At 53.6% G+C, this 139,581-nt stretch overlaps 3 protein-coding genes across 3 annotated transcripts in view; all 3 read left to right on the top strand.

The window, feature by feature from the left end:
- C2CD2 (C2 calcium dependent domain containing 2) overlaps positions 1-32,199 on the top strand; it is a 36,201-nt gene extending 4,002 nt beyond the window's left edge. The window contains exons 2-14 of the mRNA XM_087818431.1: positions 5,095-5,193; positions 11,222-11,341; positions 13,947-14,051; positions 14,982-15,104; positions 15,826-15,949; positions 16,659-16,767; positions 18,422-18,486; positions 19,668-19,792; positions 20,247-20,421; positions 21,237-21,350; positions 22,008-22,135; positions 24,428-24,737; positions 28,344-32,199. Coding sequence (XP_087674557.1) covers positions 5,095-5,193; positions 11,222-11,341; positions 13,947-14,051; positions 14,982-15,104; positions 15,826-15,949; positions 16,659-16,767; positions 18,422-18,486; positions 19,668-19,792; positions 20,247-20,421; positions 21,237-21,350; positions 22,008-22,135; positions 24,428-24,737; positions 28,344-28,564 — 1,818 coding nt within the window. The 3' untranslated portion in view covers positions 28,565-32,199. The remainder of the gene's footprint in view (positions 1-5,094; positions 5,194-11,221; positions 11,342-13,946; positions 14,052-14,981; positions 15,105-15,825; positions 15,950-16,658; positions 16,768-18,421; positions 18,487-19,667; positions 19,793-20,246; positions 20,422-21,236; positions 21,351-22,007; positions 22,136-24,427; positions 24,738-28,343) is intronic.
- Positions 32,200-44,059: 11,860 nt separating this feature from the next.
- On the top strand, positions 44,060-86,981 carry PRDM15 (PR/SET domain 15). Its single transcript, XM_087818430.1, has 25 exons — positions 44,060-46,737; positions 48,044-48,101; positions 50,135-50,179; positions 50,713-50,806; positions 52,279-52,432; positions 55,239-55,491; positions 59,982-60,083; positions 61,644-61,868; positions 63,284-63,413; positions 64,524-64,705; positions 64,828-64,922; positions 65,333-65,420; positions 69,101-69,268; positions 71,423-71,517; positions 72,709-72,840; positions 73,873-74,007; positions 74,815-74,978; positions 75,848-75,927; positions 76,274-76,393; positions 79,461-79,592; positions 80,048-80,131; positions 80,579-80,754; positions 81,305-81,385; positions 82,608-82,817; positions 83,579-86,981. The coding sequence occupies exons 3-25, from the start codon at positions 50,143-50,145 to the stop codon at positions 84,056-84,058; spliced, it is 3,417 nt and encodes a 1,138-aa protein (XP_087674556.1). The 5' UTR covers positions 44,060-46,737; positions 48,044-48,101; positions 50,135-50,142; the 3' UTR covers positions 84,059-86,981.
- A 17,192-nt stretch (positions 86,982-104,173) lies between these two features.
- RIPK4 (receptor interacting serine/threonine kinase 4) lies at positions 104,174-128,575 on the top strand. The gene is made up of 8 exons (XM_016220962.2): positions 104,174-104,355; positions 113,068-113,359; positions 118,181-118,329; positions 120,169-120,218; positions 122,537-122,695; positions 123,551-123,654; positions 125,070-125,331; positions 126,140-128,575. The coding sequence occupies exons 1-8, from the start codon at positions 104,174-104,176 to the stop codon at positions 127,297-127,299; spliced, it is 2,358 nt and encodes a 785-aa protein (XP_016076448.2). The 3' UTR covers positions 127,300-128,575.
- The last annotated feature ends 11,006 nt before the right edge of the window (positions 128,576-139,581 follow it).

Genomic DNA, 139,581 nt, shown 5'->3' with positions numbered 1-139,581 from the left:
GACTTCGGAGTTTTCCTGTCACATAATGAGCTTTGAGCGGTGCTCAGAAAAATCCAAGCTCCTGACCAGCCACAGTGGCCAGAATGTGAAGGTGACCTTGGATTAGGGACCTGTATGGGCCCCTCCCTGTGTCCCCCACTGGGACTCCCCCCAACTGGTCTCCTGTTGCTCAGACATTCAAATCTCTTTCCTGTGGGACTTTTCCCACGGGTCATTCCTTTTGTCTTAAGCACTTATTTAACTTTTCTTCTTGTTTAACTTCTGTAAACCTTTCGGAAAGATCCCAGATCCTCCCATTCTGCCAGGATGCTGCCCCACCCCCACCCCGGCAGCCTGTGGTTGTTCCCGAATTGCATTGGCACCTTGTGGTCACTTGTGTCTCATGGAATTGTGAGCGAGGCCAGAGCCCTGTCTGTCCAGGCACAGCCCACCCAGTGCCCGGGCAAGGCTGGCTCAGAGCAGTTGGGGGGTGGCAGCGGGGGGCGGGGGGGATGAATGGCAGGGCCTGTTAGAAACTTGTCACTGGTGGGGAGAGACAGTGGCCATGTACCTCACCCCATCTGGACACAGGCCTTCTCTGCTTGGGAGCCAGCCAAGCCTGGGCAAAACAAGCTGTTTAATGTGCTTTGTTTTCCACTTCTAAAGAATCAACATTAAAGGAGGCTCACTGATGACTTTGCAAATTGTCCTCATGAAACCCAGGAATGGGCGCCAGTTCAGGTTGTTCTTTGCCCTCGCCCATTCTCCCAGTGGGACCGGAATTCGGGGGAAGGAAGAGTGGGTGTAGTGTTAACTAAAAGGCAGCCAAAGCCAACTTGACTCCCCTCGGCCCCTCGTGGGCTGCTGAGTTGGGTGGGGACTTCTCCAGCCGCTTGGAAGAACTGTTCACTGCTCAGGCCGAAAGCTCTGGGGCTGTGTGACCTCGGGCAAGTCCTGACCTCTCTGTGCTTCATTTGCAGAAGAGGATAAGTTTGGGTTCAATCTGGAAAACAGAACCCACTCTGGATGAGATAAGATCTATGGGAGGGATTTAGGAAATAGCATCAATAAAGGTGGGCTGCTTTCTTGTAAAGTCTCTTTTAAAAGACTTGATTTTTTTTTTTATTGCTCTTAGATTTACAGAAAAGTTGCAAAAATCATCCAGAGTTTCCCTATATTCCTTACCCAGCCTCGCATAACCATAGCACAATGATCAGAAGCAAGAAATTAACATGGGCCCAGTGTTACTATAATTTACAGTAAAATGGTATTAACATTGTAACATTGTAACGTTGTCATTAACATTGACACAACGTTACTATAATTCACGGTACAATGATACTAATATTGTAGCAGTGCAAGCCACTCACGTTGGCACACTGTTACTATAATTCACGGTACAGTGACATTAACATTGTAAACAGCGTAAGACATCAACATTGGCTGTGGTCTTTAAACTGAAGACTGGATGTGAATTTCTCGGATTTTCCACCGGTATCTTTTTCTTGTTCCAGGGTCCCGTTCAGGCCCCTCGTGGCATTAAGTCATTGCTTCTCCTTAGTCTCCTGAAGTCTTGAACAGTTAGTTTCCTGGCTTCTCACAACCTTCACAACTCTGAAGAGTATTGACTATTCTTTTGCCAACTCTCCCTCCAATTTGGTGTTTTACACGATTGCATTGAGGTTATACAAACTACAGAAGTGATGTGCCCCTTTCCATACGTTAAATCACGGGTTTCCTTGTATCATTGTAACATACTTTGGCCTTGATCCCTTGGTAAAGGTGGTTTCTGCTGGTTTCCCTTCTTCTATCTTATGTCCCCTCTTCTGTCATTCCCTCTGGAGTTAAACGCATCTTGTGGAGCTACTTTGAGACGATACACGTCCTGTTACTCCTCACACTTAGCTCGCCGATTCTGGCACCCATCCGTGTGCTGAGTCTGCAGCAGTTACCTCTGGGGAGTTCGCTCTATGATGACTTTTTGTTTTCCTCTCTCCTACATTTAGTCATTGGAATTCTGCAAGAAAGAGCTGCCGTTTCTCCACCTATATATTTAGTAGAGTATGGACATGAGTATATAGGTGGAGAAATGGGTATTTACTTTATGGGTGGACTCCTGGGTATTTATTTTATCCTACGTGTTATCCAACCCTGTCGTCATTTGTTTGTTCTATCTGTCCTCGTTTGGCCACGAGCAGCTCTTTTAGAAGTAGCCTTTGTGTCTTGCCATCTAGATAGATTTGTGTGTGTATATTTAGCACTTCCTTCCTTTATGGTTCCGCAGATGTTTTTTTCTAGACTCATCTTGTGTTTTCCCTCTTCCGGCCCTGGGTCCAGCCACTTCTCCAGGCAGCCCCGATTCTTCCTATTGGAGAAGTGCGTAGAAACCAAGATCTGGGCGTCAGGGGTGCTCGTTACTGCTGGGGTCTTATTGCTTCTAGACTTTTTTAGTGGACAGAGCGAGGAAATATATGTGTATACAGTAACACACTTATGCACACGTCTGTATTTCTCTTCTCTTTCTGCCTGTGTCTTCAAAACCATGATTTTAAATTGATCCCTTGGCTTCCAGGTCAACAGCCCAGAGTTCATTTTATCTTCTCCTTCCCATGTTTTCAAGTTCCTTCTCTAGGAGGGGGGCATCGGCTACTTACTGTCTGGAACATATTTATTTATTTGGTCAACGCTAGCACCCAAGAGAGGACTTTCTGAATTGCTGACCCGTGCCCCTGTGAGAAACACTTACTGCCTCGATTACAGCATTTATGTGTTTCCCAGAGTGTCTTAGGTGAGACCTGTGTTTTTCCGCCCCTTTGGGGGTTATGCTATTCATCGGCAATACAAGTTCATTTGTGTTTGTGTTCCATCTGGGCTCCTCCCACATCCTGATTAAAGAGAGGATCCATCTTTGCCCGGTGATCTGCGATGCCACCCTGTCCCCTGCTAAGTTTGCACGTGTGCCTGGGTCTGTTGGGACTTTCTGTTCCTGTCCTCGGGTCCGGGCGGCTGCGTGTTCCTGTGGCAGCCGGCGCTGTCTGAGACCGGAGGGCCTGCAGTGTGTGCTGACGCCTGGCAGGGCTAGTGCCCCTTACGGTTGTCCCGTTGCGGTGTTTTCCTGGCCGGTCCCGCGCGCTGCTTTCCTGGGTGGGCGGGAAGTCCGGCCCTAGTCCAGGCGGGGCAGCGTCTGGAAGGGGCTGTCTGCTCACGGACGGGGCGGGAGGCGTGGGGTTCGGGGTTGGGTGTTGGGCGCACGTAGGCTTCCTGAAACTCGAGGACTAGGCCATCGGAAAGGGAAAGGGAACCTGTGTCCTTGTAATAACTTATTTCCTTTGCGAGACCACCCTTTGACGTTAACGCTCCCCGCAGAGCCTTCCAGGGTTTTAATCCGCAAGGTGCCACAGGGAAGAGGCTATGGACGGCCCCCACCGAGGCCCCGGCGGGGGCTGCATCCGGGCTGCTCACGGCAGCGGTGGCTCTTTAGGCCGGGACAGAGGTGCATTGTTTCACCGCGCCGTCCGGCAGCTGTCACCGCTCCTGCTGATGGGTCAGTTCCCTGCCTGGCACTGGGCTCCCTGCTGGGGGCTGTCCTCTCAGCCAGCCGCCCGGTACAGGGACCCACGTCATCACCGGGCTCGTGGCTACCCCTGGCCAGCAGGTCGCACCAAAACAAGCCCCAGCCCTGGAGAACGTCGGCAGAACAGCCCGAAGCCGTGATTTCATCGCTCCCGGGGAATAGATTGAATTCTCCTCTGATGATTTTTGGGGGGTGAGATCAGTGTTGCTGAAATGGGGCGAGGTTAGAAAGCATGGGATTGAAAGTGTTCTGTGCCTGTTAGCTTTCCTTTGGGCGGTGGGGAATTCTCAAGAAGTAGCCCCCGGTGACATCGTTGGCGCTGGGCCTGCCAGCAGAGCTTGGGTGCCTTTTGCAGAATTTTATTTTCCCACCGACGGTGGCCTACAGTTGGCAGCAGCTCTCCACGGGAGAGTCTCTGAGGTGATGGAAAACGGGGTGGGGGGCCGTGGAGGGGGTGGGGGTGGTGGAGGTTTTTCTTGCAGACAATCAGAACTTGCTTGACCTCCATGCGCATCAGCGTTTTCAGAAGGGTTTCATCCCAGGTTGTGCTTTTGGGCCTCTCAAGAGAATTTGTTTTAAAAAGGACAAGACCTGGTCGGCCGTCCAAGCCCTGGTTTGCTCTTTCATAAAACACCAGTCTTGTTGCCTCATATTAATGTAATTGCTGCTGATGGGTCAGTTCCCTGCCTGGGTCCCTGTACCGGCCGCCGGCTGAGAGGACAGCCCCCAGCACATCTCTCATGTGGAGATTTTTAATGGCAAGAACCTGATTGGACGCAGGCTGACAAGCCCCAGGGGAGTTTGTGGGAAGGGCGGGGAGGAGGCACGGAGCTGAAGGCAGGGTTCACCCAGGAGGCCTGGGGGCCAGAGCTGGCAGCTCCAGGGGCCTGGGAAGCTGTAGCTCTCAAATGAGCTCCTGGGGCACAGCCACCAGCTGGCTCGTCTCCAGCCAGGGAGTCCCAAATTCCAGGGAGAGGCGGCCGGCCCCCGGGGGTTCCTGCCCACCCAGGCCGTGGGCGATGGGAAAAGAGAAAGGGGCACCGTAAGTGCAATGCCAGGAACCAGGGTTCAAGGAGGGACGACTCTCTAAAAACAGGGCTTTCACCAGCGGAGGGGAGGGCAGCCCCGGCGCCTGCTGTGCGGGCCCCGCAGACCCAGGACTAGCACAAGCACCGGCCCAAAGAGCCTGCCCTTCTTTACACCACGAGCGTGAGCGGTCAGCCCCCTTCCCCGTCCTGACCTGGTCGCGACAGCTCGGCTCCTGTTCCCGTTCCCCTGCTTCCCAGCCTTGTCCCGTAACTGGACCCGCCCCGCGCGCCAGCCAGCCTGGGCCGCTGCACAGGTGCGGGCACAGCTGCGGGCACAGGTGCGGGCACTGACGGGTGCTTGACCGTTGCTGCCCCTAGAAGCACAGGTTTAACTAGAAGCAGCCATGTTACGTTTTCTTAGGTTTGCAGAGCTTTATAGCAAATACCTAGTTTCCCCTAAAAAGCAAGCGTCGCCGCTGCGCATGGTCTCCTCACTGCGCTCTTCTGTTCCAGGGCCCGCTGTCTCTGGCCTTCGAGGAGGACCCGCAGCAGCAGCCCCTGGAGCTGGCGGTGCAGCAGGTCTCGAGTGCAGCCGGCTCGGCCCAGGAGAAGGTGAGCTGGGCGCCTGTGCAGGGTCTTTCCTTACCGAGGAAGCGGGTTTGAAGCTGGTGGGGTGGTTTATTCTGTCTTAGAATTATTTGAAAATGCAGACATCTTACATTAAAAAAATCTGCTCCGTCGGCTGGTGATGGATAAATACAAGGTGGACTCTCGATACAATAGAATATGATTCAGCTCTAAAAGGAATGAGCGTCTGACACAGGCTACAACATGAATGGGCCTCGAAGACATTGTGCTCAGTGAAAGAAGCCAGACACAAAAGGCCACATGTTGTAGGGTTCCATTCGTATGAAATCTCCAGAACAGATAAATCAGTAGAGACAGAAAGTAGACTAGTGGTCACCAGGGCTGGGTCGGGGTGGAGTTTAAGGGGAAATGGGGGTGACTGCTGTGGGTACAGGGTTTCTTTTGGGGGTGACAAAAACGTTCTAAAAGTGATGGTGGGAATGCTTTTTACAACTCTGTGAAGTATATTTTAAAAACATTCGATTCTACAGTTTAAATGGGTGAATCATATGGTATGTGAATTTTATATGCACGTGTGTGTATATGTATATATTCCGCAGGGTGACATATAGATTCGAGCCATTTAGATATCACGTAGAGTGCATTTTACAGTTGCTCACCTTTCACAAGCTGACCTGCAGGGCTGTGTGGAGGGGGATCCCCCCCCCCGTGGGGCACTGCAGAGAGCCATCGCCTCTAAAGTCCCCTCCAGGGCCTCCCTCCGCCTCCTGTCCAGTCTGACAGGCACTGGGCACCCTGCCCTCTCCCAGACTGTAATCATCCGCTTACACAGAGCAGCGAGGTTCCACCTACGATCTCTTTCCTCACGTCCTGGGAGAGGCTCTCTCTAGAATGTGTGACCCAGAAAAAAGAAACCTTCATTTCGATGTTGCCTGTGGCCTGTGAGCCAGCTCTTGCTCCGCACGATGTAGCAACAGCCCTTCCTGGGCTCCCAAGTCACATCCCTGGGCTCCAAAGTCCCCTGTGAGACTCAGTGCAGACATGGGGTCCATGAGCCCACGTGGAAACACCTCGAATGTGAATCAGCGTCTGAGGGTTTGTACTGTGACAGGTGCTTTGTTGAGATGGCCACACACGTCTTTTATTTCGGGAGCTGGCTGTCTTTGAATGTAATGGGTATTTGGAAAGCTTGCCGGCGAACATGCCTGGAACAGTCTTGAGAGACCGGCAGCGTTGTTGGCGTCTTGGTGTGAGGCCGGGTGTCGTGTGAAAAGCATCATGCATCTTTGATTTCAGCGCCATTTGTAAACAATTAGAGGCTTCTAATTAATGATCAACTGTGGGTTAGAGTTTTAGATCCACGTAATAACCCAGCCAGCGTGGAGCCGAGCTGTGAAGCCGGGAGACGCTGGCTGGCTCTGGGCCTGCTTCGGGTGCATCTTTCTCTCCTGAGCGGCAGGTGCTGTGCCTGTGAAGTATTAATCCCTCCCTGATGGGGCTGGGAGGGCGCCATCCTGCACGGTACCCAGCACGACGCCCGCTGTGTCGTCGCTCCTGATGCTGTTAGGTGTGACCAGCCTGGGCGATGGCCTTGTGTCCACTCTTACTGTGCCCAGACACTCCTCTGCCCGGCCAAGTCTCATGCTCACTGTACAGAGGAGAAAACTGAGGCAAAGAGAGTCTAAGTGTCTAAGTCACTTGGCCAAGGTGACTGAGAGCTACTAAGTAGCAGAGGCTGAATTTGAACCCCAGTCGGCCCCCAGAAATGAGCTCCAACCGCTGCACAGCGCTGTGACTGTTATTTGTGTATTATTTCACTTAAGCCCTCACTCCCACCCTCACCAGGAAAGAGACGATGAAGATGAGAAAAGAACCGAAAGGCACTAACCAACCGATGCTTCCCTAAAGCCAGGGCAACACAGAATTGGGCAGTGGCCTAGGATTTCCCCAGAATCCTTCTGCGTGGCCGGCATTGGAAGTGTACTGTGTGCACGTGGTTTTTTACTAAGGTTGCCTGTTAGCCATTTATATACTGAAATATATACTCTGAGCTCCCGGCATCTCCTCTGTGCTTTCCACACCTCAGTGGGCCCCTTGGTTTGCAAAGTAGCCTGGTTCAAAGTTGTTGATGTTTGTCTCTCTAGTTGCAAACAGGATGCTTGGTTGGCCTTTTTTTTTTTTTTTTTCCCTGCTTTGCATGACTTGAACTTCCAGGTACTCCATTAGCCTGGCATTTATGCTAAAATGCTAACAGGTTGTGAAATTGTTTTGAACAGAGTCTTCCCTAGGGCAGGTGCTTATTCCTGGGAGGGCCACCTGCCACCTGTTTGTTTGGGTTACAATGTACAGAATTCTGGGCTCGGTAGCCATCGGCATGACCTCACCTGGAGAAGACTGGGTGAGAGGAGCAGGCTATGGTTTTGTGTGTGTGTTGAATACAGAACATGGGTGTTGGGCGTGACAGAGTGACCTGGCCCAGGACGAGAGCACTAATACCTAGCTGGGAAAAGCCTCAAGTTCTTGCCTTTCATCTTAGAGGAAATGTATGTGTTTCTTGTTTGTTTTTTTAATTTTTTTATTGATTTTTGGAGAAACGGAGAGGGAGAGAATCAATGTGAGAATGAAACATCCGATCGGCGGCCTCCTACAGGTCCCCGACCGGAATTGAACCTACAGCCCAGGCATGTGCCCTGACCTGGAGTCCAACCCACAACCCTTTGGTGCCTGGGACAACGCCCAACTACCTGAGCCACACGGGCCAGGTGTTTCTTTATACGGAGGTGATGAAAGGGAACTTCACGTGCACGGATTTGGAAGCTGAAGAATGCACAGCAGACCACACTGTGCAGGGAGACACCTCCTGGAACTATAACGTTACTGAAGCCTCCCCTTCACTGTAAAGTATCCCAACAAGAGAGGCTGTTGCTGGGGGCAGGGGCCAGGGCCCCGGTTGTCCCAGGCATGCCCCTTGAGCATGTCCCCAGCATTCCTTGGGCTCGGCTGCCCTCTTGTTTCCAGCATTTTCCATCTCAGCCCACTGGGAGAGTTGTATACAAAAACCCACCTTCGGCCACATAATGTGAATAAGTGGGCAGGTGGGGTTAACTTTATAGATGTTCTGATAATTTTTGGCTCTAATGGATTTTACTTTTAAAACTGAGCCTCGCCCGGCCGGGTGTGGCTCAGTGGTTGAGCGTCAACCTAGGATCCAGGCGATCGGGGTTCGATTCCTGGTCAGGGCACAGGCCTGGGTTGCGGGCTTGGTCCCCAGTTGGGGGCGTGCAGGAGGCGGCTGATCAGTGACTCTCTCGTCATTGATGTTTCTCTCTCTCTCCCTCTCCTTTCCTCTCTCTGTAATCAATAAAGATATATTTAAAAAAATAAAAAATAAAACTGAGCCTCTAGAGGCTCCAGAGTAGAAACAGTATGTCAGGTCGGGTCCGCTGTCCTGAGGAATCTTGACAGAGCCCAGACCAGATCGCGGAGCCGGGGACCAGGTCGGACTGGGAATCCGAATGGTTAGTGAAGGAGCTTCCCTTCCATTTTATTTCAGAATTTTCTTCTCGGGATGCCACAAAGGATGATTCAAGTGAAAAATATTCAGCGGCAGAAACCTTTTTTGGATGCGTTTTTCTCTCGGCTGTGTTCCTAGTTCTTTTGGAGACCGAAGTAATTAAATTGTTTCCAGTTCTCCAGAGCGTTCCAAGCAGAGGAGCTCAGGCGGCCGTGCACGAGGCTTAGTGGGAGGGGAAAGAGAGAGTACAGAGGGTGTGAGGACATTAGGGGACTTTCTGCCTGCTGAGCAATAGCCAAACTTGGGAGTGCCGGGCCTGGGATTCCCTGGCCCCCTCTAAACAAAGGAGCACTGTTTCAGGACAAGACCTGTTTGTGTAGGTCTGTGAGCATTTTAGGGACAAGACCTATTTGTACAGGCCCGTGAATATGGAAGGGGTAAGACCTATTTGTACAGGTACATGAGCGTTTAAGGCCTTGAAGCTGGGTTCTGCCCTGCAGGTCGTGATGAAATGTGCTCACTCTCACGTCCCGATGGTGCCTCCATTTGCTGCCTTCTCTCCTGAACCTGGGGCTGGACCAGGGATGCCCTGACCTTCACCTGTCAGACCAGGTGCTTGTGGACCAAAAAAGAAAAAAGGTTCTACAGAAAGTAACCGCACAGGGTGATCTGATTGTAAACTCCTAACTGGGCAGGTCGAGGTGGGTCGTCACCCCTGTGGCACAGAACTTCTTTAGTAAAAGGCTTAGCTTTGCCTTAAGCCAGCCCACCTGTTGTTTCTGTGCATTTAGTTAAAACACCTCTGAAATGCCCCCGTTCGGGCCCCTCCTTCTAAAGCTGACCACCCTCCAGAGAGCCTGTAATCTTAACCACCGGTAATCCGATCCCGGCCTGGCTTTCTCCCACCTCCATGCAGCCTTCCTTCCTTTCCTTAATTCCAAATGCATAAAAGAAGCCACTGACTGCATTCTAGGAGGCATTTTTCTCAGCCTGTGGAGATCTTGTCTCCAGGTGTATCCTATGTTTGGCTCATGTTTTATACAACTTCTCAGCAGGTTTGGATGCTTTTATGTCAACATGCTCCTGGAGCTCCCGACTTGCACCTTTGGGTCCCTCGCCGCGAGCAGCCCACCCTTCCATCAAACGCTCTCTGCTGTACAGAGAAAGGGGCCTTATCCGGGACACACGGCTCGGCCTCTGTTGCTTGCTTTTGAAATGGTTTATGTAATCGAGGCGTTCTTTGCTTGCTTTGGGAAAAAATATCTCAGGAAGAAAGCAGCGGGTTCGCGGCGCCTCTTTTCCAGGGCGCTGTGCTCCTTCCTGTGCTCTCGGCCCCGTGGAGCCTGCGCTGGGGCCCGTGGTTCACTTCTGTTCTCGGCGAAGTCCCTGGTCCCGGCACAGTCACCAGGTGTTTCCGTTTAGATGTGAAGATCCAGCATCGCCATCAGACTGCTTCCCAGGGAAGCCCAGGCATCGGGCGGGGCTGTCACAGCTCAGACTCTGGGGCAGGATCAGGGCCTCTGTCTGTTCAGCGGTCCTTTGGTAGCTGTCAGCCGTGGCCACCCCGGCCACTCAGGTGGCGCCTTGTACCAGGACACCCTGCCGTCCGCTGTTCCAACAGAAGGGCCCCTGGGGGGCAAGGCCTGGCCACTGCTCTCCTGGGTCGAGGGCGTTTAATTTAATGCCCGTTATGGATAACACCTAACGCGCTGCAAGATTACTTCTTCTAAAAGCACCTTTCCATTCTGTCCATCCATTTGGCAAATGGGCCTTTCTTGCTCTCAGGGGGGCGCCGGGGGCGGAGGCGGCCTGGAGGGGATGGGGCCCCCGTCCTTGTACCTCCCACTGGCCTCCTGGGGGCCGGGTAGCCCTCTGGCCATATTGAAATGTCAAGGTAGGATCCGGATTGTTGTTTTCATTAGCACTTCCAGCCGAACGCTGCAGGGAGGCCAGAAACGGTGGGTCTGTGGGACTTGGTTTTATTTAGAGCCGGGAAGCCATTTGACAGTTCTGTCTTTAAGGCTGTATAATTCTGTAACTGTTTAATATTTCATCTATTTCAATTACTCCCGCATCTTTGAAAACCATGACAGGTTAAAATTTATTTAGATAGAACCGATTTCTTGTGTTCTGGATACATTTTTTAAATTGTTTTATTTGTAACGTCCGTAACTTACTTTCTTTTTAAGGCTCCTTTAGTGAGAGATGCTGGCTGATGGCTTTCCCTAGTGTGAACATGGAAGTGTTGGGAATTTGAAATCAGCGGGTGTCGAGAAACAGAACAGAGCAATATTTAAAGAAAAAATCTTTATGTGTGGAGAGAGCTTAACAACTTGAGTTGGGCAAGAAAGAGTTTAACTCCTGAGAAATCCACCAGGAAGAAAAGATCTGAGATTTTTTTTTCCAGCTTTCAGACTGCTATGTAACAGCAAAGATGTGAATCTGGGTATTTTTCCAAGTTTGAAATGGAAGCCTTGCCATTGTTGACCTCTGTCTCTCTCAGAAAGGTCCATTAACGCTGTCCCATCCCTCCGCCAGGTGGTGTCCTGTCGCGTGGTGGGCAAGGCCATCCAGTTCCTGGTCAGCACGGCGCCCGCCTCACCCGAGGACACGGGGCGCCCGCAGTACGGCGTGCGGCTCGCCCCGCTGCATTTACAGGTGGGGCCTGGTGGGCTGCGCGAGGCGCGGGAAACGGTTCTCACAAACCCGTGGGGCAGCGTGGGCGCCTCAGGGCCGTGAAAACCCAGGTGTTTATTAGTCGCCACTCATTTAATGATTTCCTAACTGTAACCTGCCACATTGTATCTGTGGGAAGTAAAAAAGTGTGTGTGATATGCATATTACATATACAGACATACATATGTTCATACATGTGTATGCACATGTGCACACACACACACATATGTAACGAATTCAGAGGTTGCCCATCTATCGGAAATGGGAGAGATGGCATCTTTCAAGGACTTGAGCAGTCAGGGGTGCTGCCCAAAGGCAGAATCAGGCAGGTGGCAGGTGCGTGAGGAGAGCGGGTCTGTCTCAGATTCCGCGCTGGACTCGGAAGCCGACTACAGCTTGGGAGCCGGGCTGGGCCTTCCACTTCTTAGTTCCTGAAACACTCAAAATATTACTTTTATAAATTAAAAAATGAGCATTGCCATTATTTTTCAGACAACAGACATCATTATAATAATTATAAGAGATATGTGTAACTGTTTTATAATGTATACATAATCATATAAATATTCATAATTACATATGACAGTTATACAGAGTCATGTAATAATTATGATAGACTTGGTGAGACTCTGGATGGCTGAGCTGTCACATAACTGAGTCTCTGACGTTAAGCAGAAGTTCGCCGAGGCTCCTGTTTGACTGTCTGTAAAAGCTGTACATTTGTGGGTCTGTTTTAGGGGTCACTGCTGACTCAGCCCGGTGTTTCCTGACCTTATAGTTGGCTGCTAGTTTGGGGGGGGCTGAGCCCAAGTCATCCAGGATTCTCCATCACAAGGGAAGATGAACTTTTCTTACAAAGACACGGCTTTAGATCAGCAGGGGGAACAAATTTCCTGGCCAACCAAATGGCTTCTTTCCTAAAATCTACCCTGCACCCCCACCTCCCAGTAACACTCCCTTTTCAAGTTGAAGAGGTTAAGCGTTGGCCTCATGGACTTGTCAGATGTTAACGCCTCCTGTTTCCCCCAGCTTTTTGGACAACGCGGCTAGGAAAGAACTTCAAAGTGTGGGACACGTTTACACGACACCTGACACACGTCTCAGGACTGAGTCCAGCGAGGACCCCACACGGGAACAGAGCAAATGGAGTTTCTGAGATGGGCTTTAGGTGCCATTTGAGCAGCTCAGACACAAGTGACACAATTGTATCTTTGATCTCCTAGCACAGCTTCAAAGCAGCCATGGATCAGCCTGCAGGAGCGGCAGCTGCTGCAGACCCGTCAATTATTAATGCGCGAGGCTGCAGGCCTCCCACCTCGCCCTTGTTCCTCAGATAAAAGGCGCAGGAAAGGGCCAGCAGCCAGGCTTGCTGCCCCCCCCCCCCGTGGGGGTGACTCGGGGACCTGTGTCAGGGCAGTTAAAGCGCACTCGTCCTAGGGCTACGGGGAGGGCCGCGTTTCTCTTCCCCTCCCGCTAGCGTGGGGTGAGGGTCTGAGCTCTCAGAAATGCATCCTTCCTTTCCCCCTGGTGGGCGGCGGGGAGAAGAGTGGAGATGCGAGGCGCCCAGGCTTTCGCCTCTGGCTCAAAAGGGAAGGCTGGTGGACTAGTTTGCTGTGGCCGCGGAAGCAAATGACCACAGACTTAGCTGAAAACGGCACAGATTTATTCTGTTTCGTGCTGGGGTCTGCCGCCCGGCCCAGGCTGAGGCCAGGTGTTGGCCGGCTGCCTTCCTTTCTGGACGCTCCGGGCGGAGAACCTGTTTCCTGCCCATTCTGGCTGTTGGCAGAATTTCAGCTCCTCGAGGTGGTAGGACCGAGGGCCGTGGGCAGCTCCCAGCTTCAGGGGCAGACTCATCCCTGGGCCCCCAGCACCGGCCTGCGCCCTCAAACCACAGCTCTGGCCTCTCGGACTCCCTCTTCCATTGTTATGATTCCCTGGTCTCGCCAGGATAACCTAGGATCACCCCCCTGACCCCCAAGTTCAAGGGCCTTACTGCCCCTCATCTCACCTGCAAAGCCCCTTTTGCCGTGTAAGGTCACATAGTCACAGGTGCCAAGGATTGGGGCGTGGGCATCTTTGGGGGCTATTTTTCTGCCACGATGGGTGGAGAGGGTTGAATGGGACATTGTGATATCAGAGTCCAGTTAGAGGTCGGGTGGTGGCCCAGGCAAGAGGGGACCAGAATCCAGTGTGCTCTGTACCCAGCCTGGGGACGTGTGAGCGCGGGGCTAGCTCGGGCATCCTGGTTCCCGGCTCAGTCCTTCCTCTACGTCTTGGTGACACTCTCGCAGGAGGCATGCAGAGCACGGGGAGTTTAAAGTAGACGGCAGAGTTTCAGCGACATCTGACCTTCAGCCACCAACCCTGAGGGTCCTTGCTGAGTGGCAGGTGGAGGCAGAGGAAGTGGTGGTGGGGGTCAAAGGGAGTGCGGGGCCCTCTCCTCCATTTGAAAGCGCACAGTGTGGCCTGGGGACCGGGGAGGCCGAGCAGTTATCTGAGGAAACCAGTGAATACATGCAGACGCACTTGGAACCTCTGCTGGGGACAGCAGCCCTCCAGTCACCATCGCTTTTTTTTCTTTTGAAAGCTGGAGCTCCGCATGAAGGAGAAGAGAGAGGACATCCCGATCCGGTGGTCGTTCATCAGCGTGCCGGAGATGACCCTTACGGTCCAGCCCCGGGCCCCGGGGGAGGTCAGTCCCTGCGTCCCTGCGATGCCCCCCCATCGGTGCAGTGCAAAGGTGTGCGCTGAGGGGGGTCTCCTAGGACGTAATTTTTGACGTTGCATCACCTTTGCCATAGCCATTGGCGGAAGGCAAGTCTCAGCCCACCCCCCCCGCACTCAAGGTGAGGGCACGACTCACTGGGGTCACCTGCGAGTCCTGCCGACCACAGACGGCATGGACTGGTTTTGCCTGTTCTGGCGCCTTATGGACAGAGTCGCGCAGCATGGGCTTTTCTGCGTTCGGCTCCTTTCACTCGGCATTGCGTCCGTGAGGTCCGTCCGTGCTGTGTGGGGCCATCCTTTCCCCTGTGTGGCTGCCCCACGATTTGTGGATCCATTTAGCTACTGATGGACACTCGGGTGGTTTCCAGTTGGGGCTGCTGTGAGCAGTGGTGCTGTGACGTTCTCGAATTCATGAACCCAGTTCTGCTGGATATTATTTACTGTAGTTTTATAGCCTTGACACCTGGCTGTGTACGTTGTCCAGCTTTGCTGTTCTTCTAAGAACTTGTCTTCATTCTTATCAGGCTTTTCCATTTATTTGAATAGTTTTAAATTTCAAAAAATATCCAGTGTCGTGCAAGAAAGAAAAACCACATGTCTGTCCGTTTGGGAAAAATGACTAATAAGGATATTCACAGAAATATTACCATTTCTATGGTGCATGTAGCTTATTATTATTATTTTTTACTATTTTTAAAAATAGTTTGTATTACGTCCAAGATCAGTGAAAAGGACCCTCCCTCCCAGATATCTCCCGGGTCCTAATCTGACCTCCTGGAGCCCTGGTGACACTGTGTTTGCTCACCTCGGGGACACAGCAAGGAGAGCCAAGTGCTTGCCTGTCCTTTCGCGGGCACATGGCTGCGAAGTGACGTGGCGACTTCCTCTTTCGCAGGAGCGGGCGGGTGAGGCGCATGCAGTGCGTGAAACTCTCAGGGGGGTTCTGAAGAACCTGCTGAGCTCCGCCTCCCCGTCGGTGGTCCTGAGCGCCAGGCCTGTGGGCGCGGGGCACGTCCAGGTAAGGCTGACCATGGCTGGGGGTGCCTCGAGGCCCCGGAGGGATCGTGGGCCGCGTCTCCGGGCACCTGTGTGCGTTTCCCACATTCCTCCCCCGCGCGGGTAGAGTGAGATTGCGCCCATGCTGCTGGTCAGTGATGACCACGCTCTGGGACGCTGCACGGTCAGGGCACAGGGCTCCAGAGCCCTGGGGATGGAAGGAAGAGGGCCACTCAGCATAGTCGGACCCTAACTAGGCCTGACCCTCCGCCTTTAAGAGCCCAAACTGGACTTTTTACTGTCCCCTCAGAGCCTGTGATCTTGGATCCCATCCTTCCAGGACTGAGGTGCCTGGGAAAACCAGTTAGCAATGAAAATGTGCCCCTGAAGTGGGCAGAGCAAGGTGCACTGGATAGACACACTGTCTAGCCCAGGCTGGGGACAGCCCGGCCACCTGCAGTCTGGGGAAGGTGTCCCACTCTCAGGCACCTGGCCTGGGTCGGGTGTGGACCCGCGTGGCTGCTCCAGTCTCCACCCACAGCATGGTTCTGGGGAGCCCTCTCTGGCTGACTGCATTGCCGCTGTTGGGATCTAGAAGGCTCCCAAGCAGAAATGATTCTGGTCGATGGCACCTGGCCTTCCCGTAAGAGCGGAAACTGTCACGAAGCAGACCCCGGCTCAGGTTCTGGCCGCTGCCTCGGTCCCCTGCCTCCCCACGGTCACGGCTGCTTCTCTTCCTGCAGAATCTCCAGCGCACGTCACCTGCCGCCCAGGAACCCTGCCCTCCCAAACCTCCCCGGGCTCACGACCTCAAACTAGTGGTGAAGGACATCCGAGCCTCGCTGCTCAACGATCCCGGTGCTTCAGGTGGGTGACCGTGGTGCAGGGGCTCTGGGTGCCGGCCAGGCGCCTGGCTGGCGTTAGCATGAGCGAGGGGAGGTGACCGGTGGCTTCTCGGTGGCTCGCTGCAGTTGGGTTTGCAGTGTGATCCTGCCTTGAGCGAAGATCTCCTGAGAACCATCATAACAACGCGAGTCCATTGGAATACAACCTGGATTTTGCATATGGGAGGGAAGGAAGGAAGGAGCACAGTTGTAGCTTTGCCCTTTGCCTTTAGCCTGGACTGTCCCATTTCCTGGAAAAACACCCCAGAAAAGGTTTTAAGTGAGCTGAGTCAGGTATAAAAACACACCTGTTGTGTGAGTTGTCCCCAGATGTAGAGTCATCCCAGATGCCCTGCCTTTGGCAAGTGGTGAGTCTTGTCCAGAAGTAGGGGCCACATCTCTGCTATAGTGAGGTCACCCCCAGGAGGGGCCCCCACCGAGAGGCTGTGCAGAGCTGAGGGGTGAGCAGGCACTTGGGGTCAGTCCGGGGCTCCTCATGTCAAGTGGGGGTAGAAAATCTTTAACCCCAAAGGAAGTGGGGTGCTTTGAGAGTTTGTAAATGGCAAGTGAAAGAAAGTGGGCGAGCCAAGGCCTTAGGCATTTTCTTTAGCCTTCCTGTGATATGCAAAAGCATCTTAAAGCCATTCAGAAACAAAAGTAAAAGGCAGCACTGCCCCTTTGTTTGATTTCAGGCCCCAGGAACCTCCGCTGCGGAGTTCAGCTGAACGAGCCAGTTCAGAAGTTCTCTGGCGCCCTCCCCAAAAACACTACTGACCTCACTTGGAAAGAAGAATTCACCTTGTGCGTGCAGCTCGGTTACCGTGGGCCTGGGTTTCCATGGTAACACCCCTCCAAGACTGCCAACCCCTGAGATCACTTCGTAGCACCAAAAAAAAAATTTTTTTTAATTTTTAAAAAGCGTATTAAGCATCTGAAGCAACTTTAAGTCAAACGTAGATTTCTTTCTGAAGGCAGCTCTCTATGTGCCCCAAAGACATGCAGTGACATTTAATACCCATTGCTAATGCTAAAAACTGATTAGGACAAGAGCTATGGATACTTCTTAAAAATATTTTCAAAAAATCACTGAAAGTGATAAATACCAGGAGTCCCACCAAAGTCAAGAGAAAGATACCCCACTGTATGTGCTGGGAGCACTGGTTGGCGCAATTAGATAAGATAAATGATTTACAAGTAACGGCCAGGAAGAGGCGAAGCCAGTCCTTGCTTGGAGATGATATTATTGCATGTAGTTATTGATGTGACTACTCAGGAGAAGCAATTAAAACCATCAGGAGTAGCAGTGGACATAGGATGGAGTAATAGTATTATAAAAACTTACATAAATAGTGTTTCAGGAAAGTGACTACAAAAATGTAGAAATCAATCACTTTCTGATGCTTAAACAATAAACAAGTACAAAAACGTAATAGAAGAACGTGTTCCCTGTATAGTATAAAGAGTTCTTATAAATCATTAATGAAAATATAACAGTCTCTTAGAAAAGTGGGCAAAATTGTCAAACTAGAATTATAAAAGCAAGAACTATAGATAGATAGAAACTTCTGGAAAGGTGTTTAATCTCAGAAACTGAGAGTAATGCAAATGTAAACAAAAGAGATTGTTTTTCACCTTATAGGCGGCTAAAGAATAAGAGAGTGGGAGTGGCCAGTGGAGTGTAAGTTGGAATAACGGTTCTGCAGGTCACCAATATGTATAAAACAAAGAAAGTCTCTTCGGTGCATGTGCCTTTTGACTGGCGGTTACAGTTTTCCTGAGGAAGTGATCACACAGCCGTGCAGAGATACATGTCTGAGGGTGTTTGGCTCAGCTGGGTTATAATTATTGAAACATTAAAATAATCCACCCGTTATTAAGGGTTGGTTACTAAGGAATTGGCTAAGTATAATCTCATAGGGCCAAATAGTAGAATAGCCACCTATTAAAAATGTTGTTGCTCTGTAGTTATTGACACGCAAAGATGTCCACGACATCTTAAGTGAAAAAAGTAGGTTTCAAAGAAGGAAAGAGGTCTGTTATGTTCTATATTTTGTTTTTAGACAATTCTGTTGATACCCTTTTGGTATAGTAACTCATAGCTACATGTGGCTCTTTAAATTTCAGGTAATTAAAATTAAATCCAGTTCCTCCCCCATTTGCACTGGCCACGTTTCAAGTTTTCAAAGGCCGCATGTGGCTAGTGGCCACCATATGTGAAAGCACCTGTATGGAATATGTCCATCTCCATCCAGAAAGCTCTGTGAGTCTAGGAGACTAGGCACCAAACATTAACAGTGACCATTTCCGGAGAGTAAGGTTGCAGATAATCTTTATATTTTTGGTTACATGTCTCACAGTTTTTTAAATATTGATGATGACTGTTCCTTAATATAATCAGAAAAAAATACTATTTCAGAAAATAATAAGGACTCACAGCTCTTTTTCCTTTGCACAGTGAGTTGAACGCCAAGTCGAAGGAGTTGCACCTGCGGATTTCAGAGGATGGGCCATCCTCGGAAGGTGGGTGGTGAGCAGGTGGACAGAGGCCCTGCTCGCTGTCTGGGAGGGTCGTCCAGCGCCCTGAGCAGGGCCGTGGGAAGCTGGGGAGGGCGGGAAACCCAGGGGAGGCCTGCCCCTGCCCCGTCTGGGCCTTCCCAAGGGAATGTTTGGTTGAAAGTCCATTGAAGTTATTAGCAAGGTTGTACGTTTTGGGGAAAGAGTATATTCAACTAGTTTTTTGGGTTTTTTTTAAACAAATATCCAAAATCTTTTATTGAACAATTCTTGGCTTAGAGAAGCAGTTCTCAACCCTTTTAGCCTCAAAGACCTTTTTTAAACTTTTTAAAAAAATGTATTGATCTTAGAGAGAGAAGAAGGGAGAGGGAGAGAGAAACATCAGTGATAAGAGAGAGGCATGGATAGGTTGCCTCCCGCATGCCCCTCACCGGGGATCGAGCCCGCAACCCGGGCATGTGCCCCGACCAGGAATCGAACCGAGATCTCCTGGATCCTAGGTCGATGCTCGACTGCTGAGCAACACCAGCCAGGCTCAAAGACTGTAAAAAAAAATTATGATGAAATACATGTAACAAAGTTTATCATCTTAACCGTTTTTAGGGCGTAGTTCGGTGGCATTAAGGCATTCACACTGTTGTGTGTCCATCACCACCACCCACCTCCAGAACTTTCCATCTTCCGAAACTGAAACTCTGTTCCCATGAAACACTCGCTCCCCCTCCCCCTCCCCAGCCCCTGGCACCGCCATCCCCCTCTCTGTCTCTGTGGATTTCAACTGGCTTTTCCTTGTAAAATGAGCCACAGCAGCTCAAGTTGAACACATGCTTTAGATACAAGAAAGCAACAATTAGAGGTAAAAAAAAACCCACTAAAGTGAACGTGGACCTGTATGTGTGTCTGTATATAGATCAGTAGTTTCCATATTTATTAGAATTTTTAAAAATCCCCGTAAACATACCGAAGGCAGGAGGCAGTGCCCTTACCTGGCTTGCCCAGCTGTGCATCCAGGCCGTTTGGTTATCTCCGGACATTACAAAGACTCAGGGAAAAGCCACTGAGGCTTCTGCCCTTTGGCGAGGATTCCGAAGCAGCGGCCTTGACCTGCAGCCCTGAGATGACGGGCCGGCCGTTTTGCTGTCGTGGAAACATCCACGGCGCTCACGGCTCCCGTCCTGTCTTTTCAGCTCTGCTGGCGATGACGACCGTCCCTTTGGATCTGTTTAAGAAGCAGCCCTCCGGGCCGCAGAGCTTTGTGCTGACCGGCGGGCCCTCGGGGGGCGGCCCGGCGCTGGGCTCGGTCACCGCGGAGGTACGTGGCCAGGTTCCCACCGAGGGGAGGGGCATGGTCCTTGTTGTCCGTCGGTCTCGCTCCCGGCGACCGTGAGACCAGAGCTCCTCTGAGAGGAGCTGCGTTTCCAGACGTGGCGGGGCCCTTCCTGCCCCCGGCCTGCTCGGGTTGTCCGCGATTAAAATAACGCTCCCCGAGGCCGCTTCACGGGGCCCGCCCAGCAAGGGCTGTGATTTTATTTGTCCCTCTAGCTTGTGTCCCCATCATCCGTGTTGTGTGGCTGGGTTTGAGCTTGGCGCTCAATTCCTGGGTCAATTCTGGGGGCATCTGGGTTCATTGTAAAACTCACAGTGATTCATTCTGATGCCAACTGAGGAATCGGCGGCGGTCAGCGGTCAGCGGCCAGCGGCCCACGCGGGGCGGGGCGGGGCGGGCCGGACACTGACCGTACAACCCGCGGCCGCCTCCTCCGCAGTTCTGCTACGTGGAGCCCTCGGAAGTGAGACCCTGGCACACGCCTCCGCCTGTTCCCGCTGCCAAGATAGAGAAAGACCGCACGGTGATGCCCTGTGGGACCGTGGTCACTACTGTCACCGCCGTGAAAACCAAGCCTCGCTTCGACGCGGGGAGGGCGTCCCCGCTGAGCTCCGGTGAGAGGAGGGGACAGCCTCCCTGGGGAAGCCCGGAGTCCCGCCGCGCCGAGCGTTCGCCCCGAGGAAGGCGGGGGGCCCTGGGCAGCGGCGTCGTTACTGAGAAAGTCTCGTGGCACAGGGAGCGTGGTAATTGGCAAGACTTTCGTGTGGCTTTTTTTTTTTAAGAAAATTATCTTCCTACTTTGTCAGATAAATGACAGGCGGAAGCAAGGTTCAACCTTGTAGTATATTTCGAAGCTGAAATTGAGATCGGATGGAACGGCCAGCTAAATTAAGAACTGTTACGTTTACACGGGGATGCCACTCGGTCTTGAAACGCTGGATGCACGTGGTCCGTGTGGAGTTTCTTCTGTTAAAAATCATGGGTTAGAAGGCTCAGTGGGCAGTCATTTTAGATGTAGTGGAATTCTATACCTGTCCCCCCACCCAGCACTGTGGAGACCCCTCTGTATACTCGTATGACTTTTATTATTAACTTATATGGTGTTTCTGCTTATACAGAAGTAGTATCTTCCCAGAATAGATTGCTCGGCACAGTTCTTGAATGCAAAACGTTCAAGAACAGAAATTCTCCCTTAATGAAAACATTTCTGAAATTTTATTTAAACCTGTGCTTCCAACACCCCATTTTGGCAAGCGCCCCCTCCCTCTGTAAAAATGAAAAAATAAGAGATTGTTAAGAAGTCCTGAGGTTTGGCTGTGCCTTGTCCAACAACATGAGATGGAGTGGAAGTGAGGTGTGATCTCACCTCCCGGTACCTGGATTTGGACGACGCGCGGAGGCCGTTGTAACCAGCATTTGTCCCCGGCAGAGTCTCCCCTGCGGACGCCTGTCAAGGTGAGGGTGATCGAGAAGGACATCTCTGTCCAGGCCATCTCCTGCCACAGTCCTCCCGTCAGCAAAACGCTGTCTTCTTCGGACACAGGTAACGGAAAGCCCGCCCACGGGGCCTCCCTCTCTGCCCCTCTGGGCTCTTCGCACAGCCTTGCACCTGCCGAGAAGGGAGCAGTCCTTTGGGGACTTGGGGAGTTTTTTTGGGTAATAAGTAAAGAACTGGAAAGAGAGGGAAGCTGAAGTTGCCTGAAGACCAGGAACGACGTTAGCTCCCTGCTGTAGTTAAGGGGATGCTGTAACAAAATAGACACAAAGCCCAGTCCCCCCCTCACTTTATAAAACCCCTGAACACTATTTTTACTCTTGTTCGACATACCAGTTAGAGGTCTTTTGTTTGTTTACCTGCTCTCGCTGTTCATCCCCTCGATCGAGGAATGGCTCACATGCAAAATGCACTTGTGTGCATGTCAGTGAGCATCTCACAGAATCTGCTGCACACTGAGTTTTAATTTTTATCGAGCCGGGCCGGGCGTGGCTCAGCGGTTGAGTGTCGACCTAGGATCCAGGCGATCGGGGTTCGATTCCCAGCCAGGGCACATGCCCGGGTTGCGGGCTCGATCAATGACTCTCTTGTCGTTGATGTTTCTATCTCTCTCCCTCTCCTTTCCTTTCTCTGAAGTCAATAAAGATATAAAAATAGATAAATAATTAATTCTTGTTGAGATGTCAACCCTGCCCCCCCCTGCAGAACTGCTGGTGTTGAATGGCTCGGATCCAGTGGCCGAAGTCGCCATCCGACAGCTCAGCGAATCTTCGAAGCTGAAGCTGAAGTCTCCGCGGAAGAAGAGCACCATCATCATATCAGGGATCTCCAAGGTGCGTGGGGCTGGCACCTGTCCCAGCCCGCTGTCCCTCCCCTTGTAGAAGCTGGCCCAAGCTCTGTTTTTTTTTGGGGGGGGTTGGTTTTTTTTTGAGGTATCCCTAGGAAGTACCTCTTTTTATTGATTTCAGAGAGAGGAAGGGAGAGGGAGAGAGAGAAACATTCATGATGAGAGAGAGTGATTGGTCGGCTGCCTCCTGCACGCCCCCTACTGGGGATCAAGCCCCCAGTCCAGGCATATGCTCTGGCCGGGAATGAAACCGTGACCTCCAGGTTCCTGGGTTGACACTCAGCCACTGCGCCACGCTGGCTGGGCTGCCCCAAATTCTTGATTGATGTCCAGAAAGTGCTGTGAACAAATGTCAGGTTAGGTCCCTCACTCAGCCGGGGGGCTGGCTCGTGGTATTTCATTCACGCAGATTACTCTGTTTGTGAAGGAAAAGTGGCCGTTTCTGACTGGGGTGCTCTGGTTGTTGAGAGGTTGGTGAATCATTTGAAGAAAATTTATGGAAAGAGAAAGACTGACATGATGTCAGACTCCCTGTGGGACGGAGCCTCTACCCTCGTCACCGCTTGATTGTGGGGGACTTTCACTTTCCACATTACACATTTCCAAACCATTTTAACTTTCTGCCATGAATGTTTATGCCTTTTTGCACCCAGGGAGAAACAGAGCTTGTTTTTAAACATGTTCTGGTCCCCTTCCTTCTGCCCTGTGACGTTTGTCCAGACAGAGCAGATGGTGGGTGTGAGGCCGTCCTGGTGGGCGCCAGGCAGGCCAGGCTGCTGGAGGGGCTCGCCCCTCGAGGCAAGGGGCCACGTGACATTTCAGAATGAACAAGGCGAATGTGAGCAATGGAGGGACAGTTGGGAGATTCGGTGGCTGGAGGGACCAAGGGGCAGGAATTGTTGAACCCTGAGGGCACGTTGATTCTTTGAGGGCACCCAGAAGGTGGGACGGGGGGGGGGGCAGTACATGCTGAAAATTGACCAGAATGGGTCACGGGAGGTGCCAGAGGTGAGTCCCCAGTGTTGCCATTAAACTCAGGGCGTGGGTGGCCAGTGGTCAGGTCCCAATGGGCACAGCTGGCTGGTGGCCCTCAGCAGCATCCAAGAGCCCGGTGGTGCCTCTCTGGGTTTCCTGCGTGCACTTCCTGCAGCACCCAGCAGGTGGCGGTGGCGCTCTGGGCGCTCCCTGACCCAAGGGTGGTTTTAAGTTCTTGGTGCCCGTGAACAATATATGGATGAGACTTGTGACCATCTCCTCTAAGGTGTTATTTTAGAACATTAGGAACTCATGAAATGGACCTTATATTTAAAGCAGTTATTATTTCTACTGATGCTCAAATTGCCTGACCTTGAGTCGGGGGGCATTTCTGCAAGCCAGCACTTGAGTCAGAAAAGTTCAGTTTATCGTTGTCACTAAGCAGACGCTCCTGTGCACCTACTCCCAGATCAGGAGCCACAGATCAGCCCCCGCAGAGCCCCCCTCTCCGGCGTCCCCCCGTAGTCACTTCCCACCTTCCAACGAGCCGCTTTCCCGACTCCCAGCCCCTGGTTAGTGTAGCACCTACATAGATTCTACACATGTGTAATTCTTAGGGTGCAAGGTGCATACCGATTAGTTTCTGCTTTCAGGAAACATAAAAGTGCTGTAGAAGCAAAGATTCACGGATGGACTGAATCTGGGCTCCTCGGTCACCCCGTGTACTCTCCAAGACTTAGAAGGACAAGCTCACTCTTCCGTTCACCTCCGGGCCTTCCCACAGGTCTCCTAGCCGGCCCACCTGCTGGGACGGGTGTCACCTCCTTCCACCGCCCCTTCCAGATTGCAAAACTAGGCCGTCCCCCTCTGCTCTGAGCGGACATTTGCGTTGACTGAGTTTCAGTCCCCTTGACAGGCAGTTGCCATGCTGTCTTTTAATATTCAGTACTTTATAAAATTCAGTTTATTTTAATCTTTACCCAAGAAAATACTTAGAGAGAGGAAGACAGAGAGAGAGACATTGATCAGTTGCCCCCTGTATGCTCCCTGACTGGGGTTCAAACCCACAACCCAGGTATGTGCCCTGCCCCGGAATCGAACCAGCAACCTTTCGGTGCCCGGGATGATGGTAAACGTGCTGAGCCACTCTGGCCAGGCCCAGCTACCCCGTTAAATGGGCTGCCTCCTGGAGGTGCCAGGACCTCGTCCGACACTTTGAAATCTGTCAGGGTGTTTGGATGGGGCCTCCTTCCGCGTGTCCTTGTAATCTTCCCTCACGCCGACTTTCTCTCTCCCTGGACAGACCTCTCTATCTCAGGACAACGATGCCGCCCTGATGCTGGACTATGCGGCCTCCATGGACAGCAGCCAGGAAGAGGCCGCCCTGTCCCAACCTGGGGTGGCCTCGGCCTCTGCCCCGCCCGAGGAGGCGGCCTCGGCCCAGGCCCCGCCGGCCCTGGAGCCCCAGGACTGCGAGCTGGCCTCCTTGGACTTTGAGAAGGAATCACAGGCCGAGGCGTGGGACGGCCACCCAGCGCTGGACCCCGATGGGGATGCGTTGTCGGAGAGCTCCCTGAATGTCTGGGAGCCAGGTGCCCCCAAAAAGCATAAAGGTACTTGACTCCTGCCCCCCGCCGACTCCCCGCTGATGGCTTCGCTCTTGTGCTAGTTTCCAGGCTTTTACTTACCTGCTTTCTTTCCCTTCTCTGCAAGGACCCCACCCCGCGTCCCCACCCGGCACCATCCCCGGTGCTAAAGGTCTGAGCCCATCATGGGTGGGGCGGGGAGGGGCTTCAGAGTCCTTCTGAATGAGTGGCGGGGCTCAGCTCTCCACATTGGGGGGCAGTTTGTGTTCATGCCTAGAGGTACCCCTCCTCTGCCCCCCCCCCAAGTGGAACTATCCAGAACAAAGCCTGGCAGAGACCGGGTTCCCCGCAGTGTAGAGACTGGCCCCTCTGCTCATTTTTGCCTCTCAGACCCTCCCCTCCACCTAAAGCCACAGGGCTCCTCACTGCTGACGGTAAACCAGCCCCCGGGGGGATAAGCTTCGCGGGAAGTTAACCGATCACTTCGTATGTTCGTGGTGACAGGGGAACCATTTCGTTAGAGCGACGCTTCGCTGTCCCTTAGCTCTCAGTGGGCGCTTTGACTTGTGAGTTTCTCCGCCCCGCCGGCGCTTGGCTGAGAGCCACCGGAGACCCTTGCTGGGGGAATGGGGCCTGGGGCCGGGGGTCGGGTCCAGGCGAGACCTCGGGACTCGCCGAGGCTCCGCTTCCTCCGTAACCGGGGATGTGCATGTGTGACGTCGGGGCCCCGGCACTCACCGTCTTTCATTCCTGTTTTGCCCTCGCATACACGTTACCTCTTCTCCTGCTCACTCCCTTTTCCTTAAGAGGATCGGTTTGCCAACCAGAATTAATTGCCTACACAGTAAGTGGTTTTGTCTTATTTTTTTTTTAAATGTAGCTTTGCTGTGAGAAAAGCATATCCTGTAACATAGCGGGGATCGATCCCCTCCCCTTCTTTTTCCCCCTGTCCCTTACTAGCTTTACTCCCCGGGGTGCTAGATACCCCATGTTCCTCCTGAAAAGTGCCCCCTTCGTCTCAGCCGGTCTGGGGAGGGCATGTCTGTGTTACCTGCTGGTACAGAACCACCTGGCTGTGACATGCATGCAGACCGGTCCCTGCCTGTCCTCCCAGGTCTAAGGGGTAGTTACTGTGATAACCGCACCGGCCGTGGGTCAGCCTGTAGCCTCTCTGGGCAGCAGGTACAGTCCATAGGCTGCTGTTGCTCACTGTTTTCCTGCCTGTCAGGTTTGAAGACAAATTCTTCAATGAGCTATTTATGTCTGTTAGACTCTGTGGAAGCAACGGAATAAATTTATTCAAGCTATAATTTTGAATAATTTCTTAAATTCCTTCACATGCTATTTTATTCTTCAGTAGTTTTGTGATTTTTTTTTTTTTTTTTAACTTTGCTAGAACCAGGGAAAGATTTTTTTCTTTCTTCCTGTTCCCCATTTAAGATTTTGGTTATTTGCCTCAAATTTCACATGACCTGTCTCCCAGCTTTACCCTAAGGAATCCTGAAGGTTCTTGCCCGTTGGTGTGAGAAGGTGGCCTGGAATAAAGGAGATAGGTTTCTGAAGCCCAGACGCCTCCTCTTCACGGGGACCTTCCTATCAGCTAAAGGGACAGACTCCGTGGGCCGAGTCGGGTGCGCCATACAGACTGTTGGTTACTGCCAGCCGGGGCTCTCCGAGCACCGCAGCCAGCAGGCTCCGTATTTCAAGGAGCTGGCTCCGCGGCTCCGGGCGCTGGCGGTCGGACACCCACGCAGGCAGCAGCTGACCATGCGGCCTTAAGGCAGAATTTCTTCTCTAGGAAACCCTGGGTGTTGCTCTTCAGGCATCGCGTTGATTGGGTGAAGCCCATCCATGGAACCAGGGTCATCTCCTTCAGTTCAGGCCACCTGGGTGCAGATGTCCACCACGCCCACCAGGTGCCGTCACAGCAACACTGAGGCCGGGTTTGATGGGTCACCGGCGCTCGGGCCAAGTAGACACAGAAAACTGACCTCAGTGTCGTTAGTCAAGGCAGCTCCATTTAGTATCCTCCCCCCCGCCCCCCATGAGGGAGCGCGCTTGCCTGTCTGTGCCAGAAGCCAAGGTCCCACCGTGGAGTGGTCGGGTCCTTGGCAATTGTGATGTGGTGGCCAAGTTTAAACAGATTTTTTCTATTGAGAAACATGATGGGATGGCCTCTGTTTATGCTCATGATTCTTCCTGTTTAGTGAGTTAAACTGCGGGCCCCGGAGAAGGGCTGGCCTCACTAGAACACCCTCCCCCACCCAGGCCACCAGCATGCCTCTCAGAGATTTACATCATTCCAGAAAGCCTGTCCGAGCCCGTGCGGGGTGCAGGCCGTGCTCTGTGACACCCTCCGATGGTTGCAGTCCACCTGGCCCTCCGCAGGCTTTTCCCCGGGTGTTAATTCTCCAAAGTCTGCAGACAGGGTCAGGGTAGAAGAGAAAACCGATGCTCCTCACCCCCAACCCTTTGAATAGACAGGGTGGATATTATTTATTATTTACTTATTTACTTAAAAATATATTTTTATTGATTTCAGAGAGAGGAAGGGAGAGGGAGAGAGAGAGAGAGAAACCTCAATGATGAGAGAGAGTCACTGAGCAGCTGCCTCCTGCAGCCCCCTGCGGGGATCAAGCCCTCAACCCGGGCATGTGCCCTGACCGGGAATTGAACCGAGATCTCCGGGTTCATAAGTCAGTGCTCAACCACTGAGCCATGCTGGCCGGGCATGGTGGGCATTTTTGTGAGTCGTAGCTGTTGAAGAATTTGTCAGATCTACCAGGAAAAGAATGAGTTGCCAAATTAGCTATTCAGCTCCCTCTGTGATCTGCAGGTCTGTCTTCTTCCAAAGTCGCTAACACCTGTGTGCAAGTCGTAATGAACTTCACAGCTCGCTGACCTGCTGGGCCTTGGTAAACGGGATGTTAAACTGACTTGTGCAAGTGTAAGATTAGCGTGTTCTGTCGCTGTGTTAGCTCGCATTTGATCTTTAAGGAATCCTTGCTGTTGAAATTGTTACTGCTCTACTTTTTTTCTTTGCATCCCACAGTCCACTCCCCGACATTATATACAGATTGGTCGAGTCATACGAAACTGAGGTTGGCAGGTTCAAAATGACCAAATAACAGATATGTCATGTGACTTCACCTGATAAAGAGTTATAAAAAAATTTTACTTCCCCCAAAAATAAACATTTAACTTTCCCGAGAAAGTGAATACCATTGTTCTCAGGATCCTTAATTTGGCTTTAATAGCATGACCATCCTTTTGGGGGCACCTCTTCTTTGCCATTTACAGCCTTCCTAATAAAGGGGGCTGGGGAGCTGCGGGGACCCCAGGGGCCAAGGCGAGGACAGCCTGCCGCCATCCGGCTTGAGTAGAGCCAGTGATATAAATACCTGCCTGGAATGGATGCCGAGGATAGCCCAGCTCACCCTTTTCTGCTTTGCTAACACTTTGCGTTTTGCCCCGGTGTGCGTGAGCCGGCGGCCCGCCGTTCTCGGCGGGCAGCGTGCGCCGGGCGGTCAGCGCCTCGCTAGCGTCCCGCTCGCCTTCCTCCGTCACCGCGGCCTGGTCGCTGCGGCGCGTCCTCCGCAGCCCGCTGAGCAGCCCTGTGCTTTGCTCTTCCAGGAGGCATTTTAAGGAAAGGCGCGAAGCTGTTCTTCCGTCGGCGGCAGCAGCAGAAGGACCCCGGCCTGAGCCAGTCCCACAACGACCTGGTGTTCCTGCAGCAGCCGGAGGGGCCCCGGAGGAAGGGCGCCACGCTCTCCAGGATCCTCAACAGGAAGCTTCTGTCCAGGCACAGAAGCAAGATCGCCATGAACGGCGCCCCCGGGGACCCCAGCATGTAGGCCGGGGTGGGCGGCCCGCTTCACGGCGATGCCGGAGACGACCCGCCAGGACGGAGCGGGAGTGCCGGCCGGCTGTCGGACACCCGTCTTGTCCAGCTGCGGTTTTCTGGACAGTGTCATCTTCTAAAGGGGAGGGAACGTCTGGGTCTCCAGCCGGGAGGTTCCCCCAGAGAGAACTGACCAAACCCGTTTACTTACCGCCAGGTGTCAGGAGACGGAGGGCTCTGCTCAAACCTGAGAGCTGAAGTTCAGTGTCAGGAGGAGATTTACCTTCTGAACTAAATCCATGCTGCAGTGGGCGTGGATGGGGCAGGTCTGGGGCCTCAGTTTCACCCACCGTCTGCTCTAACGGGTATTATTTTGGGTCCACGCCTGGAGATGACCCACGTCAGGAGATGACCCTCTGTGCTGTCACTGTGAACGGATGCATAGGTCACCTCTTCTGTGTGGCTGCTCAGGATAAAGCAGTGCAGCTGGCCCCGAGTGCAGAGAGGTGGGACCCAGGCAGAACTGGGTAGGGAAATTACGATCGGAATGGAAACACTATGACAAATGTAGGAAGGCGTTTGCCTTTGCTATTAGCCATAGAACTTGAAAAATTATGCAAATACTAAATATATCCTATGCATATTATGCCGAACACTTTTCTAAGTTTACTTTGAGCCTATTAGCCAGTGGGAGGTGTATAAATTCTTATATGGTTTTTACATTTTCTCTATAGTGTCAAAAGCTCTAACAGTTCCAGCCAGCACACAGACTTTTCCCGTCTGGCCCTTGCGGACAGGGCTGCAGCGAGCCTTTCCAGTGCACTTAGGAGCAATAAGTGACAGCTGAGGGAGCGTGGTGCTCACACGTACATACCTGGGTTTTCTTCAGTCTGAGGTTGGTTTGCCAAATATTGCCAGTAGCTGAAACAAACTACTTTTAGGGCAAAAGAGGAAATTATTTTACACCTCAGGTGTCAGCCTTAGGAATGGAAGTTTAGTAAAAAAAAAACGGGCCAGGCTTGCATCAGATACCTTTTAGGAGCTCATCTGAATTCTTCTGTGAACAGTGAGGGACACACTTTGGAGGGGGGTGGAGGGTGTGGTTTGATTTCCAGTAGGAAAAATAAGCTTGCTGTAAAACTTTAATACCCAACGTGTCTCTCAAAGCATTTCCCACATCAGGGCCACTTGGGTTCAGTCACAGTTGTCACGTTGGTCCGCTCCCGAATGTGCCGCTTGTAGGAGATGTACTTGTTAAACAGTAATGGCCATTAGGGTGAATGGTTCTGATGGTTTAATAAGATTCATTTTCCTCCAACAAGACTTAGAAGGCTATTTATGAAAACTCAGCTTTTGTCACGGATGTGAAATTGCGGGGGATCCTTTGTACAGGCGCCTCTGTTCATCCTTAAATATCTATTTCAGGGATAAAAGAGCCACTGATGAGCAAAAACCTTTATAGAAACCAAAATTATAGAATTTTTCCCCTTCTTTATTTGGAGAGAAAACTTAGAAGACTACATAAAGTGTTTTACTTTAAAATGCACATTTAAAAATTCTTAGGTGTCCCAGGAATTGTAAAATGACTTTTTTCACCATCTTTTATTTTTGAAGATTATATTCCATTTTAATTATTGTAAAGTAGCACCTGGCATTACAAAATGTATTAATACCAAGTTTGTCCCCACAGGTCAGTAATCACTACAGGCCTTTTGGGGACACATGGTCACTTTAATGTTTTGTTTTACTTGAAGCATTTCTGTTCTTTCTCGTGGGAGGCAGACGTGTAACATGCAGGAATGAATTCTAAGAGGACGATGTGTCAGAATGTAAGGCCCCGGTCAGAAGCTTTTAGTACAGTTTTATGTGTGTTGAATTTTGAAATTCAGATGGACTCGGTTTATTCCAGCGTGAAGGTATCAGAGTGTTAGACCGAGTGTTTCTTATTCTCAAAAAACCGAACAACAAAAAAAACACCCAAAACCACACCAAAAACAAGAACACAGCTTTTAGCCGTTGCGATTCCCAGATGGACCCCAGGAGCGTCCTGTTCACTGCTGAATATCGTTGTCAAGGGCTCTGCTTTCTCAGCTTCCGTGCGACTGGAAGCTCCTCCGGGATCCTTGAGGGCCAGGTGGGCCTCTGCCCGCCTTGTGTGTGAAGCGAGCGAGTTAACGGGGAGGCAGAGCCATGGAGGGCCATGTCTCTTTGTCTCTCTCGAGTGCACAGGAGACCCTTGTCCACCCGAGCGTGACCCAGGAGCCCGTCCTCCAGGTGCGCACACTTGTCTCCTAGCGGCCTTTTGGGACGCGGTGGCGGCCGTGCAGCAGGGACGGGAGAAGACCAGGGTAGCTCTGCAGGACGGGGCCATATGGGCTGTATCCACACTGTGAATGTTTCTTTTCCAAGCTGTGTGTCCAGGTTTGATTTTGAATGGTGTAGGGTATTTATGTGAAAGCCAATGTCGCTAAGGTGAAATATCAGTTACGATTATACACCAGATACACAGCGCGCTGACTTGGAAACCACCGATTCCCTTCCCTTCCCCTCCCCACGCGCTTTAGTGGCTCGAGGGCTCTCGTTTCTGTGTTTTGGTCTTGATGAAATTCTCAGTGTGGTATCGTGAAAGCGATTCCTCATGAACACTAATCGTAATGTGCATCCGTCTGTCCGAAACCAGGAGTGCGCGCTGGTTTTAACGAGCTGGTGACACTCGTGTGCGCGTTAAGGACGTCCCTGTGGCCTTCGCGGAGGAAGGACATGGAGCTGTGTGGGCCTGCTTTAATGTCGCATTAACGAAAGTATCCACCTTGTTCTGTTCAAAACCAGCTGCGAGGAAGGTTTAGACAGAGCACTTCATGTAAATCCAGTCTCAAGCCGAAGTTCAAAACCAGCCCTTGACTCCTGGTGATGGCTACCAGGCCAGTCGCTGCCAACCAGTCACAAATTAGAAGCCTGTCTAGATTTTCTATTGGTCGTTCCGGCCACATCTATAGAAGAAAGTGGCAGATTTTCTTCTTGAGCAGAAGGGAAAGATTAATTTACGCCGCAGCCACCAAATGTGGATGTTTTCTGAGCGATAACCTCACGGCCCTTGGAACCTCAGAGTGCAGGCTGGTGGGCACTGGAGGTCAGAGCATTTACCTCTACCGGACGGAAAGCAGGTCTCGGCGTAGACCCTGATGCCTCTGCCCCAAACCACCAAGGCGCGATGACCAAAGCAAGCGGCACAGGGACCACGCACCTCGAAATCCTGCAAAGCAAACTCAGGTTCCCTCTGGTTCCCTTTCCTTGGCCTCCCTCCTTTACCTGCGAGGAGGCACGAACCTGCCCAGTTCGCCCAGCTTCCCACTGACTGGTAATGTACCATTTACAATTTAGGCTTGTACTTTTTTTTTTGCCCAATGTCACACTAAAGCTACATTTTTAAAAAAGAAGAAAATAAAAGGTTTTCTAGGCATGTGGGGAGGTTTGCCTTTCCACCTGGTGCATTGATGAATTTACATGACAATGATTGTATTCCTCGGTAGCACTTTAAAACCGATTCCAGCCCTGCACCGGCCACGTGCAGTGGGTTTGTTCGGAGAGCATGTGGCTGGACTGTGAACGGTCTTTAAAGAAATAAATGTACTCACGGAACACTGAAAACTGAGTTGTTTTTGCCGAGTCCCGTGCTGGCCACAGCTCCGTTTCTCTGAGGGTCTTTCATCAGGTCCTCAGCCGTGACCACTCGAGACCAGCGTGGTGAGCTGGTGGGAGAAGAGGCTTCCTCCTGGCTCGGTTCCCGGCGAAGGACCTTCCTCCTAACATCTTACACAACTTTTCAGTCACTTAGCACCCGCTTTAGGTCTGGGGCTAAACCACTTCCTAGGAAGCCAATGTTTGCAGTGAACTCTGGGTCGTGGTGAACTGTGGGTGCTACATGGCCTGGTCCCCCAGCAGCGAAACCTGGCACAAGGTGGCTGCGAGACCCTTCATGATCCCCAGGGGCCTAGGGGTGCAGTCCTCCGGGGGCGGAAGCTATTATCCACCCATTGACCCCCTGGTCAGCATCGCGCTCAGCTGTGGCCCGTGGGTGAGAGCAGAGCGAGGGGTCAGGAGCAGGCCCTGGGCACAGGCCTCGCAGGAGCTGCGGGGTGGGCGGAGCAGCGGGGCCGGAGCAATGCAGGACAGCCGTGTCCCGTACGCACAACCCCTGCCCGCAGCTCTCAGCCCAGGGCATCAGTTTCTGTTTCTTTCAGCTTCTTTCCCCCTGCTGTGCCCAAGCCTGGGAACATTCGGAGAATGGGTGCACTGGGGGAATTAGCAGAACCCCCCAGCCCCCTCCCCACACCCCACCCCTTTCTTAGCTGTCCCGACTCCACCTGCCCTTGAAGGTGTGGAGTGCTCACTGGAGAGCCCAGACAGACCCACAGTTGTGCATTTCAGGGCAAGAGTACACCTGTGGAGAGCCCCAGCCTTCAGGGGACTCGGATTTTGGACTCAAGGTGAGGAGGTGGCAATGGCACTGCTTCTTGTTTGGGACCCAGGTGTTCCGGGCTTGGGGTTAAACTGCCGCTTCCTGTGTGGCCTGAGGTCCACTTCATGCTGACACTCCAGGAGGCGACTGGACGGACTTGCTGGAGCCCACACTTGTCCTGATTCACCAGCTCTCCTCACCTGATCTCCTACCTGTCACACTGAGGTCTTGCCGATCCCGCCTACGTGGCCCACGTTAGTCTACTTCACCTGTGGTCATTCTGGAGCGTGCACCCCTGGTCCCCAGCACACTTTTCTAATGTTCTAAATGAACTCAAGCCCTGCCTTCTCCATGAAGTGGCCTCGACCCCCAAGGGTGCCCCAGGCACTTCTGTCAGCGTCCTTCAGGCCCTGCCACTAGGCCCTGTGTCACTCTCCCCGATGCTCGCTCCCCAGTGAGAGTGTAAGTGCCCCTGTTCCCTGGGCTTAGGATGGTGCCCACCCAGCAGATGTCAGCTGACGACCCTATATAAGAACATGCAGCTTACACCTATCCACCCCACTCATGGGGCCAGGGTCGGGACAGAGCCCGACACTGAGGGGGTGCACATGACAAAAAACATGCTGTTTTTTACCTTGGTCACCTTTATAAATACAGGGTGCTGTCTGTGTATGTATACATCAATGTCACTTATGTAAAAGGCAGGTCACTCACCGCAGAAGGCTGGACACCAGATGGATGACCCAGCGCAGTGCCTTCCCTGAAGAGAAAGTGCCTTCTTCCTGTGTGACCTAGAAGCATCCACTTTTACACATGTACCCAGCTCACCTCGGGTCTGTACCTTGACTGTCCAAAATGCAGATTGCCAAGTTGTGCCCTGCAGGTGCCAGATGTTCAAAACTTGTTTTGATATCATCGATATTGATAAGGTAAAGTTAGATGCTTAGGTGCCTTAAAGTATATACTTGATATTTTATACAAAAGCTAGAGAAGGACTTGCTTTAGTTGTGATCAACAAAAATTTGACTTTTAAGCAACAAGTTTTTTAACTTAAACGTTTTTTATGTAAATCTGTCTTGAAAGACATTATTTCCAGCCTTCCTAGAAGGAAAACACTGAACACGTTGAGAATTCTTTTGAAGAGGCAATGATGGGACTGAACCCCGGCCCTGTGCTCAATGCATGGCTGTGAGAAATGGCTTCAAGTGGGCTGAGCTCATCTACTTTGTTTTTCGCTCTTGCTGTGACCTGCCAATTTTTCTGTAAATGACCTGTTTTTGTTTATGTATGCTGGTACATGTTTAGTATGCAGAGACCGGAGAACCAGCCATCTGGGCATTTGGGAATTGCGAGTGATGCCACTAGAAGGGTGGGTGTGTAAGTGTAGGGGTGCACATTAGCAGCAGGGGTGGGGAATCATTTCTCTGCCAAGGGCCATTTGGATATCTATAACATCATTCACGGGCAGTACAAAATTATCAACTTAAAAATTAGCCTGTTATATTTGGTCAAACATTTAATCAGCTCACCCCTAATGTGATGGCTGGAACTGCTTCTCTTTGGCGAGGCCTTGGCGGGGCCAGACCCAATGACTCCATGGGCTGTATACCGGCTGCAGGCTGGCCATTCCCCACCCCTTCGAGGTTGGGAAGCATTTGGGCAAAGACCTCAATAATGAAGAGGTGGCGATGGAAAACCTGGGAAAGTGTTCCAAGATGGAGGGAATGGGTGCAAAAGACCCCGAGAACGTGTTTGAGGGACAGAAGCAGGCTCGGCACCCAGCTGGCATCGCTCAGTGATTGTCAGTTGACCCAGGATCCAGGAGACTGAGGTTTGATTCCCAGTCAGGGCGCAGGCCTGGGTTGCGGGCTTGATCCCCAGGAGGGGGCGTGCAGAAGGCAGTCGAACAATGCCTCTCATCATTGATGTTTCTAACTCTCTCTGAAATAAATAACACATTTAAAAAAAGAAAAAAGAGAAGAAAGCAGGCTTGGCTAGTACGAGCAGGGCAGAGGTGAGTGGACCAAGGAAGGTCTGTGGTCCTGACCAACTGGAAGTGCCACTGGGAAGTCGCCGCAGGGTGTCAGGGAAGGCAGAGAAAGGAGCCCCTAGCCGCAGGACACTCCACGCCTCCCTCTCCAGTGGTCAGCCTCCCACCTGTGGACCTGCCCTTCCGATGGGGACTTAGGAAGGACCGTGTACCTGTGCCAACTCGTACAAGTGAACCTGGCTGTCGGATAACCCCGCTCTGTGCCAACTTACTCCCCCGGGAAGGATGAGATAGCTGGCTTTCTATGGTCTCTTCCAAATCGTGCTATTATATGTTAACAATCTTTGCTAATGTAACAGGTAAAAATGACCTCACTGCAATTTGCTTTCCCTCTTATTACAGTAGCTGAGCAGCTTCCCATAACCTTAAGGGCCACTGTATTTTCTGTACTGTGAACTGTCCATAGACTGTTTCTTTCTGTTGCCTTATTTTTTTATTGCCTCCAAAGAGCTTTACACGTATGAGGGAAACGAGTCCTTGCCCGGATCGGTTTCAGGCCGTCCCCCCCCCCCCAGAGCATCACGGGCTCTGACATTGTTAACGGGGGTCTTGGCCGGGCGGGAGTGAACAGGCAGCTACTTCTCTGCCTCTGACGGGCCAGGACTAGGTTCAAGGACCCCTTACTCCCGTTTCTATACTTTGTTTCCCACTACATCTGATGGAGGGAATCAGGCCACAGAAGCCCGAGCTGGTGGGGGAGGGGAGGGGGCCCAGCCTCAGCCGGGCTCCTAGCGCGCGGCCCAGGGCGCGTCCCCGGGGCTGCCCCCCGGGCGCCCCCACCGGGGTCCAAGCGCCCCGCATCTGGTCACGAGCTGGGGGGCGGGGGGCAGAGCACGCGCTCATGCTTACTGATGGGCCGGAACGACGGACAAGACCCCAAGACCCGCAGCCGCCGTCGGCTAAGCTCAGAAACCACGACGGGGCGGCGAACCTCAGCTACGGCTTAGAAGAAAAAACTCGACCCCTTCCCCCACCTAACCCGCCCCCCCAAGAAATCAGGGCCCGACGTGGCCACCGGAAGGGTAAAGGGGCCGTGGGAGCTGTCCGTGCGCATCTCTGCCGGGGTTGCGGGACCCGGCCGCGCCACGCCACGCGGGAAGGGGTAGCGCGTGGTCACCAGACACCGCCTCCCGCTCCGGGGAAAGGGCAGTCGGGAGCCGGCCCGCTTCTCCCGGCCGATCGGGACCCACGCGGCCCGCCCGCCCCGCGCGCTCTTCTCCCCGTCCGCGCCGCCCAACGCTCCCCGTCCGCGCCGCCGGGTCCAGGCAGCCCCCGGCCCGGCCTCGCCGCCCGCGCCCTCTCCCCGCCGCGAACTACAACTCCCACAATGCCCCGCCGCCGCCCCCCGGCTTCCGGTGCTGCGCAGTTTCCGGAGCGGATCGCAACCCGGAGTCCGGATCCGATCCCGCTCTGCACATTCCAAAGGCAGGTAAAGCCCGCGGCCCCGCGCCCGCCGGCCGCCCCCGCGCGCGCCGCCCCCGCCCGGCCCGCGCCCGCGCCCCCCGCGCGCCCGCCCGCCCGCCGCCCCAGCCCCGCCCGGCCCGCCGTCGCCGCCGCCCCGGTCCAGCCGCCATGCCGACTGTTCTTTGTTACATTCGCCGGCTGCGGGCACCGTGGGCGATCGGAGTCAAAACCCGGCTGGATTTCCCGGAGCCGCTCCGGGATCGCCCTGAGTGCCGCCCGCCGCCCGCCCCGCCGCCGGGCCGCTCCGGGCCCGCCGCCCAGCGCCCACCGGCCGCGGCCAGCCCGGGACTCGGGGCCGCGCTCGCTCGTGGGCGCGGCGCGGGGGGCTCCTCCGCCCCCGACCCGCGGTCCCCGCCCCCGGTGCCTGGGTCGCCGATGCCCCCCTCGTGATGTCACCCTCTCCACCCCGGGGCTCAGCCCCCGGGGCGCGCCGGAGGGTCCCTGGACCTCCGCCCCCGCGGTTAGAGAAGCGGAGTCGGGGCGCCGGGGGCTGCCCAGGCCCCCCGAGAGCACCCCGCGTCCTGTGTCTGTAACCCCCTGGGCGGCCGAGGGATGGTAGCCGGGTCGGTGACCAGGTGACGTCCCGCCCCGGTGGGGGCGGGGCGGGGCCGGGCGCGCGGGGCGCAGCCCGCGGAGGACCCGCGGCGCCCCGACGGGAGGGACGGGGGTCCCCGGGGCTCGGAAACAGACCCGCCTGGCAGGGCGGCTGCGGCGCTCCCCCTTATCCAGCGCCCAGTGGAGCGGATGAGTTCCCCCACGGACGCCCCGAAGTTGCCTGCCCGCCCCCCGCAGGGGCCGCGTGGAAAGGCAGCGGCGCGCGCGTGTCCAGGGCGCCGGGCCCCGCGTCCGCACCGCCGCCCGCAGCCACCCTGCTTAAGCCACGCGCGTAAAACCCCGGCCCGCCTGGCACGTGTGGAGAGCCCAGCGTGGTCCCCGAAAGGTGTTTTTAAGGATGAGGCGTAAGCAAGCCGCTGGTTTTGGAATAAATCGTGAAAAGGCAAGGATGAGAAGACCTCTGCGTGGGGCGCCCGTGGGGACGCGCGTCCGCACCGAGCTGCCCGCGCCCCTCCGCGCACATCGCCCCTACCTGGCCTCACAACCGGGCGTTTCTCACCGTCTCCGCATTTTCGCCGCGCCCCTCGCCCGGCTGCGTTTCCTCGACGTCAGGGCCTCAGTGGTGACGAAACAACTATAGTTTGGGCTTTGAAAGGGAAAGGCAGTAACAGGACCCCTAAGCCCCTGACAGCTTTGAGTCCCACGGCTGCAGACACGTTGCCAACAAGGAATGTGATGATATGTTTGATTTTGGAAGCAGAAGGGACCGTTGTTTTTTTTTCCAGAAGATAACATTTAAAAAGGAACCCCCATTGGGGTTAATAACTCTTCTCGGAGTAGTCGTATTTGAGAAGGAACCCCATTTCCTCAGGAAACTACCTCTCGTGTCATTCAGGGAAGGAGCACTCCGCCACTGTGCCGATTGAAGGCGACTCAGACATTTGTAAAGTGTGGGGATCCCTGTGCAGTTCACCTCGCGGATCATGACTGTACCTGTCCATTTGTTTGGCCAGTTGTTCAGCAAGTATTTATTCGTGGGCACCTGTTACGTGCCCAGCACCACAGAGAAGGAGAGAGGTTCTGCCTGGTGGACCTGATGGTCTGCAGGGAGGAAGGTATAGCCAGTAAACACAGCAGGACTGTGTCAGGCCCTGGCTGGTGTGGCTCAGCGGGGCGTTGTCCAGTGCACCGAAAGGTTGCCCTTCCCTTCCAGTCAGGGCACATTCCAGGCAGGGCACAAGGTTGCGGGCTCGATCCCTGGTAGGGGGAGTATAAGAGGCAGCTGATTGATGTTTCTCTCTCTCTCTAAAAATCAATTAAGAAAAAAAAAAAAAGACTGCCAGGTCCATGGTGGTTAGAGCAGGGAGAAGAAGGCAGGGAGGCAGGTGGAGGCTGTGGGATAGCCGGGGTGGGTACACTCGGGCAGCGGGGACCAGAATGGCCTGTCTGAGCAGGAGACCAGTGCCGGGAGGCACTCAGTGGGTATCTGGGGCGGGGTGAATGGCAGGTACAAAGGCCTTGGAGTGGGAACAAGCTTTGTGCGCCCAAGGATGAAAAAGGCCAGTGTTGCCCAGGGGAGAAGCACAGGAGGGCCGCACAGGCTCCCCATCAGAGTTTATTCTTAGTGCCAAGTGGATGTCACTGGTGGCTTTGGGCCCAGAAGGGACAGAGCCTGTGTCGTTTCAGAGATGACCCTGGGGCTGACGTGTGGGGAATCCAGGCCTCACAAGATTCCATTAGAAATGGGGGGGAGGCAGGACAGAACCGAGGAGTGAGGACAGTGTTATTTCTAGAGTGAGGCGGGTCTTGCTGTTGGTTTGGTTGGGGAATATGTGGTGGGTGACAGGAGGTGCCATTTACTGAGGTACAGATGACACCCCTGGGGCGGGAGGTGATCAGGGGGATCAGAGAGGCCGTGCAGACGAGAGACATCTTCAAACTGCCCCTCTGGGGTGGGATAAACCCTTACTCAGGTCCAGGTCCCTCACCTTCCTGAGGAAGGGTTCCTCTTACTGTCGGAGATGGTGACCTGGCCTTCAGTCTTAGTGTGAGCCATGGCCCTGGGGTGTGGAAACCTCAGGGTACCCACAGAGGTGTGCGCGTCTGGGGAGTGAGCTCACTGTGGGGTAAGACCTCAGACTTTCGGCAGGTGGAAGGCGCCCTCAAGCTGACAAGAGGAAGTGGCTTTTGTGGTGGTCATTGGTAAGTGGCCGTGGGCCACTGCCATAGCAAGCTCTTCCATTCCCATCTACTGGTCTGCGGAACAAGGTTTCCCGCACTCACATCTATAAAAACGGAGACTACGGACAGAGTTCACCATTTGCCTATGACCCTTGGACCGACTGTGGGGAAAAGCCCTGCCTGCCTCACTGAACACAGCTTCGATGTTAGTGACTGTTTACTGAAGCACATGCTGTGTTGCTGTTTTGTTACTTTTTAAAACACTTTTTTTTGATTTTTTTTTTTTTAGAGAGGAAGGGAAAGGGAGAGATAGAAACACTGATAGAGAGAACATCGTTGGCTGCATGCCCCTCACTGGGGATTGAGCTTGAAACCTGGGTATGTGCCCTGACTGGGAATCATACCAGCCACCTCCTGGTGCTTGCGTCGGTGCTCAACCACTGAGCCATACTGGCTGTTTTGATCAGTGGGGTCTCAATGATTGCACCGATAACTGAATCCAGAAGAAATTACCACACCCTTATGGCCATAGAAAATCAAGACTAATTTGATTTCTATGCATATTTGTAGTGTGATCAATAAGGTCTTTTTGGGCACAAATAAAACACTGGGTTTAACGTCTGCAGTGGCGGAGTTAGGAGATCACAGAGGAAGTGCTGTAAACTTCCTGACAGTTGAAGAAGAGCTTGTTTGTGTGCTTTGTAAGTAGATGGCAGGGGACATCACACTGTAGTGCTTAGAGTGCAGTGGACATGTTTAGAAGAGTGACATAACACTTTTATTTTAAGAAGTCAATAATAATGTACTGGAAGTTATATTCTTCGCAGCTGTTTAAACCAGGGATGCCAGTTTAAGCTGTCAGTTCAAGTGCAGGGAACAGCATTTTGTAAAACACTTTTGCAGGAATATTAGCAAAATATTCAGTGGGGCTGAGGCCTTGGGAGGGCCAGTGCTGGACTGGGACCGTGGGCTTGGGAGGTGACAGGGTAGGTGCTGGGAGCAGAGGGAGAGAGGACAGGGGCCAGCCTGAGTTACCCCTGTGGGGGCTTTGGATGGGAGATGGGAATGAAGAGGGGCTTAGGAAGGAGCTTCCAGGGTATAGAAAGAAGGAAAAGACTGGGAGACCACAGAAGACAGGTCTTCCAAAGGGAAGGGTGAAGGCCCCTGTGGAATGCTGCCCAGGGGCAGTAGCTGGTGGAGGGGTGGGTGACAAGGTGAAGTGGTGGGAGCATATTTCCCCATTGAAGAGAGAATGGGAGGTGAGGGAGCCACTGGAATTCTTCCTAGGATTTTTGCAATAAAACAGAAATGAGGCAGTAAAGTGGAGGGGAGGAGGGATGAGTGGGTGCTGTTGGAGGCTGGCGTGAATAACCCAGGGGGCAAGACTTGCTGCTGCAGAGAGGGGTGTGTGATAACAAAGGCGCTGTGGTGTCGGGCCTCCCTGGGAAAAGTGGGTATGGTATGCCTGCATGGTATGTGACAGGTGTGGCCAGGAGGGCTTCGGAGAAGAGGGCCATTTGAATGAGGTCTTAAGATTAGGTGGGAGTTTGATGGAGGGAGAGAGTTTTTCGAAGAGGAAACAGGAGGGGGATGTTGAGGCTGGGAAGCTGGTTCTGGATGATTTAGGGTAGAGAGGAACCCTTGGACTAGCTGGGAAGGCAGCTCAGGGTCATCGTGGGGGCCCTTTTGGGGCCTCTCATCCTGATAAGATCTGAGGAAGCCCAACTCTGGATCTTCCCCATGAGTCTTCCAGAGCCCATGGGGTCATACTTCTGCAAACTTACATAAAATGGAAACTTGGGTTTCTCAGAGATGACACCTTTCCTTACCTGAATGATGCCCTATGTTATTGGCTCGGCTTGACTTGTCGATGTCCAGCATGGTCTGTGTCTCCAGCTTACAGCTAAAAGTGTTGATACATTGCAGGGATCGTCAGAATACCCTGATTAACTGGCCTTCGGCCCTTGATGTAGCTGGAAGCAAACTCATTAGAAACAGTGTCCTTAAATAATGATTCGTGTGAGGAAAATGTCACTTCCCACTTGCTGTCTGGGGAGAAGGGACTGTACCTGCTGGACAAAGAGTCTGCCTTTGAGAAGGAGCATGCCAAGTGTTTGGTAACTCTCAAGGCCTTTGACCTGACGTAGGTGAAAAAAACTATGTATGCTAATTTAGTTATAGTAAGTTTGCATTTTATTGTAGCCAAAAACATAACTGTAATTTTATCATCTTATTAGTTAAGAGGTTTACAGAAATCCTTGTTCTAACCAGGCCACTTCAGTTCTGTTCATTGATCCTGTTGTCTGGGCCCGTTATGCTCCTCTGGGTCCCTTTCCCCCAGCACATGTGCCTCCTCTGGACTTGGTTCCCTGACACTTCTCATTCTCTCTACAGTGCTCCCCAGCCTTATGCTGAGGGTACATTAGGACCTTTTCAAAGCTCCCAGGGTGCCTAGTTTTAAAATTTCTTGTCTATCATACAAGGCCCATTGTTTAATAAGAATCAGTGCTCACATACCCTGTTTTTCTGTTAAGTAAAAAGATGACTACCAGTTAAAACTCTAATCAACATGATAAAGTTAATGCTACCCCAGTTTCCATTTTTAAGGTGACAGAGTGTAGACTTCTCTCTCCCCTCTTTGCTCAGAAATCCCCATCTTAAACAACCAGACTTGAAAATCTGAAATATGGATGTCTTTGATGAAATAAAGAGGTTCAGAAAGAGAACACAGAAGAAATAAAAGAAATAAAATAAGAAAATTTTCAGGCTGAAGGACATGAACGCCAGAGTGAAAGGGCCAACCAGTGCTCAGCATCAAAACAGGCCATGAAACTTGAAGTTACGGCAGCTAAAATAAAAATTCTAAAAGATTCGGGGGTTGGGAGTCCCATACAAAAAGGTTGCTGGCTAGAAAGACAGCAGGCTCCTCAGCTGTAACACTGGCAGCTGAAGGATGATGGAGTCCTGCTTTCCATGCTCTGCGTGAAAATGACCACGTGCCCAGGCAAACCAGCTGTCACGTGAGATCAGAATACAGGCATTTGCAGACGTGCTAAGTCCTCTCAGAAGATTTACCTCCTGGGCACCATGCTAAGGAAACTCCAGGAAAATGTGCTCCTCAGGTCAAAGGACCAAAACCAAGAGAATGGAAGCAAGAGGCCTCAGGAAACGGGCTCCATTTATAGCAAGAGAACAAACACGTGTGGGTGATGATGAAGGGAAACTAACATAAAATCCACGCACAGCTGCAGCAGATAAACTTCACATACGAATGAGTAAGCAAATACAAAAACTACCGTCAAACCTCGGTTCTCAAATGTCTCCCATCTCAGAAAATTCGCTTCTCAACCCTACAACCCTTTCATGCCGATAACTGTCTGCTGAGTTACATGTCTCCCAGGTGACAAAGGAGAGAATGTGCACGTGTGAGTCCGTTTACCACCCAGCCTCACGCTAACATGTCAGGAAGTTGTGCTGTGAATGTTTTTGTGGTTTTGCTTTTATTGCTGCTTATTAAATTTTCATTTTTTATTGTACATTTCATTTCCTTTTTGTTAAATTTTCATTTACATTTCATGTTCTTTGTGTTTTTAAAGTGTTTTTTTTGGATGCAACAGTACATTACACATGTACCGTATATAAGGAAGGGCACAACGGAATCATTTGGGGGCTGACACGGGTTAATTCAATTTACATGATTTCTAGTGGGTGATTCGGTTTTTGAACAGCCTTCTGGAACAAATTAAGTTTGAGAACTGAGGTTCTACTGTAAATCAGTTGCCCTAGAAAAGTTGTATTAGAAAAGAAATATATTAGTAATGAACTTTAGAGTTTACTGTAGAGCAGTTTATTGAATCCTCAGTAATATTTCAGTCATATTATATAGACTGATTTAACCAGAATTATATTGGGGCGTGAGGGAAGGGGAGAGCATGTAAGAAAGGAAACATTCTTCTATCATAATAACTAAAAATGCAACACCCAAAGTTGAGAAGTTAGGGACCTCAGCAGAAGCCTGTTATTTCGAGATGTGGAAGGAGTGTAGCAGCAAACCCAGGGACTTGGGCAGTCGACCTGGGAACGGGATCGGAGAGGAGCGAGGGGGGAGAGGGCGCTTTTTCTAAAGCTGCGCTTTCACAGCCATTCGTGTTAGTAGAATAAAATGATTTTAGATGGGGACAGGAGGAAACTGTGGGGGTGAAGGACCCCCACTGCTCTGTCCTGTTGAAGAGCCTTGCCCTGAGACGTGGCTTGAGTTGGCCAGGGCAGGTTTGGACCATGTAGGTCATGGAAGCCATGTCACTCAGGTGCCTGTTCTGCCCTCGAGTCCCACATCTGGGACAGCAGCTGTGGGAGCTGGAAGCTTGCTGAGGTTAGGCAGCTGCTGGCGGTGTCCGCGGTAGTGGCCGAGGCCCACTCTCCCATTTCCCACCTGTGATGATGCGCACAGAGGGACTCTGGGCTCCCCGCATCTCATGACCCTGGATGCCAGTGGGTCAGATGAAGTGGCTCTGGGAATTAGTCTCTAGGCGATGAAATGTTCCAGATACAGTCGGGCCGGCCGTGTCAGACTCCGATTCTGCCCTCGCAATGGGCTCACTGTGGCAGGATGTGGGCATAAACAAAGATAGCCTGGGGCTTTAACTATGGCAGTTGCAGCCACAGACAGACAGACAGAGACAGAGAGAAGGACCCAGATGAGACAGATGGCAGTGGTGCTTGTTGGGGGTGGTGGTGTAATAGAGGATTCGAGAAAATCCAGAAATAAAAACTCCTGGGGCAGGGAAGTCACTTGATTTGGCTGGAGCAAATGCGTCATATGTAATGTGCAATAAGATTAAAAAGAAAGGGAAGTCACAGTCAGTTCATAGAATTGTCAATGCCATATTCATGAGTTTAAACTTTGTTGGTTAATAAGCAATGAGGAGTGATTGCTGTATATGCCATTTTTTTATAATATGAAAGCTGGCTTTTGAACAATACATACATAGCACAGTAGTGATGGGGGATAGAGGATTGTGGGATGGAAATCTTTGAGAACCACTATTATATGAGGTCGTAATGATGAACTAGAATTAAAAATTTGCCTCTGTAGGCTGGAAAGGGGCTTAGAGTAGATATTCTAACCCTCTCCTTGTACAGAGGAGGAAACTGGGGCTCATGGAGGGGAAATAGCTAACTCAGGGTTTCACATCCAGTAAATGGCAGAGCCAAGCCCACTTCCTGGCCCCTGGTGCCCACCCTGTTATAACAGGACGAGCCCCTTCCCTTGTACTGATGACCCGGAGTCTGTGCTCTGGACCGTGGTTCTAGCACATTAATCATTGTGTGCAAGGGTGTTCTTGGCCCTGGTAAGTTCAGGAGCTGCTGGGCTAAACACATTCCCACAGATTTTTATCGCAGGACTTCTCAGGGCTTTTAACATGCCATTGTGGGTCAAAACTCCAGAATGGGAATTGCAGTGCGTCACAAACTTATTGGTCACAAAATTCCTCTCTACCCACCTACTGCCTCCACCCCAGCCCCCACAGAGTGTCTTTCAGAATAATTCTGCCGCACGTTCGTGAAAATCACTTTTTTTGTTTGCTTTTTTCCTTTCGTGACTTTTTTCCTTAATGCTTTTAATATTGTCATGAGGTCATGTGTCCAGTGGAAAATTTCCCTCTTGCTTAAAAAAGTGTCCCGAGCCTCTAGACCACTTGAGGTGTTGCTGATCCGAATTAGGATAGGCTCCAAGTGTAAAACACAGACTGGATTTCCAAGACTTAGTATGAAAAAATTATGAATGGTTTTTAATACAAGTTACATGTAGAAATGATAGTATTTGGGATATAGTCTGTTAAATAAAATGTTACCAAAATTGCATATGTGAATCCTAACAAGAATTTTTGTAGGTATAGACAAGATTGTTCTAAAATTTATGTGGAAGGACAAAGGAACCAGAATGGCTGAAAGAATTTTGAAAAAGAAGAGAGCAGGGGAACCTGTCTGCCCAGGTGTAAGGCTTCCTGTAACCTGATGGCAGCAGCCAAGACTGCGTTGATTGATCTCTGCCAAGTGTGCTGTTGGCAGAAGGATAGACACAGAGATCGATGGACCAGAAGCCAGAACCCAGAAATAGACCCACACAAATGTGACCATCGGGCTTTGGACAAAGGTGCAGAAGAAATTCAGTGGTGCTGACGCAGTTGGACATCTCAAAGCATAAAAATGAACTTGGCCCGCAACCTCACATCATGTATAAAAATTAACTCAAGTTGGATACTAGACTTAAACGTAAAATGCAAAACTATCACTCTTTTCTAAGAAATACAGGAAAAAAATCTTTGGGACTCAGGGCCTAGTGCAGGGGTCTTAGATGTGGCACCCAAAGCACGATCCACAAAAGGAAAAACTGCTAAGCTGGACTTCATCAACATTAATAACCTTTGTCCTGCAAAGGCCCTGTGAAGAGGGTGGAATGACAAGCTCTGAGCAGGGGGAAATATTTGGGAGCCACGTATTTGACAAAGGATCTAGACATATAAGGAACTTTCAAAATATAGCAGTGAAAAAACCAGACAGTCCAATAAAACACGGGCAAAAGACAAGACGAGACGACTTACTGCCGAGGATTTACAAATGGCACCTAAGAGCATGAAAAGATGTTCCACTCAGTATCCGGTAGGGAAGGAAATGCACGTTAAAACCCCAGCAAGAGACCACTATACACTTGTGAGAATGGCCAAAATAAAAACTAAACCGGGAAGGGGCAGATCCCGGATCTCTCCTACATCGCCAGCATGGCAGTTTCTTAAAAACTAAGCACATGTGTCAGGCCGTTGACTCGGCCCCGACTCCTGGTGACCCTATGAGTGAGTGACAGCCACAGTGTCCTTTCCCCAGTAGCTCCTGTGGACTCATGCCGTGGCTTTTGTGGATCAGTTCATCTCATATGTGGTCTTCCTCTTTCCCTGCTGCCTTCCATTTTTCCAGCACCTGCTTAAACATGGCCCAGAGATTGCACTCGTGGGCATTCGCCCCAGAGGAACGACCACTTACGTCCACAGAGAAACCTGTGCGCAGTTGTTTATAGAAGCTTTGTTTGTAGTAGAAATGGGAGAAACCCAAGTGTCCTTCATTGGATGAATGGTTCAGCCGTGTCATGGGATGTCATACAGCACTAACGAGGAACGAACTATTCATACATGCAGCCACCTGCGTGGATCTCAGGGGCATTATGCTGAGTTAAAAAAAACAAAAGCTAATCTTCAAAGGTCACACACAGTGTGATTCCACTTGTATGACATTCCTGAAATGAAAAGTGACAGAGATGGAGTCAGGGTTGGCAGGGGAACAGGAGGTGACTGTTCGCGGGGACACGTGATCGCGGTTTTCCAGCAGTGGGACAGTCCTGAACCTTGACTGCGGCGGTGTTTGCATGAGTCTACACCTGTGATAAAGTGACGTAGAACCACGTGCGTGCGCGTGTGCCAAGGTCAGTTTTCCTGGTTTTGATAGCGAGCTATTCTCAGTGCTGTAGTTACGTAAAGAGTTTTGATATTATACATAGTCATGTAAGATACAGGCCTTGGGGAAAACTGAAAGGTACATGGGACCTCTGCGCTGTTTTTGAACTTCCTGGGGCCTGAGTGCGAGGGTCTGTGCCGGGACCAGGGGCGGCTCCCTGATTCTCTCGGCTCACTGCTTGAATAGCAGCGAGAACTCCACATGGCTGGTGTCCTGGAAAAACATTGTGTTTTTACAGAAAACCTGTGCAAAACTTGCAACAGTCTGATGAGGTTTCTGGGCTTTCTGCCCTGTGGGTAGCAGTGAGGTGTCTTCCCACCTCAGTCCTGGATGGTGGACGTTCACAGCCTGGTGAGGAGCCAGCCCCTTACTCTCTGCCCCAGGTCTGGCTCCACCGTGCGGTTCCCTTGGCCCCTGGAGGGACGGCAGGGGCTTGTCCCTCTCATGCAGCTGCTTCCGCCCTCTGCAGGTGCCTCTGTGTTGAACCTGGGGGGGCCACCTGCTTGGTAACCACAGGGAAGCCTGCGCACTTTGTTTTAGATCTTTCTCCCTTTGTTGAATGTGTAGGGCTTCCTTGGGGAGCTGAACCCGAAGAAGTGGAAGGCGAGGACACGTTTCTTTGGCCAAATCTGGACCCTCCCAGCGGCCCCGCCCCCGGGCTGCGCCTCATCCTGCGGTGGTTCCTGGGAGGGGAGGGCTCATGCTTGTCCCCAAGTAAAGCAATCCTTTAGCACAGCCTGGTGGTGGTGGGTGTCCTGCGAATACCTGGGCAAGAGAGGGACTTAGCAGAGCTGATAAAATGTTCTCCGGGACGCCAGACACTTTCCTGAGAAGCTGCCCTTTCCTGTAAGAGCATTATTGGTTTGCAGGGTTTTTTGACTAGCACAGATTTTTCTGTTTAAACTTTCTTTCAAGTATGTGTAGCTGGGAACCCTTAAACAATCTGTGTCCAAGGGAGGGAAGGCCCGGGCCCTGTGAAAGCAAGGACAGGCCAGTGCAGCCCCCGCCCCACCCCCACCCCCCAGGCCACAGAGGAGAAGGACCTCAGCTCCAGGCCTGGCTTGCTTGGGGACAGGACAGGTGGGCTGCCAGCCGAGTCCTGGGCCATGGGTGGTGCCCAGGATGCTCTGTAAATATGGAGAAAGTGATATAAGCATTTAAGATCACTTTTTACTTGGAATACCTGAAGTTTCTCTTCCAGGTTTCACTGCTAATCTAGCCAAACTTTTTTTTTGAAACCCTCACTCAAGGATATTTTTTCTGTTGCTTTTCAGAGACTGGAAGACAAAGAGAGAAACATCCCCAGGGCCGGGGATCAAGCCTGCAACAGAGGTAGGTACGTGCCCTTGGCCGGAATCAAACCTGGGCCCTTCAGTCCGCAGCCGACACTCTAAGCACTGGGCCAAACTGGCTAAGGCTAATTTAGGCAAACTTTTTAACTTCCGGGCGTACATTGTACAAATGACGTATTTGAAACATTTCAAGCAACTCCTGATTATCTGGAGGTCCAGAGGGAGTCCAGTCAAATGCTCTCCGGGCCCTGCTGTGTATGGGTGATCTGTACAGGGTGGAGTGTTACCTGCAGAGTACAGGGGACCTGGAGGGTGGAAGCGGCGCCCAGCCTGTGCCGATGGGTCCTGCCTTGGGGCCTGCAGGCCCGGGGAGGGGAGAGACACTAGACAGCACGCACCTTGACGAGCACGGCAGGGAAAGCCGTGGTGACGGGAAATTGCAGGGTGCTTTCAGGAAGGGTTACCAGGGCCCTCATTTGGACAGGTGGGTCAGAAAACGCTCCCCAAACAAGTGACAATTAAACTGAGACAAGAAAAGTGAGCAGGCGTCAGCTGGGCCCGGCGGGGAGAGGCTGGAGGCGCAGCGTGTGGGAGGCCTGGGGCCGGGAAGGAGCTGGGGACAAAGTAAGCCGAGGGGGGCGGGCACAGGAGGCTGAGGAGCTCGGGTTGGCCCCAGGAACGGGAGCCATTAGGTTGAGGTTGGCGCACGTTCTGGAAGGACCCCGTGCCTGGAAAGCGGGCAGGCCGGCCAGGGGAGAGCGGGAGAGCGGGAGAGCCGCCTTCCCCGTGGGAGAGGGGCGCAGCCACCGTGCTGGGAGAGACCGGGGAAGAGCACACCCGGCTTATTTGTCTTTGGCATTTTAAGGGCAAGTTGGCCCTCCCGTCTCTCCGCAGGGTCCTTGTGTCACTGCCACAGCGAAGCTCTCTTCTCTGCTGTGGAAACGTGTTTGGCAAATCCGAGTTTCCATTTGGACTTTGCATTGTCTGCGTTTCATTCCTCAGGCTCCTGGGGAGAGGGCGGCTTGTGGGGTGGCCTTCAGGGAGTGCCAGCCTGCACTTTCCCACAAAGGGCACCCCTCAGAGGGCCCCGAGAAGTGGGAGGCAAGAGGGTTGCGCCCGGTTGGCTTATCTGGGGATGAAGGGCGTGGGAGAGAGCCACGTGCCCCAAGTGTCACTCCCCCGAACTGCACGAGGTGAGCACTTTTATTTCCATTTTATAGGTCAGGAATCTGAGGCTCTAGCATTAACATGTCCAGATCACCACGCAAATATCGTGGCCGGGGTAAGCTCAGCTGCCCGCCGTGGGGGTAGCTCTTGAGCTGCCCCTCACAGGATAATTGGGAAACGGAAGGGACCGGATCTGACAGGTTTTGTGGAGAGCAGGGCCGCTGTCCTCCAGGATGTCATGGTTGCTTCAGCCCCAGGAGAGCCGACTGCTTCCTGGGTGACAGGCCCAGTCGGCAGCACTAGGCTTGGTTGCCCTGGAGGAGTTGACAATCCAGTGAGGGAGGGAAAATAAACATGACAGTGTGAAAACTGGCTGTTTAAAAATGGTGATTGTTTATTTTACAAATGGAAACACAGCTAATATAAAAAGGTGAGGTGTGAATTCATGGAGACTTCCTAATAGAGACCATCCAAGTCAATTGCTTTTTTAAAAAACAACATTTTAGGTGAGAACACATTTCAAGGCCCCCAGCCCCATCCCACTATAAAGGGGACCCTGTTGCATGTTGCCTGAAAGCATAGGCATGAGGAAGCCTGTAGCAGGAATTATATATATATATTTAAATATATATATTTTTTATTGATTTTAGAGAGAGAGGAACGGAGAGGGAGAGAGAAACATCAGTGAGAGAGAAACATCGGTCAGTTGCCTCCTGCATGCCCCCTACTGGGGATTGAGCCCGAAACTCAGGCATGTGGCCTCCTGACCAGAAACTGAACCCACAGGCTTTTGGTTCAAGGGTCAGCGCTCAAGCACTGAGCCACACCGGCTGGGCAGCAGGAATTATCTTTCAGAATTGCTCTGTCAAAAAGTCTGTCATTAACACCGCTCTCGTGTCCTGACAGGTGCTGGGATGGCTGACGATGGCAGCGAGGAGATCATGTTCATCTGTGAGTGGCCCGGCCCGTCCTCCGAGCAGGCGGGAGTGGCACTGGCTGTGCGGGCAGAGCCACGGCCTTGCTTTGTCTTTGTAATGCAGAAGAGCTGTTTTTGTTTCAGTTGCAATGATTTTACTCGCTTTAAAAAACACGAGTTATTTCATGAGAAAGGCGTTGGGGGGGGGGGTAGTGTCACCTTTCTCAGACTCCCGGCAAAGGCTCTTCGCAGGGGGCGGCAGTTGACTCAGAAAAGTACAGCAAGTGATCCAAGGGTACAGAAAGTATTCACAATGCATTAGATTTATGGTAAACAGGCGAAATTGGTGACTGTTCATTTATTGTCACTTCCTGGGAAGGTCTTGTTTTTGGTCACCATAGAGGGGACTCTGTGCTGTGAAATGTGCCGCAGAGCTGGGTCTTTTCCTTGGGGGCTTGTCCTGTGTTTGCATTGTTTTGTTTGTGGGGAGCATAGTCGGTTACCCCCATCGGGCTTGGAGCCGAGCAACGTCCTCCTGCGGCCTCCCTGATGCCGTGTCTGTTTGCAGGGTGTGAAGACTGCAGCCAGTACCATGACTCCGAATGTCCTGAGCTGGGCCCAGTGGTCATGGTCAAGGACTCCTTTGTGTTAAGCAGGGCAAGGTGAGTGAGCGCCTCGAGCTGTGTTTATAGTTCTGCCTGCCCCACATGGTTGTCTGCATGTCGACCGTGGTGAGGGCCTTGTGGCCTCTTCGTCTGCAGAAAGGGAGGAACCGGCAGGAGGAGGGGGACAGACTTGTAGCCAGAAGGACCGTCCTCAGCTTCCAGAGGGCATCTGTGATTTCCATCCCCCTGTAAACCGAGCAGCCTGCTACCAGGAGCCGAGACCTGTGTCAGAGGCTTCAGAGGGAACGTCTGTGTCTAGCTCATGATTCTGAGCAGCCAGCTGGGACCCGGATGGCGCCGAGGAAGAACTGATGGGTTGGGTTGGTCTACGGGTTGAGGAGCGATGGCCGAGTTGTAGGTCTGCTTGCTCGGTTTCCCCGTGGCCTCAGTGTAGGCTTGCCATCCGACCGACAGATGCCACTATGGGCGAGGTGGGGTAGGGTGGCGGCAGCAGTGAGTGCAGATGACAAGGCAGAGCCACGGCAGCTTCTGGAAAAGCACCTGTAGGTCTCGTCACAAGGCTCAGTGGCTCTGCCATTCCATGTGTCCCTGTGGGGCCATGTCACCTGCTGGGCAGAGCAAGAGCTGAGTGGCTGCCGGTTCACAGCCCAGGCTGGCACGGGGTGGCTGCTTGAATTTGGATGAGGCGTTCTCGCTGTTGCCTCGTGAAGAGAACAGAGTAGCAGTGCCCCCTGTAAAACCATGGTGCTCATTATTCGTGACTTTGCGCCTGGTGCGTGGAGACACTGTAATTACCTCATCAGTGATATTTCTAGAAGCCTCCCAATTGCACGTCCAGCTTCTTTACGTATTTACTTTTTCTCACTGTGACTCACTTTCTCAAAACAGAGATTAATATTTTTGCCTAAAGTAGAGATTAGATCATCTCTCTCCCAAAACCTTCAGTGGCTGCCTCTTGCCCACAGAATTCCACCGAGAGCCCTCAGTCCCACAGTGGGACCCCCATAGTTGGGTTCCTCCGGCCCACTGATGCTGTGGCTGGTGCTGGAGTCCCAGCCCATGTGCCCTCTTCTCCAGCACCCATCCTTGACTCTCTAGTTTACTTAAAAAGGCCGCATCCTCTGTGAAACCCACCCACCGGTTCAGCCCAGCTGGGAGCCCCTTTCTGGCCTTTGGAATGCCGTGGCTCTTCCTGCCTTTCTCATGGAACTTTCCACGTGGGGCCTCGCCTTGGAGTTGCTGTGGTCCCCTCCCTGGCCTGCGTGCTTCTGTGGGCGAGAGCCATCTGCCCCCTCTCTGTGGGCCTGTTGTGCCCACGCCGGGAGTACATGCCTATCGGCTCCGTCTCGGGCGGGCAGGGATTGTAGGCCAGCCTTTAGTAAGTGGCCCTCGGGCATGTGCCCTGGGTGGTCGGTGAGAGCGGGCTTTTCATTTTTCTTAACCGCGCGTGTCCTGGTGAGTGGCTGTCCCAGCCAAGGCGCTCAGGGACTGCTTTGTTCCATTTCTAGGTCGTCCCTTCCTTCCAGCCTGGAGATCAGACGGCTGGGGGATGGAGCCGAGGGCGTGTTCGCTGTAACTCAGCTCGTCAGGCGGACACAGTTCGGTCCCTTTGAGTCGAGGAGAGTCGCCAAGTGGGAGAAGGAGTCTGCGTTTCCGCTGAAGGTAAGGCTGCTGCTGCCGAGGAGCCGGTGCTTCTGACTGTCCTCGTGTGAGTGAGGAGCCACGGCCACTGCGTCGCATGGTCACAGATGTCCCGGAAACGTCCTGCTTTCCAGCGAAGTGTTACTTTCCTCCCTTTAGTTAATTTTTATATCACAAGAGCATCCAAGTTAAGTTAGCGATTTGTAATTTCCAACTTCGCAAACACTAAAGAGGGGGTATGTAACACGTGGGCAGGCGGAGCCCCAAGTGCTGCCCTCACTTCCGCCCCGACCGAGGTGGGCGTTGCCGCCGTAGGAGGTGACAGTCTGTCATTTCTCACAGTAGTGGGTTGGACAGTTACTGTCACACCTGCGCAGAGCCAGGGTACTTTGTCAAGCTCTTTCACACAGCTCTTTTGTTGAGGCAGCGATCAGACACCAGTACAAAGTTTGGCAGCTCTTGCCCTGGCCGGTTGCTCAGTGGTTAGAGCGTCGGCCAGTGGACTGAAGGGTCCTGGGTTCAGTTCCAGCCAAGGGCAAGCACCTCGGTTGCAGCTTGTCCCCAGCCCTGGTTGGGGCACGTGCGGGAGGCAACCAATCAATGTGTCTCTCACATCGATGTTTCTCTCTCTCTCCCCCTTCCACTCTCTCTGAAGAGCAGTGGAAAAAAATATCGTCAGGTGAGAATTAAAAAAAAAAAGTTTGTCAGCTCTAAAAAGCCCATCAGACTAGGATAAGGCAGCTTTTATGTGAAATTGAGAAAAACAAAATGGAAGTTGCAGGCAAGGCTTAGAATCCTAAAAGTAAGACCCGTGAGAGCCCAGGAGGCCAGGGGCCATGGTGTGGTTCATGGGTGTGTCCCTGGGCCCAGCGTAGCACCAGCCCAGAGCCTGTGAGTAGATAAGTGAGGAGCAGGGGCTGGTCGGGCAGCAGCTACCCAGAGTCTCTTTTCTTACAGACCCTTAGCAGAGCTCCCGTTTCGGGGCAGAGATGAGATAGATAACCTCAGGTTTGGGGCAATGCTTGGAAAATTGAACTTACACGGCAGGTTTCAGCAAAGGGGGAAAAGGAAAGGTGCTTGATTTGTTTACAAGAAAAGAGAGAAAGGAAAGAAAGAAAGCCTGTTGGCTGCTGTCCTTCACAGGACCCGGCCACACAATACACACAGTCTCTGTGGGCCCGAGGCCCCTTTGAAAAAGTCCATTGTGCCCATCTTGGTTTCTTTCAGTGACTTGATCTGAAGGCCTGTGTCTGGCGTGAGCTGTTTTCAGGTGCTCAGCATTGAGCACCTGGGTTCCTGGAACAGCTTCATGCCCCTGGAGGGAGGGCAGAGGCCTGCTGGGTGCACACTCCATACCAGCCGGGGTCACGAGGTACCTGCTGGCGCGCTCGGCCCTCTCCCCTAGTTTCTGAGGGCTCGGCCCTCAGAGGGGGCCTCCAGTTCATTAGCAGTGGGGAGCCCCTACAGGAAAAGCTCAGGAGAGGGGAGAGATTTCTATGGTGAGGAAGTAACAATTGCTCAGAAAATAAGGGGCAAGAACCTTCTATGCTGTGTGGTTACTTTGAACTTCAAAATACTTAACTTTCTCCCCCTGCTCCCTGTCTGCATTTAACCCGTAAGGCCCAGTGCTGTATTACAGATGAGGGTGCCTCTTATAAAGATCGAGGGACTTTGCTAAATTCACTGAACACCCTGTAATAGAGCCAGAGAACTCAGGTGTCCTGATGCCCATCTGGACCATGAGTATAACCTAATTCCCAACTGGGCCACGTGTGGAACTCAGGTGTCCCAATGACACCTGGACCAGGTGTAGAATTCAGGTGTCCCAATTCCCAACTGGGCCATGCATAGAACTCAGGTGACTCGACTCCTGGACCAGGTATAGAGCCCAGATATCCCAATGACACCTGGATCATGAGTAGAACTCAAGCATCCCAACTTCTAACTGGGCCATGGGTAGAATTCAGGTGTCCCAATGACACCTGAAGCAGGTGTAGAGCTCAGGTGTCCCAATTCCCACCTGGGCCAGGAGTAGACCTCAAGCATTCTAATTCCCAATGAGGTCATATTCAGAACTCAGATACCTGGACAAGGTGTAGGGCTCAGAAGTCTCAGTGATACATGTACCAGGGGTAGAACTAAGGTGTCCTGATGCCACCTAGACCAAGAGTGGAAGTCACATGTTTTCATGCCCACTTGAAAACTGATTACAATTTGAATGTCCAGAAGTAGACCTTGAGGAGACCTCAGATGTCCCATTTCCCAGCTTGGTCATGCATGGAACTCAGGTCTCCTGAAAACTCTTGGCCTAGGAGATAACTCAGGTTATACTCAATATATTCAGTATACTTCTGGCCTACGAGTGTATCCCAGGTTTTCTTGTGTCACCTGGATCACTAGTAGAACTACCCACCTGGACCAAAGATTGAAATCAGGTATCCCAATTTCCAGCTGGGCCATGCATAGAACTCAAGTGTCCCAATGACACCTGGACCAGGTGTGTAGAGCTCGGGTGTTCCAGCTCCTACCTGGGCCAAGTGTAGAACTCAGGTCTCCCTGTGGCACCTGGATTTTTCACTGTATCTATTGCTTTTCTGTTGCCTGTGACCAGCTTGACCCTGTGTAAACCCTAAACACTACCGGCCTGGAGCCTGATTTGGCCTCCAGTGCAGCCCCGTCTAGACTGGTTGCTCATCTCCCCCTCCACCTCCCCCAGCACGCACACGTGCACACACACACGCACACATACACACACACACACACGCTGACACGTAGACTGGTGAGTAACCACACCCTCCGTGCCCCCTGGTGGGCGCGCTCCCCTCAGGTGTTCCAGAAAGACGGGCACCCCGTGTGCTTTGACACCTCCAATGAGGACGACTGCAACTGGATGATGCTGGTGCGGCCAGCAGTGGAGCCCGAGCACCAGAACCTGACGGCCTACCAGCACGGCAGTGACGTGTACTTCACCACCTCCAGGGACATCCCCCCTGGCACCGAGCTGCGCGTGTGGTACGCGGCCTTCTACGCCAAGAAGATGGACAAGCCCATGCTGAAGCAGGCCTGCGCCAGTGTCCACGGTACGTGGCGAGCCTTGCCTAGGGACCGAGGGCCCCTTGGCTGCACGCAGGAACCTGATGGTAGTGAGGAATCCTGCCTGGCGAGCTCGCTCTGCGTTGTGGGAATGGGGTGGTCTTGACCCCACATGGCTGCGTCTGTTGTTCTGCTTGTTAAATATCGGGCTGACGGGCAATTAAAAGAGCTCACCCCTGAGCCAGACACTCGCTGGTGGGAAGTTGCACCTCATAGCTCTGCTGCAGTAAATCCTGTACTTTGACACACCAGCTACATCTCAGCTCTGCCCTCAGGGCTTTCCACACAGTGACTCATCCTGTCCTCTGAGGTTGGGTATTGTCCCTGGTTTGGGGCAGAGGAAACCAACCACAGAGAGGGTGAAGAGCCTTCCTGGGTCACAGTGCAGGAAACGGAGGAATCTGGCTCCAGGGCTGGGCTATCCACCTTGCAGCCTCCTCCAGAATCGGGATGGGTGTGTGCGTGCACTTGTGTGTGCAGCATTCATGTGTGTGTGCACATTCAAAGAAAGACCTCATGAAAGTTATACATGGGATTGGCCCAAACCCAACGTTCGTATTGGAAAAGCAAATCAGAGTGCATGTCTGACAAACCAGGGTCCATGAAAAATAAATAAAAGTTGAGTGGCACAAAATAATAATAGCAAATAAATAAAATGCTGTCCTCAACGTAAAAAAAATCTTTCCTGCCTGCGGGTCTTGGTGGCACGGGTCCTCTCCACAGACCCTGTGATGTGGCTAACATGAGGTTTTTGACCTGTCAGAGCTGTGCTTGCACTTGCTCAGCCTGGTGCTGTGGGGAGACCTGGTCATTGCCTCGAAGACGATTGCTCTGACACACCAAGAGACAGGATTCAAGCAGGCACATGGCTCATTCCCCTTTTATAAACCCAGTGTGACACAAAACAGCCCTGGTGTGAGAGCCTTCAAATTTGGAAGGTCTGTCTGTCCTGTGTGTTCATGTGGTTGAGCTTTGGTGAGCTGCCCAGGTTACACACCCAGCAGTGTGTGAGGGGAGAAGTCTGTAGCACTCCCCAAAGGACAGTAGTGGTTTGTCTTTCAATCTGGAGCCAGAAGTCCGAGATCGAGGTGTCGGCAGGGCTGGTTCCTTCAGGAGGCTCTGGGGGAGAATCCTTCCCAGGCCTCTCTCCTGGTTTCTAGTGTTGCTGGCATCCCTTGGCTTTCCTTGGCTTTCCTTCGCTTGTAGCTGTATCACTCTGGTCCCTGCCTGTGTCTTCACAGATCCTCTCCCTGTGTCTCTGTTCTTTTCTTATAAGGACACCAGTCATTGGATTTGGGGCACCCTACTCCAGCCTGACCTCATCTTAGTTGCACGACAATTGTAGAGACCCCATCCAAAGCTTCCAGGCGGAGCTGAATGTCAGGGACCACTCTCCAACCATGCAGGCCGAGTGGGGCCAGTGGAGTGGGGAACCTCTGGGGATGTCCATGGGGAATGTCGGTGGGGAGCTGGATGGCCTGCACTCGGGTGGCAGCAGGAAGCTGAAGGAAGGTTGGCAGCAGGGGTGTGGAAAACCAATGACTTTTCGCCAGCTGGTCCTAGCCCCTCCCTGTAGGATTTGCTCCAACCAGCCCCTAGCCCCTGAGCGAAGCCCCGGAGGGAGGCACCCGCTGCATCGCCCACTGGGTCAGGCGTCACTTCCCAGCGTGCAGAGCCAGCTGCGGGCCGGGCTCCCCAGGCGCTGTCCAGATCACCGAGCTCTTTCTGACCCGGTTTTCTTACGTCCCCATCTCCTCATGGCACAGGCAGCTGACACCGTGTGTACCTGGGAGCAGCCCAGACAACACGTCGGGATTTGGGTTGTTAGAGGCTGACCTTGACATTTGTGTCCTATGTGATGGCACACCCCTCACGACTCTCAAGGTCAAGGCTGAAGCGGAGGCTGGTGCCACTTACCGGTTGCAGTTGTTCTGTTTGCTTTTACCGGCTGGAGAGCTCTTTAATCTGGAGCTGGTTTTTGAAAGAATAGATTTTAATGAAATTAACCTGGTCCTGTGTCATCCTAACTACTGTCATTCAGGATACAAGGGTGACTGGTTCCTCCTCTAGGCGTCTGAGAACGTGGGGCACTTAATAATTATGGCAGGACAGCCAGCATGCTCGCCCCAACCAGGGTTTTGAACTGGGAAAACAAGCGACTTAGGTACTCCAACATTTTAGAAATACTTTTTGTGGTTTTCTGTTTTGGGACAATGGCAAGCTAGTATTTCTTGGAAATGTAGTGAGAGTTATTCACTGTTACCTATTTGGTACGTTGGATTATTTCTTTTCTTGCTGAGATCGCTACCTGTCGAATGATCACTTAGCCTGGCAGTGCTGGCGACTCTTAGGCAGGCCTTTCTCCTGGGGCCCGACGTCCATCTCTGTGTGCTGGGGCCAGTTGGTAAAATAGTGACAAGCAGCCACCCCCGGTCCCCCTGCACCCCCACCCCCCACCCCAACCTCCTACCCAGCCCCTTCCCGAGTTCCCTCTGGCACATGCAGCTTCTGGAACCCGCTCCAGCCCTGCCCGCCTGAGTGCCAGGCCCAGCACAGGCTCAGTGCACCTGTTGAGTACCTCACCCGACTGAAGCTGTGCGCTGGGAGCCACCACTGCCTGGCGCTTACAAACCAGAGCAGGTACCTACCTGTGGAGAGAGGTCTAGAAGCACAGAAAGCTGACACTGGCCTGATTGTGGTTACCCACCTCTGACAGGGCGATGGCTCAATTCTCCTTCTCAGCGATTTTCCTTCTCAATTCCCCTCCCCATCCCGGCCTAGTGTGGACGATCCATGAGACCATCGGGGTGCAGTGGAAGGAAGGGGGCTCCCCCCTTGGCCCCCATGGGGGTGGGGCAGAGCACAGTGAATGGCCACCACCAGTGTGTTCTAGAAGAGTCGTGCTTGGGGCTGACGGACAAGGAGCAGTCTCCCCATGAATCATTCAGAGTCTTTCTTGGTGAGCATCGGAACCGTCAGGACTCCATCATCTAATTCTTCCTTCCAGCTTTGCTTCAAATGCATCTTTGTTGTAGAAATCAGCCAGTCCGCAGGTTGGGAGAGCCAGCCCCTACATACAGCTCCCTGCTTCCCAGTCCGCTCGCCCCGACCCTCTGCTCACTGTCTGTTCTTAGTATAACAAAACTTCCATATTGCGTTTCACCTGTCTTCCCTTCTTCTAATCTTACAAGGACTCAGAAAAGGCATGGAAGCCCTCGTAGCAACAGCTGACGTCTTTTTCTTCCATTCTTTGCAAGCTTATCACTAGTTTTTGGCACAGAAGGACCTGTTCTTTTCCCCGATACTGAGTACATGAGCAGCCTCAATTCTGGATGATTTATTTAAGGGCCCAGGAGTTGCTGTGCCAGTGGCCCACGAGTGTCAACATGAACTGCACAGTGACAGGAGTGGATGTGGTGGTGACGGCTCATGGCTCCGGGCCAGTCCTGACAGGCTGCCAGACGGGGTTAGAGAAACCAGGCTGGGCCAGAAGATTACGTCCCCAACATTTAGGTCCCACAAGAGCATCAGTCATTTTTTTAAAGGAGGTTGCAGTTCCCTGCTTCTCAGCCAGAGTCTCCCTCTGTCTTCCGTGGACCCTGGTAACCCTCTCCCTCCTTACACCCCTGAGGTTCTGCAATGAAGAAAGGCTAGAGGCACTGCCCTGGACAGCAGCCACCTACCCCGGTGGCTATTTAAATCTAAATTCAAATTAAGTGGAATTACAACTTCAGTTCCTCCGGGGCACTAGCACATGTGTCTCGGATAGTGCAGTCACGGAGTATTTCTGTCATTGTACAAAGTGGTGGACGGCACTGGGCTCAGGGCACACTGACTGGTTGTTTTGGGTCCCTTGCTGTTTAAGCCGATGAGAGACTGAGGAATTCAGTTTTGTTTGTAGGTTGTTTTTTTTAAAATTTTTATTTTTATAAATATGTCTTTATTGATTTCAGAGAGAGGAAGGGAGAGGGAAAGAGAGAAACATCAGTGATGAGAGAGTCATTGATCAGCTGCCTCCTGCCCCCCACCACTGGGGATCGAGCCCCCAACCCGGGCATGTGCCATGACTGGGAATCAGCTGCCATCTCTTGGATCCTAGGTCGACGCTCAACCGCTGAGCCATGCTGTCCAGGCTAGGATGCATTTTTTTCTTGAGGTTGTATGAAGAATGCACCTGGCCCCACTGGATTGGCTTCTTGGAGGAAGACATGTTTCTGTAACTGGAGACAGGCCCTGCATCAAGCTGCTGTGGCTTCAGCTCTTGGAGCTCAGTTTCCTCATCTGTCAAATGGGGACATTCGTGAGGACCGAGTGAGTCCATGTGTGTAAAACTCAGAGAACAGAATGGTGCCTGGACCATTGAATGCTCATGAGCAATAGTTGTCATTGTCACCTGTGAGGACAGGTGCATTCTCTGCTGGGCTGGGCCTTCATGGACAGATGAATGGCTGTGAGTCACCTTGTGTCTCTTTTGAAGCGGCAGGCACCCCGGAAAACAGCACCCCGGTGGAATCAGAGCCGAGCCAGTGGGTGTGCAAAGTGTGTTCTGCCACCTTCCTGGAGCTGCAGCTCCTGAACGGTAAGAGGGACAGGGGTGGGGAGCCGGTTGTTGAGTTTTTTTTTAATTAAAAAATTTTTTAATTTAAATTTTATTATTTTTTAATGCTCACCCAAGGACACATTTCTAATTGCTTTTACAGCTAGAGGAGGAAGAGAGAGAAGGGAGGGAAGAGAGAGAGGGAGGGAGGAAGAAGGAGAGAGAGAGAAACAGATGTGAGAGAGAAAATAGATGAGCTGCCTCCTGCACGCACCCTCACCGGGGATCTCACCAGCAGCCTGGTGGGAATCAAACCCGCGACCTTTTGGTGTATTGGACGACCCTCCAACCAACTGAGCCACACCGCCCAGGGCGAGTTAGGTTTTGTTGAGCTCCCTGTGATTTGGGCCCCACGTGCACACCATCCCTGTTGGACAGCAAAAGGCGTGGCCGTCCAGCCGCTCCCCGGGTTCATGCGAGCAGCTCCAGACCTGCGTGCATGTGACACAGGCCCCCCAGCGCCTCCCTCAGCTCATGCTTTCCCGCTTTGGCTTGAAGTCCCTCTGTGTACCTGGCATCACGAGGTCTGTTCTCTTATGCTCGAGCTGAGCAGTGTATTCCAGTGTGGGGCTGGGATTATCTAGACCTCCCAGGTGTTCTCGGCCGGGTGGGCTCGTTGTTGGCTCGTTCTGCTGTGCGACCGAACCACAGACCCTCCCTGTGGTACGTGCCATGGAACATCGTGTTTGCTTTGTCATTTTCTTCCCCTCAGTAGCTCCTTGAGGGGCACTCACGCAGCGCAGTGTCCCTAAATGTGGGACAAGTGCAGGCACAGCAGCCACTCACACACAGCGCCGAGTCGGACCAGTGGAGATGTGCAATAGGAAGGGCCATTCCTCGTCCCTCAGTGCGCACAGGTGCCCCCTGTCATCGGAGTGCGCGGGTCCCCATCCTTCCGTTGGCCCTTCCTCCCTCCTGCTGGTGGCCTGTGGTCCAGCTGGTCTGAGCCAGGCTCACCTTCATTCGGAAGCTTGGCCACTCTCATCCAGTTTTCTTGTCTTGGGAGGTTTCTGAGGCTTCAGTTGAAAATAAAGCACAGTTTTTATTTTTTTGCTTGCAGTGTTTTTAAAGACAGTTTGTTTATCACAAATTGAATATTTTTCTTTTCCTCATAGAGGTTACATTTTTAAGTAATTGTGTTATGCTTTGTTGTGGAAAAATTAGAAAATACAAATAAGCTTAAAGAAGAAGATGAAAGCTGCCTGGAATGTTACAATCTAGAGAGAACCACTTTCGTGTTTTCATGTATCCTTCCCTGTTCTCTTTGCACATACGTGTACACACAGGCTTTTAGTTTATATAGAACTGTGTGTGGTGGACCTGCCCTGCTTTTATCACCTAATTGACTCTTTGAAATACTAATTGTGTTTGATGCATCGGGAATGCTTTATTTTCAAAAGCAGTGGAAATACAATTTGTTTACCTATGCAGAGGCCACACTATTAGCAAATAAAATTGAAAACAGAGAGACAAGCAGCGGGGGTGGGAGCGGATGCTGACAGGCTCCCTCTGCCCCTGTGCATGTGCCTCTCTCTCCTGCAGAGCATCTGCTGGGTCACTTGGAACAAACCAAAAGCCTTCCCCCGGCCAGCCAGCAGGACGGGGCTCCGGAGAAGGAACCTGACGGGTCCCGGGGAGAGCCTCCCGCAGTTCCCAAGAGCATCGGTACCGCCAAAGAGCAGAAGAAAAAGCCTCGAAGAGGGAGAAAACCCAAAGCCTCAAAACCAGAGCAGCCGCTGGTCATCATTGAAGGCAAGGAGCCCGCAGGTGAGAGCTGGTCCTGGGAGACTGGGAGGGACCCGAGGCCACATCACCTGTCACCTGTCACCTGCGTTGGTGCATCGAAACTCAGCCCTGAGAGCCCACATGGAGTTGGAACCTAAGCCTTTCTCTTTTTCTGTAAATTAGCTCTTTGGATTACTATTTACCTGTGATACCATTTGCACTGCGAGAGTGTGCAGGGTGTGAACTCAGACAGGTGGCTCCCCCTATGTCAGCAGCGCCCAATCAAGACAGAGCATTTCATCTCCCACCACTTTCCCCTGTCTCTCGTGGGTCAGTCTTGCCCATCCTGGGAGTCCGTGTGAATGGCACTCCTGTGCCGTGTCTCGCACATGGCAGGTATGGTGACTGGTCCACGTTGGGTTTTGGCAACCCCTCTTTGTGGCCGGGCACCCCGGCGTCCACTCCTCCGTCACTGCAGGTGGACATGTAGCTTTTTCCCCAGCTGCTGAAGCTCATTCTCCGTGTCGACATCCACAGTTGAGTTTGGAGGGACCTTTGACCCACCTTCTCCGGTGCCTCACGGGTCCCCTCACTACCGTTGTCACTGACCACTGGGCAGTTTTCCTCTGCTACTGTTACATCCCAGGATTCCTTTTGTGAGAACGAGAAAGAAATTCTTTCTGATCATTAAAAAAGAGAATTAGAGGAACAGCCTTCACGGAATAGTCTCCGCTTTGCCCTGTGCTGCCCCGGTGCTGGCCGTCTGTGCTGTGTGGACCTGGCAGGGCCGGAGGGGTTCAGACTTCTCTGGGCGTCTCCCCTTCTCTAAACAGGCGGGGGGCCAGCGCAGGGGCAGGAGCCTGTTCAGTGATTGTCTTACTATCTTAGTTGCGCTACGAAGATGCGTTAGGAGGCAGAGTGGTGGGACCGGTGCCGATTTTTGTGTGTGATCTTCCCTATTTCATTTGTCCAGAGGTTCAGGCCTGGGTCCCGATTACTGTGATTATTTTGTATATGACTCTTGTGCAGAACTGTTGTCTGCTTTTGAACATACTCAGGGTGGCTTGTCTAATTATAAAATTAATATTCCTGAATCTCTTTCATGAGTAACTTAATAAATTTTAAGATGCTGCTGTATATCAAAATGTCTTGGTTTTGGTGGGTATGAACAGGGATTGAAATAGTGCTTTGACTGCTGTGGTTTTAGAAAAGAACCACAGTTTATAACTCCAGTGTTTACTTAAGAATATCATTTTGTTTTTCTATATATACAGATAAATACGTGAATTGTAAAATATTGCTAGTTTTTCTTTCTTTTCTTTTTACTTGTGTAAATCTTGTAATGTGTGCCGATAGCCTTGGCCTGGCCGTGGTCCCTTTGGGTGTGTCGTCTGGGTTGGGTGGGTTCTGTCCCCTGCCCTGGTGATGACGTGGCCTGTCCCATTCCTTCTGCACAGAGCAAGTAGCAGAGATCATCACTGAGGTGCCGCCAGACGAGCCCGTGACCTCGGCACCGGACGAGCACATCATGGAGCTGGTTTTGGGGAAACTGGCCACCACCACCAGCGACACCACTTCAGTGCCAAAGTGAGTCCTGCCACAGCACTCGAGACGGGAAGCGTGGTGGCAGCGAGTTCATTGGGAGGGAGGGCACCTCCCAGTGGGAAGGCCTGAGGAGAGGGGGGTTTGTTTCTCCTGGTGGAAACGGACGAGCTTGGGAAGCAGCAGGAACATGGACCCAGGAGTTTAATGGTGCATCCACTGTGAAAACAGTTTAAAAAATGTTTTTTTGGTGGCAAAATAGAAATAACATAAAATTTGCCATCTTAATCATTTTTAAGAGTAGAGTTCAGTGGTTTTAAATACATTCACGTGCATATTGTAGCAGGTGTCAGCGTCCTTCCCTTTTAAGGCTGAGCAATGCTCCGTCGTAGCGTGGGCCGCATTCTCTCCACACATTCCCGCTTCGGGGCGCGTGGCTTGGCTATTATGAGCTGCTGTGGGAAAGCAGCGTTGTATTTGAGATTCTGTAAATTTAACACCTCACTTTGTGTTGCACTTTTCCTTTTGGTGCACAAGGAAAATATTTGTATTTTATTTTTATTGGGAAATTGTTGCCTGAGGTCGAATAAGCTGGTGGCAGTTTCTTCTCTCCAGCTCTTTGGAGTTCCTCTTACTGCTGTCGAAATGTGCTGGGTCCTTCGCGGTCCGGAAACCTGCGGAAGTACTGAAACCAAAGTCATGTCAGGAGTGGTGTTGCCTGTTTATTTATTTACAACCCATCTTAGTGCCCAGAGGGTTTCCATGGAAACAGTCAGAAGTACACTTAACAGGCAGAAGAAATTTTAAAAATCAGGTTCAGGGAAAATATAAACCAGTAGAGGCCAGACCACTGAGGAAGGCGGCACAGACAAAGCCTCTCTGGTTGGGGCACAAACTGAGCTTGAAGCTTCCTGGCGGCCAGAGTTAAATGCAGTAAGATGTGTGGCTGGTGCATACGCTTCCTGTGGCATCACATGTTCCAGGTGCCTCACCTGGGTGCCCCTGACGCTGGGTAATGCCCGAGCTTGTCCCCTCCTTTCTCCCATCGAGCTGGGATTATTCGGAAGGACTCTTTCCAAGGCGACTGTAACCGTGAACTCTTGCCCCAGGGAGCCAGCTCCCACCTTCTTACCGCTTGCTTGTCTCCCTGGGCAGGTTCCCCCATCACCCGAGCAGCAGCATCACCCTCAAGAGGAGCCTGATTCTCTCGACCCGCCACGGCATCCGGAGGAAGCTGGTCCGGCAGCTGGGGGAGCACCGGCGGGTGTACCAGTGCGGCACCTGCAGCAAGGTCTTCCAGAACAGCAGCAACCTGAGCCGGCACGTGCGCTCGCACGGTGAGGCCCGGCCGCGCGGCGCCGACGTCCGCAGGCCTGGGAGCCCAGCCCGCTGCCCCGGCCGCGCATGTCTCGGGTCGAGCCTGCAGCCGAGGATCAGCTGTTTATCTTTGGTTCCTCAGGTGACAAGCTGTTCAAGTGTGAGGAGTGCGCGAAGCTGTTCAGCCGCAAGGAGAGCCTGAAGCAGCACGTGTCCTACAAGCACAGCAGGAACGAGGTGGGTGCAGCCACGGTTCTCTCCCGGGTTATGGAGGAGCAGCCATCAACCTGACAGCCAGGATGGGGAGAGAAGGTAGAGTCAGGAGAGGGGACAGAGCCAGAGTGGCCGAGCTGCGTGGCTCTGGACGCACATAGGTGGCCCGGCTGGGTGGACGGGCGGCCCGGAGGCGTTGGGGGAAGCAGGTGCCGTGTGGGCTGCGCAGGTGTTGAGTGTGGGCCCCTCTTTCTGGGGCAGTTGGGCGGGAAGAGTGAGAATCCTTCCTGTTCCTAAGCTGAGCGGGAGAGTGAGTAGTAGAGGCCCGTCCTAGACCACACACACGTTGAAGTTGCCAGAACGTTCCACCAGGGAGCCCGTTCTGCCCAAACCTCCTCGGGCTGCTTTTCTCACTGACGTGCTGCCCCCGCCAGGTGGACGGTGAGTACAGGTACCGGTGCGGCACCTGTGAGAAGACCTTCCGCATCGAGAGCGCGCTGGAATTCCACAACTGCCGGACAGGTGAGCGAGGCCTGCAGGGGCGGTGCCGGGGGCGGGGCGGGGCGTGTGGGGGGAGGGGAGAGGGCGGAACAGTGACTGCACTTGTAACACTTCCAACCGCCCGTTTTGCTCCCGAGCAGTCACGGTCATTAACTAAAGACACAGGTGAAACTTCCAGGCCTAAGGGACCTTGTGTTCTCACTTCCAGTTGCACATGCCCCACCCTGGAGACCCCACACGTCACCCTTGCTAAGTGTGCTGAGCGGCAGAGTCGGATCTGTGCTAGGACCGAGTGAGAAATGGGGGGGTGGGTAGTGCCTGCAGGAGCCACTGACCCGCAGTTGTTGGAAGGGGCTTCCGTAGCCATTGGCCTCCCTTGCTCACGGAGCTGCCGGCATCCAGGATGGGGCGCAGCGCCACTGGGCCCAGGCCAAGTTACCTGAGCCCGCTTCTGTCTGCCAGTCTCCAGAAGTGACATCGAACCTTGTTTTCCTTGTGGTGCCACAAACCTGTGCCGAGGGGGCCTCCCTGGGTGGGAGCGAGCGTGCTGGGCACTGTCTCTGGATGAGTTGGCAGCTGGCAAGCACAGTGATATGGAAATCCTCGCGGACCGCAGGGAGGCAGTGGCATAGGAGCCCAGGCGGGGAGAAGGCCCCATCCTGCCCCCGCTGCTCTCTCCCTGTGCACCGTGGGTGACTTGCATTCTCCCTCTCTCCAGGAACCCTAGCACACCTGGGAGAGGGGGGGACCAGTGGCAGTCGGCTTAGAGACCTACCAGGTTAGCCTTTGATACTGAACCCCGCCCCGTGGACCCCTGTGTGTGCATCACTTGTATCTCTGTGCTGGTTCTCGGTAAGGTGGGTCTCCGGGGAACCTTAACCAGCATTAGCTAAGTCTCCACGGCACCCCCGTCGCAGCCAGCACCTGTCTGGCAGCACCTGCTGTGACCCTTGCTTGGTTCATTTGTTTGTTTGTCCTGTTTGAGGGTCCTGTCTGGAACTATGGCTTGTCTCTCGTCCATGGCACCTTGCTCCCGTGCAGGCTTTTCCGGGTGGCAGGCAAGTCTTGTTTCACTTGAGCTCCAGCCATGCTCTGCAGCATCCGTGTCTGTGGCATTAAGTGGCCTCAGACAAACTGCTGGTGTGCTGCACCACCTGTGTTCTGAGCCCTGCACCCAGGTGTTGCCCCAGATCTGGGGCAAATGCACCCAGCGGCCTCCGTCGCTGCAGGAGCAGCCAGCAAGCCGTAGCCTGGGTTGCTGTCCGATTCGGACAGTGCACCATGTGGCCACTCCCAGATCTGCATGAGCGCAGGGATGGGGGTAGGGCTGCCAGGGTATTGCAGCAAGAGTGGCACCTTGTCCTGTCGGGTGTTTGGTGAGTGACTAGAGTTCAGGAAGAGGAGTTGCCCTCTTTACCTGCCTTTCTGGACACAGGTGAAACAGAAAGTACCAGAAGTCAGAGCCGCAGTTGCTACACATCAGAGTTCTGACAAAGCAGACCTTTCCTTCATCATAGAGAAGTAACAGCAGTGGCTGAAATGCACTTTCTCTTTCCCTAAGATGCTGTCCTTTCAAAGGATGGAAAACAAAAGATAAGCCTGGAAACGGAGCTCATTTGCATAATGTGGTGTTTGCATACTGTTGTATTTTTTTCACATTAAGAAAATGTGTGTCTTCCATAGACCATTAAAGCAAGAATTTGTCTGATGTGAGGGAAAAGCTTCACAATGTGTCGTCCGATGGGCTTTTCTCAAGCTTTTGCTCAGCAGGACCTGTCCTGGGTGTGGCAGGTGGTGGTGTAACGCGTCTGATGGTCCCTGTACTGCCTTGACAATCACTCTGTACTAGTGAACAGCACAGGTTCACGTCCAGGCACTCAAGCGAAACACAGTCCGCCCGCCTCCCATGCCGGTGACTGTGGATGCCACCCAGGAAAAGCCACCCTGCATCGGGGACTGGCCCCTGACAGCTCTGCCCCAGCTCCGCTTTCACTGGGTGGAGGCCACATTCGAGCCAAGAGTAGTACAAGTGATTTCTCACCATATGCTGGAGGGACTCGTGAGAGAGAAAGCCAAAGCTCACGGGCACACTGCGCCTTCCAGGCCGTCAGGCCTGGGGCTGGTGAGGCACCTGCTCAGGAGGGAGACTCACCTGGACGGTTTAGTGACCCAGGGTGGCAGGGTCTTTGTGATCTGATGGGACAGCATGGCCTTCGCCAAGCAGATGGCAGATGCCCCAGGTCTGGTGGTCCCATTCCTGTGAACCCGTGCTAAGGGAATTTAGCAGAAAGAGGGGGAAAAGCTACATTACTAAGGATCACTAAATTATCTACAATATCAAAAATAATGAAGTAAATTGTGATAAATGAACTGGGTGGAATATTACGTCGTCACTACAATATGCGTGAACATGTTTTGCATACTAAGCACACGTACTGTGTACATGTTTTGCATATTAAGCACAGGTACTGTGTACATGTAAACGTGTATACAGGGGTTCGTGTAAATGTACCTGTATACAGGGCTTCGTGTAGATGCACCTGGGCTGCACATCGGGGTCACCTGAGAACTTCTGTGGCCTGAGCACCCCCTCCCTGGGACATTTTGGTTGTCACACTGGCTGTATTTTGGGGGCCAGAGTGCTGCAGAACATCACAGCACCCAGGTTGGCCCCCACAGAGAATGACCTGGCCCATGTGTTGCCAGTGCCCAGTCTGAGCCCTGGGATGTGGGTGGGGTTCCTTAGACACACTCGGGCTCCATGTGTGGCACAGTGAGAACCCCACCAGATTCACTGTAGAAAACAGCAGGTTTCTGTGGTTTGTCTGTGGCCTCAGGGATTTGTGTGCTTGCCAAACACTTACTGACTCCAGGTGCAGGTCTGTGGGCTGGAGCCCAGGCCCCAGAAATGAGGATGACACTGTATGTCCTGAGGCCCTTGCTCTGGAGGGGATGCACCCTGTGACCCACACTGTCATGCCCACTTGCACAGGGGACCTGGGGTGGGGCAGTTCTGGGCATCCAGTCGACTGAGTTCTGGGATTGGTGCTCCAGGAGGGCCGTGGGCAGTGAGGGCTGCCTTCTGTGGCTTGTGCAGGTGACAGACCCTTGAATCGGGGAAGGTACTGCGGGGCAGGGGAGGGGGGTGAGGGGCAGAGCAGAGAACAACACTGAGAGAGGGCTGGGGGCTTGTGCTGGGTATAAGGCCCCGAGATCCCTGAACCAAGGGGAGAGTCCAGGTGGGTTGGGCAAGGACAGGCATCTGGAGAGGTGCCAGTGCCATGCAGGTGCCCAGTGGCCCCGCTGCGTGTGCTCACCTAGAGCATGCCGCCAGGAGAGCCGAGGGACGTCCTTGGCACCTGGAGGGAGAGTGAGTGGGACAGAGCGAGCAGGGCTGCTGGAGTTCCTGGGGGAGCATCGCGGTTCCTTGCGAGGCACATTGAGTGCCGTGGGGGAACGGGGCGTGGAGGATGGCAGGGCGAGGCTCCCTGGTGAAAGGAGGTGAGTTCAGTGTCTGCTTTTCACATGAGAACCAGCCGCTCCAGCCTGTGCTCGGGCCGAAGCTGCAGCAGCACAGGTGACGCGGCTTCCTGGCCGTGCGGTCCTCGGGTGTCGCCTCCCTTCCCCTTGGCCCCTTCCCGTGGCTGCACCGTGGAGCCCGTGTCCGATGCCGTTTCCCTGTCTGCTTGCTTTCCGGACAGACGACAAGACATTCCAGTGTGAGATGTGCCTCAGGTTCTTTTCCACCAACAGCAACCTGTCCAAGCACAAGAAGAAGCACGGGGACAAGAAGTTCGCCTGCGAGGTCTGCAGCAAGATGTTCTACCGCAAGGACGTCATGCTGGACCACCAGAGGCGCCACCTGGAAGGTGCGCACACCTGCGGCGGGGGGGGGGCTGGCCCAGCTGGCTGCGTGCCGTGGGAATTCATCTCAGGCAGGGGGACAGGATCCGTAGTGTCGGGTGTTAGTGGGAGCAGTTGGGAACGTACTACGCGCTCAGGAGGGAAAGATTTAAGGAAACCAGCTCTCTGTAGGATTCAGTGCTATGCAGTCATTTAAAATGTTTTTTCAAAGTTTTTTAATATTATGAGAAAATGCTTTCCACGTGATAGAAAGTAGGAAAAAACTGAAACCGTGCAGGGGGTAAGCTTTCCGCCACGTGTGTGGAGCAGAGCGTTCCTGGCAGAGGCTGTCCTGGGGGGCCCTGACTGATGTTCCCTCGCTCCTCTCTGTATCCTGAGGGGACCCCGATGCCTTGGTCATTTGTAGTGGGCTTGGGGCACAGGGGCTGCCTGTCCATGTGGGGGTCTCTGAGAGGTCAGGTGCCAGAGCCCAATGGACTTCAGTGGGGCCCGTTACGGGTGAGATGAGGGAATACAGTGGAACTGGGAACAAAGTATGGGGGTCCCGGCAGGGCAGACCCTGAGTGTGCAGGCAGCACCCCGAATGGGAAGGGTGAGCACTAAGCAGAGAAGCACCTGGCGTATCCTGACCCCCCGGGAGACTCCCTTGAAGAGCCCACGCAGACATACCTTCAAAGGGAGCATTTAGTGATGGCAGCCCTGACTTTTACCCTAAGGCTCTGCCTCTTGCTGACCAGCCCTCACTGAGCAAAGCATCTTTTTATAAAAGTTTGAAAAAATCATTTTCTAAAGAATTGCAAATGAAGTACAGCTAAGTCCTCAGTTAACATCGTCAGTGGGTTCTGCGACTTCAGTAAAACGACATATAACAGGACCAGTTTTACTACAGGCTAATTGGTGTAAACAGGAGTTAAGCTCCTTCAGCATCTCGTCCACGTTGTGATGAAATGACAGTATTTGAGGACCTGCTGTATGTGCTTGTTGGGAAAAACCTCAGCAAACCTCAGCTGTGTGTGGAGCCCGACTGCCACACGAGCGTGCGCGCGTCCCACGCCTTTTACCCAGACGGGAGTCGGTTCGTCCACCCTGCTCCTTCCCCCGGCCCTTCTGCGTGTGGTCTCGTGAGGCCCACCACTGTTTCCTCTGTGGTTTGTTGGGTGGTGCACTTAGGACTCGGAAGCCAAACTCGGTGACTGGGTGGCCTCGGGTGTGCTAGGTGCCTCCGTTTCCTCCCGTGTGGTGGGGATGACCGTCCTGCCTGACTCCCTAGGCCGCCACCCTCGGCACAGCTAGAAGTCAGGTGTTTTCCGACTGATTGACAGGTACCGGTACCCAGGTTGTATTTACAACCTTCTTTTACAAGTGACATGTAGCTCGTCGTTTTCTGCCGGGATAAACTGCTGCTGCCGCGGCCGTTCCGTGGCTTCCCCTTCGGGCTGGCGCGCAGCGTGAGTGCCGCTCTGGCCCGGCGCGCCGCGTGCCCGGCAGCCTTTGCAGACGCGTGTTTTCAGGCGTTCTCATGTCCGGCGCCGCACTCACCACGTTAGGCGGGAATGACCCAGACCGGCCAGCCACATAGAAAAAGAGGCCATGAGAAGTGAATTTGTTTCTCTTGTTCAAAGATAACCTATTTCCCACAAACTTGTAAAAGTCTGTTTCGATCTCAGTTATGAACAGTTATGCCTGAAAAGTATAAGATTTTATTACCATCTGACTTTGTACACTGATCCTGATTCAGTTTATTTAATTTGAAGGATGAAGGTTAGCCTCTTTTTAATAAAAATCCTGCCTGCTTAGAGCCGCCCAGGAGAATCCTGAACCTTTCGACTGGGTACAAACACCTTCCCTATGGTAGTTCATTGTAACTCTTACACATTGTGAAATGGGAAACACTTGCCACCCTCATATGTCCACATGTTTCACATGCAGAACCATGTCCCGCACCCCGTGGGCGTGTGCAGTCTTTCCTCTCCCCGGGCGCCTGTGTAGGAGCCGCAGTTAGCGCTGATGCCCACGTCACAGCCAAGTGATGCCACCCACCCGTTCACTTGTCCCCACACTGGGCAGCTGTCTCCCGTCCTCCGAAATGGCACTGGGCTGCAGCAGAACTGACTGATCTCACGTATTTACTCTCTCGCTTGGGCGGGTGGGCATTTCAGGAGTCAGGCGGGTGAAGAGAGAAGACCTGGAGCCCAGCGGGGAGAGCCTGGTCCGCTACAAGAAGGAGCCTTCGGGATGCCCCGTGTGTGGCAAGGTAACGCTCACGCTGCTCTGTAGTCCAGATACAAAGCTCACCATTTCCCGAAGTTAAGTCTCGGAGCCCTACCCACTGAGCATCCGGGGGGAAGTTCAGGGAGTAAACAGACACTCGGGTTGTCTCAAGCTGCAGTGTCCACTCATTCATACCCTTGTCATTTTGATCTTTTGCTGTCGAGCCGGGTTTCCAGTGAATGAGCTTAGAAAGAAGTGTTTTCTCTTTCAGAGCCTTTTTCCTTTTTGCCACTATTTCCACCTGTGTGCTCCTGGTGCTCACACTCTCACATTCTCCTCGTTAGTGTCTCACAGGTGTCCTTGTGGCAGAGACCAGAGTGAGCATGCCAGGGAAGCAGGAGGTCCTGAGGGCTTAATTCTGTCCCTTGGTGCTGTGGCATTTTTGAGTGACAGCACCAACAACCCCATGGCCACGGATGTTCTGTGGCATAGTCCCTGAGTGAGCTAAGTGTGACGTCACCTTTGTGAGCAGATCCGTCTAGGCTGCATCTGATGGAGGCCAGCAGAGAGGCCGACTCCTTAGCAGATAAGCTGGACCTTAACTGTCCAGAAATCTGGTGCCCATCAGAGGAGTCCCCGGGCACTGACCGGCAGTGCAGGCCCATGTCAGCACTAAGCTGGAGCCTGTCCTGGCACTGCTGTCCAGGCCACGCAAGGTGCCACAGAAAGGTGGTGTTCTCTGTGAATGAGCTCTGTGGTCTTGTGCTCTCCTCAGACTCAGCTCCCACAATTCGAGAATGTGCAGAGGTCAGCGGTGTGCCCAGAACTAGAATTCATATCCGTCTCGGTGTGCAGAGCACCTGCTGCAGGGAGTTAGTTCCCAGAGGGGCTCCCAAGGGGGCTCTGCGCCACTGCAAGCAGGCGGTGTGAGGGACATCACCACCAGCCTGTGCATGGGCACAGTTGCTGAGTCTCAGCCACGTGCCATCCACGGGAGCCACCCAGCGCTAGGGCCCTGGAACCACGGACCCTCTGCAGCTGCCAGGTTGGGACAGTGGGGAGCGGTGGCCGCAGGCGGGCAGCTAGTGGTAACCTGGCCCAGCCTGCCGCCTGTGGCCACATTCCCAGAGTGTTGGACCTTTTGAAGAGGAAACGGAAACCGTTTGTTTGGCTGTGGTTTACCCCGCGAAGGCCCACTTGTGGAAGGGCCTCACACCCGCCTCTCGGCCCGCAGGTGTTCTCCTGCCGGAGCAACATGAACAAGCACCTGCTCACCCACGGCGATAAGAAGTACACCTGCGAGATCTGCGGCCGCAAGTTCTTCCGCGTGGACGTGCTCAGGGACCACATCCACGTCCACTTCAAGGTGCCGGCCAGCATCCCCTTTCCCGGGAGCTCTCGTGGGCGTGGCGGGCCCTTGGGCCAACGTCCTGACACTTGTCAGCTTGGCCACAGCGCCTCTTTCAGATGAGCCCTTGAGACTGCTGGTCTCATGCAGCCCCTGCAGGGCTCCCATTAAAATCCTCCCCCCGGTGGACGGGATGGTGGCGCCTGCTTCCCTTCTCCCTGCCTTTGAGGAAAGTGAGGAGTTGACCGGAGCTGGGGGTGGGCAGTGAGGACTGGGGGTCATGATTAAGGGGTAGGAGAAGTGCCGATCCAGGGAAAACAGACATGACAGGTCGTGCTGAGGCCCCAAGTGAAGCTGGGAGCACACACCCTAGACACCCGTCTGCCTGCAGCTCAGTGACTGTTTGGGGGCAGTTCCCAGCCCCAGGCATAGGTTGGGGTTTTGCTGGGCAGGTAGGAGAGAAAGTGGGGGGTGAGACATGAGAATGTGGGAGGCTCCCAATGCAGGTGCAGAGCCACATGGAACAAGTTGGGGTGGAAGGAAGGGCCCAAGGGGGGGCAAAGAGTCTCAGGGGAGAAGAGCTTAGACCTCACTGGGACCCTGCCACGTCCAAGCCAGGACCCGCGGGTGCTAGTCCTGTCACCCTTCTGAGCCTCCACATTTCTCTCTGAGTCCTGCCACAGAAAGTGGGTTTCCATGAGCATTAAATTAAACCCAACAGATAAGAAGGACCTGGCAGGTCTGAGTGCTCCATGGCAGGGAGTTCGCAGTTCCCTGCCCCCAGCCCTCAGTGGGCGTCGGTGCTGGGCGTTGCAGGATTACCTGAATGGGCCTGATAGGTTTACCATCAGGGAAGTGGAGTGTGTGCAGGTCACCCCAGGGAGAGCGTCTGCATTGGGCCCACAAAGGTTGCAACAGAAGGGAGCTCAGTAGGACTTCCCACCCCTGGGGAGGCGCCGCCTTCTCTGTGGGTGAGCCTCCCTGCTGCTGTGGATAAATAATCCATTAACGCTTTGCCAGGCGTTAGGAGTCGGACTTTGACTTTTCCAGGACATCGCGCTGATGGATGACCACCAAAGGGAAGAGTTCATTGGTAAGATCGGCATCTCCTCAGAAGAAAACGATGATAATTCCGACGAGAGTGCAGACTCGGAGCCTCACAAGTACAGCTGCAAAAGGTGTCAGGTAACTTGACAGCAGGGAGTGTCAGGAAAGCAAGCTTGGACCACAGGGCTGCAGACCCGACAGGCTCAGGCTCGGTGGGCCGGGTCCCAGGTGGGGGCCCCACCTGCATGGGCCGGGCAGTGTCACAGGTGTCCTGCTGGCTGCCCCATGTCACTTGGGTTCTTAGGGATGGTGCATGGCCTCACTGCTGTCACCTGGACCACCGTCTGGGAACCAGTCCCTGACTAGTCTGCACACAGCTATGTGGCTAGCCGGGTTGGATCTGGCTCCTTGGAGGTTGGCTGCACAAGGGTTCTCCTCTCCCCTCTGCTCCTCCTCTCAGGCCAGTGGCCCTTGGACATGCTCAGAGGGGGTGGTTCTGTTCTCGAGGGCCCCGGGCTCCATTTCGGCAGCCTTCTGTACAAGAGGTGGCCCCTGCACTGGGTTCCACTGCCTGAGAGAGCACGGTTCGCCCTGCAGGTGCCTGTGTTCTGTGAGCACCGGCCCATGTGCCCGTCCCCACAGCTGGCTGGGCTCCTTTCAGGGCCCTCCGGCGTGAGAGAGACACACGGAGGTCAGGTGGGCAGAGAGGAGCTGGGGGCAGGGCCTGGCTGGCCTGGGGAGGAGGAGCTGGGGCCCACGTCTCACAGTTGTCTCTCACACACACACACACACACATACCTGCTGCAGTGTCGCCCAGCGCTGGCCCGGCCCCTGGGAGTGTCCTCCTCACCTGCCGGGTGACGGGCTCTCTCCAGCGCCCCTGCACGTTGGTGGGAGGCGCAGAGGCCGGGCTGTGCGTGTGGTGAGCCCTGCGCCTGTCCGCAGCTCACCTTCGGCCGCGGGAAGGAGTACCTGAAGCACATCATGGAGGTGCACAAGGAGAAGGGCTACGGCTGCAGCACCTGTAACCGGCGCTTCGCCCTGAAGGCCACCTACCACGCCCACATGGTCATCCACCGGGAGAACCTGCCCGACCCCAACGTGCAGAAGTGAGGCTCCCGGGCTGGGGCTGCGGGGTGGTGCCTGAGGCAGGTGTAGGGAGGCGATGCCCAGGTTGGCGGGTCCCTCTGCTCTGTGAGCCCTGGCCGGGTCCTGGGGAAGCACCTCGCACGCACGTTTATCCTGTCCTCCCCAGCTCTGCCCCGGCCCGTGTTGCCCCTGCCGGGACTCAGCAGGAGCAGCCGCATACGGGCCCGCAGAGCCTCCAGAGCCCTTCCCCCAGTGGTCAGGGTCCCTGAAGGCCAGCCCCCCATCTGGCCGCGGCCGGAATCAGTGCTCTGAACCTGAGCGAGCGAGTGGACGGTTAGAGGCTACAGTGGCCTGATGCTGCAGTGACCAGCTTGGGCCGCTGTGCAGAGCGCCACGGCGTGGGCGGCTTCAGCAACAGAAATGTGCTGTCTCAGTGCTGGACGCCTGAGGTCCGAGATCAAGGTGTTGCAGGGCTGGTTCCCTCAGGCTGCTAGAGAGAATCTGCTCCAGGCTCCTCTCCTCGGCTTGTCGACGGCTGTCTTCTCCCGGTGTCTTCACATGGTCATCTCTCTACCCAAGTCTCTGTGTCCTGATTTCCCCTTTTTATAAAGACACTACTCCAGTGACCACATTTTAACTTAATCACTTGTTGAGACCCAGTCTCCAAATACAGTCACATTGTGGGGAACCGGGGGTCGGGGCTTAAGCATGGATTTGAGTGGAGAGACACGTTAAGATCATGACAGCCCTAAAATCTTTGTGTCTTTTGTCATCTGTGTTGTACATTTGTGGTCTCACCTTTTGGTCTCACGGTGCTTAGGAAAGGTGTACCTGCTGCAGATGGCCCCCGAGGGTGTGGGGCCACCCTGAGGCTTCTGTCTGGTTTCAGGTACATTCATCCCTGCGAGATCTGCGGGCGGATCTTCAACAGCATCGGGAACTTGGAGCGGCACAAACTCATCCACACAGGCAGGTGTTCTGTCAGGACGCAGGCCCCAAGCTGAGCAGGGTGGACCGGCTCTCTCAGGGCTCCTGCGCAGAGCGGTCTGCATCGTCCCCCTCGATGCATTCTTCTGTCCCCACTTCTGTCCACCCTGTCTGTTCCCAGCATGGCCTTTCCCTGCCTCATCGCCCCCTTCAGGTCCTCGGGACCTCCTCCTTGCAGAGCCCAAAGGAAGGTTCTGAAGAGGTGGAGGAAGGGATGGCTCCGTGCCTCCCGCCGTAGGGAACAGCATCCCTCCCAGTTACTGCCTTTGTGCCTTAACCAGGGATGTGGACCGCACAGGCTTGAAACTTGGATGTGTTTGTTTGTTAGGTGTGAAGAGCCATGCCTGTGAGCAGTGTGGGAAGTCCTTTGCCAGGAAGGACATGCTGAAGGAGCACATGCGTGTGCATGACAACATCCGGGAGTACCTGTGCGCCGAGTGCGGGAAAGGTACGTGCGGGGTGGGGCGCCCGGCCACGAGCAGACCCCTGGGTCACAGGCGTGCCACCAGCCGAGGAGCTCCGAGGGTGCGTGAGAACTGGCACATCGAAGGGAAAGGGGTCACCGCAGGCATCGAGGTCTGACCGGGACTTCCAGTGAGAGGCTGTTGGAAGTAATGCGGGTTCCATGTACAGCAGTAGTAGCCGAGGATAACAGGAAAATACCTTGTTCAAAAACGCATCACGCACCTTGGAATGCTCAGGACAAATCCGGGTGAGACAGCCCTGTGGCCTGCGTGAGGAGCGCCAGGCCGTCAGAGGCAGAAAAAGGGATCCATTCCCGGTTTGGGAATTCTGAGCATTTAAAACAGTATCTATTTTCTCCTAAGTAGGTTGTAAAGGCGATGCAGACGGCATCACAATCAGCAGGGAGCCTTAAAATGTCACCCTAAAACGTCCACTGTGTGGCAGTCGTGTGCATTTCAAAACTGTTCTCAGATACATTTTTTTTTAAACTGGAAAGGAAACCGTGAGTGTCACCAACACTGGCTGGGACAGGGAGGTCAGAATGGGGGCCGACTTTGTTGTCTCTCTACTTCTGAGCATTTTCTGTGGTTTTTGTTGTCGTTTTTTATGGCCATGTGTTATTTTTGCGATTTAGATTAAGTGCATTTTAGATGCACAGGGGAGAGGTGCTGGATGGTGCAGAACAGTAAAGACCAGCTGCCTTCTGTTCATTTATCCACTGAGTGCTGGCCCTGCAGTGACCGTCCCAAGAAGGGTCAAAGCCAAGATGCTGCTGTGCCAGGCAGTCTGGGGAGCAGCCGTGCTGTGAGGGGAGGAGGCAGGCACTCTGGCGGAGTGTGGGTGGGAGTGTAAATGTGTACAGTTGGCATGGGCATTTGGGAAGTTAGCTGCAGCTAGAAGTATCTGTTTATCTGCAGTTCAGGATGTGTTTATGTGAAGATGTGTTCACTGGTGCACTGTTTGTGACGGGATAGTTTAAAACACTGAGGAATTAATTACAGTGGCCTCAGGGCCTCTGCACTGGCTGTTCCCCCACCAGGAATGCTGTTCCCCCAAGTAGCTCTGGGCCCCACCCTTGTGTCCAGGTCACTTTTTCAGATGCTTCCCCTGAGGCCCCCTGCAATGAGCCAGCGTCCTGGCCGCCTCCCCTCCTGCCACCCCTTCTGCTTTGTCACGTTTCTCTTTGTCCATTGTCATGGGACACTTGGCCTTTGCTTGTCTGCCCCTCCGCGGAGAGGCTGGGGACCTTGGTTGACTCTCTGCTTGGCCTCTGGCACCTAGAACGGCGTGGGGCTGTGGTAGGAGCTTGAGGGTCTCTAATGAACAAATACAGGCCATGAGCAGTGTGCACTGTTGAAAGCAGTGCTGTAGTCAGGCTGTGCCTGCGGTTGAGACAGCGTCAAACGGTAGAGCCAACAGCCAAGGGTCCTGGGGTGTGTGGCCAGAATGTGCCCAGGAGTGTGTCCCGGTGCTAGCATGACCTGAAAGGCAAGGCTGCTGGAGTGCTGTCCTGGGCTAACCGTGTGTCATCTGTAGTTTTTTCACTATTGGGTGTGTGTGACTTTTTTTTTTTAATTAATTAATTTTTTAAAATATAGCTTTATTGATTTTAGAGGGAGGAAAGAAGAGGGAGAGGGAGAAACATCAATGATGAGAGTCATTCATCGAGCCCACAACCCGGGCATGTGCCCTGACTGGGAATCGAACCCTGATTGCCTGGATCCTAGGTCAACGCTCAACCGCTGAGCCACGCCCGGCCGGGCAGTGTGTGACTTTTTAAAGGGAAAAGTGCTGCCCCACAGTTGGTGCGAGGCCCACTCACACACATCTTCCCCACCCCATAGCCTCGGAACCGCTTTCTGAGTGTCCGAGACAGGTGACAGCATTTCAGGGACTCCTGCTCCCTCTGCTGTCTTCGCCTGGCCAGTTCCATGGCTGATGAGAGAGCACAACCAGGTGGTTCTGCCCCCACGGTGCCCCTGGCAGCAGCCAGTTTCTGCGTGGTGGCGAGTTAGTGGTGACCCATCCACTGTCACTTGCTGGGTAAACCTGCGGCGGGTGGGACCGGATGTGCCTGCCCTGTGCTTGTGAGCTGCTGCACGCTGCTCCAGAGTGCGCCTGCCTGCAGCCCCACAGCCCCCACACTGGCATTGCCCATCTGGTGGGTGTCCCAGGCTGAGACCCTCAGCCCCTAATTCGCACCGGACCTGGTGGTCCCTTCTCCACTGGCTTGAGTAAGGTGGTAGCTTGTTTCACCTCCTTCAGCAAAGCTTGACTTGTGAAGGTAGGTTAAAGTCCGTGCTTCGACTACAGAGCTAGACCGCCCAGGGGCCTTGTTCCCGACCTTTAGTACTTTCCCATCCCCGACATCAACCGGAAACTCCAGGCAGCTGGCGCAGCTCTTCTAGATGACTCTACCGAGTCACAATAGTACGCTTGGGGCGTTCACCTATAGTTCTCCTTGTTTGGTGCTCTGACCATCAGGGTGGGGCTACCACTGACGAGATGAACTGTCTAGACCTTGACAATAAATCTTTTTTTTAATATATATATATTTTAAATATATCTTCATTGATTTCAGAGAGAGGAAAGGAGAGGGAGATACAAACATCAATGATGAGAGTCATTGATCGGCTGCCTCCTGCACGCCCCGGACTGGGGGTCAAGCCCGCAACCCGGGCATGTGCCCTGACTGGGATTCGAACCCCGATCGCCTGGATCCTAGGTCGATGCTCAACCGCTGAGCCACGCCCAGCCGGGCAGACAATAAATCTTAAAGGGCCTTCAATGACACAACTGCCTGCCTCCCCGTTGGTGGGAGATCCTTTCAGAGACGAGCCCCCAGCCCTGTCCTTCACCCTTTCTGCAGTCACTGGCACCTGTGCCTGCCCAAGAGTATGAGGTGTGGGCATTCTGGGCCCTGAGCATAGGGGCAGGGACAGGACGAGGGCATGGGATGGGGAATCTGGGTGCGGGCACTGTGGGGGGCCCTGGGCAGGGACACAGTGGCCCGGGCAGCCGTGCGGTGCCCACCTGCCTCCGTCCGGCAGGCATGAAGACCAAGCACGCGCTGCGCCACCACATGAAGCTGCACAAGGGCATCAAGGAATACGAGTGCAAGGAGTGCCACCGCAGGTTCGCCCAGAAGGTCAACATGCTCAAGCACTACAAGCGGCACGTCGGTGAGTCCGGGCCCAAGTTGCGGGCAAGTGGGGTGCTTGCCCCAGACTGAGTGACTGAGGGGACACTGGGGCCTAGGACAAAGCTGATGGAAACCTTCACAGTAAACACCTGAGTTTCCTAAACATGGCGTCTGCCCCCCCATGTCGTGAGCTAGTGCAGAATAAAGCTCATTAGATCGGATTCTGCCCGTTGAGAATGACCAGCGGTCCCGGGGGCCCCGGGCTGCAGCCGACCTGCCTCCCTTCCCGGAAGGGCCTTGCTGAGCCACCCGCAGAGGGCAGGTTTTCCAGGCCACAGCTTTCTGATGACTGGAAGTGAAGGTTTCTGTCTGTCCCCCGGCGCTCTGCCTTCCCTGGCGCCTCTCCAGATACCAGCTGTGTCAGGGACAAGACGCCCGCTGTGTGTAGTTAAAGCACTAGGAACACGTCTGAAGCCCATGTGCCTTTTCCTGCAGGGATTAAAGATTTCATGTGTGAACTGTGTGGGAAGACTTTCAGTGAGAGAAACACGATGGAGACCCATAAGCTCATCCACACAGGTAAGCAGGGTGCAGCCTGAGGGGTGCCTGGCTGCATGTGCGGCCCTGGTACAGGATGGGAACGGCCGTGTGACCCCACAGCGCGGACTGTTTTAGACTTTTTGCTGTTGTCCTGCCTTAATGGTGGCCCATTGCCCCCTAACAGTCAGCCCAATACAACTTTCAAATACCTGTTCCTAAATTTTCAAATATTGGAGCGATGACGTGGTGCTGTGCTCAGTGAGGGAGGAGCCTCTGTCATACTCGTCCCGGGCTGTGCTTGTCCCTGTGGCCCGACCTGGGCGACCATCCCGCAGCACACGTATAGGGTGAAGCACCCTACCTGGCTGTCCTGTGGGCTGTGGGACAGCCTCGCTCATGACCTGTAATTGTGCTTTCCTCCCGTGTGCGTATGCGTGTGTGCATGTGCACGCATGTGTGCGTGTATGTGTGCGTGTGTGTGTGAAGTGGGCAAGCAGTGGACGTGTTCCGTGTGTGACAAGAAATACGTCACCGAGTACATGCTGCAGAAGCACGTGCAGCTCACCCACGACAAGGTCGAGGCTCAGAGCTGCCACCTGTGCGGGACCAAGGTGTCCACCAGGGCCTCCATGAGCAGGCACATGCGACGCAAGCACCCGGAGGTGAGCCTCCTTCCTCCCCGCCCCGCACGCCCGCTCCCTCTGCCGCCCGCGTGGCGCTTCTGCTGCCCGGAGAGTGTGCAGCGTGGCTTCTGCACACTCGGGGCCGGGCAGTGTGGCTCACGGAGGGGGAGGGTGGGGGCGGAAGTACCCACATGTGGGCCAAGTTGAAAAGTCAAGTGTTTAAAAAGGTATAAATGCCTCATTTTTGGTAATTCCTTACGGGACATTGGTTTGAAATAATAAGATTCACTGAAATGTCACTTACTGAAAGCACATTAGTAGGCAAACGGGAGGAAATGCAGTGTCCCCCTCGGGCATGGTGGGTGGGCATGAAGCGATGCCAGACAGGTTCAGGGGACCCTCCGTGTGCAAGTTCATTGCAGACGCTTGAGATGAGGGCCTGTGGTGTGAGGGGAGGACAGGCGTGGGTGGGATTCTGGAAGCAAGGTTCCAAGGTCAGTCCTGTGTGGACCCGGTCAGAAACATGGGGAATGCCCAGGAGGAAGTAAGGCGTGTCATCCCCGGCTCACTGCCCCGCACTCTCGTGTAGGTCCTGGCCGTGAGGATCGATGACCTGGACCACCTCCCAGAGACCACCACCATTGACGCCTCCTCCATCGGCATCGTGCAGGTGAGCACAGAGCGGCCCTACAGGGCTGGCGTCGCGTGGGGACTTCTAGATACGCAGATGCCTGCGGGCGGGGCCTCCAGAACTCAGGCAGGTGTCGGGAGCTCTTTGGGAAGCCCCATAGTCCGTGCCTTGTGTCTCACCTTCGTTTCACACTCTGTCTTTTCGGTCAGCCTTCTCCCCAAGAACCTTTTAAGTTTCTAGAACTTTAAGGAATGAGCTTATGTAATGTGGAGGCTGGTAAGTTTAAAATCTTCAGGGCAGAGGGCAGACTGGAGACCCAAGGAAGAGTTGATGTTGCAACTCAAGACTGAAGGCCAAAGGAGGCAGAATTCCCTTTTCCTCCAGGCATCTCAATCTTTTCTCATACGGCCTTCACCTGATTGGACGAGCCCCACCCTCAATATAGAGGGCAATCTGCTTGACTCAACGTCCACTGATTTAAATGTTAATCTCATCTAAAAAATACCTGCACAGCAACATCTAGACTGGTTTTGACCAAACAAGTGGCTCCTTAGCCCAGCTGAGTTGACAGTTAAAATGAACCATTGCCAATGGTTTCTAGGAAAGCTTAGCATAATTAGATTGTTATAAGAAAATTCACTTTAGATGTATTAGATGAACCTACTTTTTCCAGGAGTTTTTAGTCAATACTTTTATAAAAATTTTCTTTTATTATAAAGAGAACATGTCACACCCTGAGCTATTTAAAGTTCCATTTATACTTCTTTCTTTTGAAGTGGTGTTTTGAGCACAGTGCTCAGAGAAGTGTGTGGGGCACCGTCCTGGCTGGGCCTATTTGCTGTCCCCCAAGGAGATGACTGTCTCGTTCTTGTGGTCAAACCAGTTTTGATCCAAGATTGATTCTGGGGATGAGAGCCTTCTGTGAAAACATTTGCAGCCTCAGGCTGAGCTCATCAGGGCTGAAGCAGTAGCTTAAAATTTTTGTTTTTATATTTCTATTTATTTTTCATCACAAAATATAGATTTGAAAAATATGACTTGTATGTAATTTTCTCCACTTAAAAAAATCCTGAAACTTGCCTTAATCTTTAGAAATGCAAGCGAGCAGATAAACTGTGGTCACTCTGTTTCCTGTGGCAGCTGGGTGGCCCGAGAGCCTCACCGCTGACCTGGAGTGTCGGGGGACCGTGTTGGGACCACGCTGGCCACTGTGGGTCGTGACCCATTGACCTGCGTGTTGCTGAAACTTCTCCTCCTACAGCCTGAACTGGGTCTGGAGCAGGAAGATCTGGCGGAAGGGAAGCCCGTGAAAGCAACCAGGAGAAGTCACAAGAGGAAGCAGAAGCCGGAGGAGGAGGCGGGGGCGCCTGTGCCGGAGGATGCGGCCTTCAGCGAGTACTCGGAGAAGGAGCCCGCGTTCACGGGCGGCGTGGGCGACGAGACTGACTCTGCAGTGCAGAGCATCCAGCAGGTGGCTGTTTGCTGTGCTGGAGTCTGGAGGGGGGGCCCGGTCACTGTGCAGGGGCAGCTGGCCTGGGTGTGGGGGACCCCACGTGCACCTGCTCCCTGCCCTGTCTAACATGCCTGTGGCTGCCGTCAGCGCTCTCCCATCCTACCTAGAAATGACTTGTCATTGTGAATCCAGCACTGGTGGCCAGCCAGTCTGCCTCCTAGGACAGAATCTTCCAACTGGCTCACCTCCCTCCCTTTGGTTTGAGGCCCCCAGATCTTTCATCCGTGTGTGGCTGATTCTGCACAGGCATCCTGCATTTGCCTGGCCCTCCATCCCTCTGCTTGACGAGGAAGCTGCTTCTTTGTTATTTATTAGCGGTCACTACTACAGATTCGTTCAATGCCCTTAGAGCTTTCTAGTTGGGCTGCTCGTTGACCAACAGCAGGGCACTCCAGGGGACCGAATGTCCAGTGAAGTTTGTGCTTCCCATCTTCCTCGTTTTTACTTTCCTCTGTTGTTTTCTAGCCAGTGAAGTAATTTCTCAGTCCTACTTCATGGCCTCTATGATTATGTCTGTATGTAGTTTCTCCCCTTCACTAGAGTTATTGTTTCAGGTCAAAATGACGTGATTTAATCTTTTCCCTAGTGTGCTTCGCCCCCTCCTTCGGGCATGGTTATTCCAGCGTAACTCCGCCTCCGTCACAGTGCGGTGAGGGAGGCTTGTCTTCTCCATTGTATGAGAGCTATTAACTGGTTTATGTTGTCTGTGGCTCTTCCAGGTGGTGGTGACTCTGGGTGACCCAAATGTGACCACTCCTTCGAGCTCAGTTGGCTTGACCAACATCACCGTGACACCCATCACCACGGCAGCCGGGACTCAGTTCACCAACCTCCAGCCGGTGGCCGTTGGGCACCTAACCACCCCGGAACGTCAGCTGCAGCTGGACAACCCTATCCTGACCGTGACGTTTGATACCGTCAGTGGCTCCGCTATGTTGCACAACCGCCAGAACGACATCCAGCTACACCCCCAGCCGGAAACCTCGAACCCACAGTCTGTGGCCCACTTCATCAATCTGACCACGCTGGTCAACTCCATCACGCCCCTGGGGAACCAGCTCAGTGACCAGCACCCGCTCACGTGGCGGGCAGTGCCCCAGACTGACGTGCTGCCGGCCCCCCAGACACAGGCCCCCCCACCGCAGGCGGCACAACCCCAGGTGCAGGCTGAGCAGCAGCAGCAGATGTACAGCTACTGAGGCACCTGGTGGAAAACTTGCAAAGGGAACCTCAGCTAGGTTTCCTTGTTTAATGCTGAGATTTGTTTGCTGGATACCAAACAAAGAAAAAGAAATCATAATTGCAATGTAAGTAAGGTTGACTTAGCTTTTGCAGAATTATCTCCAAATCCCCCAGCAACCATGATGGTCTGCGAGCGTGAGTGCAGCAGGCCAGCTGTGATGCGAGCAGGTTGCAGGCGCCGCCTTAGCCGGGCAGCTGGCTGGGCCGTGGCCTCGCCCCCAGCCTTCCCCAGCCAAACCCAGTGTGGTGGACACGGGCTGGGGAAAGCGAAACGTCAAGAGAAGCAGGATCACAAGAGGCAAGTGCTATGTTATTAGGAGCATAAGTGGTTCCTTTTCTTTTTCCTTTAGAACTGTTACTGTATCAAAACATAGGCAGTCTTCACAGGTGGCAACAAGCTGCGATGACGAGCAGCTTTCTTGCTTCTGGATATTTTTTGCAAGGGAGCAGGTAGAAGTTAAAGTAACATTGAGTCTCTTTGAAATCTCAGTTGAGTCGAGTTTGTTTTACAACTTTGGGCTGAAACCATGTGTGAGAAGATGGCTGTGAGCACACGGCCCTCCTCTGGCCTTCAAGTTCATCCCGGGCAAGGCGCCATGTGAGGTCACTGACTCGGGCATAAAGGTCTCGTGGTAATTTAGAACATGAATTAATTTTCAGGATCATTTCTTCTTCTTTTTTTAACTTTATGTCAAGCATAAGTTATGTATTCAAGACTCTGTTGTGGCCATGTTTTTTAATTTTTTGTTTTAACATGCTAAAGTCGTTTGCACTGTAGGACTGTTGGTCCGCCTCCAATTCTACACAACTGCCCTGGTGCAAAGGGGCACATAGTTGTGTGCAACAAGGAAGCCTGGTGCTGTCCCTGCTGGTGGCACCTTCGGGTGCGGCTTCCCTGCCACCACATACGTTTATCATGGCTGGCTCAGCCAACATCCCCTGAACTGAAGAACAGGGAAGAAATTCGTGGTTTTTCCTGTTTAAATTTTTATTCCAAAGGTTGACGTGGCTCAAGACCAGTTTTCTGTCACAATGTCGAATAAGCTTGGAAAGCATAGGTTTTCGTGAAACAATGATGCTGCCCTTTGCTGCCAGGCAGTAACGAAGGCGGAGGCCGGCTCACAGTGGGGCCACCGGTGCCCCCAGTGGACGTGCTGAGTGGGACATGCCCTTGGCGCCCACGCCCTTGCGGCGGTGGCGAGGCCAAGGCTCACCAGCAGCCAGCCCCCCCGCCGCTCACCCCGAAACAGAAACAAGCTTGATTTTTACTCTCCTCATATTTTCTTAACGCTGTCCAAAATGAAGTGTTAAAATTGCCTTATTTGTCCTCGAGCACTCTTTGTCCCAGACCCTGTGTGATCTGGGAGGCCACCTAGAAGAAATACTAAATAGGAGTCAGCGGTGGGTGAACGAGGCCCGGTTATCTCATGCTGCCCGTGAGGCTAAGGACCATTTGTTACACAAAATGAATTTTCTCGGCACTTCACTTTATTCCAGATCGTGAGATTCTGAGGCTAGGGCTAGAATTGGTTTTGTGCAATACACGCCTTCACAGACTGCGGAGATCCATCGCCAGGGGCACGTGACGTGGGCCTGCGGAGCTCGGGTCACACACAGCCCATTCACACACTCCCAGCTCGCACCTCACCTCAGTTACCGAATTGTGGGAGATTGTTTGCCTTTTTAATTTATGATAATTATTTTTATGTTATTTATGTATATAATTAACTGCTTTTTACATAATAGTTTCATTGAAGGAATTTGGGCGAGGGGTGATAGATTTTCTAAAACGGTGTCTCTGTTCTCGAAATCTAAGGGGCCCAGGTGTCCACGGGATCGCCCAGAATGCCAGGCCTCGTTCCTAGGATATTTTTTAAAAGTCACTAACTTTCTTTTCGCATTTGCAGAATATATAGGGCGAATGACCAAGTCCAAAAAACCCCAAACATGATTAAGCATCTGCTAGCACCTGTCTTCTTCCCTGTGAAACAAAGGCCTTTAAATCACAGTTTTATTTTTTTAAAGAGGTCGTGTTTGTGCCTAGAGTAAGAATGCATCCAGTGTTCTTAAAGAGCCTAACTTAGGCTGTGTGGCCTGGTGCACGACCCCGTTTATTTCAATAACAGACGCACAATAATACTTCCTCTTATAACAAGTGAGGACTCCAAATAGAAGTGAGATGTACTCCTGAGTTTCCTGTAGATGGATTTGGTTTCACAGGGTCACTGTGTGAGGCCGAATGGGTTCAGGTTGTCTCAGGACAGTTGCTCTGAGTGTGCGTGGGGAGCAAGGACACCAAGGTCTCCTTGGCCCAGAGTGGTTGATCGCAGATGCTCTGCGCCTGCATCACTGTTTACAGACGGAAATGTTTCATTTTTCAACTGATCCCGGGTGCACAGCTGTAGCTGGAAATTAGGCTCAGCTTCTGTGGCCACCAGGCTCTGTGAATCCATCTTGGTTGTTTTAAATTAATAAATCATGAGAATTTATTTCGGGCCTGTGACTTTGTAATGTGTCGTTCTGGGCCACAAGGCAGGGTGAACCTTGCAGAGCTGGGCCCCAGTTCAGACGCCTGAATTCCGAGCTCGGCAGCCAGGAAGGGACTGGGCCTCTGGATCGGCCGTCCCATGGGACGCGTTCTCTGTGCCAGGTGCCACCTCTGTGTCCCACAGGAAACCACTTGGGAGGCAGATTCACGGACTTGATACTTTTTTTCCCAGCTACGGTGTCCAAAGGCGTGAGGCTCGTGGCTTCCCAGCTTGAGCCCCTGTCAGTGACTTTGCCATTGGTTTCGAAACATATTGAGACTGTTTGGAGAAGTTAGTGTATTTCGTGTCCCATCAGTTTGTTTAACAACAAATAAAAGGTGCTGTGACCTGTGTTTTTCGATCACTGGCCTCTCTCAGACTTCCCCTTTCAGGTAGCTGACACGTTCCATGTACTTGGGGAACAGTTGTTTTCCTTCCGCCTCCACCGTTTTGATTTCTCTGTAGTCTGGGACCCGGGAACATTCTGTGAGGTCTCAGGGGCCTTCCCAGGGATTAAAAAAAGGCAACAAAGAAGGTGCACGTAGCATTTTTTGCAAAGTTTAGATTAGAGAGAACAGACAAAAAAAGGTGAGTCGTCAGAGGGGAAAGCTTCATCCAGGCATTTCTTTGGGCTGGTGGTCTGGAACGATCCCTTATTGATCAAATATCAGACTATATATTCCTATTTGTTAGGGATGGTCGTTTTAAAGTAATGAGACATTTGAAATGTCATCTGATCTTCTGAGGATTTGGACTCTGAGATGCTGTGTTACACACTTGATAGCATCAGGTAGCAGTTAACTTGGCCAGTGAAGGGTTCATTCATTTAACATCCGACGCTTTCTGAGCCCCGTCTTGAGTGCACCAGGCCGGCTCGGCCCTGCACGTGGTCGACCTTCCAGGGCATCACGGGCAGTGTAGATGGCGGGCGCTGTTCCTCCTCTCCTGGTTCATCAACAGCATCCTGTGCCCCTTGGTAACGTCAGGTAGTGGTTGGCTCCGCCAACAGCCATGGGAGGCACCCACCCGTGAACAGTGCTTTCACACGCGTTAAAAACAAGTTCCGACAGAAAGGGGGAGGTGGCTGGGCCACGCCTGCCATCTCTGGTCAGTTTTAATGTCTGGCTTGAGTGCATCAACATCAGCGGGTCCTTGCTTTGCAGTGACATGGGCAAACATGACAGTTGTGTGGTGACGCAGTCAGCACGGTTACCAGGGGCGGCCCTGAGCTGCCTGGACAGAGCTGGCTGAGACCAGCCCTCCCACCCTTTCCCTGCTCCCCATGGAGCTGAGGTTTCCCCTCCCTGGGTCCCACGGTCCCAGATACAGGCCCTGGTATTCCCACACAACACCTGAAGCGTGGCCTTCCACATCCACGCTGTGCCGGAGCCGCGTGGCCCGCTCCTTCCCCACTGACAGGTCTGCCTCCCACAGTTGCTTTGGAAAGCGGGAGACCCACAGGGGAAGGTGTCCCTTCGACGGGACATAGACCTGCACTGTGTCTTCACAGAGCCCATCCCAGCACACTGCCCTGGGAAGAGGGAGCACGGGGGACCCTGGATTTCTCTGAATTCAGCCTGTTCTACGCAGGGGACTCAGCTCCTCCTGGACGCCGGGGAATCATCCGCGTGTGTGACAATCCGGAGTGTGGCCAGAGCTTCTCTCCTCTCCTGAGTCTTACCTTCAAAGGCAGGGCCTTTGGGAGGTGTCAGAGGGCGGCCCTCACTAAGGGGGTCGGTGCTCTACTGAGAGTCCCCAGGGAGCTCCCGCCCCCCCCACCATGTGAGGACAGTGGGACGGCACCGTCTGTAAGTCAGGAGTGGGCCCTCACCAGACACCAAGTCTGCCACCACCTTGATCTCTGACTTGCAGGCTGCAGAACTGTGAGAAGTGTATTTCTGGGTGTTTTTATACGCCACTCTGTTACTGTGTGTGTGTGTGTGTGTGTGTGTGTGTGTGTGTGTGTGTGTGTGTGTGAGAGAGAGAGAAATGCTATACGAGTCCATCACCTGTGTTGGTCAGTATACTAAGTATGTCGTTTTTAAGACTGGCTTTTTCTCTGTGCGTAACACCCTTGAGATCTACCCACATGGTCTGTTCCTTTTTACTGTTGGGTCTGTTGTGTGGCTCTGCCACGGTTTGTTTATCCCCATTGAAGGACTTTCTGAGTTTCTTCCAGTTTGGGGCTCTGTTAATATTTTGTGTACGTAAGTTGCCATTTCTGTGGGCTCAGTGCCCTGGAGTGCAATTGCTAGACTGTGAGGTCGGTTATGGGCTCGCCTGGGGAGCAGTCGTGGAACTGCCCGAAAGCCAACGTCGAGCCGTTCGTTCCACGTGTGGCTCGTGTGTTCCGTGTAACTAGTGTCGCAAGCGGCAGAGGTGGTAAGACTTACGCTGTGTTCTAAGAGCAAAACTTAAAATCTGAGATCACGGTTTTGGGAAATGGAAGTGTTTGCCCATCTCAGGTGCCCCGTGGGAAGGAAGGACGCCCACCACCTTTTATTTTCAACCTATGTCAAGATGTTTTCCCTAAGTGTTGGGGAAAACCTACTTCCTTGACTTCCGAAGCTTTGAAGCACTGAAAAAAACCCACACCCTGAATTTATTACATCTGGTTGTAATTATCACTTGAAAGTTCTAAGTTTTCACGAGACTTTTGGAAACGCTGACCTCCAAGTGTGATCCGCCCCCCTCCCCCGCCACAGCCCCGACTTTCCTACTGACTCGCTAGGCCCTTCCCTGTACCAGTCTATTAGGGACTCACGATGGGTGAAATGAAAGAGCAGTGGAAATTTCCAAAAATAGCACAGTGAAAAAATTACCCATGCTGTGTGTTCTTAGTACGGTGGTATCCCTAGCAAAGATTAAAAAAAAATTTTTTTTTTGTACTTGGTTATCTTTTTACGGTCGGACATTGATTTTTCTAGTTCTTTAGAATCTGAGAGCTGAAATGTGTGTGGCTAGATTTTGAGTTCGTAGGTACGTCTTGTAATCAGCAGTAAAAATATACAACTGAGACAGATCACACTGAAATGACCAGCATATCAGTTTAGGGTCAGGAGAGCAATAGCTCCAGCCTCTACCTACATTAGCTCAGCTGACCCCCAGCGAGCCCTCTGAGGGCGTCATCTCACTGTGGGACGGAGGGGGGAGGCGGGGGGGGGGGGTCTCAACACTGCCAGTGAGATGCGATGGATCGATCGTTACAAAGTGTGGTCTTAATGTCATAGCTGTGGACTTGGGTTTCTTTTCTTATATTGAGAACAGCGTGAGTACTTATAGAGAAATTGTGAATTTAGACTTTTTAAAATTTTTATCCAGAGACCTATTTTTCCCTTTTTAACTTAAAAGGCAACAACAACAAAAGTAAATGACTTTACTGGCTCCTAACCGACTGTGTTGTCTGTGGCTCTGGGAAGCCTGCGGCTCCGTGACTGAGCTTTCCCCCCAGGCTGTCATTAGCCCCCACCCCACACCTGCCTTCAAGTGGAGTCAAAGCCGGGATGATTTAACCCATTATTTGCCAGCCACAGCCAGACTCCTGACTCTGCGGGGCTCACCGGCACCTCTAGTTTGCAGGGCAAATTGCTGTGAGAACATCCACCGAGGCGACAGCTCATTCCCGGCTCCAGTGACTCAGCTGGGCCAGGCGTCCTTTCCTTCAGCCTGGGCCCAGCTCGCACTTTATAGCCCTGAGCTGCGATTTGGTGCCATTGCCCCAAACCAAGAAGAGAAACACAGCGCAGCCTCCCCATAGGGTTTATTATTAATGAAGCAAGGGGAAGAGACTTCCCGATGCCACATGACCGTCCAGCACTATCGTGTAGGATGACTGAGGGCATTTCCCGTTGTTCTGCGCGTGGAAGAAAAAAAAAGATCACTCAGAGCTGATTATAGCCCTACGTGCAATAACCTTTCACTGTAAAGCCACGGGCTGACTCCTCGGCCGCCCCGGCCCTTCAGCATCTTCCCCAGACGTCGCGTCCTCTCTGACTGTCAGCCTCCAGGGCCCCCCGCGGGGCTGTGAACCCTGAGCTGCTGCTGTGCTCTTCTAGCTACGGGGCGGGGTGTGCGACTGAAACCTAGTGACGTAGAAACTCCAGGTCATCTTGCTTCAGTGCGCCGTGGCTTCGGTAGCAGAGCTTTCCTAGAATTTACTGACTATTGTACTGTCTTGGGGGGGGTGAAGTCCTCCGAGTATCGCTGAGACGTTCACCTTTTCACAACCTTCGCTGTCCTGGGACGGATGAAACAGTGACATGTCTGAATCCCTTTCCCGTGGCCTGAGGAGGGGACACAGCATGTCTAATCGTTGTGGTGGCAGGTGTCTGTCACAGGAGTGAGGGTGGCTCCTGGGACAACGCACGGTGGCCCCGGAGGTCCTGTTCAGAGAACGCTGCCCAGAAGCAGAGGCCTTGCAGGCTGCCTGGCAGCAAACGCAGCGAGGGGGCGCGGCCCCGCTCAGGCCCTGTCCCTAGCGCCGAGGCGCTGCGCTTGTTTCTGTGCGGCCGGCCGGCGTCAGCTCTGTTCTTGGGCATAAACGGTGTGTTTCTGTGGTTTCGTTTTCTATCGAAGCATATAATACACGTTGAACTTAATTTCTTTGACGATCAGTTTTTTCAGGGGAATTTAAAATTTTAACCTATCCGGCATCCAAAACCTCACATCCGAGTGTCTTTTACAAACTACCACACTGGGCTTGCACCCATCGGGGGGCCTGGGAGCCCCCCTGCTGCACACTTTTCTCAGTCCTTGCTGCTGCTTTAGAAGAGCGTCTGCCAGCAGTGACAGTTCAGTCACTACAGTCCCAGTGGCACTCCCCGGGGCAGCGATGCCTTCAGGATCCTGCGGCTCCGGCCCCACTGCAGCCCAGGCCTGCTCCCAGTTCTCTTCCTTCTGAGTTGATGTAAACAGCGCTCCAGCAGACAAAGGCTGGTGACTGCTGCTTAGCATCCGCCTTTCACTTCGGGGCTGCCTTGCAAAAGGAAACATCACCTCTATCCCACGGCCCAGCTGAAGGAGCTCTTTTATAATCTGCAAGGACGCGCCCTTCGGGTGGGCCAGGGAGAGTCGCAGGCACCTGCTCGGGACACACCCGCGGGACAGCGTTCTGGCTTGCCCTCCGCGGCCAGGAATGCTTTCCGAAAATACAAGTTTTTGATCTTGGGAAACAATAGATTCCAGAAGACAGTAAGTCAATTGCTTTTTTTAAAAAAAAATATATCTTTATTGATTTCAGAGAGAGGAAAGGAGAGGGAGAGAGAGAGAGAAACATCAACCATGAGAGAGTCACTGACCGGCTGCCTCCTGCACCCCCCCTCTGGGAATCGAGCCCACAGCCCAGGCACGTGCCCTGACCGGGAATCGAACCCTGATCACCTGGATCCTAGGTCGATGCTCAACCGCTGAGCCACGCCCGGCCAGGCTGCCTTTTTTTTTTTTTTCTTGTAACAAATGAAATAGTCTTGCAATGTAGTTTTTTTCTGTGAGGACACTAAGTCTGAAGGTTTCTGATTCATAGTCATATGCTACACATTGGTGCCTCCTTTAGAATCTGCAATTAGGCGGTGGTTCTGTGTGTGTACATACGGCGCAGGACTGCTCCGGACAGGCTGGCAGATAACTACACAGTCTTTGCAGTTTCTTTTAGAGTTGAACCGAGTTGACAAGACTGTGACATCAGCATCCTCGTGTGTCATACAACGAGGTCTCATCCTAGGCACGTTAATGCTGACGTCGGGTGGGCCCAGAGTCCAGGCGGGAGCCCTCATCTGCTGCATCCAGGGCCTCGCCTTCCTCCCCGCGGCCGCCGTGAACACACACGCGAGCCGGTCGAAGTGCTTTTTCAAATTAACTTTGTTTTTATTTGAAGTTCTTTTAAGGTTTAGAATGTGCATTACTTTTTGTTAAAACAGGGGAAAGGAAATGGAAGTTCAGAAATGGAAGGTTTTAGGAAGCTTTAGAGCTTTTTAGAGAGAATGGCGTATTTTTCTATGGTTATTTTTTTGTTCATTTAAAAGAATAGATTTTTTTTTATGCTTTTAATAAGTAATACTAATTAATACAAATATCATGGTGGTTGCTTGCAGAGGCTTTTGTTTTGTTTTGCAAATTGAAGAGGTAACATCCTGAAAAAAACACACAATGTTTTAATGTTTTTACCGATTTCTTTTTAGCGAGCCACACTCGCTGCCCTCTGTGCCCGGGTTTGTGTCAATGTCTCATCTCAGACGCGTGGCCCTTCCTTCCGTTGTGGTTGCTGTGATAACAGGTCAGGGACACCGATCAGAAGACAGAGGTACAGGAGGTTGGCTGTGAATCAGGGAGCATTGGTAGCAACCCTGTAAAACATACGTGTGCCAGGGCTTGAGCACTTAGCCACAGTATGAGTCTTTTACTGTCTTGAAGAAGATTAAAAGGGCAGTTTTTTAATGTAATAGATCTCAGAGAATCTCCAGGCGGGTGGAGAGAATTCTCTGGCGCGGGAGGCAGGTATGGCGCCTTGAGCTCCGCTCCTGGTGCAGCAGGGCCTAGGGAGCTGCACCCCCGCGGGCCCGTCAGCATTCACCCCGTGACGAGCGCTCCGCTCCTCACGGGCGCCTCCCTGTGGAATTGTACGCGGGTGCCGGCTGGTTGCAGGAGAAATGATTGCCACAGAAAGTGAAGGTCTTTAAAAGTTGACCTAAAGATCTGGAGAAACGTGAGCTTTATAAAAGGTCATTCACATAGTTTAAATGTTTAATTCATTTAAATGTTAATGTTGGTTTACTGAATTTAAATGTTAATTTAAAATTATTAGTTTATGATAACTTATCAATCTTGGCTCATAAATTATAACAAAGTACCACACTAATAGTGTTAATAACAGCGAAAACTATGGGGGGTGAGGGACCTGGGAGAGGAGGGGTGACTGTGGAAATTTCATCTTTTCTGTATACTTTTCTGTAGCCTGAAACAGCCCCCAAAAATAAGTCTTTAATTTTGTTAAAAGACAATTCTCTCTATATGTTTATATATAATATGTATGTATATGAGTATATATAAAATATATATTACTTATATATCTATACATAAAATGTGTATACATATTTATATAAAATAATTGTCTTTAAACAAAGTTTATGTAGGTCTGTATGTGTGTAGTTGTGTATGTATATATATTTATGTGTGTGTATATATGTGCATTGTGTATTTGTATATACGTGTGTGTATACGCACACATTTATGTATATGTGTGCATATATGTATGTATATGTGTATATGTATGTGTATGTGTACATAGGTGTGCATGTGCACCTGTATATAGATATATAGCAAGCACTGGTGGAGATCAAAGTGGTCGGTTTCCCTGGAGAGCATCTTTTAAAGTTAACACACCTCTCCCCACAGTTCAGCCATTCTGCCCCTAGGGTGCCTGAGGGCAGGTGCACCCACGGAGGTGGGAGACGAGGCTGTGAGAAGATGGGGTGCTATGCCGCCTTCCCTCCCTGTTTTCTTGGTTAATTTTCACTTCCATCGACGTAATACACACGCTGTAGGTCCCAGAAGGCGCGGGCGCTTCGGTCAGCCTGGGAAAGCCCTGTGTCCCTCCTTTGGTGACTTTCCCGATAGTCTTCTGCCTCTCACACAGGAGGCTCTCCTCAAACCTCTGCCAATCCTGAAGGTCCTTTGGGTGCAGGTAGGGCTGGCTGGTGGACCCATGAGCTTCACAGGTCCCTTCCCTGGAGGCCCCAGATGCAGGATGTAGAATGTGGGGGTCCTCTGTGTGGTGGACGATGGATGTGGGGTACATCTGGTTGACTGTGTTTGGGGCCGTCTGGTGCCACCAAGTGGGGAGCCTCTGGCTCACCCACATGCACACACAGTGTAAAGAAAAGTACATTAGCCTTAGGAGGAAGGGCGATTTGAGGATACAGTTTTATAAAAACGAATTAATTTTTTCAGTACTCTACAGTCATGCCTTTGATGTTTTCCTGCTTCCCACTAGATAGGTCTCATATTTGTACCATATCCTTCAACAATAAATATTGACCTTCCCTCAACAAATAAAAAGTGGGTGTTTAAATAATGCATCATTTGTTTAAGCCTTAAACCACAGATGAAATGAGTAGTCACAAAGCAGAGATGTATTTGAAAGTAATTTAAAGATTACATTAATTAAAGTCATTTTCATCCGAGTTCCCTCCAGCTTTGGAACTGTATATGCTCTGTAAGTAAGCACGTGGGGATGTCACGGGGCCCACCTGCTGGGACGGGCAGGTGACCTTACCACACGCACCTTCCAGACCTCCGATGGGGAGTCAGACTGGGGCTCTAGCTAAAAACATGAAAACCCTGGTTTCTGCAGAACTTATTTTATTAGCTCCATGGATAACTTGGACTTACCGTTTCATAACTTTAAGTTGATATATGACTATAGAAAAGTGAATGTTTTGCGGACCTTTATAATTAACAGTAAAGCCTGGCCGGTGTGGCTCAGTGGGTGGGGTGTTGTCCGGTGCACTGGGAGGTGACTGGTTTGATTCCCGCTCGGGGCACATGCCCGGGTTGCGGGCTCGATCCCCAGTAGGGGGCGTGCAGGAGGCAGCCGATAGATGTTTCCCCTCATCGGTGTTTCTATGTCTCTCTCCTTCTCTCTTCCTCTCTCTGAAATCAATAAAAATGTGTTTTTAGAAAAATCAATAGTAAAAAATAAGAAATCGTAATAATTTCATTGTTGCTTATGCGGGAAAGTAACTGATCAGTGGCGGGGGGGGGTTGGCATTTAAAGAAACTGTAAGTAAACGTTAAATAATATATTTCACCTTTTGTTCTTAGAACGGCCTAAAGGCTGGCTGCATTAAACACTGCGTGTCATTTTGGTAGAGATGGGACTTCGTGTGTATGGAAAATTAGCCGGCAGGAGGCTCAGAGGAGGAAGAGGGGGCCACCCGAATACCTGCTTAGACTGGTGACGGCTCGGCCAGTTGCGGCCCGTTGCGTTGCCCACTCCTATCAGTTCCGCCACTGCCCTGCGCTGACACTTCCCTCCCAGGTTCAGAGCTCCTCCGCTCCCGTTCTCTCACCCCAAACTCTCCATTCCCCGCGGCACAGGTAAGAGGATCTGAGTGTCACACACACACCAGTCCCCAAATAACAGTGCCCGCAGCCTGATCACTGGAAAGGCTCTAGCACTTCTCTTTCTCTTTCACAGTTATGTTTGTCCTCAGTGTATTTTCCACTGGGGGTGACTTAAAAAGGTCCACATTTTAATGCCTTTGGAATGGATGCACATTTGGTTCTTTTGTCTTATTTTATTTCTGATATTTAGGGATTGCTTTTTTGAAGTTGGTTTGTTTTAGATGTAAAACGTTTGCATTACTCCAATCCAGAGAACAAAGATGTGCTTCTACCCCAGGTCCTTCTACTCTCCATCCCCACAGGCATCCTTCAAAATACTTATGGCTTAGTCTCCTGGTGCTTACTTTTAAAATAGAACAGATTAGGTAGGTAGGTAGATAGATATACAGATAGATGACAGACAGACAGACAGGTGGCTGGCTGCCCTCCTAGCTCCTGCCTGCCCTGGATAAATGATAGTGTGCATGTGCTTTCCTCCATCTCACTCCGTTCCCAGGGACCTCTGTGATCACCCCAGGGACGATCCCTTTTTCATGGCTGTGTAGTATTCCTTCAACGTCAGTGAGTGATGAATTCACCCAGTGCCCCATCAATGGGGATTTGGCTTGCATCCAATCTTTTCCTTTTACAAATTGCATAATATTATAACAGAAATGGGGCTCACTATGTAATTGCCTATAGCTTGCTCTCTTGTTGAATATAGTTTATTATTATATTTGTCCACTTGGGTGGGAAAATACACCAGATGGGATTGATGGCAGATTAGACCTTTTCAGTGCATCGCTGAAAGCCCTGAAAACAGCCCAGACTGAGAGAAGAAAGTCAGTTGGAGCTGACACAACACAGGGCACATGCAGACACTGCTCTGGGGACACAGTACCTTATCCCCACATGCCAGTCCCCACAGATCTGTGAAGTAGGGGCCCTAGTTTCACCTTCCTTATTCTACAGAGGGGGAAACTGAGGCCAGAGAGCCCAGTGACCTGCAGGACTGGGATGCCGAGGGCAGCCCTGGTTGCTGCCCCCTGCAGCCTGCTTCTGTCAGGCTGGGGACCTGGAATTTCCCTGAGGCCTGGACTGAAAGACCCAGGAGGGCGGGACATCTGTGCCGAGGGCTGTGTCTGGCCCAAAGCGGGCGCACCACAAACATTTGTTGAGTGACCATGTAGTGGGGGCTTGGCTGGCTCTCTTGTAGGGCCATCCTGATTCCCCAGCGGGTACGGCTGCAGTTTCCACGCTCGGCCCACAGATGGCAGGTGGCCACCTCGTGGGACCGCTCCCTTGAGAATCTGGCAAAGCCACCAGGGCGTGTGTGAGAAGTACCCAAGGAGAATTCCTTTCCAAATAGACATCTTGGGAAGAAAAGTCTTGGCTGGCAATGTCAGATCTGGAGCTGCGATAAGAGGGACCCCGCTGGCAGGGCATCGGGCAGGCAAGGCTCCAGCCCAGAGGTGGGCGTGGCGGCCCTGGGGTGGGGGGGGAGGGCCAGCCTTGTCCCAGGTGGGGGTGGGAAGGGGAAGCAGTGAAAGCTGAGCCCTCTGCGCACCCCACCAACCCTCACGCGCTTTGGCTTAAGATCATTTGAACGCAGCCCAGTTCGGCTGCAAGAAGAGAAAAACCTCATTTCTCTTCTTGTTGCTGTCAGAGGACCTGTCCAGACAAGGGAGCTCATGCCCGACTACGCACCCACTGACCGTGAATGCAGCACCAGCCTTCACTGTAATGGCCTAGAAATGACTTTAAAAAACAAAACAAATAAAATATAAACCACAGAACAGCCTGCAACAGGCGAGTGTACCAGTTTTGCCAATAAAATGACTGGCTGGCTTTAGAAAACAGGGTTATGGTGAAACAGGGAACTTGTAAGGCGCCGAATTAGTCAGGGTTCTCCAGAGAAACAGAACCAATAAGACGTGTGTTTGTTTGCACGTTTGTTGGTTTATTGTCAGGAACTGGCTCACGGGATAGTGGAGGCTGACCCGTCCCAAGATCTGCAGTGTGAATGGCAAAGTACATACCCGGGAGAGCGTGTGTCAGTGGGATGAACTCATCAGGCGGGAGCTGACACACGGCTAACCAACAGACCCCCCGCGAGCTCACGGACCAGCTGCAGGCGGCAGGCCAGTGGGCCCAGAGTGGACACACAAAACCAGCCTCTTGTTTCTGGATAATATAAGGGCCCTCGTCACCGTGACAGGGAGATTGGTCGGGGTGGGTAGGTTAGTTTCCTGGGGCTGCCATAGCCAAGTACCACTAACTGGGTGGCTTAAAACAACAAAAGTGTCTTCTCCCACAACTGTAGAGGCCAGAAGTCTGAAGTCCAGGTGCGGGCAGGGCCGTGCTCTCTCCCGTGGCTCTAGGGGAGGACCCTGCCTTCCTTTTCCAGCTTCCAGCTGTGGTTGGCAGTGCGAGGATTCGAGGAGTCGAGGCTCTTCCTTGCTCCGCCTGCCCTGGATTAGAACTTTCAACACACTCAGGCTGCTCTGTGGGGAGGGGGTGTGGTTGGCAACCTCTGAGGGATCACTTGCTGTACTGCCCAGGCACCACAGGGGGCGCTCTTGGAGGCATCCAAGCAGGCCTCACCGCTGAGTAACTGAACCATCAGTTTTAAGGTGTCAGCAGAGAGGGGGTGGCATGAGTTGGAGTGGATCAGTGCTGTTTGAGATGAGTCACCTCAGAGGCCTAGGTGAGGCAGTGAGAATGAACAGAAAGAGGTAAAGGCAGGTCTGACCTGCCGAGGATTGGGGCCAGAGTGTCCCAGGAGGAAGAGCCGCACGTGCAGAGGGCCTGAGGAAGGAATACACTGGGGTTTTGGAACAACTAAAGGCCAGTGTGGCTGGAACAGAGAAGGGGTGGCGGTGGTCAGAGATGAACCTCGACAGGTAGGTGGGCTGGGGTCACATAAGTGCCTCTTCCCGGGAGGTGAAGAGGCCACTGCCCCCATGGGGCCCAGAGTGGGGGAGCCAGGCATTAATCAGAAGTCCCTCAATAAAGAGGATGATAAACCCAGCCACATGCTCATGAGCTGGAAACAGAGGAATCTGACTGAATCTGGGACTTAAGGGGAAGACAGAGACACAGGTTGAGGGAGTAATCCATGCATCAGCTAAACTTTCCAGACAGACGGGACAGCTTGTGCAAAGGCCCTGGGGAGCCTGAGTCAGAGGGCCTGGGAGAAGCAGGGTGGGGAGGGGTGGCCAGGAAACCTAGAGCAGCTGACTAGAGGGTGAAGAGAGACAGGCCCATTTCCATACTGAATGAGGGCAGATTTATGTTTGACCCAGACTGGAAATGAATGACTTAAGCCAGGGGCTGCTGTGTGAGATGGAGTTCCATCAAGAGACTTTAAGGAGGGAAGAGCTAGTGTCACTGTGGTGACAGTTCCACCAGGGGAGGGTCCAGATTGAGGTCCATGTGCCACATTTCTAAATTGCTTCAAGTTCTAAGTCAGGCTAACAAAGTGTTAAATAAAATGTGTTCTGTCATCTTGCTTTGACAAATACAATCTCACAACAACCTGGGGGCCAGATTCCAGCATGCCCACTGGTGGACACCCCAGCTTCACGTCCAGCTCCACCCATGTTCCCTGCAGACGGCTTCCTCTGGCTATACCTTGGGCCTTGGGGCACTCACCCCAGCAGAGGGGTCACCCTCTGGAGGATGAGCCCATGTAGGGGTTGGAGGGTGGGCTTGGGGACTTTTGGGCTGGGAATTACACGTACCCAGAGCTTGATCTAGGACAGTGGGCACCTCCTGGCCCTGTGTAGATGGGTAGGACCAGACTGGGGCCCTTTGGAGTGTGGGCCAGCGCAGGCCCGCCTCTTGTCCAGGTCTAGGGCGGGGCAGTTGGCAATGGACTGGATCTCATGGGATGGAGTGTTTCTGAGGTTCTGCAGATGCTTTTGGGTTCCTGGCCTTCAGGACAGAAGATGGTTTATGCACAGAGATGGGGGTCTCTGGAAAGAACTAGTCTAGAGGTAAAAAGCATAGGCTTGCCTCAAGCATAGGCTCACTCATCAAGCATCTGCTCAATGCTCATGTAGAGCGATACTGTAACTAATTCAGCAAGCACCTGCCTAATGCCACTCTGTCGCTTGAGACCTCCGGCTTCCAGACATTGTGTCTCTAGGGCAGGGAACAAATGACCTTCCAGGAAGACACCCAGGGAAGACAGATAGGGGACCACTGGAGTCAGAGAGGTTTGTGTTAAAGTAAGTATTTGCTTGAGAAAAGCTAGAAGATGGGGTCAGCTCCCCCCCTCCCCCATCCTTTCTTCCCTAGCCCCTGGGGTGGCCCTGGAAATCCTTGCCAGGGATCCTGCTTCTGGTGCCCTGCTCTCCCAGATCACTTTCTCAGAATTAATCGCAGCACTGAACAGGAATGTTCTTTGAGCAAATAACATTCAAATCGTGTAGGAATTTCTCAAAAGCAGCCCTGCGAGTTGCAGCAAGAGTCGTGTTTCCAGGAGAGCAGGCCTCCTTCCTAGGGAGGAGCCTGCCCGGCAGACGGGGGCGGGGCTTAGAGCAGCGGTGGGCGGGGCGGGGCCGAGAGGGGGCGGGGCATCAGGAGGGGCGGGGCGGGGCCGAGCCCGCCGGGCCTCCGCTGCTTTTTCCCGAGGGGCTGCGGAGCGCGAAGACCTTGGAGGCGCGGGCGTGACTCGGGGCGGGGAACCGGGTCAGACCCAGGCTGGCTGCGCGAGCCGTTCGCCAGGAGGCCTGTGTCGGGGGCGCGCTGCTCCGGGGACCCCGAAGAGGACAAGGCTGGGTTCCCACTTCTCGCAGCAGCGCACTCACCAGAAGTGACGAATAACCGGCACTGTCACCCCGGGTGTACGCTAGGCGCGCTGTCTCCTTGGAGCCCCACGCCATCCTGAGCACGGGCCCCTGTCTGCCTTGTCAAGGGCCCGCAAACTCGCCCACGGTCACGGTGCCAGGACCCCGCCTAGGAGAGTCCTCGCACCTGCCTTCGTGGTCCGGCCCCCACGCTGGGATGCGCGGTCCCGGGCGGGAGGCAGAAGGAAGCGGACTTAGAAATTCTTAGGGAAAACGCCCCAAGAAGGCGGACGGCACCTCCCTTCCCACCGGCCCTCCCCTCCTCACCCGCGCTCCCCGAGGGGTCTCCCAGCTGAACGCCTGGCCCTGGCCACCCCCCCACCCCCCCCCCCCCGTGTTAATGACCTAGCACCGGCCACCCTGGCACTTCTCAGACGTGGTCCAGTTCATCCCCAGGACTGCCACCTCCCACGTCCGAGATGCAAAACCTGCACTATTATTCACCTAATAATGTTCTTCAACTCTGTCAACTTTTGATTTTACAAACTAAAATGTTTTAAAAGTGAAACTGCTTTGATGAAAGGTTTTCATTGAAATAAATTACTGACACTGTAGTGCGCTCAATTATTTCGGGTAATATTAATGTTTTCAAAATTATGGATGAGTTTCTTTATTAAGAAAACTGCTACAGCTCATTAAGATGGAAAACTCAATTTAATATCCAGTTGGTCTTATTTAGCATTTTGATCAGATTTACTGTATTTTAAAGCTAACATTGAGAGCTTTACATTTTAATTTGTATATGCATAATCTCATACACAAACAGCTGTTAGGATTTATTTTTTTTAAATGTTACAATAAAACATCTTCAGTTCAAAAATGACAGGTCTTTATATTTTGTGCCTTTTAAATGATTTAAATCATCTCAACTAAATGATGTGTTGTGTTCATTTTATTAAAAAAAATTTTTTTTTTAAATATATCTTTATTGATTTCAGAGAGAGGAAAGGAGAGGGAGAGAGAGATAGAAACATCAATGATGAGAGAGTCATTGATCAAGCCCACAACCGGGGCATGTGCACTGACTGGGAATAGAACCCCAATCGCCTGGATCCCAGGTAGAGGCTCAACCGCTGAGCCACTCCCGGCCAGCCTGTTGTGTTCATTTTAAATCTTTTCACCTAGTGCGTCACTGCTACTCATTATGCATTATGTTAAATATTTGCACAACGAAATAAGACTAAATCTTGTCTTCTCTTTTAATACTTTAGTCTCATAACTTAATGTAATAGCAAGTGTTCTCTGTCAAAAATGGGAAGACACCTTCTATCTATACCTAAACTCTCTTTGGGGTTTCTCAGATGGCCACGAAGTAACCATGTAGGTTTATCCCCTGTAATTATAAAATAGACAAAATATTGCCACTGTAAGTTACTTTTATACTTGGAAATGTCACCTTACTTACCAATGACCATTAACAGAAATAATTACTCCCCTAGAATCCCAGAGGGTTTAGAACTCTGCTTGTCTTCACAATCCCGAAAGATTAAAAAACTTTGACAGATTAAAAAACTGACCCTTGGAGTGGGCTGAGTGGCTGGTGTAAGAACCCATAGCCAAGTCCGGAGAGGGGCCTGGCCAATCCACCCAGCCCTGGCTGGAATCTTTGTCCTGTGACCTTTGTCCCCTCTCAGCTTGCTGCTTGGGGGGGGGGGGGGCTCTGGCTGTCAGGCCTCTGTGGTCTCTGGTTCCCTGGCCTCGGAGCCCAATCTTGAGCCTATAACAGATAATCCATAAATATTTGTCAAGTGGAGCAAGCAGATGGTTAAATAAATGAAATTGGTGTTTTATTACTAGACTGGTGTGTACTGTTAGTCACCTAAGCTGCTGACTTCATGCAAGGGAGATTCTAGAGTCTACACGGAGTCTAGGGAAAAGCTCCCTGAGCTGAACCCAGGAAACAGCTCACATGACTCATTTCAAGTCAAATAATTTTTTTCCTCACCAAAATAATGACGTTTACTTTCAAGCTATTTTTATATATTCGAGATCCCAATTATTTTTAAAATGTTAGTTTAAATTTTAGTTACATTTCCTACAAACAAGCTTGAAATAGCCATTTGGCACTCCAGTCTCAAGGAGATAGATTTTGAAAATTTTTTTAACTTTAATTTTTTATTGATTTTAGAGAGGGAGAGAGAAACATTAATGTGAGAGAGATCCATCTGTCAGTTGCCTCCCATATGTGCCCAAACTGGGGACCGAACCTGACACCTGGGTATGTGCCCTGACTGGAATCGAACCCACGACCTTCTGGTGTGAGGGACACCGCTCTAACCAACTGAGCCACATGGGCCAGGGCAGGAGATCAATTTTGATGTCAGATTAAGTGGAAGGATGTGGCAGCCTGCTTCCTGAGAGGCCTTGGGAGCAAGCCCTGTCCTGTTCCCACCAATGAACACTCTCCAAAGGGAAGCCCCTGCGGGGGAAGGGAGGCAGTGGGCTGTTTACGGAGCAGAAATGGGGCTCAATTATTGGCTGTGAAGTAAGATTATAATGTGCCCAGTGGCAGGTGAGGGCTAGGATCAACCTCTCCTTTTCAGGTGACTAATGCAAAAATAGTTAATGTCTTTAAAATGCTTCCTCTTTTCTTTCCCGATGGGGCCCTCATAATTCTGTGGGCTAAGAATAAGCCTTAGCTCAGGGCACAGTCCCACAGGAACGAGTGGTTTTTAGGGGCGAAAGTTCCCGGTCACACTTTTCCACCTCTGACCCAGATGTCTTTCCTTTTCAAGCCATCTGTTCTACGTAAAAAAAAAAAAAAAAAAAAGGCACTTTTCTAGGAAAGTATGGGGAACTCCCGCTGTTTTTGGAACAAATTTAAATTGGCTGTTGGGGGTCATTAAAAAAAAAAAAAAGTTGCTTCCAAAGGGAAAGCTGCTGTGTCAAAAAAGCGACACATGAATCTCCGGAGAAGTATTCTTAGTGGAAAAAGCCAGTTCCAAAAGATCCCACACTAGATGACTTCTGTGTGCAAATACAACATGGTTTAAAATATCACAGCTTTAGAAGTAGAGGGAAGGTTAGTGACGGCCAGAGCTTGGGAATTCAGTTATAAAGGGGCCACAGGAGGGAAAGTTCTATATAAAGACACGAACCGACGCCGGCGGTAACATTGTAGAGAAGGAACCGACGCCGGCGGTAACATTGTATAGAAGGAACCGACGCCGCTGGTAACATTGTAGAGAAGGAACCGACGCCGCCGGTAACATTGTATAGAAGTTAACACACGCGGAGGACGACGGGTAAGTCGAGGAAAGCTGAGTACCATGGGGGAGGGTATGGTATAGCCCTAGCGGTAATACACGTTTCCCCTATTTTTGCGAAGTTTTGGGAAGCGACAGCGCTGGGAAGCACGGCAGGCTGAATCACTCCCTACCTCCGCACGCGACCCGCGGCGCCCTATCCGCGCTCGCCGCGCCCGGCTCCGCTCGCCGACTCGGCGGGTCCGCCGGCACCGGCTCCAGGGGCGGGGCCGGGAGGGCCGGGAGCACGGCGGAAGTGACGTCACGGGCGGGGCGCGCACCTGGACACCTGGGCTGGGGCTGAGGCTGAGGCTGGAGCGGCGCAGGGTGGCGGCGAGACGCGAGCGATGGAGGGCGACGGCGAGAGCCCGTGGGCCCTGGGGCTGCTGCGCACCTTCGACGCGGGCGAATTCGCGGGCTGGGAGAAGGTGGGCTCGGGCGGCTTCGGGCAGGTGTACAAGGTGCGCCATGTCCACTGGAAGACCTGGCTGGCCATCAAGTGCTCCCCGAGCCTGCACGTCGACGACAGGTCAGCAGCCCGGGCGGGGGCGCCGCGCCGCGGGGACGGGGGACGGGGGACTGGGCAGGGCGAGGTCGGGGCGCTTGGGTTCTGGGGTCCTCCTCCCTCCACTCGCGTCGCCTACGGAGCAGCCTCGGAGGGGAAACCAAGTGCCGGGCGAGGCCGTAAAGCCCCCGGCAGTGTCCGCGCGGCTTGCCTGGCCGAAGTGGGCAGGTTTGGGGAGCTCCGGGACTGAGTACGCACGCCCGGGCCCCCGAGCTGCGGCTCCTGGGAGCGACCTCTGGGGCCGCATTTGCCCGAGACGCTGTAAAGTGCCCAGTGGTGCTCCCTGGCTTCCCGCGAAGCCCCGGAATTCTACGGTCGCGAGCTCGCCGCGCCCCGGGGACCCGCGCCCCTCGGAGCGCGTCCGGCTCTCCCGGAACCCACCTGGGCGCTGCGGTCTGCGCCCGGCTTAGCGAAATTGCCGTGTGGGGATCTGGGCTTTGTGAGTTAGTTAGACTCCGTTTGACTCACTTAGTAATTTACGTCGTAGCACAAATTGGTGTAAGACGGTAATTATTTCGGTCGGAAGCACCGGCTTGGCTGGGCCGGGCTTGCGCGGCGCCCGGGCACTTGCGCGTTGGCCCTTGGGCCTGGCCGAGCGGCCGCCCCAGTTACGTTCGGAGGGTGCAGTTACGTTCGGAGGGTGCAGTTACGTTCCGTGGGTGCAGTTACGTTCGATGGGCTGCGTAGCAGTGGGCGTGGGGGTGGGAGGAGGGTCTTAAGAAGCAGCTCTTTTGTTTTTCACCGTGTGCGTTTGCATCTTAATAATTTATATGCACGCTTCAGATGAGTTGATTTAAGTAAATTACTTACCGTCGGGTGAAGTTTGCGTTGTCTGTGGAGGTTGTGTCTGTATTGTGTATGGAGATCCCCCTTATACAGGGAGCCCCGGATGCTTGCACACTCAGAAAAGCAGCTCCTTTTGGAAACCCCCCCCACCCCCGCCCCTGTCCAGCCTTTGCTGGCTCAGACCTGGCATCTAACCCTCTGCTTATCCAGTGATGGGGCCTCTTTTCACCTTAGAGCGGTGGTGATGTCGGAGGTGACTGTGTCCCCAGGACTAAGGGACATAGAGAGACTGCCGTGTGTGCTTCCACAGCAGGTAGTAAGGAATGAGCCTGGGGAGGTGGTGCCCGGCACACTCGCAGACTTTGTGTTTACACCCTGGCCTAGGGGATAATACGGTAGATTGGTGGCTTCAGTAGAGTGGTGACAAGTGTCATAAAATATCTAAGTGAAAGGTGAGGGACTTGTGGGGCTGTGTGCAAGCTCTTTTCCCCTCACTGCGCCCCAGGTCCTGGGAACTGCTCAGGCCGGGAGGGGCGCTGCGGTTATTTTGATGAAATGCAAACCACTTTGAATACCAGCCGGTGGTTAGATCCCCAAAGGCAAGACCCTGTCCCTCGGGGTGTTTTTACGCTCTTGGGGACATTTGTCTGATGGCGTCTTCTGGTCGTGGAAGCGTGGTACTCATCAGAGAAGGCTTTCCCACCCGTTTCTTGTATTGGAAGAGCAAAGTAAACAATCCCGTCCCCAGGCCGATGAGTCAGCCCGCATCCTAGAATCTTTTATTTCCAGCTACTGGCCCTTGTTTCTTGGGTGGCCCAGCTGGAGGTAGGGTTTCTCCACTTGAGGCAGGTCACTTAGGATCTTGCATAGCCTGGTTGAAAAGTGTTTTGTCCTTTAACTGGAAGCCTTTCCTGCCCTGCCCTAACCAGGCAGGTGGTGACATGCACACGGGGTGGCTAGGTCGAGGTCAGCATCACCCAGCAGGAAGCCATTCAGCTCCTGCACTCTGCCCAGCAGGCTGACGCTCTGCCTTTGCAGCAGAGGCTGAGTTCTCCAGTTGAGAAGATGGTGAAACCCCTGCTCTTGGCCAAGGAAGCGCCTCTGGCTAAGTCGACTGGCTTTAGCTTGAGCTGCTCATAGGACTTGTGTCTCTCGCCCTGCAGTGCGGGAGGCACTGGCTGCCAGTGCAGTGTTGCAGGGTTGCAGCTCGACCTTGAAATTGTTTTCGTTATGATTGGCAAGTTGGCGTCATTGCTCTTTTGATGAGCTGCCCCCCATCCCACCCCACTATTTTGCAAGCCGTTCCCTGGAGTGGGAAATAGGATTTTCTGGGGTTCCTGGGTGCAGCCCCCCCCAGCCTTGTACCCCTCGGGGCTAAGTCTTTACTCGCCTGTTTGAAGGGCAGCACCTCTACCCCCTGCCATGGGAGCCTGGGTGCTAGGTTGCAGCCCCCTCAGGAGCTTCCCAGCTGTAATCTGAAACAGGCCCCCAAACAGGGAGGGCAGGGAGAGACCGGAGGAAAAGGCAGTCACTCCACATGGGGAAGGGACAGGCTTGATAAACAAGGGAACGTACAGCTTGTCGTGGGTGACCTCAAGACAAGTAGTTTTCTGCACCTGCCCGCCAAGTCGGAACGGTTTGTGTAGGGCCCTTACTGGAGTCAGGCATGGACCCTGGCCTTCTTGATGACCTTACCCAACACTGGGCCTTTTCTTTCCCAGGGCCGTTGGAGTCACTTTTGTCCCCTCCGCTTGTAGCATTGGGACCCGCCACAGGGACAGGTGTGGGCCAGGGTGATTTTCATTGACTGCTTGTGCCGCCGGGCAGGCTGGGGTCTCCTGGCCCTGCCACTGCCCTTGGCCGCAGCAGGGCTGTCCCCAGCCGCAGTGGGCTCCTCAGAGCAGCAGGCTGCCCTAGGCCCTGTGGGCCTGAACTTCGTCATGGGAAGGTGAGGGCTGCCTGGCCCCAGACACCCCCCTCTGGCCCCCTCAGTTTGCTCACCTTTGATCTAGTTGTCTTGCTCTGTATGGCTGACGTCTTTAGGGGGCCTGGGGCCCTGGGTGGAGTCTGGGGATAGGGGTGTTACCATTAGGCCAGAACTGGTGACTCCAGGGGCCCCCCTCCTCCAACCCCAGCCCTCAGGCTAAGAGGAAGCCCTGAGTAACTGAGCGCCTGGCTGGGCACTGGCCCAGCAGCTAATGCTCCATGGGCACCAGCTCGTCGGGACGAGCCTGAGCAACCCCCGGGTCTGTAAGTACAGGGCTGACAATCCGACAAGCCCATTTCTTGTCAGTTTTAAAAATAGCAGTGTGGGAACCCTGGCAGGCTCCCTGGGAACGTAATTGGGTTGGTGCGAGGCGAGAAGGCCAGGCTGGGAGCATCAGCGAAGGAACGATTACACCGTTTTCCTGCTGCCTTTTCCCAAGCGTGCTTCCAGGTCTCCCCCTCTGAGGAGGCCTTTGCTACTGAAGCACCTTTCACCCCACCCCGGCCCCTCTTCCCAGAGCGTCTGCCACTGTCCCGCCTGCGTAGGGCCCAGGGCCGCCTGTCCCCTTTTCCAGAGTAAATGCTTCCAGAAAGGGAGGGAGCCGTGGAAGCCTTTTTGGTCTTCGGAGTTCCTGACTGAGCCGCGCCGGGGGCTTCTCCAGCCAGTGTCTTGGACATGAGCCCCCTGATATTACTGCTTTTTCTCCCCACCCCAGTGCCCTCCTCGGGATTGGTGGGGCGGGGCTATGCTTCCACCAGCCCTGAATGAGAAAAATAGTTAATATAAGTGCTGTTGAGAAAGGATCTCAAACGAATTGAGGCTCAACTTGGTCCTATGACTACCCAGAGATTTTCCATCCAGGACCAAGGTGAGGGGTCCTGGGGGGCGGTCCTGGGAGTGGGGCCCTCTCTCCATTCCTGCTGGGAAATGGAAGTTGTAATGCTTCCCCAAACGGCGAAGGAGGAGATGTTTTGAAATGATTGAGGAAGAGAAGTGTGAAGCCAGCCCTACTGAATTGTGCCTAATTGCAGCTACGCGGTTAGCCCCGCAGTTTTTAGGGTGTTCTAATTAAGACGGATGTCAGTAGATTCGGGTGGCGCGGAACTTGACTCCCAGCAGTGACAAATGGGATTTGGTGATGGTGTGACCGTGACCAAGGCTTGGCGCCATGAAGGTTGAGGCACCCCTTGCCCCCCTGCCCAGCACTGGGGCTCTGGGACTGCTTTGAAAATTTCTCTGGGTCCTAAAATAATAATAGTAAATAATAATAATACTAGTCATAGTAATAGAGCTACAATTCCTTTTGTGATGTCAACATGAACCAGAAACACTGCTTTGAGGAAAAGTGTTTTAAAAAAATAATTGCCACGGACAGAAAACAATTGGCCGTTTCTTTCCGTTCAAGGGTCACTTTTCTGTCTTTTCCAGTGGCCCCGGAGAGGGCCCGGTTCAGGCTTATTGAATTGCAAATGCAGCCTAGACATCCGATCCGGGAAGGGCTGTAGCTTCCCTAAGCTGGTGGTGGCCCTTGGGGCTTCCCAGCAGGGGTGAGGGGCTGTGTCCCCAGCAGGGTACCCCAGGAGCAACTGAAGAATGGCTGAGAGTATGGGGGTCCTTTGGGTTTGGGTTTGGTAGTTACTGAAATATAAACAGGATGGACTGTTTTTTGTGCCAACTCTTTAGGGGGCCCTGGCCAGCCCCACTCCCAGGCCTGTGCAAGGTGGTGGCCTCTGAGTCCCCTTGAACCTGCTGCTGGGTGGTCCGGGGACCCCCTTCCTCACCCCAGGGACCTGTGGCTACAGCAGGTCAGGTGTTTCTTACAGAGCTGCCATGAAGAAGGCGATCTGTGCCTGGAAACAATGACTTATTTTCCAGGAGAGCTGGTTTTCCTTGACGAAGTGTCCTGTGTCATTTGTTCATTGATTCCAAAGAGAGTACCGGCCCTCTTAGAATGTTCTAGCTCTGATCAGCTTTCTGGAACAAACTGGGGGCAGTGGCTCTTTTCATTTTATTGAAAATAAAGTAAATGGGGTCTCACTTTGGTGGAAGGGCCCGGGGCTGGGCGAGAGCAGCGAACCGGCTGAACTCCAGGTGGGAGGGGAGGAGGGCTGTGCTAATGAACTCAGTGAGCAGAAGTCACCTGAGTTTTTGTTTCAAGCCCTTTGGGCGAATGGAAGAAAACTTTATTTGCAGAGTGGTCAGGGCTTTTCTTCATAAGATATTCATTCAGCCTGCGGAGAAGGTTTGGCGTGGAGCTTAAAGTGGAAACCGTCCTCTTCGTGGCCAGCCTGGGAGACCCAAAAAGCCCACGCTGAAAGTGGGTCTCCTATCCTGCAGCAGGACAAGTGCCGGCGCCTGTGGGCGCAGTGCCCCAGGAAGGGCACACCCAGTAAATAGGGGCAGGCAGGTCACATACTGATTCTCAACAGCCGAGGCAAAGGAGTGGCAGCTGGTGCTGAGCCCCAGCCGCCCAGCTGAGAGTGTTGTTAGTGGTGGTGGTGCTAGTATTGTGTAGATAACAAACCAGGCCGCCCTGGGAGAAGAAAGGAGCTGGCCCAGGGGTGTCATTTTCTCTCTCCTTCTTAAGTGTCCCTGCTTCACTTTAAATGACCTTCCTGCTTGACCTCTGCACCAGCCCTAAACTCTTTCAGATGTTCATCGCACAGGGTTGGGGGTCCGTGTCTGCTTCATCCCCAAGCCTGGCTCAGTGCTGAGGCTTCACTGAGAGGTTGGCCAGCCTGGGCCAGGCAGGGAACCTTCAGAAGTCCCGCTGGAGGGGGGGAGCAGCCCTCAGCCCTGCCCAGGGACCCCACAGGCAGGCGGGGCCCTCTTTCCATTAATTGGCTGAGAAAGCAAGTCAGCTGAGCTCAGTTCTGTCCTGTAGCGATGCCGTGATTCCCTCATGATCCACGTTTCACTTGTTTCTAAGGCCAGCGGGATTCTTTGCTCCTGAGCCTGTTAAAAACCAAACTCTTGACCACTCCACCCGACCCTACTCCATAAATGGGGAACCCCCGGGAGATAGGGTGGTCCTTGCCGCCTCTCTCCCCCACATCCAGTCAGGCACCGAGTCCGGGATTCTTCCCAGCCCGGGGCTCCCGTGCAGGTCTAGGCCTCTGTGAGCTGCTCCTGAGCCCTCGCTGCTTTTCCCCACGCTGGTGAGGGCCCCTCGGGCAGTCTCCCCTGGGTCCCTGTACCCCCCTTCACGGTACTCAGGCTTTCAACTACACTCCTTGATCTGGTGCAGTTTTCCATCCTCTCCCCTGGAAGGCGAGCCTGGTGGAGGCGTGGGAGGTTTCTCTTTATCATCAATTCTGATATGTAGGGTGTCCTCCCCCAAATGCCTACACACTGTAGCAGCTGATAGCTGTTAAATGAAAATGAAATGTGTTTTAACAAACACTGCCTTTATAATTATTCAAAGTGCGTGTATACGTTTTTCTGGGACACCCTGTGTAGAGAGTGCTCAGTAATTGTCGGTAAGTGAACTTTAATTAGGTATGGATTAAAACTCAAGTAGATGTGGGAGTGTTGAAGTGGGTGATTCTAGACGAGTGGTTTATTTTAAATTTGGCGGAAAATGCAGACTTGGTCAGTACCAGGCATTCTCAGACTTGGCGCTCTTGGCATTTGTGCCTTGGGGACCATCCTGTACATTGTAGGGTGTCTAGCTGCATCCCTGGCCTCCACTCACTGTGTGCCAGTGGCAGCCCCCATTTGTGACAACCAGATGTTTCCAGACAGTGCCCAATATCCCCTGGGGACGAAGTCGCCCCTAGGTGAGAATCAGTGGTCTGTACATAGGAGTCCTTCCCCGGACCCCCTACCATGCAGCCCCTGGGTGTGCGCTCACGTGTGCTCGTGTGGGGCTCGTCTCCCGGCGGGCTGGACAGGCGGCGGGCAGAGGCTGAGCTCCTGGCGAGCCCCTGGGGCCTGGTGGGAGTGTCCCTCGCGACAGCTGAGTGCAGGCTGAGCTTGGGTGCTGCGGCCTTCGGTAAACAGTGTAATCCCGGCCCCGCCTTGCCGGCCGCCTCCTCCCTGGGCAGTGTTTTCATAACTGTCAGGGGCGCCTGGGAGCGAGCTGTGGGCTCAGGGATGCACATCAGTAAGAAACGAGCTCGTTTGGCTGGCACGGTGTTGGGTCTCCGGCAGGGCTCCTTAGGAGTCTGGGGAGGGGGCGCGGCCGCAGGTGCGCGGGCAGGTGCAGCCAAGCTCCAGAGGACCCTGTGGTGGGAATCAGCGTGTTTGGGGTTATGGGCAGGGCTGCTTGCACTGGAGTCTGCATTCTGGGGGGTCCCTGAGGCCGCCCTAGCCTGCCGCCTGTGTGTCCCTCCGCAGGCGCCAAGCTGCTCAGTTCACAACTCCATGTGGCGTGTCAGGGCTTGTGGTTCTGGGCCTTTTCCTTAGGAGCTTATGGGAAAGCAGGCTCCTCAGCACTCACCCAGAACCCATTCTCCAGGAGCAGGGCCTGGGAACCTGCATTTCAGCCAGCTTCCCGGGTGCTTTGTTCTGTGCCCCGGGAACCGCCAACCTATATCGCTCATGGTCAAGCCCTGTCCTCATAGGATTCGGCCTTTTTTCCTGAATGCATTCTGAGACTTTGACCTAAAATGCTGACACCGACCAAGGCACTGGGATCTAGTCTGTAAAGCCACGGGCTGCCCCAGGAAGTGACCCTAGACCAGGGGTTGCACACTTTCTTGAAGGGCTAGAGAGTAAATATTTCAGGCTGTGTAGGCCGTAGGGTCTATGTTGCAACTACTTATCTCTGCTTTGAGTGCGAATGCAGCCACAGGCTGTGTGGACATGAATGGTGAGACTGTCTTCCAGTCAGAGTTTCTTTACAAAAGAAAGGCAGGCTGTGGACAGTGGTTTGGCAGATTCTCAAAAGGCTAAACATAGAACTATCACATGACCCAACAATTCACTCTTAGATGTATATCCAAAATGAAAGCAGGCACTCAAACAGAGACTTGCACACCACACATTCCTGGCGGCATTAGTCACAGTAGACAAAAGGTGGAAACAACCCACGTGTCCATCAACAGGTGAGTCGACAAACACGACGTGGTGTGGTCCTGGGATGGAATATTATGTAGCTGTGAAGAGTGGAGTTTTGGTACGTGCCACAGCACCGATGGTCCTCAGTTAAAGCAATATGATTAGTGAAGCAGGCCAGGTGCTGAGACAAATACTGTATGAGTCCACTTCTGTGAGGTCCCTAGTAGTGGACTCATAGAGGCAGGAAGGAAGTGTTGCTGAATGGGTACAGAGTCCCTCTGGGGTAATGAAAAAGTTCTGTGTGTAGATAGCGATGATAGTTGTACAGTTGTTACTGTCTGTAATGCCTTTGAATTGTGCACATGGTTAAAACGATACATAGCATGTTACGTATATGTTACTAAAAACTATGGTTTATAAAAAGTGGTTCTGGGCCAGCATTCTGCAGCCCCTGTGTTAGGCGAATGCGCCATTAATTTAAGCGTGGGGTTGGAATCAGGAATAACTGGGCAGCTAAAGTGTTGACCTTAACAGAGGAGAATTCGGTTCTTAATATGGATAATTTGTTACAACTTTTGGCAGAACCTAAACTCTTCCCTCCCCCAGCAGAAGGGATTCTCAGCATCCGCCTTCTCACTCAGGCTCCGTGCTGCCTGCGGATTTTCACATAATTAGATGTGTTTGAATAGCTGTGGGACTGAAGGCTTTGGACAGCCCAGAGTTTACGCGACATTAAAGTGAGCTCCACGTGTGTGCGCACACATGCACGGGCACCTGTACACACGTGTGTTTGTTTTAGTCGTTTTCTCAGCTCCGTAGACCTGCCTGTCTCTTGGCCGCGGCGCTTTGTGTCAGTGGCCAGGTGACTGATGCGTGTTCCTCGTGTCCGTGACCTTTTTCAGGGAGCGCATGGAGCTTTTGGAAGAGGCCAAGAAGATGGAGATGGCCAAGTTCCGCTACATCCTGCCCGTGTACGGCATTTGCCGAGACCCCGTCGGCCTGGTCATGGAGTTCATGGAGACGGGCTCCCTGGAGAAGCTGCTGGCCTCCGAGCCGCTGCCGTGGGACCTGCGCTTCCGCATCGTGCACGAGACGGCCGTGGGCATGAACTTCCTGCACTGCATGTCCCCGCCGCTGCTGCACCTGGACCTCAAGCCCGCCAACATCCTGCTGGACGCCCACTACCACGTCAAGGTGGGGCCTCCGAGCGGGCCGCCCGAAGGGCCCGGGGCTGCGGGTGCGAGGGCGGAAGGTGCGGTTCTCTTGGAAAAGAGCTTGAGCAGGGAGGCCTCTCAGCACAACCGTGTCTGGAGTCCCCTGTCTTGTCATGGTTGGTGTGAACACCAAAACGTGAGGCGGGAAAATGGGCTCTGAACATGGGTCACGCTCCCACATCTGCAACCTGGTGCTAAATTCTGCGCACCCTGGGAAAAGATTGTGGATTTGCGCATCCTGGTCGTAGTGGGTGTCCTAGGAGACTGGGTGAGAGCTCAGGCGGGGGTCGGCCGTCTCTGTGGGAGACCGTGGAGACCGTGGTTTCGGGCTGTCCCCCTCAGTGGCTGCAGGCTGGGGAGGTGGGGACGTGGGCTGCCCCGGGATGGAGGCTGCAGTCGTGCAGGGGGCTCTGATGGGGCTCATTCTGTTCCAGTGACTTGAGGCCTGTGAGGGCTGCTCTTTCCAATTCTGTTTCTGATCAGTTTATAAAACAGAAAAGTATGAAGAATAAGAGAACTAAGCACCAGGCGCCGCCACCTGGAATTGACAGGAACGCTGTCGCGTTTGTGTGTCTGCGAACACCTCTCCAACAGGCCTTGGGCGCTGGGCTTTCTGTGGCCCACGCCGTCGGGGGCACACGCCGTGGTGTTCCCCATGTGGTGATGCTCACGTGCTCGGAGGCCCTTTCCCTTGGTCCTGTGCTTGAGTGAGAAGGATCCAATCCACGAGCAATGGCCTGAGTCCCTGCTGGCTCACTTTGGGGACAGGGGAAGGGACTCACCTGTGTGCTCTGGCTCTTGCCTGTTCTGCTGCACTCGCAGGACCCCTCCCTGTTGGCCAGAGGAGGAGGAACCCTACTTCAGTCCACCCTGACCCTGGCTCCCTCTGGGCCTCGGTTTTCTCACTGGTGACAGGTCAGTGGCACTGGGTGGCCCGCACACGGCTGCTCCCTGTGCCCAGTCTTCGCAGCGGGCACCTCTCCTGCCTGAGCCAGCCTGAGGCCCTGGGGAATTGCTGTTTTCACTTTGCACAGTAATTACAACTCGTCCCTTAAGTAGGTGTTGCTCAGTAGCAAGATGTTAGCTGAGGATGGAAGTGGTGTCCTGTCCCGTCTCCTTGTGGTCGGTGGCACTGCCCACCCACCACGGACGTGACAGTTCTCACTAGAGTGTGCGGTCCCGTGGAGTCTGCACGACTGGGCCAGTGCAGAGTGAAACCTCTGCTCAGAAACTTGACTATATACAGCAGGGGTGGGGAATGTGCGGCCCAGGAAATCATTTGGCCTGACCCTGCCAAGGCATCCGCAGGTGGGACTCGAAATTCAATAAATTCAATTAAATGTTTGACCCAATACAGCAGGCTGATTTTTAAGTTGATAATTTTGTATGGCCTGCTAATGGTATAAATATCCAAATGGCTCTTGGCAGAAAAAAGGTTCCCCACGCCTGATATACAGGGAAAGGAAGGTAGTGACAGGTCCCTGCCGTGTGCCAGAGGCCCTGCCTGCAGGAGCTGCCCCGGTCGTCAAAGTGGGGCACCAAGTGGACAATGGCCTCCAGCTCCTGCTGGGCTGAGGCTCAAGGGGTTAAATCTTGGGCCAGAGTCACCCAGCTTGGGGCGGGGGTGTTACTAGGTGGGACTGGGTCTCCACAGAGCATCAGGCTTTCCTGCTGTCAGGAGTGGGGTGCAGGCAGAAGAGCCTTTACGTGGAGGAATCAGCCCAAGAAAACTCAGGAAGTCCTGGGCTTTGGGGTGGGGGGAGCAGGAGGAGCAGTTGGAGTAGGGTGGAGGGTTGGGAAGGCCTTTCCCCGCCTGGCGTTAAGGATTGTTGAGCGCTGTCGTAATCGAAGGCTGCTGGGAACCCGCTTTTCTTAGACTGCTGGTGGATGGGCACCAGGTGCTCGGACAGGTGTGTCTGCAGCCAGGTGCCTTTGAGGTGTCTCCAGAGTCACCCTAATTGGCTGGCTGGGCTTTTATGTCAACCCCTTCCCTTTCCACTCTCCTAACAGGGCATGTGGAATGGGGGGGGGCATGTGGGCATCCCTAGAGGTCTACAGTGACATCTTCCTTCTGAGTGTCCTCCTTAGGAGCACAGCCCTCCTCCCCCGGCGTTGTCACCTGGCGGGTGGGGGTAACGCCTCTCTGTTGTCATGAGGGGTCAATGACAGTAAAATGCCTCACCCATGGAAGTGCTCGGTGAGGGCTGGTGTTGGTGTTGGTATTTTTGTGGCCAGTAAATAGTCATCTTTCCATGTCTGGGATGTTGACATTTATCTGGGGAGGGTCTCCTTCTGGGTAATCCTTGCTCAGTAAGGAGCCGAGTGCTGCCCTCTGACTGCCCGACACCGCGGCCTGGCTTTCCTGTAGGTCATTTCTGCACTGGCCTGGAGGGGCCTCCGTGTGAACTTCCCTCTCCCACCTTGTAAGCACCTGGCGCCATGTGTGAGCCAGTTTAACAGGTGGGTAAAGATCCCTTAGAGAGCCGAGCGGGGCCTCAGTGAGGATCCCAGGATGGCTGAGCAGGGAGCGGGGTAGACCCTGCATGGACCGGCCTCCATGGCAGGAAGCGAGGTGACGCTGCTGCTTCCAGGCCCAGGGCACCCCGGGCAGCTTTTCTGTGACTCCCGCTTAATCAGGCGAGTTAGTCACCTCACACAGCCCCAAACAAACAGAAGATGTACTTTTACATAATGCATGTCTTTCATTCTCAGAAATTGTTTATGGGGTGGGGCAGTGGGCCTTGTCTGAGGTTCTAAGTCATTGATTGATCGGCCGGTTGGGCACTTTTCAGGTGGCGGTTATTTGAAGCAATAAACCTTTATTCTAGACTTGGAATAAAATAAGGTGTCAGCCTGCCCCCTTCCCTTGGGCCCTCAAGACAACCTTCTGTCCACAGACAGGAAGACCCGGACAGGGAATTTCACAGCAGCCTCCTACTTAACAAAGTGTATTAAAGACAATATTAAATTAATACTTGATAGTAATAGTAAATATACTGAATAATATTAAAATGCTCATTTTAATGTATTGGTAGTAGACCCTTTTCAAGCTGAAGATGAAATTACTTTAAAATCTCAGACTCACTTCTGGCCCAGTTTGCCCAGATAGGACTAGATTCCGGGAGAGTCTGAGGGTCCTGGTCTCCTTGGTCTACAGTGGCCTTTCTCTCTGAGGCAGCACGGCCCTGACCATGCCCTTCCTTGGTCTGGTCCAGCTGGGTGGGTGTTTGCTGTTCACAGGGTGGCCCCATGTCCCACTGTCGAGGAATCAGGGCAGAGGGGAAAGGGCAGGAGGAGAAATCTGCAGGTGGAGGGAAGGTCAGGGTCAGTGGCCATCAGAGAATTCTGATTTCTGAGTTTGCATTTTGATGTCAGAGCTTTTTACATAGAATTTATGCTAATTTTCTTTCACCAAGTACATTTTGAAGCGGCTGCCTGTGTCTGAAAATGGCAGAAATGGAAGGAAAAGGCTGCCCATGAGCTGCTTTTCGGATCTGCAGGGTCGGGTGATGGGTTCATTCTGCAGGCTGGCACTTTCCTTTCCAGAGTGGGGAGTTTCTTGAAGGCCGAGGAGCATACAGCTAGCTGCTAGGGGCCCAGAAATGCCCAAGCTGGCTTTCTTTGTGGACCCACACCCGACCTGACATGGCCTGGCCACAGAAACGGAGGACCGGGTCTAGTCTTGAAGGCTTTCTTCCCATCACCTCCCATAGATGTCAGAGGTCCCCTGAAAGGTCCAGTCACCAGCCAGAACTTCTTCAGCGGTGATGGTGATGCCAGGCCATTGGCTCACCTGTGAGCTGGCCCAGAATGAAACCCTGGCTCAGCCCCAGGTCCTGTCTCTCCATAGCTTCGTTTGAGGAGGAGCCTGGAGTTGACTGGAATCCACGAGCCTCAGAGAATGTAAAGGGGCTGTTTCCGCATGGATTCTGAGCCCCTTGATGCCAGTGCCCCTGATCTCGTCCCCCACCCGGGATGAGCTGGGACCCCCGTGAGTCTGTGTGGCTTCATTTCCCCCATTGTGTGTGTCTGTGGGCTGTGAGGACACCTTTGCCTGAAGGAGACCAGGCGGTGGAGGTGTGGGGCCTGGGTGGCTGGGGCCCAGGTGTGCCCCCAGGTCGGCAGGCCCTGGGGATGGGGACAGGGACGGGAGGTGTGGACCAGCCCTTCACTTGGTGCCGTGTGTGTGGCAGAGGAGCCAGCAAGCGTCTGCTGGCCACAGGACGTTTCCGGCAGCGCTGCGGCTGCGTGGTGTGTTTTGCTCGTTCCGAAGGGCTTCTGAAGGTGCAACTCCCTTTAAAGGATGTGCTGCCACTTGCCCGCCTGCCCAGCTGGCACGGTTGCATAACTGGATTGATTGCCTTAGCGCCAGGCCAGCCAGCCTCGCTCTCACGTGTCATCTGAAAACCCTGGAGCTCGAAGTGTTGCCTTTTCCCCTTTTGCCGATGTGGCCCTTGGACCACAGACGTGCCGCCAGCCGAGGCGGGGGATGGTCCTTCTGGCTTCTCGCCCCCAGTGAATTCCTTCCTCAAAGCTTCACCGTCTCCATCCGTCAAGCTCTATGGCTGTAGCCCTGGTTCTTTCTAAGCCACTGTGCTCACGCGCCCTGGGGCAGGTGGGCGAGCACAGGCCATGGCCTCGGTGACTCCTGAATGTGCCCTTACAGGGGTGTCAGGGCCCGCACCGTCAGATGTTGCAGGGAGGGGGTTGACCGGGCCTCGGGGTGGCAGCCCCAGTGCGTGCTCAGCACCGCGCTGCGAAGCTCGCTGAGCGCCCCCCCGCCCCGTCTGCTCTCTTACAGATCTCCGACTTTGGGCTGGCCAAGTGCAACGGGCTGTCCCACTCCCACGACCTCAGCATGGACGGCCTTTTCGGCACCATTGCCTACCTCCCTCCAGAGCGCATCCGAGAGAAGAGCCGGCTCTTTGACACCAAGCACGACGTGTACAGGTGTGTGCAGGTGTATATCTCCTAGGCCCCTGTGTGCCAGGCCCAGCGGGGCTCTGAACCCTAATTCTTCATGCTCTGCCGAGCAGTTTTCCCAGAGGCGCCTGCTGCCATCACATATGAGGTTGATTCCAAATGAAAGGGTTTGGAGCTTTTAGCCGGTGGGTCCAGGCTGCCCAGGTGTACAGGCTGCCCCAGGCATACGGGCTCCCTTAGGTATACCGGGTGTCGGTGGGATTTATGCACTCGAGCAGCGATTTTCGACCTTTCTCATCTCATGGCACACATTGAAATTCTGCAGCACACCAAAAAATATAGTTTTGATTCACTCACACCAGATGGCTGTTGGGTTGGCTGTTGTCTTTTTTTTTTTTTTTTTTTTTTTAATACATCTTTATTGATTTCAGAGAGAGGAAAGGAGAGGGAGAGACAGATAGAAACAACAATGATGAGAGAGTCATTGATCGAGCCCGCACCCCGGGCATGTGCCCTGACCGGGAATCGAACCCCGATCGCCTGGATCCCAGGTCGACGCTCAACCGCTGAGCCACGCCCGGCCGGGCTGTTGTCATTTTTTTATTTGACAATCTAAGGGAAAAGAGGTCAGTGCCCCTGACTAAATAGTCAAGTGTTGTATGTTTTGAACATTCTTGTGGCTCACCGGTTGAGAATCGCTGCCCTAGAGGACAGTCCCAAGTCATTGGGCCTTCCCTTTCCAAATTGTAAAGATCTTGATGACAAAGACTTCTTGGAGAAGAAAAGAGGGAGGGAGGGTGCAGGCCTGCACTTAAGCCCCTCATTGTGGTTCTGGTCTTACGCACGGTGACTGTGACCCTGTGCCCCAGAGCGCAGGAGCTTTCTGCCTTTGTCACTGCTGCTGCCTGAGTCCCGGCAGACTGGTTTGACAGTAACCACTGTGCATGTGCTGAGCAGGGCTCGGAGCTGTGGGCTGCTGGTGAGCTGCACTTGGGGTGCTAGTCACGGCTTGTAGAGTTTGAGAGATTAAGATTATTTTCTTTAGAGTGGAGAGTTTGAATGTTTGAACTCGTAGATTTCAGTTAATATTCAGTAGAGACTTCTTGGGTCTCTGTAAACAGCCACTGTCAACTCAGTGCAGGGTGGGGCTCCTGTTTTGTTTTGTTTTTTTTAATTTATCAGATGAAACTATTTTTTAGTATATCCAGAGTAATTTTATATATTATTTGTACAGGGTGGGGAAAAAATAGGTTTACAGATATCTGTATAGAAAATAATACAATAATTAATAACTGGTAATACAAGAATAAACTTTTGAGTATTCACAAATGTAACCCTACTTTTGCCACACCCTGTATATAATTCCCAGCAACCAAAAAAGACTCAGGGAGGCTCAGCTGGGTGCCAGAATGCTTTCCGTGCACTTTCTCCAGCCCTCTGGTGGACTCCCAGTGGGCAAGTCACCCGCCAGGCCCAGGGCTGCAGTTGGCATGGGATGCCCAGTGTTTGCAGGAAGGTGGCGGTGAATTCAGCCCACAGGCCCTTCTGCCCACGAGCTGACAGTGGCACTCCTTTCAGGGTTCCCCCTCGGTGTTGGGATTTCCAGCTTAGTTGGCAGGGTTTTGTCCATTGTTTAACACCTGAGCCATCAATGGGATGTGTTCCCCAGGCAGCGTATGTGCCTGTTTAGAAAAAAAAAACCCTCAAAAAAACAAAACAAACAAAAACCCTCCTGAGAAGCGCCTCGGTGTCCCCTCTCCTTTTGGAAGACCGGAGGGGCTTTCTCCAAGCGCGTTGCTTTCTGTGAGAGCGTTCGCTCTGTTGGGGGCCCGGCTCGCGGACACTAACCTGCCGATTCCCCTCCAGCTTCGCCATCGTGATCTGGGGCGTGCTGACGCAGAAGAAGCCATTTGCAGGTGAGTGGACTTATGTTTGGGGGGGTGCCTCTGTCTCTTGGAACAGTGGGGGACACGATCCGGGCTTCTTTCTGTGCTTTACAATGCCCACGGCCCACACTCCCATGGTGGGGGCCGTCCTGTGGGGGTGGGTCGCTTTGTCCTGCCCACCAGGTTGGCACAGAGACCCACAGCCACCTCATCGCAGGTGGTCCTGTGGGCAGACAGTGCTCTTGAGGTATGACTCATGTCGAGGAAAAGACATAGATCTGAAGGGCTCTGGTCAGTGAGGTGTTTAGGTGCCAGCTAATTCTTTGTGTGTGTGATATAATACACAAGGCTAAAATCAATCATTTCACCCATTTAAGGTGTACAGTTCAGTGGCATTTAGTACATTCACATTGTTGGACAGTCACCACCACGATCTAGTTCGGGAACATTCTCAGCCCCCCGAAAGGAAACCCTGTGCCCATTAGTCAGTCACTCCCCACCCCCCGCCCCAACCCTCACCTCCTGCTAATTCGCTGTCTCCCTGAATTTGCCTGTTGTAGTTATTTCCAGCTAGTTCCTTTTTTCTTCTAATTTTTCATGGTGATAAAATACACGTAACACGAAATTGACCATCTTGACCACTTTTAAGTGCACAGTTTGGTCGTGTCAAGTGCATCCATGGGCACCCAATGCCAGAATCGTTGAGTGGATTTTGACACAGTTGGGTGACCCGAGTCACCAACACCCACCCCAGAGCCGCAGTACCTCTTGCCCCTTTCAGCCAACCGCTGTTCTGGTTTCTGCCCTTGGAGTCTTAATGCCCTGTAAAAGTCAGGTACTTTTTTGCCTTATTGGAGAGGGGCCCCAGGGATCCTCGGTGGCCCAGACTCCTTTCTCTGCTCGGCCTAAACCACACTGTCCATCAAACTGGACTCTGAGTGTCTTATTCCCAACAGACCTCCCACCCTACAGTTCCCAGCACGCCCACAGGAGCGTGGAGCCACTTCTTTTCCTCTATAGGCAAATCTGGGCCACTCACAAGATTGTGGCCTGACCAAGAATACCTAAAAATGCAGGTCACATTCAACGTGTAGCCCCAGGTCGTGGAGCCTTTGCTGGTCAAGACACAGAGGAGGCCATTCATTGTAGGGTCATGTCCATCTTGTCCTTTCACCCGTCACCAGGCCTCCCTAACTCCCCCCCCCGGAGGTTTATGGTCTGGATTATTTGTGTGTGGCAGCATGTTTGTCTGGCATGAAGTTATCTGGTGGACGCAACGCCCAAGGCCAGGTACATGATATTACCGTAGAGAGCCGAGGCCCACATGCTCCGTGGCTGGGTAGATAGGGGAGTCCAAGGTGCAGGGGCGGAAGGCGTCTCGTGGACTTTTTCCATCTGTGTGGGAGCAGAGCATCCTCCGGGTGTTTAGTTTACTTTCGTTGTAGTCAGAAACCCCTGTTGGGTTTTTGGAAGTCTGAGGTTTCATGGAAATAATGTATAGATACCTGAGATAGTTATTGCACAAGACTTAACGGGAAAGTGGAACAAAACATCAGAGCAGGATCCTGGCAGCCATCGGGGATTTCGGGCCAATTTTCCACACCTGCTGATCTGCCCACTCTCCCGAGCTCCTGTGGGCGTACTGGGAACTGGAGGGGGGGAGGTCTGTTGGGAACAAGACACTCGGAGTCCAGTTTGATGGACACTGTGGTTTAGGCCGAGCAGAGAAAGGAGTCTGGGCCACCGAGGACCCCGGGGCCCCTCAGTCTGTGACTAAGATGACAATGATGACGATATGATCATGAGCCCAGGTGTGTTTCTGAAGGAGGTTGGAAAGGAGGACAGGTGGGGCCCCACGTTACCAATTTTGAGGAAAAAGACCCCTGTTTGCACACCCCAGACCCGAGCACTGCGGAGACCAGCCAGGGGAATTCAGGGAGACTTGGGTGCCCCTGGGGGCTGGGCAGTGTGACTCCGGGATGTGTACGTGGTGCCTCCCTTTGGCAGGCATGGCCGCTTCGGAACATGTCTCGTCTGATACTTCTCTCCTTTGAACTCGGTTTTCCTTTGAGTTGGCTGCCCAGAAAGATTTTCCCTGTGGTACAACACATGGATTCCATCTGGGAGCCGCTAGGTCGTTTCAAAACCTGGAAGGTGGAGAAGGGACGTGCCCTGAGAACACTGGTGAACAAAAGCTCTGTGCTTTCAGAAGGAATCCAGTGGTCTCCAGGCCACAGCGTGAAGCCCCGGACATGTCCCTGGGCACTGCCCCGCAGCTGTGTTTCCTCCGGAGACAGGGGGCCGGCCTGGCCGCCAGCCGCCCTGACTCGTGTGCCTTTCCCTTGCAGATGAGAGAAACATCCTGCACATCATGGTGAAGGTGGTGAAGGGCCACCGCCCGGAGCTGCCGCCCGTCTGCAGAGCCAGGCCGCGTGCCTGCAGCAACCTCCTGCGCCTCATGCAGAGATGCTGGCACGGGAACCCCCGCGAGCGGCCTACCTTCCAAGGTGAGCGACGGAGTGCTCCCGAATGCTGCTGCTCGACTGATCTGCTCTGCTGGTGTCCCAGGAGAGAGTAGATGACTGGGACGGGTCAGGGAGCCCGAGGGGAAGGCGGAGCAGAGATGGTGCCCCGGGCAAGCCCCGCAGGACTAGCTTGGCCTGGGCACCTGCCCATGGCCCTCGGCTTGCAGGGCCAGGATGGGCAGCTGCAAGGTGTTGGTCAGCTCTAGCCGTCCACCCCGAACTCCCACCCCCACCTCCACCCCCACCCCCGCCCCCGCTGCAGCCCAGGGAGGGGCTTGCTGCCCAGAGAAGGCTGTACTTGGTGTGTCAGGTTCACATACAGCGATAGACCTTTTAGGGACTGGTGTGACCACCAGCCTGAGGCTTTACCTTTTTCTTGGGGTCTTGTCCCCATGGATCGGATGTGTCATTTGCTTAGGGAACATTCCTGATGGGATTGAAACTGACCGTTGCATTTAAAACACAGGGGACACATGAATGTGGGGGGCCCACATTCCAGGTGCTGGCGGGTCTTGCACTGTCTCCCTCCTTCCCCCTCTCGAAGGCTTCTTTGGAAACCTGGAGCACCTTGACTCCTACTTGAGTCTGGTGAGACCTGCAAAGGGCTGCTGACAGGAGGCTGGTGTGTGGCCCATGCAGAGGGCCCAGGGGTGGGGGTGGCCTGTGAGCTCAGCCGGGGCCAGCAGCATGGGAAACCACAGTGCCAACTGAGTCCTTGAGTCGGAGATACTTCGGGGGTCACCTCTTTCATCCCTGCTCTCGGTGGCATGTTTGTGTGGGGTGTATGTGGAGGTCGCTTTCCAAGGGACATGCCCCTTTTTGTTTTCTCCCCAAAAGAAATCACGTCTGAGACTGAGGACCTGTGTGATAAACCCGACGATGAGGTGAAAGAGACAACTCCGGACCTAGATGTAAAAGACCCTCCGGAGCTCAAGACTGAGGTAGGGGGACCCCCAAAGCGGCCTTTGTGCTGCATTGGGGTTGAGTTTTCTGACCCAAGGCCTCTCTTCTGCACAGTCCCCTGCCAGCCTGGGCCCCTCATTCCTTGTCCTGTGGCTTGGCCTGCCCTCAGAGCCCCACCTGGTACCAGTTGGTCACGGGAGTCCTGTGCCCAGTGACAGGAGGGCAGGTCCCATGGCAGTCACAGTGGCCCCAGATTAATTTCCTTCCCAACTGTGCCCTGTCCCCACCACCTGTCTGGTTATGAATGAGCAGTGCGGGCCCATGTGTGACATTAAAAAGCAAAAGCCGCCAGGTGGATGCTCTTTGAACCGCCCCTGCCAGGCCCTGTTGGCTGGGGGTGGGATTGGGGGGCCTGGGCTCTGGGGTCTGCCTGTCTTTGCAGCCCTGGCTTGGGGATCTTCTCATAAACGATTTGTTCAGTGAATGTCACGTGGGTAGTGTAAGTTGTGATAAGAAACTCCCAATGCCAGGACTCACTAAATTCCTGGACGAGAATAAGACTTGTAAAGCCTGGTAACTAACCTTGTAATGTGTTATCTGGGATTGAGCAACTCGCCCCCGGTCGCTGGTGTAAGGCTGGGACCTAAGTGACCATTTGTGGTGTGTGTTCCCCCGTCTGAACAGCATGTGCGTGAGGTTGGGGAGCAAAGGTGCCCCGGCGAGGGAGCCAGGCCCCCGATAAGGAAAAGAAAGGCAGCCAGCTAGTGGGTGTGACCCCGTGCCCCAAACCACTCAATCAGAGCAGATTAGCAGTTCCCCAGATGGGAAGATTTGGGGTCACATGGGCACGACGCGGGAGGGGTCCTCAGTTGCCCTCAGACTCCGATCACTCACCAGAGGCCTGCCTTCGTCACCGTTGGGGAGGCTAAGCGTGGGCCACAGTGCTGTCCCTGCAGCTGGACCCCGCCCCTGCCCTGTCCACACACAGCCCCCAGCCAGACTTACACGGCTCACAGGAGAGGCTGCAGGTGGTAGGCGATGTGGGGAGAGCCGGGGGGAGCCCTAGTCCCAGTAGCCCCAGCCCCAGCCCTCTTCTTTGTTTCTGACCAGCGCCGACCTGCTCTGGCGGACACGGCCCAGCGCTCGGTGTCACCTGCAGCTGTTCACGATCTGCCCCTTGTCCGAGTAACGCTGGGTCCGTACACTGCGCAGGGCGTCAGGGCAGCCTGGCGCTGGACTTGCCGTTTTTTATCAAGTCAAGGTTCCCTTACACGGTCTTCCCGCCCGGTGGGCCAGTGCAGTGTCACTGGGCTCCCTGGTGCCATGCGTCGCATAGCAGGAGCTAAAGTCCCTGCGTGACGAACCGAGGACCGCGGGCTCCCCTCCCTCTCTCCACCTTCCCCGACGGTGCGGCGCCCGCGGCCTCATGCGCCTCCTGTGCTCATCCTCGCAGGCGCCCGTGTCCACGCCGCTCAAGCGCGCCTCGGCCCCCGCCTTCCATGAGGACTACAGCCTGTCGGAGCTGCTGTCCCAGCTGGACTCGGGCATCTCCCAGGCGCTCGAGGGCCCCGACGAGCTCAGCCGCAGCTCCTCCGAATCCAAACTCCCGTCGGCCGACAGCGGCAAGCGGCTGTCGGGGGTGTCCTCGGTCGATTCTGCCTTTTCCTCCAGAGGGTCCTTGTCCCTGTCCTTCGAGCGGGAGCCTTCCACGGGCGGTGAGTTGAGGCCCTGTGCCCTGGGAAACGACCAGTGTGATGACGGGGCTGGCGGCAGGCAGGGTGTGGCGATGTCCGCGAGCTGCCTAAAAGCTTGAGGCAGCCCGGTTCTTGACTCGACAGTGATTCTTCGTTTCTCCCACCCTTTCACTAAGGGGTTTTGGGTGCCTGTGGCATGGCCGGTTCACCGAGTGTGTTTCTTGTGAGGGAGTCTTGTTTCACGCGAGTCATAACTTCACGTAACGTGCAGGACTCTCGTGCTGAGTAGAACTACTTCACTGTGAGGAACGGTCCTCCTGAGATAGGCCTTTGAGGATAATTGTAGGGACTAGAGACACGGGCCCCCTTTGGCGGTTAGGCTGGGAGCAGGCCAGCTGGCCTGGAGGGGTGTCCCTGGGGTGCCAGCTCTCGGGGGGATTGGGGTCTCCTGCCTGGTCTGTGCCCCCCTCCCCTCCCCCTCCCTCCCCCTTCCCCCTCCCTCCTCCCCCCCGTTAGCCATCACTGCCATTTCTGACAGCCAGCAGGAGCCTGAGTTTTACATCCTTAGTCTAATCAGCACCCCACAACATGGCTAGAATGATGTTTATTTTGCAAATCAACAAAAGAGCCCCTCGGGGTCAGTCATTGACCTGCCCAGGGTCTGCCCACTAGATCTAAACTTAAACCGCAGGGACAACACGCTTAAGCAGTTTCAGGTAAAAGGCGACCCGGAGGCCGTGGGCGGAGCGGGGCACATCAGGACACCGGCCCAGCTTCGCGAAGCCCGCGGCGGCCGCCTCACCCGCCCCCACGCCTGCTCCTCCTGTAGATCTCGGCACGACCGACGTCCAGAAGAGGAAGCTGGCGGATGCCATCGTGAACGGGGACACCAGCCGGCTGATGAAGATCCTGCAGCCGCAGGACGTCGACCTGGTCCTGGACGGCGGCGCCAGCCTGCTGCACCTGGCCGTGGAGGCGGGGCAGGAGGAGTGCGTCAAGTGGCTCCTCCTCAACAACGCCAACCCCAACCTGACCAACAGGAAGGGCTCCACGCCCCTGCACGTGGCCGTGGAGAAGAGGGCGCGGGGCGTCGTGGAGCTCCTGCTGGCCCGCAAGATCAGCGTCAACGCCACCGACGAGGACCAGTGGACGGCCCTGCATTTCGCGGCGCAGAACGGGGACGAGGGCAGCACGCGGCTGCTGCTGGAGAGGAACGCCGCCATCAACGAGGCGGACTGCGAGGGCCGCACGCCCCTGCACGTGGCCTGCCAGCACGGGCAGGAGAGCGTCGTGCGCATCCTGCTGCGCCGCGGCGTGGACGTGGGCCTGCCGGGGAAGGACGCCTGGCTGCCGCTGCACTACGCCGCCTGGCAGGGCCACCTGCCCATCGTCAAGCTGCTGGCCAAGCAGCCGGGGGTGAGCGTGAACGCCCAGACGCTGGACGGGAGGACGCCGCTGCACCTGGCCGCGCAGCGAGGGCACTACCGCGTGGCCCGCATCCTCATCGACCTGCGCTCCGACGTCAGCCTCTGCAGCCTGCTCGAGCAGACGCCCCTGCACGTCGCCGCAGAGACGGGGCACACGAGCACCGCCAGGCTGCTGCTGCACCGCGGGGCCAGCAGGGAGGCGGTCACCTCCGAGGGCTGCACCGCCCTGCACCTGGCCGCCCGGAACGGGCACCTGGCGACCGTCAAGCTGCTGCTGGAGGAGAAGGCCGACGTGCTGGCCCGGGGGCCCCGGAACCAGACGGCCCTGCACCTGGCGGCCGCCGGCGGGCACTCGGAGGTGGTGGAGGAGCTGGTCAGCGCCGACGTGCTCAACCTGTCCGATGAGCAGGGCCTCAGCGCGCTGCACCTGGCCGCCCGCGGCAGGCACGCCAAGACGGTGGAGACGCTGCTCAAGCACGGGGCCCATGTCAACCTGCAGAGCCTCAAGTTCCAGGGCGGCCACAGCCCCGCCGCCACGCTGCTCCGGCGGAGCAAGACCTAGCTTGCTGCCCTGAGCCCGGTGCCCCGTGCGGGGTTCCCGTCCCGTCGTGTTCTGCAGCGGGGCAGAAGGACGCTCCCCTCGCTGGCGGCCTGGCGGCACGTGGACTGAACAGGCCATTAGGAGGCTGCGACTCCTGATGGGTGCCAGGCGTCGGCGTGGGCGGGCTACCCTCCAAATGAAGGTGGTTGGAGGTGCTGATCCATCCGCCCGTCGGTGCGCCCGATGTCGGAGGGACGACGGGTTGAAATCGTTTCGTGGTACGCCTGCTCCTGGGGTCCATTCCTTGGTGACAGTCCTGGGTGCCGCCGAGCCCACCCGTCCTGAGTAGAGCCCCTGGAGCTCGCCGGCCTGAGGACGCAGGGACAAGGCCGCTGGGCCTTCCGTCTTCATTTGCAGCGGCTGGCGAGGCAGTCGGTCTCGGAATATTTCAGTGGACAGCTTGTCGTCGCTAGATGAACACAGCGTCAAGTGTTGCCTTAACGCTCTTCAAAAATGATCCTGTCATCGAGCAGTCTCTCTGCGAGCGCGGTGTGTGACGGAGCAAGGCCGGCTTTTAAAAGCACGGTAACCGTGCGGCCTCTGACGTGCTCAGAGCGTCCCCAGCCGGTCCCCTCGGCGACCGCGCCTCCTGGCCGTCCTGATCGCTCCCATTCATTTCTCATTGCATAAAATGCGTTTCAAACTCTAGAGCCAAATACACAAGAGTCGTTTAAAAATTCACTTGTAACCTCAGTTTTGGACTCAGAACAGTATTACCCAGGTAGATGGACCACCTAACTCGTCGGCTTCTTTCCAGCTCTTTCTTGGAAAGGTGGCCGTGTGTGCAGAGTGCTGCTGTCTGGGGGTCCCAGAGTGGCTTTCTGACCTGCTTTACAAACCTCCGAACTGTGTGACCCCCCCAAGGCGGCCCTCGGAGACCACCGCACGCTCTTGGCTATAAAAGATGGGGTTGTCTGGCCGTCTTTGTCATGTGTGTGCCATGTGGTGCCCCCCAGTACTGTTGTTCGAGTGGATTTGCTGCAGGAGGTGGTCCTGTTTGCAAACATGCCTGTGTTGTATGACACTGAGATTGATATTAATATACCATGTATGTTAATGTGAATCTGTGGGCTGGATACTTCTTTTCTATGACAGGAAATGTCCAGACTGCTTAGAACTGGCTATGTTTTAATATGCCTCATGCTTTTACCGTGCTATGGCGTGCTGCTGTTGTGTGGAGCACGCGGAAGACGAACTCTCTGTCCGATGTAAATAAAGTTCCCTTCTACTTTTCTGACGTCGGTGAGGCTGCTTTTTCTTATAAACGAGCTGGAATAGTCTGGTTTCTGACGACCAGAGGATGAGGCAGTCGTGCGTGGTGTGGAGAAGACCTTCCAGAGGGCAGTCCGTGGGCACTGGATAGCCAGTGACGGGCGGGGACAAAGGGAGGGGAAGGGGGACCCGGGCTTCCTGCCCCCTCACCGGGCCTGCCACCTGTGCGTGAACCAGCAGCAAGATGACCTAGTCGTGCTAGAAGCAGCTCCCAGCACCTTGTATCTCCTTTCAGGTGCTTACAGTTGTTTTCATTTGTTACCTTTACATTTTGAAATAATTTCAAATTATAGAGAAGTTATGAAACTAGTACAAAAAACTCAGGCGTATCCTTCATCTAGATTCCCACTCATTTCAGCTCCTTCGCCTGGTCATTCTGTTTTCTTTCTCATCTGCCCACCCACCTGTCCACCCATCCACCTGTCTGTCTGTCCACCCTCTGTTTAAGCAGGCTGCAGACCGTGTGCCCTGTGACCCCAAATACTTGGGTGTATTTCCTAAGAACAAGGACGTTCTCCTATATAGCCACCGTGTACCCATCAAAATCAAGACATTAACATTGAGACAATACTACCATCTAGTCCACAGGTCCATTTTAAATTTTATTATCTCAAAAATGTCCTTTATAGGGGAAAAACCAACAACCAACAGCAGTGACAATTGACTTCCTTCCTTCCTCTGTCCAGGGCCCACTGTGCGTAATTGTCACGAGCCTTCGGTCTTCAGACCTCTGTTCCTCAGTGAGAATGGTACTTAGAAACCAGCATCTGGGCCCTAGATGGGCTCATTGTTCCTGGGGTGTCACTGCCTCGAGGCCCTCTCAGTGGACAGATCGAGGAAGCGTGTGTACCTTACACGGATGTACACATACCCATCTCTCTGCCTTTTATTAAGGACCATGATGTCTCACCGATGCCTAACTCCCCATGGTTACTCTAGCTTATCCATGTGGTATCTACTTCCTCCGACAAGGTTGGTCCCCTCATCCTCAGCATGTGTGCACAATCGACTCATCCCCGTGTGTACAAGGACTCTCCCTGCCACGTGGGGGCCTCAGCCTGTGTCCCTCACACACGGACTGAGCCAGCCTTGTGCCCAGCAGTGCACCAGTTAAGTTCCCTGGCCTGTGAAATGGGACAGGGTTTTGTTGTTGTTTTTAAATTTTTATTTTTAAAGCCTTTTGTGCCAGGAAGCAAGACCTATGAACATTTTCTCACTAAAACTTGGCCATTTGGCTTACCTTTCCCTTTTTTCATTAGGTACCTCTATCATTTCCCTTTACGCCTTGAGACAGCAGTAGTTTAACGCTACCGTTTTTCTTCACTTCCGAGAAAATTTGGGTGGTTTCCCTTCTCCCTCTAACCCCTCTTCTATGTTTGTTCACTCAAGAGCATCTTCTGGTTTGAGGACGGCATGAGCTTTTCTCTTAGACTTTCCACCTTAGGCCAAAACTGCCCCTTACTTCCTGGGAGGAAATAAAAGCGAGTCTTAACGTTTTATGTGCTGTGCTGTTGCTCTGGGGCTGAGGGTCCCCCAGGACACCCTCAGGCAATCCCTCCTGGGCCCTCGCCCAGGGCAACATGGGAGGGGCGCGCCTGCTTCCTTCTGCAGCTCCGAGACCTGGAGATAGCAGGTTCCCAGAGAAGCTGCTCTTGGCTGGAGCCCTGGAGCCCAGGGCAGTGCCCTCATGCGCTGACATCTGCTGACATCCGCATCCACAGGCGATCCCGCTCACTGGGGTCTCCACAGTTGCCCGGGGATGGTGCCAGGACCAGGGGACGCAGCACCAAACATTCCCTTGTTACTGACCAGGATGTCGGGATTGGGGACATCCAGCAAAGGGCTCACCTCAGCCTTGGCTTCAGTCCCATCACTGTCCACATTCCACCAGCTGGGCACGAAGAGCCCGAGTCTGCGTAACGCTTTCTCTTTATTCCCATCTCACCTCCGGCCAGACGTGGCCCCTGGGCTCAGGTGCCTCGTGACTATTGTCAGCACCCTGAAGCCACGCAGTCCAAGAGCAGAAAGCTTGGACACCTGACCTGCGAGTGGCCCATGCCTTCTGGTGTCATGACCCCGAGTGCTACCAGTCTTAGGAACTTGGGTGCAGAGTCCTTCTGAAGTCCTCCTGGGGCTCCCACCTGGCGATCGACAGCGCATGGCCCTGTGTGCTCAAGGCTTCCTCGGCAAACAGCTGGTTTACCACCAGGCTGCTCCACTCCCAGCGCTGATTACCTAAGAGTCGCCACCTTCTTCCAGGTCATTGAACCTGATTCCAGTTTTCCAGGGCCTTTGTTTGCCGCGGGCATTTCCCCGTGCCAAGCGTTAGCTACTTACTTCAAAAACGTGGGTGTGGTGGGTGGTGTTGCTCAGGCTGCCCGCTGGCATCGAAGCAGAAAGGAAACAGTGTTCGCAGGAGCTGCCATTGAGGGGAGAGAATCCTTGCTCCTGAGTTTACACTGTGGTGGCTGGTTCTGGAGACCCTGGTCCTGCCTTCCCTCCACCCCCCTTCCTGCCCTCCCTCCACCCCCCCTTCCTGCCCTCCTCCCTCTCTTCCTCTGTCCCTCCCCCCTAACTGAAGAATTACCATGTGATGTCAGGGCTTCAGACTCCACTGCCCAAGGCCCTGCGCCGAATGCTCATGTGCCAGAGCTCTAGGCCCCTGTGGTGTCTGTGCACCAACATTGTGGTCGGGGACAGTGATACTGAGGGTGAGGAGGGACGCTGGATGAGCAGTGAGTTCCACACAGTGATGCTGGTCACTGCTTTAGGCCCCACGGCAAAGAAAAGTGCGTAGTGTCAGGAATGGCTGGATCTAGGTGTTCATAATGTCACCTCTCCTCAGTGTTGGTTTCGCTCATGGACAGGCTCCTTGGAAAATGGCCCTGACATCTCCAAGCTTAAATAACCTCAGCTCGAGGATCCCCTTAGAAAGAGGGATTCTGCACAGAGCCAGGGTCCCCCACAGAGCCAGGGTCCCTGTCAAGGAGAATGGCAGCACCAGCATGTTCCTAAGCTAAAAGGGACCCAAGAAAGCACCTAGTAGAGGGGATGAAGCCGCCGCCAACAGGGAAACAGCTCCTCAGACAGTCCCCCTGCCGGGGTGGCCACTCCAGCCGACTGCAGGGGAGACACTGGAGCCCCTCAGGTAGCTGCTGATGAAGGAAGGGGTCGGCAAGGAGCGCGCTGTCTCCCCGGCCTCCCCGGCTCGTGGAAAGGGCTAAAACCTATATTACAGACGTTTGCACTAAAAGCAGCAGCTTGAATTTTCAGAGGGTGTTTAGACGCTGGGTTGGGGGCAGAGAAATTGCAATAGGGGGCAGTCTCAGGAGGGGAGGCGTCCGCTCCTCGTCTCACCTGCAGGGCCACGTGAGGGTAGAGAATGAACACATGGTGACACGGTGACCGAGCTCGTCAGCAGGACACTCCCCAGAGTAGAAGTGGTGCTGCCCCGTGAGTGGGGGGCCAGGGTGCTGAGCAACCCCACTTTTTGTGTGACAACATCTGGGTTGGATGCTGACACTTGGAGCGAGGCCTGGAGGTTTCAACAAACCTCGGTCCCTCTGTGGCAACCAAAAAGAATCTGGGTCTCCCCTGCGGGTGTCTTCCCTCCTCCTGTGTCACTGCCTGGACCCAGCAGTGTCACTGGAAAAACGAGACCCAGGTGAGGAGGCGCCCGGCGGGACTGTGCCCGAGGCTGACGGGGCGGTGACCCTGGCTCAGGAGAAAGCTGACTGGGTGGCAGCCACCTCCCCGCGGGCTGTGGCCACGGGCCCCCTGGTCTTGCTGTTCCCGGGGAGGCTGCGGGGAAAGGGCCGAGCAGTGAAAGCCGGCTGACGAATGAAGGCCACTGGCTGCCCCAGGACAGTTCCCGTGCCTCCCCGGGACCCAGCTGATCCAGGATGAAAGACTCTGGGTGGCCAGGAAGGGCACCGAGCAGTGTGAGACCCTGTCCTGGCCTTGGGCGGGGAGAGGCAAATGAGGTGGGATGACTTTGGGGACCCTGAGCTGGCGATGTGCACAAACTCGAGGTGCCTGACCATAGGGTGTGCTCCGAGCTGGTCTGTCCAGGGTGGCTGGGAAGTGTCAACAGAGGGGGGAGGGCACAGAGCACGGGTCCTAAGGCAGGACTTGCAGACACCCTCCAGTAAGGGCAGAAGGTGAGTTTCCCGGGTTTCCCTGCATCCAGGGACCCGGCAGAGGTGTGTTGTGACGAGGTCACCTGATCCATGTAACGAAGCGTTTCTCAGCTTGATGGGGCTGATTCTGGAAGTTGTCACCCGTGGGCCAGCCAGGGCCTGGTTGACGCTGATGTGGAGAGATGGTGTGAATGAGTGTACTGGCCACATGGTCTGTGAACTGTTTGTTTCTGGTCCCCGACGAAAGACACACAAAGACTGAGAACAAGCACTTGGGACACTGGCTGACCTCCGCACCCATGCATGTAGATCCCGCCTTACCTCCCGGCCCTGGGACGTTGGGCCCAGGCGCCCGGGCAGAGACCAGTGTAGTCTCACGGTCGCAAGCCCTGTTCCCAGGCTGCTCTTCATTTCTCTCTTCTCTTTTGGCCCCTGGAGATTGCATTCCCACTCTTCCCGGTGTGCTTAGCTAGTCATTCAAAAGAATTCTCACATTTTTATGTGACATTTCTAGCTTTGCAGGAAAGCCTTCACTTTAGCGCACGGTGGGTCTGCTCATGCCGGTCATCACAGCAATGGGTACACAGTGCATTTTATTTCATTGTCAGCGGTGACATAACTACACTGGGCGGCAGTGGGTGTGGGTGGGGTTGTTGTGAAAGAGCTAAGTCTCCATCTTCCACAAAGATGGAAATTCATACCTAAGCTATGAACGGGAGAAGCAGGCAGACAGCAGGGCAAGCTCGTGCTGGGTGGGCACGAGGGCCTGGGCTGCAAGCCTCGGGCCTGGGCTGCAAGCCTCGGGCTGGCTTGATGTGTGACTTCATTGACCCCAGAGACCTGCTGCATTGACTTAGAACCAACCGACTGGCTTAGTAGTTGCTCCACACCGGTTTCCCTCTCCACGCGGATAAACCTCAGAGGCCCGCGGTGGCTTCTTGGGAAGGCAGCATTGCCAGGGAGCGCCCCGTCTCCCTCGTTCAGCCCCGAGTGGGAATAGTCCGTGTTTACCGCCGTGAGTAACTGGGCGGCGCTTCCCTAATGAGCTTGTCCCTCCTGCTCGCAGCCCTCCGCCCAGACTCTGGATCGGCCTCCCGAGGAGGCGAGGGCCTCCGCCTCTGACTGCAGGAGCTTGAATCTTGATCTCTCTCTGAGGCCCTAACCATGGGTCCTCTAGCTGCCCCTCCCCCCCCGGGTGGGCGCACCCGGCTATTTCTCCTGGCCTTGGTGGGCATGGAAGGCAATGGGCCCCACTGGTGACAATGCTGCCCGAGGCCTAGCCTGGTAGGTGTTGCCCAACCTACTAGGGTGAATGGAACACACCCTCCATTTCCTTCCACAAGACCTTTATCATCACGGGGCCTGTTGTAGGGAGATCTGGGCCTCAGGTCTGACCTGTCTGCACCAGCCTCCCAGGACTGTCACTCAGCGGCTACGTGAGCCCTGACTTCCTTCCCGGGCTGGGGATCTCTTGACCGTCTCCCTTTCACTCTCCCCCAGGCCTGCTCTCTCCACCATGGGGAAAGCCGTGCCCTTGGGGGCGCTGTCCTTTCTAAACAAGTGGACAGTAAATGACCAATGCTGCCAGCAGAAAATGGGCCTGTGCAATAAACCTCAATCAAAACACTGAGGAAATGAATGAATGAATGAATGAATGAATGAATGAAAATGAATGTGTTAGTCCGACTCCTCCATACCACATAGCTGGGTGTCACAACTTTACGACATCCACAAAAGCAGCTGGCAAGCCCTGGCCAGTGTGGCTCAGTTGGTTGAATGTAGTCCCGTACACCAAAAGGTTGCTGGTTCAATTCTTCGTCAGGGCATATGCCTGGGTTGCAGGCTCGATCCCTGGTAGAGGGCGTACAGGAGGCAGCCGATCGATATATGGCTTTCTCATTGATGTTTCTCTCCCCCTCCCCCTCTCCCTTACTCTAAAAGCCAATCAAAAATCTTTTTTTAAAAAAAAGCAATTTGCAAATCGAAACACAAGAAAAACCCAATGTGAAAAGTGGGAGCACCTGGCTGGATTTCGAGGGTGAGCCCCTCACGCCCTGCCCCCCATGAGCGGGACTGGAAGAGAAACACGAACAAGCCCCGTTTGCTTGTGTTACTACAGGTCCCGCTTCTGCTGAGGAGCCATTTTAAAAAAATGTATTGAGATGAAATGCACACAACAGGCAATAAGCCATTTTAAGAGCACGATCAGTGGCACTTAGTACATTTACAAAATTGTGTGACCGCCTCCGTCTATCTAGTTCCTCAGCATTTTCTTCCTTCCAAAGTAAACCCCTGCATCCACTATGCGGTTTCTCCCCAGTCCCGTCCCCCCAGCCTCCCTTGCAACCACCAGTCTGCCTCAAGGATTTGCAGGTTCTGGACATTTTATGGAAATGAAACCATACAATAGGGGACCTTTTGTGTGTGTTGCCTTTCACTGAGTGTAACGACTTAGAGGTTCACCCACGCTGTAGGCCACATCCGTGACTCTTTCCTTTTCGTGGCTGAGTACTATTCTGCTGTGTGGATAGACTGCATTTTGTTTATTCATTCACTCAGTGATAGACGCTGGTTGTTTCCACTTTGGGCTACTGTGAATAGTGCTGCTGTGAGCATGGTGCACATACACTTATTTGAGTCCCTGTGTGCAATTATTTGGGGCATATACCACCAATAGTTTTAATAGTTCATAAAACTTTGGACCCCTTCAATTTTCGGGCATCGTGACTTGACCAAGGGCAGCAGGTCAGGAACTGCTTTTCGCAAAGTCCAATGTTGTAAGTGTTAATCTCATCCAGAACACCCTCATAGCAACATCCGAATAATGTCTGACCCAATGTCTGGGCGCTGAGGCCCAGCCGAGCTGACACACAGTTAACTATCACCTTGCCCTTCCCAGCCCAGCAGCCCTGGGTACTGCGGACCGCACAGGGCCACTAAACTACTCCACCTAAGACCCCACTGAGCCCAGGTAAGCTCAGGGGACCGAGGGACCAGCTTCCTGGGACACAGAGTTGGGGCCCCTTGGGTGCGGAGCTGTGCTTCTGATCCTGGGAGGAAACGGGAGGGAAGGAGTTAACACAGACGCCACACGGCACTAAGGTTGCCCAGTCACCAGGACCGCTCCTACTTATCCGGGCACATTTTTCCTTCATTTATCAAAGCTAGCAGCGGCCTGTTGGGACCTGCCACAGGAAGTCATCACCTGGGCCAACCCGAGTGCGGCCCTCCTGGGTCCGGAGTCCCCCACCTCGCAGGTGCCCCCTCGCTGCCCTCAGAGCTGCCTCTCCCTCCCGCTTCAGCCCAGGGTAGGGCTCCCTGGGGTCCCGCTGCCCCATGGAAGCGTCCCCGCCTGCTGGAGCCGGTGTGCCCTGACCTTGTTTGTTAGACCGAGCTGATGCCACCACTCCCAGGGGCAGGGAGGAAGTGAGCATCCCGGCCGTGTTCAGCAAAGAGCAGGGCCCGCGCTGGGGGGGGTTAGCTTCTTACTGCATGTGAACGTGAACAGAGGCGTCCATCATCTTCCAGGTCTGGTCGGAAGTCTGACTTGGGCCTCGCTGGGGTAAACTCAGGGTGTCGGCACGGCCGGCTCCTCCTGGGGTCTGCGGAGGAATTCTTTCCTTGCCTTTCCTGGCTTTAGCGGCCTCACACGTTCCCTGGCTTTCAGCCCCACCCTCCATCTACAAGGCCAGCAAGCCCATCACTCGGCCTCTGCTTCCATCTTGGTCGTGTCTCTCCCTCGCCCCCTCCCTCTTATAAGAACCCTGCGATGACATCAGCCCCATGGGAATAATATAGGGTAATCTCCCAGCTCAAGGTCCTTAACTGAGCCATGAAGAGTAAGATACACAGGCTCCCAGGATTGGGATGCCATCCTTCCGGGGCCCCCGTTCTGCCCACCACCCGTGAGCAGAGCAATGGCCTGTGGAAGACTCTTGATGAATCTGTGTTGAGTGGCAGGTAAGTGGCTGGATGAAGCTGAGTCCAGGACAGGTAACAAGAGCTCTGCTTCCAGAGGAGGGGAGGGCCGAGCATCCTGCGGATGCCTCGTAGGTGTTCCCACCCACCTGAGCGCACGGAGTCGGCAGGTCTGAGAGTCCGAGGAATGGGACTTGCTTTGTGCACCTCGGGTCCCGCTGCCCAGGCCCAGTCTCATAGGGTGGGGAAAGTCGAGTGCAGGCTTCCCCTTGGGTGCCACCTTGTGCTCCTGGGAGTGCTGGGTCGGCATCACCTCTCCCCTTGGGGCCTCGCAGCCAGGTGTGCCTAGAGGGAGAGTCCCGCTGAGGTCACCCAGGAGCCGAAGGAAAAGACCTGAAGACAAAGAAGGTGGCCCTGGGCAGGCCGGTCTCCCCCCATTAGGTAAAAAGCCAGCAATTGGACCATTGTGTGTGAATGATAATAGTTGGGCCATGAGAGCGAAGGGCCTGTGAACCTGTCTCCCCACCCACCCCACTCCCAGGACTGAACCTTGAGCCCCACAGAAGCTCTGCCCCCACTGCAGGTGTCCTGGTCTCCTTGGCAACCAGGAATTATTTACAAACAGAAGGTTATGGCCCCGGGACAGAGGAGGGAAGGACATTTCAAGGGGCAAAGTTTTCATTTATAGCACCTTGGTCCGAAGGTGTCAGGTCAGGGCTCAGAGCCAAGTTCTACCCGGAACGACTAGGTGTAGAGCGAGAGCACACAGTCTGGCCTCCTGGCCTTTGGCCAATCGGCAGACTGGCTCTGGTCACTGAGAGCTGTGGTTAGGATGCTTTGGGCCACAAATAATAGAATTTCTATCTCTCAGAGGCTATAACTGACTTTAGAGAGAGGCAGGAAGAGAGAAAGAGAGAGAAAAAAACATTGATGTGAGAGAGAAACATCAATTGGTTGTCTCCCATATGCTCCCCGACAGGATCGAACCCGAGACCTGGGTATGTGCCCTGACCGGGAATCGAACCTGCCACCTTTTGGTGTATAGGACTATGCTCCAACCAACTGAGCCACATTAGCCAGAGTTAAAACAATATTTTAAATTTCCTCATAAGGTCTGAAGGCAGGGCATTGAGTTGGGGAGATTTTCTCAGCTTTCCCCACAGTGGCAAAATAGCTGCAGGGGCTCCAGGCATCACATCCTTCCAGGACAACATCCAACACAGGAAGAAGGGACAGGCCACAAAGGGGCTTCTCTTATCACAGCTCTTTAATCACAAAATCCTATCTTGTCCAGAGCCCTCAGCAACTTCACCTAATTTCTTATTGGCCAGGCTGTGTCACAGCCACTCCTGGACACCTGTTGCCCAGGTGAAGGGAAGAGTGTTGCCAGGGACTGAGAGCCAAGATACCCTCCACCCACACATTCCAGAAAGATAGAACAGGAGGCCTGCTTGGTGGCGGAGCGCAAGTCCCTGTAGCAGCCACTGTAATGCTGCAGAGCTCTTCTCTCTTCCACCCTCGTGGGGGTGGCCAGCACCTTTCTCGTCCCAGCCCAGCCACGGACAGCCTACTGGGCAACTTGGGAGACTCCGGGTGCAGGGCTCAGCCCCTGTACTGAGAGGGTGGCCTCAAGGACAGAGAGCGTGAACCTGCCGGGTCCATGTGCCGTGGCCCTCACCCATTCTCTGTTCTCTGAGCTGTAGCGTTTAGAAGTTGTACATGATTGCAGAGTATGTTGAACTGAAAAGCTCTTGACCACTCCAGGAGTGTGTGCTCGGGAGCCAGACTTTCCACCCACACTCTGCTGGCAGGACCCTCTCTTGGGGACAATTTTGATGACTTTATGCTCAGTGTCCAGCCTGGTTTCCTAATCAGATGCTGCTCCTAGTTCACAGGCTCCGGGCTTGGGGGAGAGCCACTCCTCGCCCTTAACCTGGAGTGAACACTTCCCGCTCCCCTGGGAAGGTCGCCGACCTCGGCGTGCCCTGGCTTTCCACAGGCTGGGGAGCCCATCAGCCGACATGCTATTCCAGGACCAGTGACCTGCTGCCCACCTAGAACTTGACCCAGACAGAGATGACCCAAATTGCCTTGCAGACAAGTCACAGAAAGGTGTCAGCTCTCCTTCACTTACCCTTCTTACCGCTGCAGCTCTGGCACTGTTGTGATTTTGTGCCCTGGCTTTGCACTTTAATGCTCTGTGTTCTGTCTGCACAGTGTGTGTGACACAAACCACAAAAATGAAGCAGGTGGGCCTGGAGCAGGCGGGGGTCCTCCGTCTCCCCATTGCTCTCCCCTCCCCTTCTCCCGTCTCCTCCCCTACCAGGAACTGGGCAGTGCTAGGAGTTGAATTATATGTCCCCTGAAAGATACGTTAGCGTTTGACCCGCCTGTACCTCAGCATGTGATCTTGTCTGGGGACAAGGTCTTTACACAGGTGATCAAATGAAAATAAAGTCAATAGAGTGGCCCTCACCCGATATGATTGGCATTTTATAAAAAGGGGGAGTCTGGACGGAGACAGAGGTGCACAGAGGGAAGCCATGCAAAGGAACAGTGGGGGGAGGGAGGGAGACAGCAGCCCTGTGGCTGCAGTCACTTCTACAGGCCAGGGGTACAGGGAAGAGGCAAGGGAGAGCCCTCCCCGAAAGCCACCCGGGGGTGCACAGCCCTGCGGCACTCTGGCGCGGGAGCCCTAGTCTCTAGAGCCTGGGGGTAAATTTCTGGTGGTTAAGCTCGCAGTTTGCGGTGCTGTGTTAAGGCGGCCTGGGAAACGCACACGGGGAGCTAATTCACCGGCCCGGGGGTGGGGGGTGGGGGGTCCTCAAACACTGCCTCCCACAGGGGATATTATTATTGCTCTAGTTCATGAGACAGTTGAATGTCAATCCAAATTTTGAGGAATTGAGAATGT

Source organism: Miniopterus natalensis, chromosome 6 (assembly GCF_054644295.1).
Source record: "Miniopterus natalensis isolate mMinNat1 chromosome 6, mMinNat1.hap1, whole genome shotgun sequence".
NCBI classification, from domain to species: domain Eukaryota; kingdom Metazoa; phylum Chordata; class Mammalia; order Chiroptera; family Miniopteridae; genus Miniopterus; species Miniopterus natalensis.
This window is presented reverse-complemented; position numbering and strand designations above follow the sequence as displayed.

What these genes read in the sequence shown, in the direction of transcription:
- PRDM15 (XM_087818430.1), top strand. Translation starts at nt 50,143, where the DNA reads ATGGCTGACGATGGCAGCGAGGAGATCATGTTCATCT. An exon ending in TTTGTGTTAAGCAGGGCAAG is followed by an intron (nt 50,807 to 52,278) that starts GTGAGTGAGCGC and finishes TTCCATTTCTAG; the next exon opens with GTCGTCCCTTCCTTCCAGCC. An exon ending in CCTCCATCGGCATCGTGCAG is followed by an intron (nt 81,386 to 82,607) that starts GTGAGCACAGAG and finishes CTCCTCCTACAG; the next exon opens with CCTGAACTGGGTCTGGAGCA.
- RIPK4 (XM_016220962.2), top strand. Translation starts at nt 104,174, where the DNA reads ATGGAGGGCGACGGCGAGAGCCCGTGGGCCCTGGGGCTGCTGCGCACC. An exon ending in ACGCCCACTACCACGTCAAG is followed by an intron (nt 113,360 to 118,180) that starts GTGGGGCCTCCG and finishes GCTCTCTTACAG; the next exon opens with ATCTCCGACTTTGGGCTGGC. An exon ending in CTCCGGAGCTCAAGACTGAG is followed by an intron (nt 123,655 to 125,069) that starts GTAGGGGGACCC and finishes TCATCCTCGCAG; the next exon opens with GCGCCCGTGTCCACGCCGCT.